Source organism: Schistocerca gregaria, chromosome 1, assembly GCF_023897955.1.
Source record: "Schistocerca gregaria isolate iqSchGreg1 chromosome 1, iqSchGreg1.2, whole genome shotgun sequence".
Lineage (NCBI taxonomy): Eukaryota > Metazoa > Arthropoda > Insecta > Orthoptera > Acrididae > Schistocerca > Schistocerca gregaria.
In genome coordinates this window covers 71,529,160-71,651,055 of record NC_064920.1, presented here as the reverse complement: position 1 = coordinate 71,651,055, position 121,896 = coordinate 71,529,160, and the positions used below count along the sequence as shown (strand labels likewise).

Genomic DNA, 121,896 nt, shown 5'->3' with positions numbered 1-121,896 from the left:
TCTATGGTCAACTGCATTTAATAAAAATAAAGTTTGTTAGAAATATTTTTTAGCCTCGTTTCTCAAGAAAAACAATATATGCATGTTTATTTATTAAGGGGAACATATCATTCTTCTTTAAATCTTCATGACTAATACGTTTCTTCGAAAATGGTCAGGAACAGTCTTTTAGGATTTTCATACTCTAAAATTTCAGTTACATCTTTAGCCTTAAACCAAGGGTTATATTTTATTTCATTAATCACAAGTACTTCTTTATTGTTATTAACAGTCCTGTTGTGCTTCGGAATAAATTCAAATACGTTCATTGTAGGTGTTATCGACTTCATTTCATAAAAATAATTTTTGTGTAGTCAAGCAGTAGTAGCCAGCCGAGACAGATTCAGAAACGGGGAAGGACCACTTTTGTGACAATTATGAGTTCCTAACCAGGAGCGAATTTTATTATATCATCTGTGTGATTTAATAGTTTAGTTCCTTGAGTTTCTGCGTGTAAATTTAATATCTAATAGTCACAGTTTTCGCATTTTCGTTTGCGTTGGAAAGCAAACCGATTTTGTGACATATTATACTTCCTAGTCAGGGGCGAATTATTTAGTCTCACCTGAGTGCTTCGAAGTTTCACCTGAGTGCTTCGGTAGTTAAATTTTTGAATAACTGCATATTATTCCTGCACTTTCGTCAGGTTCTACAGCAGAGTTTCGGAGCATGTGCCAAGAGTGACTGCAATTGTTGTATGATGATATAAGCTGAGTTCGTGACACTTCGCTCTCAGCTCTAGGCTGTGATGGCTTTGGTTACACAGCTTGAGGCTGCAATGGGTGGGCACCAATGTTGTGGGCCAGCTGTGGGGATCCAATGGACGTCCAGCACATCCGAGTCCTCCAATTGGTCTTCACGAGTGCCCAACCCAGTGACCGTGTGAGCTAAGGTTGACACCTCACCTGTGGTAGCGTGGGAGGTCGCCCTGTGGCGCAGCAGGCGCGAAAGACTTCCTAGGGGGCAGCATGTAAGGCCTCCCTGTTTGTCTGACAAAGAGGTTCCAGGTGCTGTCTGTGGCTGACACTGTCTCTGAGCCAGATGCTGTCGCCTGTCCTGTTTCAGAGGAAACCACTCAGCCAACAACATCCAGGCAATCACAGAGAGTGGAATTATTGGCAATTGGGAGCTCCAACATTAGGCATGTTATGGGGCCCCTTCAGGACTTGGCTGACAAGAAGGGAAAGGAAACAATTTTGCACTCCGGCCACATACCAGGTGTAATCATTCTGGATCTGGAAAGGGTCCTCTCAGATGCCATGAAGAGCACAGGGAGCAGCCAACTGCAGGTGGTTGCTTACGTCGGTACCAATGATGTGTGTCACTTAGGATCAGAAGATATTCTCTCTGGTTTCGCATGGCTAACAGAAGTGGTAAAGGCTGGCAGTCTTGCTTGCAAGATAAAAGCAGAGCTGACCATTTGCAATATAGTCGACAGACCGATTGCGGACCTGTGGTACTGAGCCAAATGGAGGGTCTGAATCAGAGGCTCAGATGGTTCTGCGACCGTCTAGGATGCAGATTCCTTAACTTACGCCAAAGGTTGGTTGTGTTTCGGGTTCTACTGAATAGGTCACGTGTTCGCTATATGCAGGAGGTGGCTACACTGCTAGCAGGGACTGTGTGGCGTGGACTGGACGGTTTTTTAGCTTAGAGGGTCTCGGGAAAACACAAGAAGGGCTTCAGTCACAAAGAGTGCAGGTCAAACACAGGAAGAATGTAGATATAGGAACCATTGGTATAACAGTTGTAAATTGATGTAGCTATGTTGGGAAAGTACCATAAATACAAGAATTAATAAAAAGCACTGATGCTCAAATCGTTATAGGCACTGAAAGCTTACCAAAGCCGGAAATAAGCTCAGCTGAAATTTTTGCGAAGAACCTAATGGTGTTCCGAAAGGATAGGCCAAATGCAGTTTGCTGTGGCGTGTTTGTTGCTGTTAGAAGTAGTTTAACTTATCACGAAATTGAAGAAGATACTTCCTGTGAGTTAGCATGGCAGAGGTCATTGTTGGCAACCGGAATAAAATAATGATAGGATCATTTTACCGACCTCCCAATTCAGATGATACAGTTGCTAGAAGTTTCAAAGAAAACTTGAGTTTGATTTCAAACACGTACCTGACTCATACAGTAATAGTTGGTGGTGACTTTAATTTACCCTCCATATCTTGGCGAAAATACATGTTTAATTCCGGAGGTATGCATGAAATATCATTCGAACTTGTGCTAAACGCATTCTTTGAAAATTATTTCGATCAGTTAGTTCAAGAGCCCACACAAATAGTAAATGGTTATGAAAACACACTTAACATCTTAGGAACAAATGCTACAGAGTTAATAACGAGCATCAAAACCGATACAGGGATTAGTGAACACAGGGTTGTCGTAGCGAGACAATATTGTAATCCCCAAATCCTCCAAAAATAAGCGAAAAATACACCTACTTAAAAAAGCAGATAAAATTTCACTTGATGCCTTCCTCAGAGACAATCTCCACACATTGCAAATTAATAATATATGTGGAGACCAGATGTGGTTTGAATTCAAAGAAATAGTATGAGAATCAATTGAGAGATTTATACCAAATAAATTAACAAACGACAGAGCTGATCCTCCTTGGTACAAAAAATGGGTTAGAAGATTGTTGCAGAAACAATGAAACTAACATGCTAAATTTAAACAGACACAAAATTCACAAGAATGTCGGTCTTTTACAGAAGCTCGAAATTATTGTTGACTTTAATGCGAGATGCTTATAACAGTTTCGACAACGAAACTTTGTCTCGAAACGTGGCAGAAAATCGAAAGAGATTCTGATCATATGTGAAGTATGTTAGAGGTGAGAAACAATCAATGCCTTCTCTGCACGATAGCAATGGAGATACTATCAAAGACAGTTCTGTAAAGAAGCGCTACTAAACACAGCCTTCCAAAATGCTTTCACAAAAGAAGTAAGCATTCCAGAATTCGAATCGAGAACAGCTGCCAACATGAGTAACATAGAAGGAAATATCCTAGGAGTAGTGAAGCAACTTAAATTACTATATAAAAGCAAGTCTTGTGGTCCAGACTGTATACCAATTAGGTTTCTTTTGGAGTATGCTAATGCATTCTCCATACTCAACAATCACATACAACTGTTCATTAAACGAAAAAACCTTACCCAAAGAATGTAAAGTTGCACTGGTCACACCAATATTCAAGAAAGGTAGTAGGAGTAATCCACTAAATTACAGGCCAATATCGTTAACATTGATGTTGACATTGATTTTGGAACATACTAGGTGCTATCCAAAACTTTAGGTACTGGTGCTGCCACCCATTGAAAACCTTACCTTTGGACTAATGGTCACCATCACCCTCGAAGTAGGTCTCATCCGCATGTACACACTGGTCCCAGCCCGTCTGCTACTGGTCAAATGCTTTCTGGAAGTCCTGTTCTTTGAGGGTGTTTATCACTGCCAGCGATGCTCCTTGAATCCTCTCCAGAGTGTGGAACCGACGGACTTTCAATTTGAGTTTCAGTTTTGGGAATAGCACGAAGTCGCAAGGTGCCAAATGGTGGCGAGTACATTGAGCAAGGTACAATAGCCTAATTGTTTTTTGCCAAAATTTCCTGGTGAGCAAGGATGTGTGACACGGCGTGTTGTCGTGATGCAGCAGCCAGTTCCCTTGACGCCAAAGTTCGGCCATCGTCGCGGCATGTTTTCACAGAGCCATCGCAAAAGTCACAGTAGTATGCGGAATTTGCTGTTTGGTTGAGTGGGACGAATTCTTTGTGCACAATTCCCTTCGTATCAAAGAAAACGATGATCATGCTCTTCACTTTGCTCTTCACCTGTCTCGCTATTTTGGATCTTGGAGAGCCTGGGCACTGTCCCCCAAACATTTGATGAATCACTGCAAGGGTCTCCTTAGCAACTTTCCCGAGATTCTCACAGAATTTGATACACACTCGCTGATCTGTTCGCGGATCCACCGTAAAATCGCAACACACCATACATAGAGTATTACGGAAATCACTGTGGACACGAAACACGTTCTCCCAGCTCAATGCCACTCTGCACATTGACTCATCAGATGTGCAGCTCTCGCCACCTAGCGGTGCAAAGATCTACTACTCCTACTAGGCAGATGGCAGCACCAGACCTGAAAATTTTGGATTCCACCTCGTATATTGTGTTCAAACTGTCGATTGACACACAGTCAACATGGGTTTGGAAAATATCGTTCCTGTGAAACAGAACTAGCTCTTTATTCACATGAAGTGTTGAGGGATTTCTAATCGATTTCGTATTTCTAGGTTTTCTGGAAGGCTTTTTACACTGTACCACACAAGCAGCTTGTAGTGAAATTGCGTGCTTATGGAATATCGTCTCAGTTATATGACTGGATTTGTGATTTCCGGCCAGAGAGGTCACAGTTCATAGTAATTGATGAAAAGTCATCGAGTAAAACAAAAGTGATTTCTGGCTTTCCCCAAGTGTAGTGTTATAGGCCCTTTGCCGTTCCTTATCTATATAAATGATTCGGGAGACAATCTGAACAGCTGCCTTAGGTTGCTTGCAGATGATGATGTCGTTTATCGACTAATAAAGTCTTCAGAAGATAAAAACAAAGCAAAACGATTTAGAAAAGATATTTGAATAGTGCGAAAATTGGCAGTTGACCCTAAATAACAGAAAGTGTAAGCTCATCCACATGAGTGCTAAAAGGAATTAATTAAACTTCATTTACACGATAAATCAGTGTAATCTAAAAGCCATAAATTCAACTAAATACCTAAGTATTACAATTACGAAGAACTTAAATTGGAAGGAACACATAGAAACTTGTTGTGGGGAGGCTAACCAAAGACTGAGTTTTATTGGCAGGACACTTGGAAAATGTAAAAGCTCTACTAAAGAGACTGGCTTCACTACACTTGTTCGTCCTCTTTTACAATACTGCTACACTGTGCGGGATCCTTACCAGATAGGACTGAGGGAGTACATCACAAAAGTTTAAAGAAGGGCACCAAGTTTTGTATTATGACGAAATACGGGAAAGTGTGTCACAGATATGATACAGGACTTGGGCTGGACATCATTAAAAGAAAGGTGTTTTTCGTTGCGTAGGAATCTTCTCATGAAATTCCAATCACCAACTTTCTCCTTTGAATGCTATAATATTTTGTTGACGCCAACCTACATAGGGAGAAAAAATCACCACGATAAAATAAGGGAAATCAGAGCTCGTACAGAAAGATATAGGTGTTCATTCTTTCCGCATGCAATACGAGATTGGAATAATAGAGAACTGTGAAGATGGTTCGATGAACCCTCTGCCAAGCACTTAAATGTGATTTGCAGACTATCCATGTAGACGTAGATGTAGGTGTAGAAAATCAAGAACTCTTTTAATCACATCTTATAATATTTTAAGTTTATATAACTCAAGATACTACTACTATTGTTGTTTGTGAAAATGGTAGTTGCAGCTCCAGCTGAAGCAGGCTTAGACCTGTGTCCATATGAAAAGAGTAAAGCAATAAAATATTTAAGTCATTATGGATTACTTGGATATTCAGTATGATACAAAACTTACACAAGTGACTGATGATGTGTTAAGAGACTAATTAATCCTATTTCAGTTAACACTCTGTCTTGAGATAAATGGTGAGTTAAGTGTAGATACCTTAAATTTTATGAGTAGACCTAATTGTGGTGTTAAAGATCCATTTGTTAACCATTATACTGGTATGTATACATGGAATAATAATATAAAATGGACTTACAAACAGAAAAGAAACAAGTATTAGAAGTAACAGAGGCAGCATTTCGTTTATAGCCATAATATAATGATATTCAGTTTGTTCACTACAGCAATGCTTTTGATGATTTAACTTCACATGAAAGAAGAAAATAAACATTTGAAATATCAGGTCACTAATGTTCTAGGATCTAGATGGAAAAGGTAATGTGTTAGGTTATGCATTTTTCCAAATACGAATAATGGTAAAGTAGAAATGAATTTAAATAAAGATTTGATCTGGTACTCGAAAATGGATAGAAATACACCAGATTATCAAAAAAATCTATTTGAAGTTTTCGTTTATGAAACTGGTCACACCTTAGATTTACAGCACATAGATTTTGATGGAGCAATAATGTATGCATACTATAATGGTTCTCTCTAATAATTAATTAGTTAAAATTTTTGTCACAAGATTTACAAAAAATAGATGGAGTGTATCAGAGACCAAGAGGCTATATATATATATATATATATATATATATATATATATATATATATATATGATGTATTTTCATACATTACTAAGATATGCTAAACCAATAGCTAATATGAGATATATAAATTTTACTAAACAATGTAGTAAACATACACACAGGGAGAGCATTTTTATTCTTTAATGATCCTTTCTATGCAGGATTGGATGAGTGTGACTTCAAATATAAATAAAGTGGAGTAATAATTAGAGAATTTCTAGAAGTGCCTAACAGAATTAATTCTGTATTTAGGTCATTACATTCTTAAAATCTTATTCTGTCTATTAGACATTGTCGAAAGAATGAATCGGAAAATTTGTAATCTAATAAAGCGATGCAAGATTTAGATGCTTCGACAATGTTATCAATTTATCCACATGTTCGTATCTGACGATGGGAGATCTGTGCTTGCCAAGGATGGAAATTTTTCCATTATCCCACACGTTGTGCTCACAAAAGAGATAACAGCCAGTTTAGTAGCAGGTATTCGAGCTGTAAGAGTATTGCCTCATGCATAGCCCCCAAAAAGTAATTTCACTGGTGGTGACAAGAATCCCAGAAAACCACTGAATGAGGACCATAGTGTTATCATTCTCCCTGCTGCCAAGGGAAACGCAACTGTTGTTTTTAATGTGACTGACTATTATAATAAGATTAACGACTTAGTAGATCGCCAAGCAAATAGGAAAGGAAGCAAAGACCCCACAAACGAAGTTCTTAGAAATGTTATGCGGTTGATAAAGAAGTCATCTATCGAACAGAGCGTTTAGAAAAGTGTGTTCAATTCAGTTGCGCTAACACCAATACTATATGGATTGCCAAAGGTGCACAAAGAATATGTTCCTCTAAGGCCTTCAGCGGTTGGTTTGTTCATCTATTCAATTGACAACTTCTTGACAACATTCTCATGACCGTCTGTGGGCCGATCGTATTCGTTTATCAAAAGTTCGACGCATTTCATCAGCAAATTAAGCTACATTGTGGTTCATCTAGAGGATATTTGATTGGTGTTGCTGTTCACTGCGGTTCCACTCAATGAAGTGTTGGAACAGATGAATCGGATATTTCCTCCCAATGTTGCAGAACGGTTTAGATATTGCCTCACAATCACGTATTCCAAATGAAACGAATCGTTCTATGAACAGATTGATGATATCGCTACAGGAAGCCCTTGATCCCGGTTATAGCGAACATCTTTCTGCAGAAATTCGAGAAGTAGGCACTGGAAACTGCAAACAAGCAATCAAATATTCGATTCCATTACATGGATGATACGTTTGTTTTGTGGTGGCATGGCAGGGAGAAATGAATCTTTTCCACAAACATCTGAAGGGGATCAGTCTGAAGATTCAGTTTACTAAAGAGGTGGAGGCAGGAAGATGATTAAATTTTCTTGATGTGCTAGCTTTCAAGAAAGATGGTAGCTTGTGCCGCATGATTTATCGAAAACGCATGCACGCTGACCATTACCTTCACTGGGATTCTACCTACCACCAACAACAAAAGCGAGGCACCATAAAAACATTGGCGAATAGAGCAAGGCAAATCTGCAAACCAGAGCTGCTTGACACAAAATTAAAAAATCTCACCAATTCATTGCTCAAGAATGATTATTCGTTCGCTGAGGTGAAAAAGCATTAAGACGACTGCATAGAAACCAAGTAATGCTCAAGCGCCAGTGAAATCGAAAGTTTTTCTGTCATTCATTAAGGACATAATAGAGCGCATAGGAAAAATCCTAAGATACAAGATCACCTAACACTGGCTAAGGATTCTCACTAAGCGCTAGAAAAAGCTGAATTTATATGATTTCTTGTGCGAGGGTTGAATGAAAGGTAATGCCTCCCCCTTAATTAACTGTATTTGAATGGAAATATTTTAATAAATCAAATGCAGAAATAATCCTTAGAATGTGATACGTGATCTTTAATTACCAATATTCATTTTTCCACATAATCACTGGTCAATTGAACACATTTCTGCCAACGATGAACAAGTTTTCTGAAGTCGTCAAGGAAGAATACGACGCACTGTTTCGGCAACAACAGTCTCATAGGTCTCTGAACGCCTTCGCCAGAAGCATAATGATGTCAACGCAGATCGTCTTTCATTATCGGGAACAGATGGAAGTCAGATGGTGCTAAATCTGGCCTGTATGGAGGGTGCCATATGGCGATGGGATTCAGTCTCTGAAGTTCTGCTGTGGTGGCAAGGAAAAGAGAATGTCACACCAGTCTACGAAAAAGATAGTAGAAACGATCTACAAAACTATGTTCAATATCTTTGACATCGATTTGTTGTAGAGTCTTAGAGCACATCCTGAGCTCAAACATAATGAGTTATATTGAAAAGAATGACTCCCTCAATACCAACCTGCATAGATTCCGCAAACATCGATTGTGTGAAACCCAACGTTCACTTTTCTCACATGACATACCGAGTGCTTTGGATCAAGCCAATTGGGTCGATGCAGAATTTTTTGATTTCCAAAAAGCATCTGATTCAGTACCACACCTACACTTATTGTCAAAAGTAAGATCATATGGGGTATCAAGTGAAATTTGTGACTGGATTTAGGACTTTTTGGTAGGGAAGAAGCAGCATGTTATCTTGGATGGAGAATCATCGACAGATGTAGAAGTAACTTCGTGTGTGTCCCATTGAAGTGTTTTGGAACCCTTGCTGTTCATGTTATATATTAATCACACTATTAATAGTACCATCAGCTTTTTGCAGGTTATGCAGTTATCTATAATGAAGTACTATATGAAAGAAGCTACATAACTATTCAGTCAGATCTTGATAAGATTTCAAAATGATGCAAAGACTGGCAACTTGTTCCCTACATTCATAAATGTAAAATTTTGTTCTTCACAAAACGAAGAAACGTATATCCTGTGACAATAATATCAATGAGTCGCTCTTGGAAACAGCCAACTCATACAAATACCTGGTGTAACACTTTGTGGGATATGAAGTGCAATGATCACATAGGCTCAGTTGTGGGTAAGGTGGGTGTGTTTATTTATTTATTTATTGGTTTATTGGTGCAATATGGGAAGTGCAATCACTCTACAAACAGATTGCCTACAAATCACTTATGCGACCTGTTCTAGAATATTGCTCAAGTGTGTGGGACCCATACCAATCAGACCTAACAGAGGATACTGAACATATATAAAGGCAGCGCAAATGGCCACAGGTTTGTTTAATCTGTGAGAGAGTTTCACAGAGGTACTGAAGGAACTGAACTTGCAGACTCTTGAAGACAGGTGTAAGCTATTCCGATAAAACCTGTAAACAAAGTTTCCAGAACCGGCTTTAAATAAGGACTCTAGAAATATCCTACACTCTTCTATGTATCGCTCACATAGAGATAGTGAAAATAAGATTAGAATAATTACTGCACCACACAGGCATCCAAACACTCATTCTTCCTACACTCCAAACGAGAGTGGAATGGGATAAAACCGTAATAATTGGTACAAACCCTCTGCCATGAACTTCACCGTCATTTTGCAGAGTATAGATTTAGATGTAGATATAGATGTAGAACTTTTTGTAGTATGACAAAAGATGCGGGACTTGAGTCACGCAATTGAACACTGGGTGTTTGTACGTGCAACTGCCATTAGCAGTGGCGTCACTGTAGTCGCGAGTGTGAACCAGGCTGAAACCTCCGTGAAAATGCCACGGCATTCGTAACAAGGAGATTTACAGCTTTGTATTGTCTTTTATTTGAAATTTAAGTCATATCTTCCCTAATAGAGAGCACTGGCATCGAAGATTGCACCAGTGACCTCAATATTAACCCTTTCAGACCCTGTGGTTACAATTGTGTACAACAGTTTTCACGACGTCTTAGCTGCAATAGAAATATTTTTCCTCAATTTGGAGCTGATGTACATATTTGTGAATATTCATTCTTTTCACTGTGCACAAGTGCTGCCATCTGTTGTGCAGCACTATAAACATATCAACAGATTAATGTAGCAGTGCAGAGCAGTTTGTGACCTTGAAAGTACCTGGTAGTCTTTGGTAAGCTATAACCAACAGTATAGTTGAGTAGCAGTATTATTGTTTTGCATGAACATTGTAGAATGTTCGACTTATTTATTGCAACAATCAATATTTCAGAACCATTTGTTTCAGTCAACAAAAAGAAGCGATATTTTTCTGTGTGCACAATTGTAGCCATGAGGTCCCAAGAACAATGTTTTACATAAGTTTGAGTATCTTATGTTTCCTTCATATGTAGTGCTTGTTCGAACAGTTTCTTGTTATCCTGACGATTGTATGAGTTTTGACTGGGATTTATTCAAAACATATGAAGTATGTTGTATTACTATGTATTGTTATGAGCAACAATTAGGAAAATTGACAGAGCATTGAAGCTCCAGATGAGAATGTCGTTATGTCTACTGTAAATTATTATTTTAGGGAAATACCACTAGTGCTATTATTATTTGTGAATATTTCAGTTTAGTTCATTATGTCAAAGAAACAGTATTTCAACATTGGGCACGATGCAGATTCCATTTTAGAGATGCTGCTGAATGGAGAGGTGTCAAATTTCGATTTCATCAGATGAAGAATCAGTTCCTGATGTAGAATCCTACTGTACTTCAAGAGAGGAGGAAGTGAGAGTGGGGCTGACAAAATAAAAAGGGGAGAAACCAATCACGAGTCAACTGCAAATAATGAAAGTGGTTTGTGCAGTGACAATGATAACAACGATAGTGATATTCAAGACAGTGATTCACTTATGAACAATGAGCTCAGTGATGTAAAATACATTTTGTCAGAAAAAAAGGACATCAAGTGGTGTCATCGGGCTCTCTCTATACTGGATTCATATTACGAATGGGAACAATGTATTGAAGAACAGGAAATACTTTCTCCTTCAACTTATTTCAGCAAGTACATTACCAATGATGTGTTCAGTACTATGGCTGATATGACAAACCTATATGCCTTGCAGAGTGGAACAATTAGCAATTTCAAGCAAACTACACCAGCGGAACTCCAAATCTTGTTTGGGCTTCATATAATTATGGGAACTCTAAAATTTCCTAGAGTCCAAATGTATTGGGACACAACATTGAAAATGCAATTATTCTTGGACAGTATGCCCAGAAATAGATTCTTCCAACTCAGAACAAATTTACATCTTGTTAACAACATGGCTATACCAACAGACAATAATGAAACGTTCTATAAAGTTCGGTCTATATACACTGCCATGCGTAACATGTCTGGACACCTCGAATAGAAAACGAGGCCGACCATCTGTCACACCTCCAGATACACCTGTTTAAAGATGATGAGGAGAAAATAGGCCTCCTGAAGAGATTCAGTTTGATGGAACACAACACTTGCCTCTTCATGAATGTGGTGCACTGCCTACCAGGTGGAAATTTCCGGGATGCAAGGGACGTTCATGAATAAAATGTGAAAAATGTATTGTACATCTTTGTTTGTCAAAGGAAAAAGAACTGTTTCCGTTCATTTCATGTCAATTACAACCACATAATGAACGCAATTCCTGACTCATTTCATTTTTAAGTAAAAGTATGGTGAATTTTGCATGTATTTTGCGTGTAAATGAGTTCAAATTTATGTGTAATGTTTAAATAAATTAGTTTTGTCTCCTCTGATTTCAGTGTTGATTGAGACCCAGTGTGCACAAATGTGTACAAATTGTTTTTCGAAAATGGTAACATATCTTTTTATAAATGTTGCTTGTAAAATCATTAAAAATCGTCCAAGTCCATTACAGTATATAAAAAAAATTCCTTCCTCCAGAAAAATTCGGGTCTGAAAGGGTTAAGCATGGAGGTATACCTCCATGTTATTAAGCTACGTGGTTTGAACTCATTGTAATCTTTGATGTAGTATGTAAACAATTCGGTGTGGTAGGTACTAGGTAGCGTCATGAGGATGGCGTGTAGATTGAGTTCTAGATATGCCAAACACTTATTCCAGTCACGCTGTTGTGGTAAATATCTATCAGTAGATGTATGCCTGTGTGGTATTAACCCGTTAGTGTTTTCTACGGAAGAATGTTATGATATTGACAGGTTTTTGTTGTGTCGTGGAAAATACAGATCAAAAATGTATTTGTGCATGAAAGACACTCAAACACACACACAATTTTTTTACACCTAATAGTACATGTTGTGACATGGAGCGTAAGTGATTGATTTCAAATATCTGCAGTTCGGTGTGGTACGTCATGGGACAAAATGAGGGAGAAATGTGCAGTACTACTAACTGTGACAGTGGATAACTGGTAGCACTACGGTGCTTAAGGAAATGGAAATATTTGCGCCTTCCATAAATCATAATTGCATTACATTGTTAAGAGTGTCGCTGTGTTTGTTTTCATCCCGGGCCCCGACATTAGTGTTCATATTTTTGTAAATTCTTCTAACAAATGTATTAAAATAAAATATTGACAATTTTGAAATGCCACCGCTAAGGAAGTTTTCATAATTTGAGCGTGGTTTTACCATCCTTATTGCAGAGAAGTGAGTCACTCACGTAATGCTCATAGTTAACATTTATATATCTCAACCAGATTCTCACCTCAGGGTACGCTACAGCTCAGATTGTGGTGACAGACTGGTCTGCAGTATATCCCGAATTCTAGGTTATGTTGAAAGATGTAGTATAGTTGTGAGATGATGAAGCGGTATCAAACACTTCAGTAATGTCTCTGCACCTCTATCTTCTTATAGATCATGTTGCTTTAACCTTATGTGGTAGGAATTACGCTTTCATTTGTATTTATAGGGTATTTTGTAGTTGATTTCAGTGTTACAAAACACCATTCTAATGCCCCTTTATCAAACATGATTATAATGAGGATACTGTGTTATCAACATTTTACATTTCATAGAGAGTACAGTCGGCGCATGTACCCCATATACTGCATAAGTGCCAAAAATAGTTGCTTATGGTGTGAATGGCAGTAGCCCGTCAACAAACTTCTTGTTGTTTGGAGTCAGTTGTCACTTTCCACACCATGCAGACATCATGTCTGAATCATGTTGCAATTAGTTTTTATCTCCTTATGACTCTACTGGATGCTAAATGACAGCATCAGATGTAAGAGAGAACTGCTCAGGTTGTCTCCTAAATGATTGATACAGATCAAGAACAGTAATGGCCTATAACACTTCTGGCAGGGTGGACTGAAGCAGAGCTTGGAGCCAAAAACGATGTGCCAGGAGTCGGGCATTGGTCACCGACAGCAGTCGCCTGTGCGTCCCACAGCTGTAGCAAGACATTTTTGTTACACTGTTCAGGATGTAATTGCCTTGGTTCAACCTTTGAGAATGCTCCTCCAGCTTAACCAACTTCTGTGCCGTCAAGATGCTGCTGATTGTGACGGCCACCCCAGACATAGCCTCTGCTCCAGACCATTCGGAGTAACATGTAATCGCAGCCTGAACTGTGCAGACAACAGCAAGCAACAGAACATAAACCCCTCCCTGACCAGCCGTCATGGTTGAACAGTCGGGCAGCAATATGGTGTGCAGCCCATGTTGTTCAGCTGTGTCGATGATTCTGCAATATCTACAGCACCAGGCTGCAAACCTCTATTTGCTGCCTGAGCATGCAGGCACTATACTGCCTTCTTGGGATTACAATAAAGGAGCCCCCCCCCCCTCCCCGGTGAGGTATCAACAATGGTTACTATTTAAGGAATGGAGACTCTCTCTAAGGAAGGTGTCAAGTGAATTTTTGTCCGACTTTTGAAATAGGTATATTTGTGTTTGTTTTTCCTATATTTAAATGATTTAAATGTGGCGCCATTTAACCTGTGTAACTTCAATGACCTGTAGTTGCCAAATCATGTATCCGCCATGACACTAATTGCTGTCAATTATTTGTTACTAAAATAGAGTATGTTATGCCAACTATTGTGTCCTCATGATCACTTTGACCTCCTCCGTTTTTTCCCTGTCCGCTTTGACCTCCTCCTGAGGAGGGCATTCCACCTCGTGAGGAAGTCATGCTGCTCATACAGGATTATGTTCATAGTCAACTCATCTCCCTGACTATCTGGCTTCAGGCTGTTGCAGTCAGCATTTTCCTTCCTCACTTGACTTTTTCCCTTTGTACCATTGACATCCCTCTGTCATTCTATGTCACCAGGACAAACTTCCTCCAGCTAATTAGGCAGCTACCTCATCCCTTTCTGCAGCTCGGTGACTTTAATACGTACCATCCCCTTTAGGGTTCTCCCAGAACCTGTCCGAGAGGTGTCCTCTTGGCTGGCGTTCTCCATCAACTTAACCTCTTCTGCTTAACACAGGAGCACCCATGTTCCTTCCAGACCCCTCCCACACCTGTTCCCATTTGGACCTAGCCTTCTCCACTGCCTAGCTTGCCCATCGTCTACAGTGGTTCATTCTCTCTGACACATACTTGAGCGACCATTTCCTGTGTGCTATATGTTGGCCGACTCCTACCCCACTTATGTGCCCACACAAATGGCAGCTTACTAAGGCCGAATTGATGCTTTACTTCTTCCTGGCAACCTTCAATGAACAAGATTTCGCCAGTTGTGATGACCAGATGGAATATCTCATAAACATTATCCTTACTGCCGCAGAATATTGCATTCCTTGCACTTCCTCTTTACTGCTCCGTGTCCCAGTCCCTTGGTGGGCCAAGGCGTGCCACAACGCAGTTCGCATGTGGAGTCATGTTCTTTGGGATTGCAGAAACGCTAGCTGGATTTCATTTACTAGTTCTTTTAACAGTTCCAGTCCCTCTTCCATCATGTGGACCAACCTCTGACGGCTCTCTAGGACCAAGTTCCATTCACCAATTTCCAGCCAGATGGTAGCGTACACGTCACAGTGGACCCTATTGCCATCTCCGACACCTTGGGCCACAATTTTGCACAGATTTCGAGCTCCTCTCACTATCACCATGCCTTGGAAATGAACAGAGGAGACTTGAGACAATACCTTCTTTACTTTCAGGGAGCTGGATCGTGCTCTCGTTTCATCCTGATCTTCTTCCCCATGGCCAGACGATGTTCACAGGCAGGCACTTTCTCCTTCATACGTACTACCGCATCTGGGCAGAGATCACGTTTCCCATACGCTGGCATGAAGCCACTGTCATACCCATACCTAAGCCTGCTAATGACAAACTCCTTCCTTCTAGCTGCCGCCGTATTTCTCTCGCCAGCTGTGTTTGCAGGGTGATAAGATGTATGATTCATTCCTGGCTGGCTTCATGGCTTGAGTTTTGCAATTTACTAACCACTGCACAGTGTGGATTTCAAGCACGCTGTTCCGCAGTTGACCATCTTGTCACTTTGTCCACCCATGTCATGAATGCAGAAATCCCAGACTGGCCGTGTTTTTCGATATGGAGAAAGCCTATGACACCTGCGGGAGGACTGGTATCCTCCGTACACTCTACTTGTGGGATTTTCATGGCAGCATGCCCCGTTTCCTGCAGGAATTTTTAAAAGACCGAATTTTCAAGGTACTTATGGGATCTGTCTTGTCGGGCACATTATCCAGGAAGACGGTGTGCTTCAGGGTTCCGTCCTGAGCGTCGTTCTCTTTGTTATCGGCGTTAACTCTATAATGGCCTGTTTCCCACCAGGTGTCTCCATCTCCCTTTCCGTTGACAATTTTGCCATACATTTCAGTTCTCCATGGACTTGTCTCATTGAGCAGCATCGTTAGCAATGTCTCTACCGTCTTTTCTCCTGGAGCATTGACAGTGACTTTTGTTTTCCACTGACAAAACTGTTTGTATGAAAATCTGGCAGCACAATTGGTTTCTTCCATCATCTTTACGTCTTGGATCTGTTGCTCTTCCATTTGTTGAAACTACGAAATTCGTGGTGCTCATGCTTGATAGGAAACCTTCTTGGTCCTCCGATGTCTCTTACCTGGCAGCCCGCTGTATGAGGTCCCTCATTGTACTGTGTGTCCTCAATGATATTTATTGTGGAGCAAATTGAACCACCCTTCTCCATTTCTACCGGTTCCTTGTCCCTTCGAAACTAGACTATTGATGTTTCGTTTACACAACTGCACGTCCGCCCTTCCTACACCATCTTAATACTATTCACCATAGTGGCATCTGTTTGGCTACTGGTTCGTTTTACATAAGCCCAGTTAAGAGTCTGTATGCAGAAGCTGCCTGACTACTGCTATCCTACTGCCATGACTTTCTCTTCACCAGGTATGCATGCCCTTTGTCTGCAATTTCCCAATGGCAATTTCTCACTGGTGTGAACCCTTCACCACCTTGGCTTCGTTTGGCAGCACATGTTCGCCTTGGCCTTCATTGTCTTCTTAATTCCACTACTCCAGCCTTGCTCTATTTCCTTCAGTTTCACAAACTTTGCATGGAACTTCGCAGTAGTACCTTTGTGTACATTGATGACTCTTGGACTGACTGTGGTGTTGGGTGTGCCTTGGTCATTGGCACTGACATTTTTTGATATCAGATTCCGGAACACTCCTCAAAATTTACAGCAGAGCTCTCACCGCTTTGTACTCATTGCCCTCAACCTTTGACGGTCCATCATATCCTGACGGAATGCCCCTTTTGAACCACTTACGTTCTCATTTGTGTTTGCTGTCTTAAGTTATCGGCTTTGTTAGCAAACGATGCATGGGCTGTCAACCGCATTTTACTTTTTATTCATTGTAGCAGTATTGCAAAGGACATTTAATCTTTAGTTTAGGACCTCCGTTTCTCTATGGTCTATTTTATAGACCTTTCTCCACATTACTATTTTTAGCTGTCTTCTCTTCTGTCGACTGGGATTAAAGAATGAAATAAACAAATAACTTTGTGATCAGCAACAGTAGACTGTGCACAACCCTGATCAACTATTGCTGCATCCTCAGCCTAATTAATGGTGTTCCAAAATTATCTTTACAACTGTGATCATGTCTGTTTTAGAAACTGTGACAGAAAGGTGTAGTTTGCAGCATCATAATGTTCACACTCTTCTGAAGTTATTGTAGCTGTTTAATAGAGTTCAAGATGTGCGAAGTTGGTAGCACGCAAGATACCTAAGCAAAATTTGAGTTATCTTGTGTCCAGCCTGTTTTTGTTGTTGTTGTCTTCAGTCCTGAGACTGGTTTGATGCAGCTCTCCATGCTACTCTATCCTGTGCTAGCTTCATCATCTCCCAGTACCTACTGCAACCTACATCCTTCTGAATCTGCTTAGTGTATTCATCTCTTGGTCTCCCTCTACAGTTTTTACCCTCCACACTACCCTCCAATACTATATTGGTGATTCCTTGATGCCTCAGAACATGTCCTACCAACCGATCCCTTCTTCTCGTCAAGTTGTGCCACAAACTTCTCTTCTCCCCAATCCTATTCAATACCTCCTCATTAGTTATATGATCAACCCATCTAATCTTCAGCATTCTTCTGTAGCACCACATTAAGAAAACTTCTATTCGCTTCTTGTCCAAACTATTTATCGTCCATGTTTCACTTCCATACATAGTTACACTCCATACAAATACTTTCAGAAACGACTTCCTGACACTTAAATCTATACTTGATGTTAACAAATTTCTCTTCTCCAGAAATGTTTTCCTTGCCATTGCCAGTCTACATTTTATATCCTCTCTACTTTGACCATCATCAGTTATTTTGCTCCCCAAATAGCAAAACTCCTTTACTACTTTAAGTGTCTCATTTCCTAATCTAATTCCCTCAGCATCACCCGACTTAATTCGACTACATTCCATTATCCTCGTTTTGCTTTTGTTGATGTTCATCTTATATCCTCCTTTCAAGACACTGTCCATTCCATTCAACTGCTCTTCCAAGTCCTTTGCTGTCTCTGACAGAATTACAATGTCATCGGCGAACCTCAAAGTTTTTATTTCTTCTCCATGGATTTTAATACCTACTCCGAATTTTTCTTTTGTTTCCTTCACTGCTTGCTCAATATACAGATGGAATAACATCGGGGAGAGACTACATCCCTGTCTCACTCCCTTCCCAACCACTGCTTCCCTTTCATGTCCTTCGACTCTTATAACTGCCATCTGGCTTCTGTACAAATTGTAAATAGCCTTTCGCTCCCTGTATTTTACCCCTGCCACCTTCAGAATTTGAAAGAGAGTGTTCCAGTTAGCATTGTCAAAAGCTTTCTCTACATCTACAAATACTAGAAACATAGGTTTGCCCTTCCTTAATCTATCTTCTAAGATAAGTCGTAGGGTCAGTATTGCCTCACGTGTTCCAATAATTCTATGGAATCCAAAATGATCTTCCCCGAGGTCAGCTTCTTCTAGTTTTTCCATTCGTCTGTAAAGAATTCGTGTTAGTATTTTGCAGCTGTGGCTTTCTTTGGGATTGGAATTATTATATTCTTCGTGAAGTCTGAGGGTATTTCGCCTGTTTCATACATCTTGCTCACCAGATGGTAGAGTTTTGTCAGGACTTGCTCTCCCAAGGCCGTCAGTAGTTCCAATGGTATGTTGTCTACTCCGGGGGCCTTGTTTCGACTCAGGTCTTTCAGTGTTCTGTCAAACTCTTCATGCAGTACCGTATCTGCCATTTCACCTACATCCTCTTCCATTTCCATAATATTGTCCGCAAGTACATCACCCTTGTATGGACCCTCTATATACTCCTTCCACCTTCCTGCTTTCCCTTCTTTGCTTAGAACTGGGTTTCCATCTGAGCTCTTGATATTCATACAAGTCGTTCTCTTTTCTCCAAAGGTCTCTTTAATTTTCCTATACGCAGTATCTATCTTACCCCTAGTGAGATAAGCCTCTACATCCTTACATTTGTCCTCTAGCCATTCCTGCTTGCACTTCCTGTCGATGTCATTTATGAGACGTTTGTATTCCTTTTTGCCTGCTTCATTTACTGCATTTTTCTATTTTCTCCTTTCATCAATTAAATTCAATATTTCTTCTGTTACCCAAGGATTTCTACTAGCCCTCGTCTTTTTACCTACTTTATCCTCTGCTGCCTTCACTACTTGATCCCTCAGAGCTACCCATTCTTCTTCTACTGTATTTCTTTCCCCTATTCCTGTCAATTGTTCCCTTATGCTCTCCCTGAAACTCTGTACAACCTCTGGTTCTTTTAGTTTATCCAGGTCCCATCTCCTTAATTTCCCACCTTTTTGCAGTTTCTTCAGTTTTAATCTACAGGTCATAACCAATAGATTGTGGTCAGAGTGCACATCTGCCCCTGGAAATGTTTTACAATTTAAAACCTGGTTCCTAAATCTCTGTCTTACCATTATATAATCTATCTGATACCTTTTAGTATCTCCAGGGTTCTTCCATGTGTACAATCTTCTTTCATGATTCTTAAACCAAGTGTTAGCTATGATTAAGTTGTGCTCTGTGCAAAATTCTACCAGGTGGCTTCCTCTTTCATTTCATAGCCCCAATCCATATTCACCTACTACGTTTCCTTCTCTCCCTTTTCCTACACACGAATTCCAGTCACCCATGACTATTAATTTTTCGTCTCCCTTCACTATCTGAATAATTTCTTTTATTTCATCATACATTTCTTCAATTTCCTCATCATCTGCAGAGCTAGTTGGCATATAAACTTGTACTATTGTAGTAGGTGTGGGCTTCATATCTATCTTGGCCACAATAATGCATTCACTATGCTGTTTGTAGTAGCTTACCCGCATTCCTATTTTCCTATTCATTATTAAACCTACTCCTGCATTACCCCTATTTGATTTTGTGTTTATGACCCTGTAGTCTCCTGACCAAAAGTCTTGTTCCTCCTGCCACCAAACTTCATTAATTCCCACTATATCTAACTTTAACCTATCCATTTCCCTTTTTAAATTTTCTAACCTACCTGCCCGATTAAGGGATCTGACATTCCACGTTCCGATCCGTAGAACGCCAGTTTTCTTTCTCCTGATAACCACGTCCTCTTGAGTAGTCCCCGCCCGGAGATCCGAATAGGGGACTATTTTACCTCTGGAATGTTTTACCCAAGAGGATGCCATCATCATTTAATCACACAGTAAAGCTGCATGCCCTCGGGAAAAATTACGGCCGTAGTTTCCCCTTGCTTCAGCCATTTGCAGTACCAGCACAGCAAGGCCGTTTTGGTTATTGTTACAAGGCCAGTTCAGTCAACCATCCATACTGTTGCCGTTGCAACTACTGAAAAGGGTGCTGCCCCTCTTCAGGAACCACGCGTTTGTCTGTCCATACCCCTCCAATGTGGTTGTACCTACGGTATAGCTATCTGTATCGCTGAGGCACGCAAGCCTCCCCACCAACGTCAAGGTCCATGGTTTAGCATATCATTATTAAAATATGCAGTAGTTGCTGTTCTAATGAGAGCTCACAGCCAAGCGATCTAAGGTGCTGCAGTCATGGACTGTGCGGCTGGTCCCAGTGGAGGTTAGAGTCCTCCCTCGGGCATGGGTGTGTGTGTGACTGGTGACCTTAGAAGAGTCCCACCCCCCACCCCAAAAAAAAAATGGGCGCACTGTTTCCGCAGGCCTGCATTGAGGTCTGGTTTATGGTGTTTTGCCCTCTGCCACACACCGTTGGGTGGCTTGCGGAGTATAAATGTAGATATAGATGTAGAATAAGGATTCTCCTACGCCAGTCCACTGACCTGGAAATGTGTCGTCCAGTGTTGTCCTAGTGACTGACGCCCAGTAAGCAGGGCCATCATCTTGCTACTACGTGCTATTAGATTGCAGTTCTGCATCCTGTGAGAATGCAAACTGTTCCACCATGTTCAGATTAACAGCTGAGGTTATTGACACCTCCGCTAAGAAAACAGGCTCACCATCCGTTCATGAAGCAGAACACGTCACACATTTATTTTTGGACCATCACTCACAGTTTCTCTTCTAATGGTTGTTCAGACTTCCAGATTCTCACACTGTATCAGCTTATCTTTCTGGACACATGAAAGCAAGCTTTTTGGGTGAACATCACCTTTTTCGGACAGTCTGGGTTATCATTGATGCAACTGATTCTCAACTGCTATATCATCAGGTTGAAGTGCATGCAGCAGCTGCACCTTGTAGGCATCATGCTTCAGTCTCCTGTGTAGTAGTCTGTGTACTGTGGTTGGTGTTCACTGCAAGTGTCAAAACATTTGATGGATTGATTTGGTAGGGCTAAATGCCTGTTGCACCTGCCACATTTTGATCACAAATACTCAGATGCTAGGACTCATCCTCTTCATGACCCTTCTAGACTCCTTTAACATTTTGTACCCCTGTTTTATGGTGGAGTATGATGGTGGTGTGCTTCTGTAACTTGGTGTCTATCAACCATTCCACACACTGGGATTCCATATGATACAAGTAATGAAACACAGAAACAAGGCACCTTCATTGTGCTACTAAAAGTGTTTAATAACAAGGTCTTTGATATGGCAAGTGTAGGTAATTTGTGTATGCCCGTTCATTCTAACTGAAGTTAGTAATGAGCATGCCAGCATAGGATTCTGAACAAAATTTGGAGCTCATATCACATTTGTGCCTTCACAGGTAGTATTGTCATTTCTTCTTCTTTTGTGGGGTTTTAGCATATAGAGCTTTATGCATTATGACATTCTTATGGAGAATGCTTATAGTGAAAAATGATTTAGGTACAACCTGTAAATTTCTCCCATTTCTCTGTGAGTAATAGTTCATAAATGTGTGCTGTGGAAGCTCTGTGCCATCTGGAAAGTAAGAGGGAACTTGGGAATAGCAAAGACTGCAGTCCCCCACCTCGTCTTAGACCAATGATGTCATCAAGATGGTGGATACTCCTATTTAAAGTGTGCCCCCGCTTACTCCAACATGCTCTCTGTTAACTCAATCCAACCCCTTGTGGGTCTGGGGGTTAGAATGAGCTACAGCAACTGTTAAGCTTTACACCTGCTATCTGCATTGCCCTCCAGGAAACCTGGTTCCCAGCAATGCAGACCCCTGCTCTCTGCGGCTATAAGGGATATTACAGGAACCATAGCGACTATAATTGAATGTCGGGTGGAGTTTGTGTTTATCTCCTAAACTCGGTCTGTGGTGAACATGTGCCCCTTCAAACCCCTCTTGGAGCTGTGGCTGTCAGGAAATAACTGTCTGCAATATATATCTTCCTCCAGATGGTGCAGTACCCCTGAATGTATTAGCTGCACTGATTGATCAACTCCCTAAACCTTTCCTACTTGACACCATGCTTACTGGCCGAGGCAGAGATGTCGAAACTTTACTGACACAATTTGATCTCTGCCTCTAAATACTGGGGCCACCACACATTTCAGTGTGGCTCATGGTAGTTACCCAGCCATTGATTTATGAATTTGCATCCCAGGACTTCTTCCATGTATCCATTAGAGAGCACATGATGACCTATGTGATAGTGACCACTTCCCTATCTTCCTGTCACTGCCCCAGCATCAGGCCCATGGACACCTGCCCAGACGGGCTTTGAACAAGGCGGACTGGGGAACTTTCACCTCTGCTGTCACCGCTGAATCTCCCCCACATGGTAACATCGATGTGATGGTTGAGCAGGTGAGTACCACAATTGTTTCCGCGGCAGAAAACGCGATCCCTCACTCTTTAGGGTGCCCGAGGCATAAGGCAGTTCCTTGGTGGTCGCTGGAAGTTGCTGAAGCAATTAAGGAGCGTCGGCGAGCTCTGCAGTGGCATAAGCGGCACCCTTTCCTGGAGCACCTCATAGCTCCGTGCCCGTGTTCACTACCTTATCAAACAACGGAAAAAAGGAGTGTTGGAGAGATACATCTCCATCATTGGGTGCCACATGTCACCTTCCCAAGTCTGGGCAAAGATCAAACATCTTTTTGGGTACTAGGACCCAACAGCTGCCCCTGGTTTTACCATAAATGGCGAGTTGTGTACCGACACAAACACGATTGCCGAGCACTTTGCTTGAGCCTCTGTGAGAATTACTTCACAGCCTTTCGCACACTCAAACAGCAGCTGGAAGGGAACATCGTCTACACATTTACAGAATGGGAGCTCCTGAGTGCCCTTGCACGTTGCTGACACAGCTCCTGGGCTGATCGCATCCACAGCCAGATGATTAAACATCTCTCATCTGGCTGCAAGCGACATCTTCTTGTCCTCTTCAACCGGATCTGGTGTGATGGCATCTTTCCCTCGTAATCGCAGGAGAGCACCATCATTTCGGTGCTCAAACCCGGTAAAAATCTGCTTGACATTGATATCTATCAGCCCATCAGTCTCACCCACGTTCTTTTTAAGCTGCTGGAACGTGTGGTATGTCGGCGGTTGGGTTGGATCCTGCAGTCACGTGGCTTGCTGGCTCCATGCCAGGGCGGCTTCCGCCAGGATCGCTCTACCAGTGGTAATTTTGTGTCCACTGAGTCTACCATCCGAACAGTGTTTTCCAAATGACAACACCTGATTGCTGTCTTTTTTTGACTTACGTAAAGCATACGACACGACTTGGCGACGTCATATCCATGCCACATTGTATCAGTGGGGTCTCCAGGGACCATTCCTGATTTTTATCCAAAACTTCCTGTCGCTCCGTCCTTTCCATGTCCAAGTTGGTGACTCCCATAGTTCCATCCATATCCGGGAGAATGGAGTTCTGCAGGGCTTTGTATTGAGTGTCTCTCTATTTTTAGTGGCCGTTAACGGTCTAGCAGCAGCTGTTGGGCCCTCCATCTCACCCCTGTATGCAGACGACTTCTGCATTTTGCACTGCTGCTCCAGTACTGTTGTTGCTGAGCAGCACCTCCAGGGAGCCATCCACAAGGTGCAGTCATGGGCTCTAACCCATGGTTTCCAGTTTTCAGCCACAAAGTCGTGTGTCATGCACTTCTCTTGACGTCATACTGTTATCTGGAATCACACTTTATCTTAATGACAATCCACTCACTGTAGTAGAGACATATCAATCCCTAGGACTGGTTTTTGTCACTCGATTGACTTGGCTCCCTCATCAAAGCTTAAGCAGAAGTGCTGCAGCACCTCAATGCCCTCCCTTGCTTGATCAACACCAACTGGAGTGCAGATCGCTGTGTGCAGATCGCTGTACGCTGCTGCAGCTCTACAGAGCCCTTGTCCAATCCCGAATTGACTATGGAAGTGTGGGTTATGGCTCAGCAGCAGCTTCAGCACTGCATTTACTCAACCTTGTGCACAACTGTGGGGTTCGATTACCGACAGGAGCTTTTAGGACGAGTCCGGTGACCGGCATACTGGTGGAGGCTTGTGTCCCTCCACTTGTGCTGGTTGTTACCAATCTCGTTTCTTAGGTAACTGAAAAATTGTGGAATCTTATGTGGTATATTGTGGTAGGACCACACTCTCACCACGTGTTTGCAATTAAGAATAATACGAGTAGTTCCAGCACAATTTCAGCAAGACTTATTTATTGGTAGCTCCTGAAAGATTACACACTGCGGATCTCGTTTGTCTAGGGGTCCTCGAAGTTTTGTCTGCAAAATAATCATTCCAACAAGCATGGCCTGGGTTTTCTTCCTGTTTGAAATAAACACTACCGGATCTGAAGTACTTTCTGCTAAAATTATATTTATTCGTACTTTTTGTTTAGTAACTACATCGTTTTCACTATGAACATTGATACTCGAAATGCATTATACTGTACTGGTCACATAAACACGCCCATCTCCCTCCAATACCGACAAAGAAGTGGCGGGCAAGCCAACATGTGCCCGGAAGTTGCAGACATTCCTGCACTCTAGATTCTTTGGTCTACTGACTTTAATAAACTCCAAAGATGCATATAAATGAATATATATAAATATACAGCATTTAACATCTTAAACGAATCCATTATTTATCATAAAAGAAAATACTCATAATTAAATAAATTAAACACATTTTATGGCAACATGATGAAATTAGCTTAACTCTTTACTGTGGGCATCGTACTTTTCACATGAGATAAACCTTACCTCCGACAGTTAATTACATTACAATAGCCCACCAGGACTTACAAGTGTGCCCTGGTCCACTTGTCAGTCCGATACAGAAATTGCATCACTGTCTTGGCTAGTATACAACTTTTTATCACAACTCTAGTAAACTGTTTATTCTTACATCACCCGTTGACTTCCTCCTTTGTCCCACTACGTAAATTACATAAATACACATATCGGTTTGTTGCCCATAAATTTACTATAAAATAAAACTAGAATAGACATATCACTAACTCCTATATCATCACTGAGGTTGCAAAAGTATTTCAGTTCAACAATACTATTCTCTCATTAGCCTTGTAAATTATGCGATATCAAAATTAAGAGGCAAAATAAGCCAACATAAAGTATCTGTGTTGTGTTATCAACACAGCTGGGGGGAAAAAAAAACAAACAAAAAAAACAGAACAGTTATCATGGTGAGCATGATGTAAAACAAAAGCACACTTGAATATACAAGAAAATATAGTCGATTAAGTATAGAACATTTTTATAGGCATTATGGTCTATTTAAGTGAAGGAACAAGATTTCAAAAATTATGAGATTTGCTATTCTCAAACTGTGGGAGAGGGTGACATGTCTTGTCTCTTAGCACCATCAGTAAAATAAAATCCCTCATTTATCAAGTTTGCATATTTTGCAATTCATTAAATTCTGTACAATTACTTAAACAAGCACATTGGGATCATTAAATTTAATTTTATAATAGAATTAAGTGACAATCAATCTAGATACATCATCATTTACATTCGTGGGATTTCACTAAGACATGGTCACTTACTCCGAATGTGGCAGCCTTTATTTTCCTATCATGTCTGTTTTTCCTAGCTTCATCTAGTCTCTTCATGGTTTTCTTTACAATCTCTTCACGTTCTTTCATTGATATTAAGCTACATTGTGGAAAGTCTATTAATTCAGAAATAAGATTCACTGGTCTGAGATGAAACATAGTTTCATACGGTGAAAACCCAGTAGAGCTATGCTGCAAGCTGTTCATGATATCCTCGAAGTTGTTTACATGGTCGGACCAACTAGGGTGTTTGTGACTACAATACGTCCTACAAAGTCTCCCTGTTTCTCTCATGTACCTATCTGCTGGGTTTGAAGATGGGTTGTACACGGATATCAAGATGTGTTTTGTGTTAGTTTTTTCCATGAATGCTTTCCAGTTTTTGAAACGAATTGTGAACCATTATCAGATAGTATAGCTTTAGGTTTACCTACACTCTTGAAGTAATTTCTCTCAATCTTTGTAATGATCTCTTTACTTGTAGCTTTTTGAGCATAATAAAGTTTAATTAGTTTTGAAAATACATCAACCATGACGAATATAAAACAATGGCCACCTTTGCTTTTAGGTAAAGGACCATAAAAGTCTACAGCTACTAAATCTAATGGCTTATCTGGAATGATGTTCTGCATTTCTCCCTAACATGTTCTGTTGCTTACTTTTACTCTTCGGCATTTGTCGCATGTTGATATTTCGTACCTCACCTTCTTTATCATGTTATAAAAGTAGATATTTTCTTGTAACTTTTTTACACATTTCTGTATTCCACAGTGACCATAACTCTCATGGGTGTACTTTATTAACTTGTCTGCTTCACACTCTGGCCAACATAGCTTCCAATTGTCAGAGTCCACATCTGTTCTTCAAAAGAGTGTTCCCTTAAAGACCTTATAGTATTTGTCAAGTTTATCATACCCTCTTTTGCCTAAACAGACCTTAACTAATTTCCAATTAGGATCGTTATTTTGTCTCCTCCTGATGTTATTGCAAAGTGTCCTTATGAGCTTTTCATCTTGTATTCCCTTCATGTATCCTATTTTAAATTCCTTTTCTTCCTCTTGATCAAACATTTCCTGATCTCCTCCTACTAGTAACCTGGATAAAGCATCAGCTACTGCATTTTCTGACCTCTTAATATACACAATTTCGTAGTCAAACTGTTGCATGAACATTGCCCACCTGGTTAATCTACTGTGATACGGTCTACACTCCCACAAGTAACTTAAAGCTTTGTATGTTTTAAATTTTGTAAATGCCCAGTGTACTGCGAGTAATTCTTTTCTGTGACTGTGTAAGTTCTCATGTTTAAGTAGCATTCTGCTGGCAAATGCAATTGTACAATGAAGATTTTTTTCCATTCACAACTTTCTCTTGAAATAGTTCTGCTCCTAGTCCATAATCACTACTGTCAGTGTGAAGACAAGATGGCAAACTAAAATCTGGTCTGTGTAAAAGTTCATTCTTAATTTTATCGAATGCTTTCTGACACTCTTCAGACCAATTTGATGTAGCATTTTTTCTAAGTAAGTTGCTTAAACATGTTACATTAAGGCAGTGTCCATTTACACTCCTGGAAATGGTAAAAAGAACACATTGACACCGGTGTGTCAGACCCACCATACTTGCTCCGGACACTGCGAGAGGGCTGTACAAGCAATGATCACACGCACGGCACAGCGGACACACCAGGAGCCGCGGTGTTGGCCGTTGAATGGCGCTAGCTGCGCAGCATTTGTGCACCGCCGCCGTCAGTGTCAGCCAGTTTGCCGTGGCATACGGAGCTCCATCGCAGTCTTTAACATTGGTAGCATGCCGCGACAGTGTGGACGTGAACAGTATGTGCAGTTGACGGACTTTGAGCGAGGGCGTATAGTGGCCATGCGGGAGGCCGGGTGGACGTACCATCGAATTGCTCAACACGTGGGGCGTGAGGTCTCCACAGTACATCGATGTTGTCGTCAGTGGTCGGCGGAAGGTCCACGTGCCCATTGACCTGGGACCGGACCGCAGCGACGCACGGATGCACGCCAAGACAGTAGGATCCTACGCAGTGCCGTAGGGGACCGCACCGCCACTTCCCAGCAAATTAGGGACACTGTTGCTCCTGGGGTATCGGCGAGGACCATTCGCAACCATCTCCATGAAGCTGGACTACGGTCCCGCACACCGTTAGGCCGTCTTCCGCTCACGCCCCAACATCGTGCAGCCCGCCTCCAGTGGTGTCGCGACAGGCGTGAATGGAGGGACGAATGGAGACGTGTTGTCTTCAGCGATGAGAGTCGCTTCTGCCTTGGTGCCAATGATGGTCGTATGCGTGTTTGGCGCCGTGCAGGTGAGCGCCACAATCAGGACTGCATACGACCGAGGCACACAGGGCCAACACCCGGCATCATGGTGTGGGGAGCGATCTACACTGGCCGTACACCTCTGGTGATCGTCGAGGGGACACTGAATAGTGCACGGTACATCCAAACCGTCATCGAACCCATCATTCTACCATTCCTAGACCGGCAAGGGAGCTTGCTGTTCCAACAGGACATTGCACGTCCGCATGTATCCCATGCCCCCCAACGTGCTCTAGAAGGTGTAAGTCAACTACCCTGGCCAGCAAGATCTCCGGATCTGTCCCCCATTGAGCATGTTTGGGACTGGATGAAGCGTCGTCTCACGCGGTCTGCACGTCCAGCATGAACGCTGGTCCAACTGAGGCGCCAGGTGGAAATGGCATGGCAAGCCGTTCCACAGGACTACATGGGAGAATAGCAGCCTGCATTGCTGCGAAAGGTGGATATACACTGTACTAGTGCCGACATTGTGCATGCTTTGTTGCCTGTGTCTATGTGCCTGTGGTTCTGTCAGTGTGATCATGTGATGTATCTGACCCCAGGAATGTGTCAATAAAGTTTCCTCTTCCTGGGACAATGAATTCACGGTGTTCTTATTTCAATTTCCAGGAGTGTATATGTTTTTGGTAGAATCCACAGAGTCCGTAGAAAGATTTTAATTGTTTTCGGTTTCTAGGAGATGGAAAGTTTACGATAGATTTTATTTTCTCAGGATCTGCACTTATCCCTTCCTTAGTAATGGCATGACCCAAAAATTTCAGTTTTGACACACCAAATTTACATTTTTCCAGTTTTAATGTCATCCCCCCTCTTCTGAGTTTCTCACACACCTTTTTTAATAACTTCAAATGATGCTCCCAACTTTCATTTGGCACTAATATATCATCTACATAAATTGTTAGTTCTGACACAACTTCTTGGCCAAGTACATAGTCTAGTGCCCTTATAAATTCGGCGACTGATGAGTTTAATCCAAAAGGCACTACACAATACTGGTAACACCTCCCATGTATAAGAAAGCAGTGTACTTTCTAGAACTAATTGCAAGAGGTTCTTGATGAAAACCTGAAGTTACATCAAGGCTTGACATAATTTGGATATTTTTAAATTTGTATAACAACTCATCGATGTTCTCTGGGTGGTCAGTTTCTCTGTATAAACATTTGTTTAACTGTCTGGAATCTAGTACTAATCTGACTTGCCCATTAGGTTTATTTACAATGACCAAGGGATTATTATAAGGGCTTATACTCCTCTCAATGATTTCACACACTTCCATCTTTTGTAATTCTTTCTCCACTGCTACCCTTTTCGAGATTGGAATACTGTACAGTTTTGTAAAGAAAGGTTCATGTGGCTTCAACTGAAAAGTACATTGGTATCAAATTACTTTACGTGGTATATTGCTAAGTTCATCACTATATTCCCACAAAAATAATTTCAAATCTTCTTTTTGGTTCTCAGTTAGTTCTCTAGCTTCGGCTACTTTTTCATTTACCAACTTTTCAAACTCTCTCTTCTGTATCAAAATCTGTGCAATGGCGTTTAATGTACTTACTTTCTTTTGTAAATTCAATACTGTTCACAATGTTATTAATACACAACACATTTGATGTAAGAAGTTTCGTAGCGATGACTTCAACACTTGGAAGGTTGATCATTAATTTCTGTCCTGCCCAATCAAATGCTGCACTTACTTTTGTTATACAAGACATGCCTAGAATAAAATCCTCTGTGAGATCAGGAATGACGAGACACCCAAGTGACCATGATACTCCTTCAATTTCAAAAGTAATGAAAGCCTGACTCCTTATTGCTTTACTGTGCTTCGCGGTAGCACCTCTTTTTTTAAATTCCTACTACAGGTAACTCAACATAAACCTTATTAGTTTTCAGTTTTTTACTTAATGATTCTAATATCCACTAAACACTTTCCTTTCCATGATCCTATCTGTACATCAGTAAACTAAACACTTTCCTTTCCATGATCCTATCTGTACATCAATAAACAGACTGCTTACATCAAAGTCAAATTTTTTGTTAATATTCTCATGTAATAAGTCGTCTTCAATTTCACTGAATCCATATCCCTTTCCAGTGTCCTTACCTGTGTCATTACTACCAGGGTTATATGCTGTTATTACCCTAATTGCGTTTTCTTTGGCCTGATTACTATTCCTGAATATTTCACTAATCCAACTACATTCATTTGTGCTATTATGTGTCTCTCCTTTATATTTATCTCTTAACATTTGTGCAATGTGATACTTAATTCTATGCCACCATTCTGGATACAAAGTTTCACATATATCAAGTGTTACCTTTCTGAAATTTTCATCATCCTTAATGGCACTACTGTTAAATCATAAGTTAAACAAAAATTGCTCACTATCTGACATTTCATCATCTACTCTACTAATGCTGTTAAGATTACCTGCTGTCAATTCCTTCTCACTTTTCTTACATGTATTAAGATCAAATAACTCACTGACTAAAATTCTGGCATCCTTATCATTCAAATTGTCAACGGTGTTCATGTGTACCCTGCTAATTTCATTACTATCCTCCCTCTTGATTCTCTGCACCCTTACCTTCAGTATGCAGATACACATTTAAATAATCTTTACTAGGTGCTCTTTTCATTCCTAGCCCACCAGACTTTTCCATAAGTTCTCTAATTCCTAGTACACTTTCATCATTTGAACAACTATTTTCCAGCAAGGTGCCACTCTCAGCCCACTCATGGAATGAATCTAAGTTTAATTCTTCACAGTTTTCTAAGCAATCAGTGTCTTTAAATAATGTACCTTTTGTTTCTGGTTTATTTGTATGTCATATTTATTTGTAACAGATACTACATTAATGGGATAACACTCCTCTTTAAAATAATTACTCATTATGTCACTGGTATCTTTCTGTTTGGTCTGACAGTTTGGGTTGGCCCTTTCCATTTGTGTATAAGTAGCTCCTACCTTACGGATGGCCAATGGAGCCCTATTCAGTTTTTTAAACTCCTGTTCAGTTCTCCCCGTACCATTATGACTATCCCACTCCTTTGGTTTATTTCCAAAGTGTCTGTTATCAAATTGATTGTGATTATTTCCATATTGACCCTTGTAATGGAAATTGTGTCCTTGTGATTCCTTGAAGTTGTACTGGTGATTTCTCTGATGAGAATCGCTACTTCCAAAATTGTGTGGTTCCTTTTTATTGTGTTGTGTGTTTCCCCAATTTGTATGCCCTGTCTTTTGAAAATGGTTTTGACTATGGTGTGGTGGTTTACCCGTTTTCTCAATAATTCTGTCTAGTTTGTCAACATATACCAAAAACTGATCTATTGTGTCATCTGGACCGTAAGCTAACTCCCACTGTAGTGCATGCGGTAGCCTCCTTTTAAGTGCATCGATTTGAGTAAGTTCATCAAAAGGTTTGCTTAGGTGAGTGAGTTTCCTTAACTGATTTCTGCAAAATCGCTTCATGCTACCAAACTCATGACTGTAAACAGGTCCATTCAAGAATTCGCTTTTTATTCTTGCTTGTTCTGTTCTGACCAGAATTTACTTAAGAACCTCTCCTCAAACTCAGCAAAAGCCATTCCCTCCGTACAATAATGATTAGTCCATGACAATGCTTCACCTTCTAGAAATCTCTTCACAAATTTAATTTTCAAATTATCATTCATAATTGGAAAAAAATTATCATTGCAATGCTGCAGGAAATCTACCGGATGCATACTGCTCTCATCTGAAAAGTTTTTTACTGGAATGTTGCACCACAAAGCGCCAATATTGTTCGGCAAACAATTGGTGACCATATTGCTACTAACACTTTCAAGTTTCTTAGTGATGTCATTAATACTACTTTCTAAACTCTTGGCTTCATTTTTGCTTATCTGGTTATTTACATCTATTTTTTTCAGTAATAATTCCTATCTTTTGTTCAAATTTGCTTTCTACTTCAACAACTTTATCGTCTACAATAGAAATACGATCAGATACTGTTTCTTCTACATGTTTGATATCTGAATGTATAACTTTAAACGCATTACAGACTTTCTCTCTACCTGTACTAACTTCAGTTTTCAGGTTTTTTTTACTTTTGCATCTACATTTTTAACTTTTCTCAAGACATAATTGATCTTACCCGTGATCTTAACCATATTACAACTCAAACTGGAAATTTTTGCTTCTACTTTTTGAAAGTGATCGTCATTTTTCTTTTCATATTCTTTGAACTGTTTTTCAAATCTACCGCTGATAAGCTTAAGATTCTGGTCTAACTGAGCAGCGTTGTTTTGTTCCAAACAAATCTCATTAGCATCAAGTCTGTCTTTAATATTTCCTAACCACTGCCCATTTTGTCTATTACTGTCATCAATTGCTTTAAATTTTCCCTCCATATAATTCATTATTGGTGATAATATGTCTTTAACTTCATCCTGTCTTTCCGTAGGAGTTTCAACTTTGTCTACAGGATCTGGACTATTACTGTTGCATTCACTTTCATATGATAAAATTAGATCAGTACTAACGTTGGCGACACCGTCGTCAATACTTTCCTCTTTTACAATAGTCATCTTTTTACACAGGAATAAACAAAATGCAATAATTTTTTTCTTTTCTAAAGGACACTAAATTATGTTACTCACAGTTTACTGATTTTCTTATCTTATAACATCTTTGTTGATTGGTGCGTGATGGAATTCATAACACTGAAATACTACACTTATATGAATATTGCTTTTTTTTTGTTGCACAACACTTTACACTTTTTTCTTCTTTCTTGACTTGTTGTGCCGTTATTCTTGCTCCAGTAACTGCATTCCGTTGTCTAGAAGCTATCAGCATACAACATCCTTTGTCTTGAAGGTATCAGCATACGACTTCCTTGAACATTTTCATCCATGATGTACGAATTCTGTCGTTTTCTTCGCAATATCGGTGGTAATTTACTTCGGTAATGTTTTCAGTAATCCCGGATGACGCCACCATATTGTACTGTTCAATCTCGTTTCTTAGGTAATTGAAAAATTGTGGAATCTTACGCGGTATATTGTGGTAGGACCACACTCTCACCACGTGTTTGCAATTAAGAATAATATGAGTAGTTCCAGCACAATTTCAGCAAGACTTATTTATTGGTAGCTGCTGAAAGATTACACACTGCAGATCTCGCTTGTTTAGGGGTCCTTGAAGTTTTGTCTGCAAAATAATCATTCCAACAAGCATGGCCTGGGTTTTCTTCCTGTTTGAAATAAACACTACCGGATCTGAAGTACTTTCTGCTAAAATTATATTTATTCGTACTTTTTGTTTAGTAACTACATCATTTTCACTATGAACATTGATACTCGAAATGCATTATACTGTACTGGTCACATAAACACGCCCATCTCCCTCCAATACCGACAAAGAAGTGGCGGGCAAGCCAACATGTGCCCGGAAGTTGCAGACATTCCTGCATTCTAGATTCTTTGGTCTACTGACCTTAATAAACTCCAAAGATGCATATAAATGAATATATATATAAATATACAGCATTTAACATCTTAAACGAATTAATTATTTATCATAAAAGAAAATATTCATAATTAAATAAATTAAACACATTTTATGGCAACATAATGAAATTAGCTTAACTCTTTACTGTGGGCATCGTACTTTTCACATGAGATAAATCTTATCTCTGACAGTTAATTACAATACACACTGCAGATCAGATGTTCGCAACTGCTCACCAGTTACGTTGCACACATTCATAGTTCCCCTGAGCATCCGAATTACCATCTCCTTTTCCCGCCCACGGCAGTCCATCTCCCACATTCGTGGCTCAGATCATGGCTAACGATTGTGGTTCACATTCGGTTCCTTCTCTCTGAGCTGGAGTTCTTCCCTTTACCACTTCTACTTGCCGTCTGTTCACATATGCCTCCATGGTGTACGCCTCGGCTGCAGCTTCGTCTGGACGTTTTGAATGGCCCTAAGGACTTTGTTTAACCCGCCGCTCTCCGCTGTCACTTCCTCTCGATTCTTGACGTGTTCTGGGACTCTGAAGTGGTTTACACCGATGGCTCAATGGCTGATAGTCACGTTGTCTTCGCATATGTTCATGGAGGACATGTTGAGCAGCACTCCTTTCCAGTTGGCTGCAGTATTTTCACCGCAGAGCCGACAGCCATATCTTGTACTCTTCAGTACATCCGCTCATGCCCTGACGAGTCATTTCTCCTGTGTACTGACTCATTAAGCAGCCTACAAGCTATTGACCAATGCTACCCACACCACCCTCTGGTAGCGTCCATTCAGGAGTCCATCTATGCCCTGGAATAGTCCCGCCACTCTGGTGTTTGTGTGTACCCCAGAACACGTCGGAACCCTCTGCAATGAACTTGGTGACAGGCTGGCCAAACAGGCGACGCGGAAACTGCTTCTTGAGATAGGCATCTCTGAAGCTGACCTGCGTACTTTCTTACACTACAGAGTTTTCTGGCTTTGGGAGACGGAATGGCGTAACAGCACACACAACAATCTGCATGTCATTAAGGAGACTATGAATGTGAGGAAGTCTTCCATACAGGCCTCTCGCAGGGAATCGGTTGTCCTCTGCCAGCTCCACGTTGGCCATATGTGGCTAATGCATGGTTACCTACTCCGTCGCGAGGACCCACCCCAGTGTCGCTGTGGCTCCCAAATGACAGTTGTCCACCTCTTGCTGGACTGGCCACTTTTAGCCACTCTACGGCAGACTTTTAACTTTCCCAGCACCCTGCCTTCAGTGTTGGGCGACAATGCCTCCACAGCAGCTTTAGTTTTACGTTTTATCCACGAGAGTGAGTTTTATACTTTTGTGTTGGTTTCAGCGCATGTCCTTTGTCCCTCTGTGTCCTCCACCCTAATGCTTTTGGGGTGGAGGTTTTAATATGTTGCAGAGTGGCTGGCCCTTTTCATTCTCGTGGTTGGCCAGTCACTGTAATCTGCTTTCATGTTCTACTCCTTCTGTTTCTAGCGTCTCTCTCTTGTTTTCTTGTACTCTTTTGTTCCTTTTAGTATTTGTTGCCTTCCCTTCGTTCTTGTGGCTTTTCCTTTCTTTTCGTTTTGTGTTATATGCTTCGTCTGTTTTTATTCTTACCCTTGTGGCATTGTTTTACTAGGAACAAGGGACTGATGACGTAGTAGTTTGGTCGCTTGTCTTTCTTTAAACCAACTAACCAACCAACCAACACAATCCATTTCAAAGATACTGTGGCAGAATGGCATCACAACAGGGAACACAGTTACATCGTGGTTCAAAGCTGTCTCATCCAATGAAAGCATCGACTGTTAAAAGATAAAGGTGTAGGTTTGATTCCGTTTGGAAATGAAGTCCCGTGGTTCTTGACAGAGCATCAGGGAACGACACAGGAGACCCGCACCGCCGTACTACGCAAGGTCCTAATGGAGGTGGTTTGCTGTTGCCTTCCTCTGACCATAATGGGGATGAACGATGATGATGAAGATGCTACAACAATACACAGTCATCTCGGGGCAGGTGAAAATCCCTGACCCCCGCTGGGAATTGAACTTGGAACTCCATGCTCAGGAAGTGAGAATGTTACTGCGAGACAACAAGCTGCGGATTTTATTCCGTGTACCAGACATTTTTAATCTGTCTGAAAGTTTCAGGCTATAGCATGATAAGTACAGTAGCTGGATATGGTTCTTGTAAGTGTGGTTAATTTCTGTCGATTCTTATTTTTGAGAATATTTAGCCATTATTAGCTACTTTGGATAAAATCTTTGTCTGCACCACAGTATATATTGATATAAATGTTTGGGAAAGATAAGAGTGATGGGACTATGATAGACCTCTAATTTCTGCAGCTTTATCACTGTCAGTGATCCATCATCTGATTCGTGTTAACTCATCAGTTATCTTGCTTGTGTGTTTTTAAAGCTGCTATGGAAATTCTACATGGCAATTAAAATAAAATAAAATAAAATAAAACACTAGTGGGACAAATGTACCCAGTAGAATAGAATAATATATACTGCACAACAAGCCCATGCAAATTTTGACTCGAACTGCCACATACTGAATTCAGATTTGTTTAATGTAATGATACACACATTCTGAGAGCCGAGGTGTGTGTGTGTGTGTGTGTGTGTGTGTGTGTGTGTCACATTTTGGAGTGACACTATTTTGTTGCATTACGATGTTTCACTTTTTACCAAATATATAAAACAGTTACTAGTAAATATAATACTACTGTGTTCTGTGTTTTTCTTCATTTATATTTATATTTATATTGGTGCATATAACTCATGAAGACTATGGGACAGTCACAGGTGCTCAACAGCAACAAAAGCGGTCTGGAGTGACAGTGATTCAGGATGTCTTGAAATCAGAAAAACCTGTCACAACAGGCAGAGAGTCGTTAGAAGGTCGCTCTGGGGAAGGTGTGGACTATAGATTGATATACCCAGAATTTCTGCCAGATCCTGATATGAAGAAAAGAAATCAAATTCGTGAAAAGCTGGAAAGAATGGACATGCTAAGCCGTAGAAATAATATTGACATACCTGAATTTTATGTTGGTAAGTTTAAGATGAACAGTTTCATGCTTTTTTTTTTACAAAGTATCTGGAGAAATCAGTAAAGTCCATTTATTCATTGGTTCTGCAAGAAAAATTATATTTTTAACTCAATTTATGGTATTTTATTTGTCTTAAGACTCTCAGAACTGTCATTATGCTGTTCATAAAACATATTGACACTGTATCAGTAAATAACATATAATAATTATTTTCAGTGATGGCATGGAAGTTGAGATGTTTAAATTATACTAGAGTTATTGGATTAGAGACATCTCTTGTATCAGCAGTATCAGGAAAAGATAGATTGCTACTCACTGTAAAGATGACACGTTGAGTTGCGGACAGGCTTAACAAAAAGACAGTTGCAGATTAGATTTGGCCAGTGCCAACAACCTTACTTCAGATTTTTAGAGGATGTGCTAATAAATTTTCCTAAGTAATTAGAGTATATATATTTTTCAGATGTTCTGTTAAAACCGACTGCAAAGAAGAAATTGCTGTGCTTTGCTCTGCTGTGGACATTAAGCCATTAGAAGAATTGTTTCTCCCATGCTTATTCTTTTCCATTATACAGTCCCATGCTTATTTTTTCCTATTATACAGGGTTATTCAAAACGATTTAGACAATTTCAAGTGATTGTAAAAATGCTTCTATTGGCATAGGGTATTATATAATTATATGTATAGAAAAAAAAAAAACAGTTGAAGTTTTCTGTGTCATGTGTACAAATGTTTGATGCCTGAACTGTTAGTCACATGACACTCGTCCAGTCTGTGGTCCAATGTAGCTCTCACTTGCCCCATTGTGCCCACATAAGTGTCTGTCACAGATGCTCTGATTCGTCTGCCTTTACAAAAACATCCTGTTTCCTTCAACTTCTGTAGCTACTCATTAATATGCTGTCAGGTAGGTGGAACCTTATTAAATGTGGTCCTGAATTCCTGATGTAGTGGAGTTGTGAACTTGCTCTTGCATAATTATATCACAGAAACCACCTTTTTCAAACACAAGTCATTTTTTGTTTCCATTTCTGATGGAAAATTGGAAAAATGAATACATGGGCAAAGATAGGTTTATCAGCTAGTCTTTACATAAGAGATCAACTCCTAGGTCCTTGAACCACTGTGGACCAGGTTTGGCACATGAACTCCTTGTCCCAAGGGGGCCAACGTGTGTGTGTGTGTGGGGGGGGGGGGGGGGGGGGGGAGGGGCAGTTATCTACAATATTCACGAAGATACAGACATGCAACGTAGCCCATATAATATAGGGCGCTCTGCATAACAGGTTTGTTGTGAGGGAATGGCATCAACCTGTATTATCAATGTAGTCGACTGGGCAGCCTACATGTGACGTCTTTATCTGCAATCAGATAGGCAACCAGCTGCATACAGTTGCCCCCCCCCCCTCCCCCCTACCCCCCTCCTCCCCAAGTTCTCGATCTTCTACGGACAACAGTGTGTCATCTTTGAGGCGATGACCATCAGTACATGACAGCAAACGATTACACCTGAGTGTGCCCCACGTTGGTATGGATGCAATCAACTGCAGCCACATGCAGAGCAATTGACTCAGCTGACAACTGTGCTACAAGACTTCAGTGGCTGAGATGTACACCTCCAACTCATGAGCACAGGCCCCTGTTACAGTGTGAGACAAGTCAGGCAAAGGCACACCACACCCCTACATGCCATTATTACATTACAAAAAATGCTCACACAGTAAACTGCACAATTTAAAACCATCATAGAACTTATGCCAAGTGACAACAACAGATTAGTAGTTGTTGTTGTTGTTGTGGTCTTCAGTCCCGAGACTGGTTTGATGCAGCTCTACAGGCTACTCTATCCTGTGCAAGCTTCTTCATGTCCCAGTACTTACTGCAACCTACATCATTCTGAATATGTTTAGTGTATTCATCTCTCGGTCTCCCTCTATGATTTTTGCCCTCCACGCTGCCCTCCAATGCTAAATTTGTGATCTCTTGATGCCTCAGAACATGTCCTACCAACCGATCCCTTCTTCTGGTCAAGTTGTGCCACGAACTCCTCTTCTCCCCAATTCTATTCAATATCTCCTCATTAGTTATGTGATGTACCCATCTAATCTTCAGCATTCTTCTGTAGCACCACATTTTGAAAGCTTCTGTTCTCTTCTTGTCCAAAGTATTTATTGTCCATGTTTCACTTCCATACATGGCTAACTCCATACAAGTACTTTCAGAAACGACTTCCTGACACTTAAATCTATACTCAATGTTAACAAATTTCTCTTCTTCAGAAAAGCTTTCCTTGCCATTGCCAGTCTACATTTTATATCCTCTCTACTTTGACCATCATCAATTATTTTGCTCCCCAAATAGCAAAACTCCTTTACTATTTTAAAAGTTTCATTTCCTAATCTAATTCTCTCAGCATCACCTGACTTAATTCAACTACATTCCATTATCCTTGTTTTGCTTCTGTTGATGTTCATCTTATATCCTCCTTGCAAGACACTGTCCATTCCGTTCAACTGCTCTTCCAAGTCCTTTGCTGTCTCTGACAGAATTACAATGTCATCGGCGAACCTGAAAGTTTTTATTTCTTCTCCATGGATTTTAATACCTACTCCGAATTTTGCTTTTGTTTCCTTTACAGCTTGCTCAATATACAGATTGAATAACATTGGGGATAGGCTACAACCCTGTCCCACTCCCTTCCCAACCACTGCTTCCCTTTCATGCCCCTCGACTCTTATAACTGCCATCTGGTTTCTGTACAAATTGTAAATAGCCTTTTGCTCCCTGTATTTTACCCCTGTCACCTTCAGAATTTGAAAGAGAGTATTCCAGTTGACATTGTCTAAAGCTTTCTCTAAGTCTACAAATGCTAGAAATGTAGGTTTGCCTTTCCTTAAGCTATTTTCAAAGAGAAGTCGTAGGGTCAGTATTGCCACACATGTTCCAACGTTTCTACGGAATCCAAACTGATTTCCCCCAAGGTCGGCTTTACCAGTTTTTCCATTCGTCTGTAAAAAATTTGTGTTAGTATTTTGTATCCTTTACTTATTAAACTGATAGTTCGGTAATTTTCACACCCGTCAACACGTGCTTTCTTTGGGATTGGAGTTGTTATATTCGTCTTGCAGTCTGAGGGTATTTTGCCTGTCTAATACATCTTGCTCATCAGATGGTAGAGTTTAGTCAGGACTGGCTTTCCCAAGGCCGTCATTAGGTCTAATGGAATGTTGTCTACTCCCGGGGCCTTGTTTCGACTCAGGTCTTTCAGTGCTCAGTCAAACTCTTCACGTAGTATCGTATCATCTTCATCTACATCCTCTTCCATTTCCATAATATTGTCCTCAAGTACATTGCCCTTGTATGGACCCTCTATATACTCCTTCCACCTTTCTGCTTTCCCTTCTTTGCTTATAACTGGGTTTCCATCTGAGCTCTTGATATTCATACAAGTGACTCTCGTTTCTCCAAAGTTCTGTTTAATTTTCCTCTAGGCAGTGTCTTACCCCTAGTGATACAAGCCTCTACATCCTTACATTTGTCCTCTAGCCATCCCTGCTTAGCCATTTTGCATTTCCTGCCGATCTCACTTTTGAGACGTTTGTATTCCTTTTTGCCTGCTTCATTTACTGCATTTTTATATTTTCTCCTTTCGTCAATTAAATTCAATATTTCTTCTGTTACCCATGGATTTCTACTAGCCCTCGTCTTTTTACCTATTTGATCCTCTGCTGCCTTCACTACTTCATCTCTCAAAGCTACCCATTCTTATTCTACTGTATTTCTTTCCCCCATTCCTGTCAATTGTTCCCTTATGCTCTCCCTGTAACTCTGTGCAACCTCTGGTTTAGTCAGTTTATCCAGGTCCCATCTCCTTAAAATCCCACCTTTTCGTAATTTCTTCAGTTTTAATCTACAGTTCATAACCAATAGATTGTGGTCAGAGACCACATCCACCCCTGGGAATGTCTTACAATTTAAAACCTGGTTCCTAAATCTCTGTCTTACCATTATATAATCTATCTCATACCTTCTAGTATCTCCAGGTTTCTTCCACGTATACAATCTTCTTTTATGATTCTTGAACCAAGTTACAGGACATCATTGTGCACTGATGCAGTACAGGTATTACACAAATATTTAAATTTTACCAATTATATGATAGTCTGCAGGACCTCGTCATTTTCCCCCACAGAGATGATGGTTACCATTCCAGCCTCCTGCATGTTGATCTGTTGCCTAGAGACACCAGTCCAAAGAGGGTGACTGCAATGGAAATCCAAGCATAACACTTTCTGGTTCACAATGACATCTTCCAACCACCTGTTAAGCTGCTACCAGTTACTGCAATTCCTGGTGGGTATGTATGCAAAAATTGAGAATGGATGTCTCCAACACATACACCAGCATCAATGACATTTGGATGTTCAGCACTATGTACATATTAAGGATGCACTTGCAAAAGATGAAAATGCTGCCAATGTTGCTGCAGCAGTAATTCTGCTGCCTGCATACACTGGTAGCCCTTGCCAGGTGTAACAACATACACAGGTTGCCTTGACATATATCAAGAATTATGGCTGCCCTGACCTGTTTATCAATTTTATATGCAACCCTCAGTGGCCTGAGATCACATGGTAGGTGATGCACACCCAGGCTTCCAGTGATCACCATGATGCTACAGGATGGGTATTCCATCAAAAGCATAACAAGAGGAAATGTATTTGGCCCAGTGCACTGATGGATGCACACCATTGAGTGGCAAAAATGTGGACTACCACACTCCCATAACTTCCTGTGGTTAGTAAACATAATCCATCCCTACAGTATTGATGACACCATTTCCGCTGATGTATCAGGCCCTGCATACGATCCACCATAATATTAACTGGTCACAAATCTGAGTGCATGTATGTGTGTGTGTATGTATTTATGTATGTATGTGTAATTCATCCCAACACCTAGATAGAACTGGAGGGAGGGATGTATGTACACTATGTGATGAAATGTATCCGGACACCTGGCTGAACATGACTTACAAGTTCGTGGCGCCCTCCATTGGTAATGCTGGAATTCAATATGGTGTTGGCCCACCCTTAGCCTTGGTGACAGCTTCCACTCTCACAGGCATACGTTCAGTCTGGTGCTGGAAGGATTTCTTGGGGAATGGCAATTCTTCACGGAGTGCTTCCCTGAGAAGAGGTGTCGATGTCAGCTGGTGAGGCCTGGCATGAAGTCAGCGTTCCAAAGTGTCCCAAAGGTATTCTATAGGATTGAGGTCAGGACTCTGTGCAGGCCAGTCCATTACAGGGATGTTATTGTCATGTAACCGCTCTGCCACAGGCTCTGCATTACGAACAGGTGCTCAATCATGTTGAAAGATGCAATCACTGTCACCAAATTGCTCTTCAACAGTGAGATGCAAGAAGGTGCTTAAAACATCAATGTAGGCCTGTGATATGATAGTGCCATGCAACACAACAAGGGTTCCAAGCACCTCAATGAAAAACATAACCACACCATAACTTCACCGCCTCTGAATTTTACTGTTGGCACTACACACGCTCGCAGATGACGTTCACTGGGCATTCGCCATACCCGCAACCTGCCAGCAGATCACCACATTGTGTACCATGATTCGTCGCTCCACACAACGTTTTCCCACTGTTCAATCATCCAATGTTTACACTCCTTATACCAAACGAGGCTTTGTTTGCCATTTTCCAGCTTGATGTGTGGCTTATGAGTTGCTGCTCAAACACGAAATTCAAGTTTTCTCACTTCCCTCCTAACTGTCGTAGTTCTTGCAGTGGATTCTGATGCAGTTTGGAATTCATGTGTGATGGTCTGGATAGAAGTCTGCCTATTACTCATTGCAACCCTCTTCAACTTTCGGTGGTCTCTGTCAGTCAACAGACGAGATCGGCCTGTATGCTTTTGTGCTATACGTGTCCGGTCATGTTTCCACTTCACTATCACATCAGAAACAGTGGGCCTAGGGATGTTTAGGAGTGTGGAAATCTCGTGTACGTACATATGACACAGCTGACATCTAATCACCTTGACTCACATTCGAAATCCGTGAGTTCCGCAGAGCGCCTCATTCTCCTCTCTCAAAATGTCTAATGACTACTGAGATCGCTGGCATGGAGTAACTGCTGTAGGTGGCAGCACAATGCACCTAATATGAAAAACCTATGTTTTTTTTTTGGGGGGGGGGGGGTCTGGATACTTTTGATCACATAATGTATGTATGTACGTGTGCAATATGTGAGCAAAGCTGCAGGTAAAAGGCTAATATATAAATAAAATAAAGTTGTTCTTATTGAGATCTGAGTCAGTGACTTTACAGTTACTGAAGCAGTTCATTACACATACAAATACACACATGAATAGGAACTGTTTTGTGTGCAACTGAGTTTAGAAATCTTCCAATCTTCTAAGCCAGTTTATAGAGTTATTTGAGAATTGTGTCGTACTGTCTTACAAAATTTATGTTTGGCCCCTGACCTTCAAATCCTATGAGTTGGAAGAAATAAAAAGAGGGCCAATCTTGTAAGATCCTATACACAATCACTAGCAGGCCTGTGGTCTTACGTTGGCATATTTGCCTTGTGAGTGGATGGTACAAGAGGACTTACTGCACTCCCTTTTTTCCACTCAAATGAATTTGCAAGAACACAACCTTTGTCATAAAAATATGATTTTTCTTGTAATACTTTATAAACAGTATAAGCCTACCTGTTGCAGTGCTTGGCTGGTCGACATGCTATGATGCCTCCAGGCTGACCGTTATTCTAGCACATGACAAAATACAATCCATTCCACTCACTGGAGCCCTTGCAGGATGAGACATACATCTGCTCACTGCAGAGTCTCCCAAGGAGCTCTTATTCTAATTCTGAGCAAGATACAATGAATGCTGTGCTTGTCTGGTTGAGAAGCAGGTGCTCCCTACATATTCTCACAGGTAATTGCCACGTCCACTCACTTTTGGGTTGTTTGACAGGGATTATATGTCATTTGGCTGGAGCCAGTGAGACTACAACATTGTTATTGCGAAAATCACATCTGATACAAAAAAAGCAGCAATGCCAACCGTGCAGCATCACAAAAACACGAATTTTTATATTTAATGTATTGAGGGCAAGGAATAATTTTCCTGCCAATAAAAATACCATTTTGGGAAGATAATTGCACATATGGATAACTCACTTCATCAATCAGACTGTATGGAAGAAATTCATCTCAATCAAGGCCTAGATGCCATAAACATTGTAAGAACAGTTTGTTTCTTCCCATTCATGCATGGTATCTCGTCTCTTTGATCATATTTCTCCTCCTGAATCTATATGTGGAAATAGGTGAAGGGCAAAGGGAATTGCCCTTACTAATATGCAGTCATGTGAAATGGAACAACAGTAAGATCACGGACACTGGCAGCTGGAGTTGGCTGGCTGTGCAGTCTCATGTTGGTGTCTTAGCAGCAGTGGGAGGGGACGCCACAGAAGGTGGTTGGACCGTCCACTCTGGCGGAGTTTTGACAGAAGCAGGTAATTTCACAGGGAATGATGATTGTCACTGTCTGTGTCTGCATTCCTTGTATTCGGAGTTAAAGACACATTAACATTATCTGCAAAAAAATGCCTCTGAACACTGGTGTTAATGCTGTTGTTCCCAAAGTCCCTGATAGGTCTTAGAAAGCTTGGCAGACAAATGAAACTGAGAACACATGCAACTCAGATGTACTTAATTTCTTAGTTTTTACTCATTCACAAATATCAGAACAAACACGCACACATGTGCGATCATAACTATTGTGTGTGTTTCACTGCATCCAGATCAGAGGACCAAAAAACATAGGATCTGCACTTGCTAGCATCTGGTCTTGCATTGGTCCATTTACCTTTTGAGTGTGCTGTATGAGTACAGTATGAGAGGACTCACTGCCCTCTCTTTATTCCACTCAAATTAATTACAAGAACATAACCGTTGACATAAAAATGTTTACTCTCATAATACTGCACAAATTGTACAAGCCTGCCCACTGAAGAGCTCCGCTGGCCAAGACATAAATCTGTTCGCTATGGTATGTTCAGGCTAACTGCCATTCTAGTACATGATAAGATACAATCCATTCCACTCACTGTAGCACTTAGCACGCTGATACATACATCAGCTTGCTGCAGATTCACCAAGGTAACTGTCACATCCACTCACTGGGTCCCTCAGCGATTCCTGCATACAATGAACAAAGAGGCAGGTAGGTGCTCACAAATACAGTTGTAAAGTTCATGATAGGAACCAGCTTATACTGGACAGGGGCACCTGCTCAGTTTGTAAGATGACGCTAGAAGGCACTGCAAGTGGCAAAAGTGAGTGAGAGAACCCAACACGTCCCCTATGTAAACTAGCGGTGGATCCAAGTGTGGCCCAGGTATTTATTTACAGCTGTACACCCATGCTAGCACCACACAGCGTCTGGCCGTGTACTTGTTTGTGACATCATATCTCGTTAACTGTGTGCCGTATTCTGATATAATTTTGCAGTTAAATTCAGTGGTATTTGTGCATGCTGTCTGCAAATTGTTTCATGAATACTGTTAGTAGTTAAGAGGTAATAAATTATGCCTCATGCATTACTTTTACTGCCTGAACAGCAGAAAAGTAGTAAGCGAGAAACATTTTTCATTCCAATGTTTTGTAGGTGTTGTCAGAGAGAAACATTTTTGTAAAGTTTTGAAATTATGTGTAAACTCTGTTACAAGTTGCTAAGTACTCTTATTCTCTAATACTGGATAAAAGAAGGCTGGAAATTCACATGTTGCAGGCTACACTTATTTTTTACCCCCATCCCTATCCCTTTGCCAGGGAAGTGGTTCTTATCCCCACAGTGTACTTTGTTGTTTTCCCACATGAAGTGCCACTGCCACATGTGCAAAATGGTGACTTCTGAACATAAAGCACTTTGTGTTCTACAGCTTGCTAAGAGTGAATCTGTAATTTGAGTTCAAAGTGCATTTAGCTTAAAGTTTAATTGTGATCTCTTGTGTGCGGGATCATTCACTGAGCTGAAGAAGATGTAGACAGTGTCAGAGAATCTTACCTTTGTAGTCCTAAGAAGTGTGATCAAAAAGCAAGTCTTGAACTTTGGTTGCCATAAACGACAGTGAGGAAGGTTTCAAGAAAATATTTACTCCTCCCTCCATACTGGTTAGAGTTAGCACATGCGTTAAAGTTAGATGGCTATGGTGTAAGTTATAACTTTGCAGTGGGAAGATGACTTTATTGATTTGTGGTGTTCTTTGATGAGGCAACTCTTCATCTAAGTGGGAAGGTAAATGTCCATAATGTTCATACCTGGGAAACAGAACATACTCATAAACCTGTACTATATTAAATTGATTCCTCAAAATGATACCTTTCCTGCACTCTTACCTGACATCATCTATATGAACCACACTTTTTTCTTCTCTGAAGCTACTGTACCAAGGGCTTATCTGGGTACGTTGCAAGAATGGCTCTTTCACCAGTTGGAAGGTTAATGTGAAAACTTTTATTTGGCAACAAGAGGGAGTCCATCCCCTTTGGAATCTCTTTATATGACAGTGGTTGGACCTCAAAGTCACTGACTGCTGGACTGGTCAAAGTCACTGACTGCTGGACTGGTCGTAATGGTCAGTATGGCAGAGCTCATTTCCACTGGCCACCACATCATCTGACTTCACACCCTGCGACTTTTTCCAATGGAGCGTCTATATTCTGGCCCTACATAAGGATTTGCGAGAGTTTAGTCACAGAATTGAACAGGCTGTTGCTTCCATTACTCCAGACTTGTTAACCAAAGCATGGGAAGGATTGAGTTTTAGGTTGGATGTGTGCCATAGCCATATAACTAAAGGTTCACATATTGGACATTTGTAAGAAAAAACTAGATTCATATATCTTTAGTTTGGTGTATGGGTTGTTGTGATTGTTCAAATTAAATTATTATAATATTCCACTGAAACTGGGACATTCTTTTGTGGACACCCTGTATGTTAAACTCAAAGGTGATCATTATTTTTGTAATTTGAATTAAGAAGGTGTGTGAATTGAGTGAACAAAACAGATAAGAATGAAGTCCACATTTCCCAAATGAAATTTTCACTCTGGAGTGGAGTGTGTACTGATATGAAACATCCTATCAAAAAAAAAAAAAAAAAAAAAATAAATAAATAAATAAAAAAAAATACATCCGGACCATGATTCGAATTCCATACCATCTGAGCTACCTAAGCATGACTCACAACCATCCAGGGGGCTCAACGCTCTTTGATGGGTTTGTGCCCATCTGGCCCCAGACTGTGCAGCAACTTTTTCCTTCTGTGCTTCATGTCTACCCTCATACTATTCTTTTTACCCTCCCTTGGAGAACATGTCTGGGGTGTTTTTGAGAATGTCCCACATCATCTGTAGCTGACATAAAAACTGTATCACACTGTTTTTCATTCCTTTTTCCTTTCTTCATTCACCTTCTGGAATCCCTACTCCACTTCGGTATTTGAGGCTCCTCTTTTTCTTCTTCTGCCCTCTGCTCCTGAAGGCCAGCCCACACGTCTGATACATAACAGGTGACTGAGTAATGCGTAATTCTCAGCCCCGGGTTGACAGGTAGAATTAACATGTACCCCCCAGTACAGGCTAGGCCCAGGGAGCAGTGATTGCCTGATCTGCTACCTTCCCAAATTGTTGCTTGGTTCCTCCATCAGGTATTCGGGAGGTGTGATCTGAGGTGTGAACAATCACCTAAGGTGAGCGTCCTCTTGTGAAGGGGTCACCCAGTTGGAAGTCATCGGGTATGCTGACAATCATGGGGGATTTTCTTGCGATGAGCCAGTCATCATCTCTGTAGTCCACGTCTACCAAACGTAAACAGAACCAAGCTCCCAATTCAGTGACTCTCCCAGCTACACCACAGTTCCTTGTGGTTTCACATACTGAAAACGTCCTTTGCAATGATAAATCTGTTTCTAATTCAGAAAGGTGTAGATACAATTGCCAGCCCTGCGAAATCCCGCTCTCATTTATGCAGTGGCACTTCGCTTTTGGAGACGACTTCTGATTCCCAAGCACAACAATTGCTTGCTGCTTTGGTCCTCCACAGCCATCCTATTCATGTTGAGGTCCGTAGGACTCTGAATTCTTGCCGTGGCGTTATGTACTCTAGGCTGCTTGACAGTCTGACCTTACCCGGTTGCCCACAAGTGACTGGCTAATCGCAAATCCTGTGTTCTACCATCTGGCACTTACATTATTGTTCTTGCTACATCTCGCTCCATGAAGAAAATAACCACGCAGACATACGATCTGAAATTAGACTGTGAGGTTGTAAAATCAGCCAGTATTATAGTAGCACCCTTAGTCATTCGATGTCACTAGCCTAGACTGCCTCCAGCTTATTGGGCCACTACCTCACCACTCTTTCTGTTACTAGGTGACTTTAATGTGCCTCATCCCCCTTGGAGTTCTCCCAGAATCTTAACACAAGAGCACCCATGTTATTTTCATACTCCTCGCAACTGCCCAGCTTGCCCATCGTCTTGAGTAGTACATTCTCTCTAACACGTACTTCAGCAACCATTTCCCATGTGCTATCCATTTGCTGACACCTACCCCACCCTTGTGCACACCCAAATGGCAACTTAGTAAGGATGACTAGAGGCTTTACTTCTCCTTCTCCTTGGCAACCTTCGACGAACAAGATTTCCCCAATTATGATGACGAGGTGGAATATCTTACAAACGTTATCCTTACCACCACAGAACATTGCATTCCTTTCTCTTTTCTCTACCAAGCTATGTCCCAGTTCCTTGGTGACTAAGGTGTGCCAAAATGCAATTTGTGTGCGGAGACATGCTTTTCATGTTCTTAACCTTCATGCTATGATGGCAAATTACATTCATTATAAATAGATGCAAGCATAGTGTTGTTGCATTCTTCAGGATAGCAAAAAAGATAGCTGGTGTTCATTCACCAGGTCTATTAACAGTTCCATTTCCTCTTCTGTCATGTGGACCAACATCCTACGGCCCTGATATTAGCAGACAATGTCATCGTGCTCCCTATTGCTTTCTCCAACACCTTGGGCCACCATTCTGTGGAGATTTTGAGCTCCTCCCACTATCATCCTGCCGTCCTCCATCGGAAACGAGTGGTGAAGGCTCAGGTGATATCATTCGCTTCTCAGAATCATGAGTGGTGCAAACCGCCTTTATTATGAGGAAGCTATAGCATGCACTCACTTCATCCCAATCCTCTGCCCCAGGGCCAGACGCTGTTCACATTCAGATATTACAGCACCTTTCTCTTGTGGGCAAGCACTTTCTGCTTAATACGTACAATGGCACAGAGGGCACATTTCCCAAATGTTGGCATGAAGCCACTGTCATACCCATACCCAAGCCCGGCAAGGACAAACACCTTCCTTCTAGCTACAACTTCATTTCTCTCACCAGCTGTGTTTGCAAGGTGATGGAACATGTGATTCATGCCCAGCTGGTATGGTGGCTTGAGTCTCGCAATTTACTAATGACTGCACAATGTGGATTTTGTGCGTGCTGTTGTGCAGTTGGCAAACTTGTCACTTTGTCCACCCATGCCATGAATAGTTTTCTGCAGAAATCCCAGACAGTGGCAGTTTTTTTTCCCCCCCCGATGTGGAGAAAGCCTACGACATCTGCTGGAGCACTGGTATCCTCTGTACTCTCTACTCTCTACACGTGGGGCTTCTGTGGCCGACTGCTCCGTTTCCTTCAGAAATTTAAAAGACCGAGTTTTCAAGGTACTTGTGGGTTCTGTCTTGTCAGACAACTTTATCCATGAAAATGGTGTGCCTTTGCTATTTCCATTAACCCTATAATGGCCTGCCTCCCACTGGGCACCTCTGGCTCCCTTTTTGTTGATGATTTTACCATCTGTTGTAGTTCTCCACATACTTGCCTCGTTGAGTGACATCTTCAGCAGTGTTCCAATCATGTTTACTCATTGAACATCAACAATGATTTTCGTTTTTCCATTGACAAACCTGTTTGTACTGGTTTCTGATGGCACAATTGGTTTCTTCCACCATCTTTACATCTTGGGCCTGTTGCTCTTTCATTTGTTGAAACTATGAAATTCCTGGGGCTCATGCTTGATAGGAAACTTTTGTGGTCCTCCCACATGACTTATCTGGCAGCCCACTGTATGTGGTCCCTCAATTTCCTATGTGTCCTCAGTGGTACTTCCTGTGTGCAGATCAAACCACCCTCCTCTGTTTGTGTCAGTCCCTTGTCCATTTGAAGCTCAACTATGGGTGTTTCGTTTATGCATTTGCATGTCTGTCCCTCCTATGGCATTTCAATGCTACCCACCATCGTGGCATCTGTTTGCCTGCTGGTGCCTTTTACACTAGCCCAGTTGAGAATCTGTATGTAGCAGCTACCAAACTAACACTATCCTACCGCTGCAACTTTCTCCTCAGCAGATATACATGCCATTTATCTGCAATGCGTGGCCACCCATCTTACGTCCCCTTCTTCGACGACTCCTTTGATCGCCAGTATGGGGCACGTCCCTCTTCTATGTTACCTCCTGGAGTTCACTTTTGGCTCTTGCTCCAGCAGCTTAACTTTATGCTCCCTGCAACTTTCCTAGTGGGTGTGAACCCTTCACCACCTTGGCTTTGTGTGATGGCCCATGTTCACTTTGGCCTTGATTCACTTCCTAAGGACACTACTCCACCCTCACTCTTATCACCTTCAGTTTCATGACCTTCGCATGGAACTTCGCAATAGTAACTTTGTGTACATTTATGGCTCTCAGACCGACTGTGGTGTTATGTGTGCTTTGGTCATTGGCACCGACATTTTTCGGTATTGGCTTCTGCAACACTGCTCAGTATTTACAGCAGAGCTCTTCACCCTGTATCAGACCATGCAGTACACCTGACAACACAGGTGTTTCAGTTGCGTCATCTGCTCAGACTCTAACAGTGCTGTTCAAAGCCTGTGTGTGCTACACACCATCTATCCCTTAGTGCAATGGCTCCAAAAAGCTGTCACTGCTCACTCTTGATGGAGCCAGTGTGATGTTTATGTGAGTTCCTGGTCACGTTGGTCAGACAGGAAACAACGACTGCTGATACTGTTGCCAAGACTGTGTTCCATGACCACAACCCGCTAGTTCTTACATTCCATCCGAAGATCTCTGTGTTGTGGTCTTTCAGCAGGTGGTGTCACTTTGGCATTACCACTGGCCCTCCCTTCATTGGAACAAGCTCCAGGTCATTAAGCCTCTCCCAGCAGCTTGGACGACCTTCTCTCGGCCCTCTCACCACGTGGAGATCATTTTAACCAGGTTGCTTACAGGGCACTATCTTATCAGTCATCATCATTTGTTAAATGGTGCCATTTGTTAAGTGTTGCACATTTCGCCCAACTTTTAACTGTCCACCATTTCCTGACAGAATGCCCTTATTTTTAAACTCCGTATGTTCCTGTTTGTGTTTGCTGTCTGAGTTATCGGCTGTTTTAGTGAATGCTTTGCTGGCTGTCAACTGCATTTCACTTTTTGTGTCATAGCGATGTGGCGAAGGCTATTTAATTTTTAGTTCTGGAGCTCCATGTTTATATGTCATATTTTATAGACCTTCCTCCACTTTCCCATTTTTAGCAGTCTTCTCTTCTGTTGATTGGGATTGACATGTAGTAATTTTTAACTCCTCTCTTTGTTATGATATATTGATAATTTTTACTTATGGACCATCTGACAGCAACTGAATAAAACACAATTTTAGTGCCATACGCATTTCGCTTTTATTTTTTTTTTTTCCTTTTTTTTGCTCTGCTTGTGTGTGTGTGTGTGTGTGTGTGTGTGTGTGTGTGTGTGTGTGTGTGTGTGATCAGATGGTGTGGAGAAGAGTTTTTTGTTAGTCTGAGCAGATGACGCAACTGAAACACCTGTGTTGTCAGGTGTACTGCATGGCCTGATACAGGGTGAAGAGCTCTGCTGTAAATACTGAGCAGTGTTGCAGAAGCCAATACCGATGGCCCATGTTCACTTTGGCCTTGATTCACTTCCTAAGGACACTACTCCACCCTCACTCTTATCACCTTCAGTTTCATGACCTTCGCATGGAACTTCGCAATAGTAACTTTGTGTACATTGATGGCTCTCAGACCGACTGTGGTGTTATGTGTGCTTTGGTCATTGGCACCGACATTTTCCAAATATCTGATTTTCTAGGTGACTGATGAAAATGTTTGCTAGTTTTCCTGATATTGGGGACCCCAAAGGCAGTCTATCACTTTGTAGATAATATTCTTTTTCAAACTGAAAGTAGTTTAGTTCAGAAAACCATAGCAGAAAACAAACACGTGATAAATGAACAAGCACACATCAGCACAGGCTCTCTACTACACTTAATAATGGAAATGATAACATAAAACAAAAAACTCTTCCCCACACCATCTGGACACACACACACACACACACACACACACACACACACACACACACACACACACAAATACAAATGCATACATGAACAGATCACAGATACTTCAATAATTGCACTCGAAAGTTGGGCGCTTATGACCCTAGTTGTTTTGCACCCTAAAATAATAATAATAATAATAATAATAATAATAATAATAAGCAAAACGACTCTTGACCTGTCCTCACAGCTTGAATTCTCCCAGTACCTCTTCTCCTACATTCCAAACTTCACAGAAGCTCTTCTGCAACTTTGCAGAACTAGTACTCCTGGAAGAAATTGAGGAGACATGGCTTATCCATAGCCTGGAGGATGTTTTCAGAATTAAATTTTCATTGTGCAGTGGAGTGTGAGCTGACATGAAACTTCCTAGCAGATTAAAACTACGTGCTGGACCGAGACTTGAACTCGGGCACTTTGCTCACGACCCATTCTCACAGCTTTAATTCTGTCAGTACCTCATCTCCTATCTTCCAAACTTCACAGAAGCTCTTCTGCAGACATTGCAGAACTAGCAATCCTGGAAGAAAGGATATTGTGGTGATAGGCTTAGCCACACCTTGGGGGAAGTTCCCAGGCAGAACTAGGAATTTCATACAGCAAGGACAACTGTCAGTGACATGGTAAAGAACAGCCTGTTCCATGTAGAGTACCAACCAGGTGCCCATGGGAACTGGCGGATGGGGGTGGGCAAACAACTGCCATGCGGGCAGTCAGCCAGCCAGACCATAGCCTATGTGATCATACTGCCCCAGTTGAATGGCTACAGGTAGTGGCTCACACATATGCAGAATGTGTACAATATGGCAGTCTGGTGGGTAATCTACACTACCTGCACATGCCTACAGGTCAACTGACAGGCACTCCCGTGTGTGTGTGTGTGTGTGTGTGTGTGTGTGTGTGTGTGTGTGTGTGTGTGTGTGTGTGTGTGTGTGGGCGCGCGCGCGCGCCCTACTCGGCACATTGTCATGCCTATAACACACACACACACACACACACACACACACACACACACACACGCCACTCTATAAGCACATGCCGCTGCTTGGATCGGACAGTGTAAAATTCTTCAGCAACAAGCCAATACTACCATTACAATTAAGTGAAGTCAATTCTGCACAGATGCTACTATTAAACCAGAAAATGAGGAACAACAACGGGACCTTCTGTTGTGAACAGGACATAGAAACTCAGTTGAAAATGGTGGTTTATGTTGAAAAGTAGATAAAAGTCCTGTAACAATTTTTTACAGAAAGAAATGAGTCGTGGCAAACATTATAAAAGGATAAGTAAGAAACAATTGATCAAATGTATAACGTACTGCCATATGTGCATTTAATGTGAACATTGTTAACTACAAACAAGAAATATTTACTGTGGATGAACTTGTGATCATGCACAGGTTTAACAAAGACTTGATGGACACATAAGAAATCCAATGCAGTAATTTTAAAAGAAATAAAGGAGAAAAAACCTTTTGGTTAGTATTTAGGAGAGAAAAAAAGTGTTTTTAGTTACTTTCTTAGACATATAGACCTTGGGCAAGAAAGAACAATGACAGTAACACTGCATTAGCAGCAATGGATGCTAATAATGTTAACTGTCTGCCCTCAGGCTACAAGTACACATAAAACGACTGCTCACGTCATCTGAAGAGGAATACTACCCCAGTCCTGAAAATGTACCATCAGTCCGTTTATTTCAGAATGAGTACTTTCTTCAAAGTGTGTGCTGGTACCACAAGCTATGCAGGGGAACTTTCGTGAAGTTTGGAAGGTAGGAGAGAGACAACTGGCAGAAGTAAGGTGTGAGGACAGGTCATGAGGCATGCCTGGACAGCTCGGTCTGTAAAGGGCAAGATGCTCTCACATTCGAGTCCCCATGAGGCACACAGTTTGAATTTGGTAGAAAGTTTAAATCCATTATTGTTTAAAATATTCACCATGTGAACACATTTATTTAGAGAATGCAGATTTAACCACATCAAGGTTTCAGGATGAACACTTCTCCTGAACCGAAATAAGCATTAGAGTAACTTAAAAATCCACAGCCAGGCTTAAAAGATTCAGTTTCTGCAGTTTTTCTCATAAAGAAAATTCGAAATGACATTGTCATGGCTCAAATAGAGACCGCCTGATTTATGGTAGGAAAGGGAAAAAGTCAACTCTTCCTGTTCATGTTAATGAGGCAAATGATATTGGTTGACAATAAAACCTTGAAATGACGTGAATATCATTTAGTCATAAACTGAAAGGTCTATCTAACATTACTATCCAAACAATGAAGTTGTATTTCAATTATTTCTTTCAATTTTATTGAGTTCTTAAAATAGTTAAGGATCCAGCCAGTAGAAAGAACTTTTATGAAGGTACCTCTTATAAAGCATCTGTATTGGCTGGCACAACCACCACCTTTAAATACTGATGTGCTCAATGGACTTGCATCACTTTACAAGTGTTACACTTGTTGCTGTCATGAGAAACATGTGGAGAAGGTAGCTTTCTTGGGATAATGTCATTTTATATCAGATCTCTGTGATATTAATGTATCAGGATGGATCTGGAGATGTTATTGTATTTAACTATGTGGTATGTCTGTTCTAGTTTTTTCTGTTACACATTTTTAAGTTCTTTCAAACATTACTTTAATTATGTTTTGTGTTAAATTACACAATAAAGATATCCTATTGATTGAACTTCTGGAAAATGAAAGTAAAAAAGAAACTAGTAATTCTATATTTTGACAGCCAGGAAATTCTTGTAAATTTTGGAGCTTGCAGATTGTGCACATGGTTTTTGAAAACTGGTATTATGGATAGTGAAAACTAGAGAAGCTGCAGTAACAGTAACTTTGATATTTGAGGATTTTTTATCGTGATCAGTAAAGCCTTATTTCTGTGTGTACAGCTGGGTTAGTTATCTGTGTTTTGCACTTTTTGTTGGTTGTTTTCCCCATTCTTCATTTTCCTTCATCTGCATTCAGTCTTCACGTTCCCAACTTTTCCTCTTTCTCCCTTCAGTCAATGCATGTATGTGTTCCTTTTTGTTCATCCATCATAATAATAGACTACAAAGAGGAAACTTTGATTCAAAATATGTAAGTCAGTATTTCTGTGTGTGTTTCATTCACACTTCAGTATAAATAAAATAGAAAGAAACTTCCACATGGGAAAAATATATTAAAAGCAAAGATTCCAAGACTTACCAAGCGGGAAAGTGCTGGTAGATAGGCACAATAAATAAAACACACAAACACACACACAGAATTTCTAGCTTTCGCAACTGACGGTTGCTTCTTCAGATGGGAACTCACCCTTCAGTATATCCTCTCTTCTCGATATCCGCCAGGCCTCAACCTCCGCTAATTTCAAGTTGCCGCCGCTCATACCTCACCTGTCTTTCAACAACTTCTTTGCCTCTGTACTTCCGCCTCGACTGACATCTCTGTCCGAACTCTCTGCCTTTACAAATGTCTGCTTGTGTCTGTGTATGTACGGATGGATATGTGTGTGTGTGCGAGTGTACACCTGTCCTTTTTTCACCCTAAGGGAAGTCTTTTCGCTCCCGGGATTGGAATGACTCCTTACCCTCCCCCTTAAAACCCACAACCTTTCGTCTTTCCCTCTCCTTCCCTCTTTCCTGAAGAAGCAGCCGTCGGTTGTGAAAGCTAGAAATTCTGTGTGTGTGTTTGTGTGTTTTATTTATTGTGCCTATCTACCGGCGCTTTCCCGCTTGGTAAGTCTCGGAATCTTTGTTTTTAATATACACTTCAGTATAACATATCTTTAACCTCTCGTTATTCATATTTATCAAATGATTACATTATGTTATGTTATTGAGCTCATTGCAATTCAACGGTGTTCTTTTATTTTGCCAGGAAGCATAATGGCTGTCACAACATCTGATCCTCATGCACAGAATAAAGTTAATCGGTTTGTTGGCATATGTATCAGCCGAAGTGGATGCGGCCTAAGAGCGTCATTCATTCTTAGGAATGTTGTTGATCATCAAGGTAATATCTAAGGTTGTGTATTATATTTAAGCTAAATCCAAAATGAATTTCCCATAAAAGTATCAGTTTTTTTTAAACATTTGGTTCCATAGGGCCAAATTGATGTGCAAGTCTCCAAGGTCATGGAATGTGTCAGTACATGAAACTACAATGTGAAAATAATAACAGAAAAAATAAAATGTTTATGAACCCAAATACAGACAAACCACAAGTTTATGTAAACACAGTCAACAATATAACACAGGAATCAGATTAATTTTTCAAGGAACTCTTTGACATAATAGGAGTGACCCATGAGAGAGAGCTTCATTTTGGATTTTAAAGAGTGTGAATTACTGCTAAGATTTTTGAATTCTCGTGGTAGCTTATTGAAAATGGATGTAGCAGTATACTGCAGACTTTTTCTGCAGAAGAGTCAAGGAAGTGCAGTCCAAATGCAGATTGGATCTCTGCTTAGTATTAACTGAGTGAAAGCTGCTGATTCTCTGGAATAAGCTGATATTGTGAACAAGAAACGACAGTAAAGAATATAAATATTGAGAGGCCAGTGTCAGAATACCCAGACTAATGAACAGGGGTCGACAAGAGGTTTGTGAACTTACACCACTTAATGCCTGAACCACCCATTTCTGAACCAAAAATATCCTTTGCAAATGGGAAGAGTTACCCGAAAATATAATACCTTACATCATAAATGAATGAAAATAAGCAAAGTAGACTACTTTATGTTGTGTTGAATTATCACTTACTTCAGATACCGTTCGAATAGTAAAAATGGCAGCACGAAGTCTTTGAACAAGATCCTGAATGTGGGCTTTCCATGACAGTTTACTATGTATTTGAACACTAGAAATTTGAGCTGTTCAGTTTCACTAATCATATGACAATTCCGTGAAATTAAAATGTCAGGTTTTGTTGAATTGTGTGTTAGAAACTGTAAAAGCTGAGTCTTACTGCGATTTAATGTTAGCTTATTTTCTACAAGCCATGAATTTACGTCATGAACAGTGCCAGTGTTGCACACAGCATCTTTTACTACCATCATCAAACAGAAATATTTTAGAGTCACCTGTAATATTAGAGGGCATATCACTTATATAAATAAGGAACAGGAGTGGCCCCAGGACTAATCCCTTGGGACCTACCATCCCACTCCAATCCCACATCATAGCCATTCTTAACACTGTGGATAATGACCTTTTTCTATCTGTTGTGAAAGTAAGAGGCAAACCAATTGTATCTCATAATGGTCCAACTTCCACAGCAATATTTTGTGATCAACACAATCAGATGCCTTAGTTAAATGAAAAAAGATGCCTAGCATTTGAAACCTGTTGTTTAATCCATCCAGTACCCCACAGAGAGAAGAGAATATAGCATTTTCAGTTGATAAACAACTTCTAAAACTGAACTGTACAGTTTGATAGCAAATTGTTTTTAATAATTGGCATAGAAATTGGTCTAAACTTGTCTACATTATCCCTTTCCCCCTTTTATAAAGCAGCTTGACTATATCTTCCCCTTTGTCAATATCACAGATGAGTATTTCAGACATCAGTCTCAGAAAGGCATTTTCCAAGAGAGTTATATGATTCCATGTAGAAATGTTCAGAAAGTGATTGTTAAATACTTCACATATATCTGACGTACCAGTACAACAGAAATATTTTTACTTTGAACTGACATTATATTGTCAACCTTGTGCTGCGGACCAGACAATTCCTTCATGACTGACCATATAGTTTTAATTTTATCCAGTGAATTTGGTATTCCATTTGAATACCATATACTCTTTGCCTTCCTAATAACATTTTTAGCTTCTTACAATATTGTTTGTCATGGGCTACTGAAGCTCGATTGTGACTACTTCTAACATTTTGATATAATTCCCACTTTGTGGTACATGATTCCTTTATCCCATTAGTCAGCCACCCAGGCTTTCTTTTATTGCTAGTATCCTGTTTGTAACTTTCTGATGGAAAGCAACTTTCAAAGAGCACGAGAAATATGTTCATTAAGGAAAGCATTATATTTGTCATCTATGTTATCAGTACCATGAACATCTTGCTACTCTTGTTCCATAACAAGGTTTAAAATACTCTCTTTTTTGAATTGGATTAGCTTTTCTACATAGTTTGTAATTCTGTGTACCCTTTGTTAGAGGACAACACCTTTTAGTGTTGAAATTTGTGTCTCATGGCCTGAAAGGCTTCACTCTTTTACTAACAGAATGCCCATGTAATAATGAAGAATGAATAAAAATATTGTCTATGGTTGTGCTAGAGTTCCCCTGCACCCTGGTTGGAAAAAACCCAGTTTGCATCAGATCATACGAATTTAGGAGGTCTACCAACATTCATTTTCTTGCACAATCACATATAAAATTTATATTGAAGTGAACCTCAGATAACTAATTTTGGCACTTCCTATAAAGTGAGTCAAGAACCCTCTCTAGCTTCAGAAGAAGTGCTCTGAAGTCAGATTTAGGGAATCTATAAATAACAAGAATTAAAAGCTCAGTTTCAGTGAATTGAGCTGCCCCTGCACAACATTCAAATACCTGTTCAGTGCATTTCCATGATATGTCTATGGACTAAAATGGAATACTGTTTCTTATGTACATGGCCACTCCCTCACTCTGCAAAGAACTTGGAAAACAGCCAGCTAATCTATATCCTGGTAAAGGAAGCCTCTGAATTGTCATATTATTTAGGTGGTGCTCCGATATACCAATAATGTCAGAGTCAACATCTAAAAGCAGTTCACTAACATGATCTCTAATATGTCTTATATTTTTATGAAAAATGCTGATTCCTTCACTACTTGGCTATCTGACCTCCTGTGAAGGCAATTCCCTTGTTAGAGGGACTTCCTTTAAGCAGGGATACCTATCAGCTGACTTCAATCTAAAAGAGGTGCAGCTCTAACACCGACTACCGCAGGAATTTTCCCATGAGCGATCTGACTGCCACCCACTGCACTGCCACGTATATGCTATGCCAGCTGTTCCCAGCTTCATCCACAATCACTATCTGATCCTCCTTTGTAAAATTCCACATAACTCCTCTATGTTAAGTCACCTGAACCAACCATGCACTTGGCTTCATAATGCTGGCGACTGGTACTCACTCCCCAACACTTCCTGCAACTGCTGGCCAACATCTCTCCCATGTGAACTGCCTAGCACCAGAACCTTGTTCTTTCTATTAGAATTTGCAACTGATTTGGTTCCCTAACTGCTGAGGACTGCTGTATATTTCCTACACCTACGAGAGGCTCCTCTCCACTAAGCTTGGACAGTTGATCAAATCTATTGGTTATACGCAAAGTGCAACTGTCCGAAGATCTCCTCCTCATAGCTGCCTTCTTACCAACTGCCAGTTCCCATTCCACAGTGCCTTTCACTCTCCTCGACCTATCTAGTTCCTCCCTTGCATTTTGTAACTGCACCTTCTAACAACAAAGGTCAGCAATTAATAACGATTTTGGTGTTGCTCACGCTGCTAAATACTGCATTTTCGGGCAACAACAGTCGTATTATGTGCCAGGTGTCACTAGAGCACAGTTAATAAAGTCATTTCATGTAATAATGAAAAAAACTAGGCACTCATCTTTTTGTGTTTCCCACTCTGGTCTCGTATTATCATGGCTCAATCTTTGAAAATCTAGGTGATTATGATTCCAAGCTCGAATGCAAGGCGGCCTAGGTTTTATTCTGCTATATTCAAAAGTTTTGTAGATGCGCTTCTCAAACCATTCTTGGAGATTAAACCTTTCAAAGTTAGCACAATTTTGATGTAAAAAAATAATCAGCACTCCGAATTTAAGTTACACTTCATTTTAACTGCTTTTATTGCAATATCACATATCACCCAAAATACCACTTCACAATACAAAAAATACTTGAAAACATCTTATAAGCCAACTACAATATGCGTCTTTCCAACATGACATCCAAGACTTGACCTTTTCAGGGTCTGACTCTCTAACAACGTAACAGCTAACTAGTAATTGCTTATGCACCCAAAAATCAGAGTTAAAAGTACATAAAAGATCATAGTGACAAAAGAAAGAATACACATAAGAATAATATCATTGCAATATAAACATATTGATGTATCACAAATGAAATCAAATCTGAATGTTGTCTCAGATATATGTTAAGTAGTTAACGGAAACACAGTAAAATATAGCTGGTATCGAGAGGTTAAGGTAAGGTGCTGTAATGGTTGTGTAATTCAAGTACCATTACAACCTGAAGGGCAGAGATCTTATGCTCCTTCCCCTCTATCAACTTATTTCTGCTTCAGATTCTGTATTTTCAGGAGAGGATCTCGTTTGAATGTCCAGTAGCTCCCCTCTGCATTCCCCCCAATGAAAATACTTTTACCAAATCTCACACCAGAACCCACTACTCATAAACCTATGACAAAGTCCACGCTTCTCAGTCATGGTAAAATTTTAACAGTTACTGAAGAAACAAAATGTCTCTGTTACGTAAGTTCAATTGCAACAGTAGAACTATTTTAAAAAAACTAGAAATAGTGATCTCCTACTAAACCATAACTAATATCAGTACCACAAAAACTTCACACAATTTCTTATCTAAAACCAAAAGTTCAAGCAGCTACTGACTGGAACAATGGACAAAATTGAACCTAGTGAACAAAAATTTAACTGAAATGTTTCACTACAAACAAAAAGAAACGCCAGCTGAAAACTGCATACTAAATTTAATACATGACTTCAGCGCATAGACAATGGTCAAAAGTTTGTTAAACCATTATTTCATCAGAAACAGCGCAAGACACCATTGAAAACTACTAAGTTTAATAACCGAATAACAGTGCACAAACAGCTTTGTCCGAACTTAAGAACCACTACAGTTGCAACTGCACACTGTGAAATGTAAACATACCGCTAATATTTAGATGAACAACTGAAAACTACTAAATTTAATATTCGAATTCAGTGCACAAACAACTCTGTCAGTACTTAGCTTTAGAACAGCTACAGCTGCAACTCTACACAATGAAATGTAAACACAGTGCTGAGAGACTTTGATGAATGATGTAAGCACACTTATGAATAAGAGACCACTCATATCAGTAATGCAAAAAGAATGATTGAGATGAATGGAAAACCACTAATAAGTTATTTTTAAACAAATATTAATACCAATAATCTTTAAAATAAGTATCTGAAATATAAAACATTACAAATAATTGCTGAGTGATTTGAATAGCAGTCCAGCACATGTGACACATTTATTTGGATAAATTTACATGTCCATGAACTGCTAAAGATAAGGAGCATCTTTGGCATGACAAGTATTGAACTACATATTCACCACTGACTGTAAGATTGTAGCACTAGCAGTTGATGGCTATGATAATTAATCTGTAATAGTATATCTTTCACAGCCTCATCAGAGAAAAGTTTCATTTTTATGGAGGTGAGGGAAAAACTATAATTGTATAAGGCAATCATTGCTGGGTATTGTATCTAAAAACCAAACTAAAAATTCAATAAATTGTAATAGAACATTTATAGTTCCATTTGGATTCTGAAATTGTAGAAGCAGACTGTTTAAGAAAACTTTGAGGTGTGAATGTTAAGAGATGATAACTGTAAGCTGTATTGCCAGGGCAAAAGGAGAGAAAGTTGAGATCTGCTCCCTGAAAGTAGAAGTTGTTGCACGCCAATAACAGTTTTGGATATAGACAATAATTTGTCTATCAGTGTAACTGAGAGAAAGATACATTTCATGTATTCGATTGAACAGAACAGTAAATGCAAGTAAAATGTAATACACCTTTTCAAGCATTGAATGGTTCCAAAACCTCTCCTCTCATTTTTGATAAGTGACTGACAAGTTGAAGCCTTCAGCTTACAGACACTAAGATGGTTTTGAAAAGAATTTCTTTAAAATGTTATGTAGTAATTGCAGTTTTATGATGAAATATAGCACACACACAACTTTTTAATGAGAATAACTGTTGTATGATAATCATACAATCGTTACATATTGTGCACTTACACAAGGAAGTGTCTGTTACTGATGGAACACACATTTGACAAGGAACATCTCATGATATTTGAAGGGAGAAAATGCACACTTTCAAGATATCACCACCAGCAGTTGACCCTGCACGAAAATTTGAGCCATAATTTTGATAGTATGCACTTATGACCTACAGAATGAATGTACACTTTTAAATTTCATGCACATCTGTTGTTTCTCACTCAGTCCACACCCTGAAGTTGCTCAATGCCTGAGTGTCAAGTATTGTACAGTGGAATAAAAAGAGGTTTGTGAAATACCGCTGAGGCATAGGCAACATGTCATGTTTATTCTATGTCTATGTGGGCAGTTTCCAACCCATAGGTTATGCCAGAGATATTTTTGTTTTATGTATGTTTACGTTTGCAGTTCATAAATACAGTGTAAATGAGTGAAATGAATGTGTGTCATTAGAAAAGTAACAGACTAGCACTATTTGAGGTATTAAAACCACTGTTACGACTTATTTTATATATTCTTAAAGCTGACAGTGGTAAAGTGAAGTGCATAAGCAGGAGATGTGCTATTCTTCAATATGATTGGTATGATTAAATTGTAAATCAAAATATTTATTCTTAATATTTTGACTGCCAATCGCATCAACTCATGGAACGTGAAAATTGTGGTGTACTTTCAATCTCTACATGTAATGGGTACATTGTCTCCTGATTGTTAATAGAAACCACGTATATTAACAGCCTTGATCGGACTTGATTGTGTAGTGAGAAACATGGTTTCGACAAGCTGCTGCAAGGTGACAGCTGTTTGTTCTGTATGTAAAGAAATGAAACACATGGCTTTATGTTGTCCTACAGACAGTTAAATTTTTCATGAATTGGAGTAAGATTTTGTTGACAACAGCAAGGAGGACAATATCGACTGTAGATCAGGATCCCGACTTTGTGCAAGAAGAATAGTATCAAACTTCAAGTGAGTATTTCTCATTTTGATTTTGCAAACTGTTCGTTGAAATTTTGAGTTCCTTTCTGATATTTCTTCAGTTTCTGGACCATAAAGCACTTTCTCAACTTTTTATAAGCCAACAGGAAAGCGAGTGCAGGGAAAATGGGCATAAAACCTTGTTTCAGAGTGTATCACACACAAAATCATACTATGTGAAAAACATGTGTAACAATTTATATATAATCCAGAAGATGCAATTTTGGACTTTAACAAAAAGTTATCATCACAGTTAAATGTTGACCAGTTTTCTTAATAAAAATATTGAAAACCCATTAAAAAGGGCTGGCATGCTAAGAAATGGCAATTTCTACGTGGCTGGCAGTCAAAGTGTTAAGTTGGTTAGGTTTCCTCATTTTGCTTTTGAGCCTTATATGCAGCTGCAGAATATCAATATGAGAATATGGTTAAATAATATTGAATGTATATGTTAGTGAGTCGGCAATTGTGCACCGTACTCACATTACTCATCTATTCTTTGCATAGAATAATGTGTGTTCTTGAACAAGGTTTTGTAACGTATTTGGGAGATGTGTTTACCTCCTCCGTCCTCTTCCCTTGCCTTCAATATCCCGTGAATAGGAGAACTCTGGTTGTCACTTCGCTGTACAGTACTTTGTGCTCAAGCATTAGGTGGCTGTAGTGTGGCAGAGCCAGTGACAAATAACTGATGCACACGAAATTTAAAAGCTTTTCATTCAGAAGGTCATGCTTACTATGAGAAAATTATTGACAAAATTTTCATGTGGGACTGATTACTTGGTCTGGTCTCTTGCAAGTGTATTTTTTCTCTTTAAAGTATGAGGTCGAGTTGGTTTTCTTGTGAGGAGTAAAAGGACAAGAAAACGTCGTATGTATAATTTTGATGAAAGATTGTGAAGAGATCGCAACAAATGGGACATTTTGAATTTCAAATATGCTGATGAGACTGTTGCCATAATAGATAAATTATCTGTCACTCAGTGTTCACAATAAACTGCCTAGTTAGAGGCAGTGAAGAATTTGACTTATTTATTAACCCTGTCAAGACCAAAATAATAGTATTCCCTAGAAGAGAACATCATTTTGTACCAGCAGTCTGATTCAAAGTGAGAGATAAAATCCAGAATTGAACAGACCAGGAAACAATTCATCAATAAGAAAAATATCTTCACAAGGCCAGACATCTGTTAGCAACTGTGAACTATAATCATTTGTGGCTAGATATTCTCTGTTTTCCTTTCCGGATGCGAGAGTTAAACCTTGAACCCAAGTAAAAAAAATTAATTGAGGCATTTTAAATGTATATGGCATACACCCTGTATATTGAAATACCAAATGTCAAGGTCGTTCAGTAGATTTATAAATTTATAAAATTTAAAATAAAAAGGAACCAGTATCTGAGGTCTACCATGAATGCCAAGAGATTTCAATTATTATAACTTATTATTCAAGTAAGATACACTCCGAATGGTCTAGTGGAAGAATGGCTGCAGTACATTCAAAGATGGCACAATTCAATCAGAACCAGCTTTCCATGCTGCGCAGTCAATATCAGAGCTAGCTGGGTGGATCACCAGCCTTCACTGCTGAACATTTCACAAAGATTCGCCTCTTACTTTACCCCATATTCTTGTTACATTGCATGACGAACACTGATGAGCTGTACCACGCCAAAAGCATGGAAATGTGTACTTTTAATTTGTGTATGATTTTTTATTTTAGTTGAAAAGAGGGTGGCACCTTTGGTGATATTTTAAGATAGAGGTTTTTCAGGCATTTTTTGGCCAGTGCTAGCTTTTGAAGAGTCACAGAAGCAAGACCATAATTACATTAACAATTTCCTTTGCATAGTTTAAAGATACAACCATTATCTGTTTACAGGAGGATTTCCATTGCTTTCAGATTACGTGTTTTGTCATAATAATGGTGGATGTAGATTGCCGCAATTTTCCTAATAGTGATATGTATATATGGACAAGGTGAAAATTGTAGATTTTGGCTTTTTTGCCTTTCACAGCAGTCTTGTTTTTATGCAAATAAATGTCCATTAAGTGCTAATATCACATATTTAATTTATTTGCTATTGTGTCATTGTGCTCATGTATGCTATGCTACCAGACATCTGAACAATATTTCCCTTCATTGCTCTCTGTTGTAGTGGTTACCTCAGGAATTTCCATCACATAGGAAGCCCTTGAGATTCCATTCATTGTTGTGTATTCATGTGAGACAGTGCTCGTAACATAATTAGTTGCTTTGCACTTGTGTGAAACCGTACATCATTTACAGAGTCGGAAAAGTGCATGGTGGTCAGTGTGGATGCTTGCTTTGAGGCCAAAAAAGAACAGTGTGCAAGCAATTCCATATTACAGCCAGTAAAGAATTTCTCTAAGCATGTCCAGTATAACCTGTATGACCTATTCCAGGGTGTTGAATTGGAAGAGGAGGAGCAGAAGACGAATTTCATCGCTGGTGGCTCCCAGCTCTCCAAACCTCACACCTCGTGACTTTTATCTGTGGGGTTGCTTAAAGGTCTTGAAGTATGTGATACTGCATTGTTGACACTGTGAATTCAATAACAAGAGCCCTGCTTCATGTGTGGCAGTAAACCAGCCATCACTTTGTTATTTGTCATGTAGCATGTGGTGTTCACATTGAATGTATATAAATTTGAACTTTTCTCTTTCCAGGAAAATTGTAAGTGTGTTTGTATCTTTTGTAGTCTGGAAGCAATAAATGGTTGAAACCTGTTCCTTCTTTTTGAATAGCCCCATATTCATACACCAAACAAAAGTAGACATTTCCACGATTCCAGCAAGATATAACACATTGTGTTCATCATGTGATGCAACCAGACTGTGAGCTCAGTCAGGGATGAACAATTATGAAATGTATAATGAAAATGGTACCTGAGGAAGAGGAGGGAGGAGAAAGAAACGAGAAGAATGTAAACATTTTAAGTCATATTATTATGTCATTTATTGTCATGGATTAACCTATTTACCTGAGTATAAGATGAGCCTGACTATAAGAAGACCCCCATTTTTAAGAAGCTCCTCGAGAAAAATTTATTTTTTAACATGTTCTGACTAAACAAAATTGCAAACTTTGATTGAAGTAAGTGATCTGCCCTAAAAAGTTAGCATTACACCTATTCTACATTTATGCCATTTACTGTCTACAATTTGCTAATACAAGGAGAAATAAAATGAACAAAAGGAAATTGGTTACATTAATTTTTATGTTCACTGCCTTTTTTTGTTTACTTAACCTGTTGTCTGTGGTATCACTATTCTTGATTATCGTCATCATCACCGAAAAGATCATCTGTGAACCTTGTATCTCTGTTCTCACAAATATTTGGCTGTTTCTTCTGAATATGTTGCAATTTCTCAGGATTGTGGTTACTGTGGGACATGAGAACACAGCTGTTTTTTTCTTAACACATAGTGGACTTTGCTTCTATTCTGACATGAGAACATTACAATGTCTCATGTCTGCAAGCATATCGACTGCCCTGCTGCTCTCTCGTTGGTTGTGTAGAACCAGCAGCTAACACATCCCCCTTGTTCCTGGCATACCTCACGGTTAGCATCGACAAACGCATAAGTAAACCACTGCTCCCCGCCATCTCCTGCAGAAATGTACAGTATTGTTGAGTACTTATCCAGTTTTAAAGTCAATATGATTCCGAGTGCAAATGGATTCAGGCAAGCTGAAGTTTAAGCATGGTAGATGTTCGTTATAAGCCAAAGTAGACTGTTCACATTCCCAATGTTTAGCTGCATGATGAAGTTTTTGCCTGCTCAACACTCTCCTCCCCTCACTGATCGTAGTTATCAGCCAAGCTGGGTCATTGTGCCCTGTCGAACTTTTCGTAGTGCTGTGCTTGAGCAACAGTGAAACATGGGCAGTAATATTTTCTACGGTACAGGTGACATGTACAACAGCAACCAATACCTAAATAAAAGATCACGATCACAATTCAGTCCAATTCTTGAACTTTCGCTTATCCTGTGATCTAGTGACATCTGTTTGTACTACTCAACAACACCTCTTTCCAGTGTAATTTATTCTCCAACAATTACAGGCAGTTTAATATGATTTATATTTGTTAGACACTTCATTCTGGATTAATTTTCCTTTTCATTTCATCTGAATGTCATCATCTTGTTTTAAAACTAATTAAAATCTGGCAATGATTTTCTCCGGTATTCTAAGACGTGTACAGTGACTGAAATTTTCATTTGCAACACACTTGGTAAATCATTAGTTTCTTTAACCAAATAAGATACTGACTTGGATTAAGAATCAAATAATGGTTTTTGAAAGACAAGAATTTCGCCTTTGAATGTTACCTCTGCTTACGAAGTAGCATAAATGTATGTAGTGTATGGTCCCCATGCATTTATGAGCACATTATTGCAGACCTGTTCAAATATGACAAAAGTCAGTAAGGTGATAGAATTTAATGTTATTTCCTTCTGCATTTCACAAAATTGTCAGTTTTTAAACAGTGCATTAGACTGTTGCAGTGGCTAGTTCATAGTTTCTCGTGTACCTTTTTTGCTAGTGCCGCAAATCAAATGTCTCATAATTGTTCGAACAAGGTTGATACTGTATTGAGTGCTTCAGTATATTGGAAAATATTGAGCCAATTTGAATGCGAGTATTGTTCGATTTGCCCTACCCTTCACGATTGTTCAAAATAAAGTTATACGAAACCCCAAAAGCCTAAGCTTCATCTGTAAATATAAGGTGACCCCTATATTAATCATTAAACAATGTAAAAACATTGGCCTAACCATCAGTAGTTTAATCTGCAAATATTGGATGACCCTGTTTTTATTGAACAACAAATTTGAGAACAAACTTGTCTTACAATTGGAATAAATATGGTAAATGTTTTGCAAGTAATGTTTGCTACAAGTTAAACATTGATGCTGAATTCTGTTGTTCTAATTTGTGTATATTTCATTAAATTTTAATTTAAGGTGACAGAAGTTCAGAGTTCTTTTGCTTGCTTTATGCTGTGTTGAAAAGAAACAGGCCACCTAAAGGTTACACATTGAGACATTGAGTTGCAGACATGCACAACAGAGAGACTGTTATGTATTGAGCTTTTGGCCAAAGCCTTCTGCACTCTGGCCAAAGTGGTTGGAGATGGTCGTTATGTGTGCATCATGTGTGTCTGTGTGTGTGTGTGTGGGGGGGGGGGGGGGGGGGTTTGGTCGAAAGCTCAGAGCGTGAGTCTTTTTGTTGTGTCTGTCTGCCACCCAACATGTCATCTTTATGGTAAATATGTCATTTCCATAATTGTTGATATTCTAATCTGGAATTTCCATTGTTTCGTTCTAAAATGTTGTTTAGTTAGAATGAATAGGACATGCAGATTCATGACTTTGTTTTATCTAATTCTGAACATTAATCAAGTATGTTTGGAAAGAATTCTGTATTCATGAATGTCAAATAATGTTTACATTTCATTTTAGGTGTGGAGATAATATATGACATGTACAACCCAACTATTCACAAAATTGAAGTTTTAAGACTTGAAAAACGATTGGATGAGGAGTTGTTTTATTTGAGAGATGCACTACCAGAATACAGCACATTCTCATTTAACATGGAGGCTGAAGTGCTACCAGAAGGGGCATCTGTGCCAATAAACCCACTGAAGGTAAAATGTTTGTTAATTGTATTGTTAACAAAAGGAAAGTTTAAGATATTATTACAGCACTACATCTTTTACTTTTTTGGGTTCTTGTGTTCCAGTCTGTGTGTCTATATAAGGAAGATTATGATTATTGTCTGCAAATTTAAGAACTAATTTTCTGAACTTACACAATCCATATGGATCATAACCAGGGGTATCTTTTGAGACATTGCTGAATTCTGTTGCTGGTTCATTCAGTTCTGTGGTTTGAAGCCATTGAAGTTGCAGTTGTGTTATAATTACAGAAAATCAATTTTGTTTTCAAATAGAGAAATGGTAGACATTTTTAAAATACACCAATTTGCAAAAATAATACAGAGCTGTAATCCTGGCATTAGATATTGACATATTGTAGAAGACAATGCATAAGCAGTAGAAAAGTTGCTCTGGATAACTCGATGAGATAATATGTTGCGAAGTGTAACAGATGAGGCTCAGATATGTACTAGTCATTATTTGTATCCTCCTCCTTCCCTAATATGCCAACAGTCATACAATCCTTTGATCATTACTATTTTCACCTCATCTTCCTTTTTGATAGTCTACATTTTCTTCTTTAACACTTACTCTCTTTTTCTTTCTGTTTTGTCATTTCTTTTTGCACATCGTTGTGTGATAGTCAGAGGAATGTATCTACAAAACCACAATTTTTTACTTTTTTAACATGTGTTCTCACGGTAATCAATTGTATGACATGTCAAAATGGCATATCTCTATCTCTTCTCCTGATAGGAATAAGATGATGTGTACCTCCAAGTTGCGAATTTATTTTAGTGACAGATAGACGTATTGACACTTGTGTTCTTTTGTCATGAAGAAGTATATAATAAGTTTTGGGAACAGTAAAATGTATTGGCACCAGAGATGGATACATATGGGGGCTGAGCGGGGTGCACCCCTCTCCTGCCTTCCTCCCCTTGCAGGGCCACTCGCATTGCCACCAGTGCTGTCCCAGCCAGTAAGCCCGCATGCTATTCGTTCGTTTCTTTCATCAGTCGACTCAACTAAATCAAGTTATCGAGTAGTTGTACTTTCTTATGTAGTATGTGTGTTCGCATCATCGAATTTAATACGTTTCTCTCTGGCACATAGGTAGCTAACACATACCTACAAGAAAAGTCACAGCTATTCTAGTGATCTCTTATACATTATTCTATCTGCCATTGGTTTGAGAAAAGTAACGAATATTCTGCTGTTTTCTTGTCCAGAGGACATTCGATATGTAGCGTTATAAATACGGACTATTTGTCGAATAGGAAGCTAGTTTACATTCAGAAGCAGAAATATTAATACTGAAGAATGACTAAGTAAAAATTCCTAGATGCAGCAAGTGCAAATGTGAAGATTAGTGAAGAGTGAGAGTGATCAGTTGGTTGTGAAGTATTAATAATAGTAATTCATTAGTAATTTATCAGTAAAATTATTGTGATGAGATTTGTAACAATATTTTTACTAATAATGTAACAATAGTTTCCCATACATAAATTGTAATATGAGACACATGTAGGAAACTGTTGATGCGTATATCCCTGGTAATAGTGACTTTCGAGAAGATTCCTAAAAACACATTGTTACTATATAGGCCCACTATCGAATGCACTAGAAAGGAATGGAATCAACAATAAAAGTTACACACACATAAATTGCCGGATGATGTCATCATTGGAAACTTGCCCTTATATTATATGTCGCAAGGTACATATTGGCTTCTCGCTTTCACAGCATGTGGCTTGATAATTTTTTATTATGGTAAAAGTAAAGGTGGCTCAAGATATATTATGGGCCCCTCCTTGAGGTTTTTCTGTATCCGCCATTGGTTGGCACTTACATTTTTCGGGCTCCTTACTTTGTGAAGTAAATTTGCAAGTGTGATTTAACCCAGCAGAAACCACTATCTGCTTGTTTTGTGTAATACAGTTTTCCTGCATTTGTGTGCTGAAAGAGTAGTATGTGTTATCTGGCAGCTAATAAAAGGTCTTGTGATGTCAGGTGGAAATGTCACATCAAGTTTTACTGTTGAATCATTTGTCTGCCCGTCAGCTTTTGGAACAGTTTGTGTACAAGATTTCAAGCTATTGCATTTCCCCTGTGAGTATTAGCAAGTGGAGGAACGCTAGACAAAACAATGACTGTCCTTTGCAAAAATTGTCAGTGTGGTCATATTGCTTCCTTTCTCATGTCACATTTTGTGTAGTTTCTTGAAGGACTGACTGTGAAGAGGCTAATGTTAGCATGCACTCGACTGCAAAAAGCATTAAGATCTATGACCCTTCAGAGTGGTACAATGTTGTTCACTCTGCTTGAAAACAAAAGCTGTATGAAGTCACTGAAATTGACCAGAAGAACTTCTTTGATTTCGGTCCTATGCAGAAGGAATGGTTGAAAAATGAAAATTTACAGTGAGGCAAATAAAGTACAGTGACTTAAGGTGACAAAGTGTCAATTTTCCAATTGAAACATTTCTATGATCAACTGTTCAAAGGTTTTCCAGTTTCCAGAAAATCCCAAAATTCTGATACGGTAGGTATTCCAGCTGGAACCAAAATACCGTGAAGTACTAAAACTTCAGAAAGATGAAATAAAACTCCTCATTGATATTTGCTGCACTTGCATGATCAGTATCACACATTCTGCAAAAGTTTTGATGAAGAAAAAGCTGGAGATTCAGACAGTGGTGGCCATTAGTGAGAAAGTGAACATTCAATGTTTGACGTGGTACAAAAATCCACCAACAGGCTTTTATTTTAACTGAAATTGATCTGTTTTTAATGTGGAAACTAATTTTTTATACTGTTTTTCTCATATCTCCAGAGTATAAAAGTTTCGCTTAGGACCATAAGAATGTATCTCCTTAGCACTATATTAAACAGTAAGTAGTGGGTAACCAGCTATGACTACTTTTAAGCTGTATCATTATGTGACAGCTTTTAAAAATGTGTTCTGTAGTGCTGCAGAGATTTTTCAATAAAGTTTGTATTACATCAGTGAAGCATACAAATTACATGTAAAAATACCTTCTTTCATCTTTCCTGTAAAACTGCTAGTGGAGTTACATTCCTATGATCCTCACAAAGTGAAATGTAACTTCTACATCTACATGGTTACTCTGCAATTCACTCGTAAGTGCCTGGCAGAGGGTTCATCGAACCATTTTAATACTACTTCTCTACCATTCCACTCTCGAATGGTGTGTGGGAAACAGGAACACTTAAATATTTACATTTGTAACATGTAACTGAAGGCCTTGTCTTCTATTCATATCTCTCCCCCCCCCCCCCCCCCCCCTCGCTCTCTGATGGTGTCAGTTTTATTTCTTCTAGATGGACTTTAATTCCCTCTCCAAATTTTTCTTTTGTTCCTTTACTGCTTGCTCAATATACAGATTCAACAACATCAGGGATAGGCTACAACCCTGTCTCACTCCCTTCCAAACCACTGCTTCTCTTTCATGCCCCTCGACTCATATAACTGACATCTGGTTTCTGTACAAATTGTAAATAGCCTTTCACTCCCTGTATTTCACCCCCGCCACCTTCAGAATTAGAAAGAGAATATTTCAGTCAACATTGTCAAAAGCTTTCTCTAAGTCTACAAATGCTAGAAATGTAGGTTTACCTTTCCTTAATCAATCTTCTAAGATAAGTTGTAGGGTCAGTATTGCCTCACATGTACCAACCGCAGTCCCTGCCTGGAGATCTGAATGGGGGACTATTTTACCTCCATAATGTTTTATCCAAGAGAACACCATTATCATTTAACCGTAAAATACTAATGGTTATAGGGTTCAGAAAAGACACTTTCTTAGGGTAGCGAGGACAGAAAGAAACCAAATTTTGAGAAGGGTTAGGACTGAGACAAACCTCCAGTTTGAGAAAGAAACCAAAAAATATAATTCTAGCTTATTACATCAGCATAAACAGCTCTACCAAATTTTAACTCAGTCAGTGTGAAATGTCCGCTATCTTTATTGCATCAAAATATTCGAGGACTGAGAAATAAAATTAATGAATTAATTATTTGCATAGACGAATTAGTCTTCAAACCCAGCTGATATAATCTGCCTCTCTGAACATCATATGACCACTGTTATAGAACTTTTAAGTGTTACAGGATTTAGGTTAGGATCTTACTTTTGTAGATCAGAAATGAAGAAAGGAGGAGTTGCCACATTCATCAGGAACTGTCATAAATTTAAGAACATAGACATTCATAAATTTTGACTAGAACAGCATATGGAAGCATGTACAACAGAAGTAGAATTTCACAAAAAATCCTTCATAATATTAAGTGTATATCGAGCACGTGCAAGTAACTTTAATCTGTTCGTAAACCACCTTGAAGCTGCACTGGCCCATTTAACAACCAAAAACAAAGAAATAGTGGTTGCTGGTGATTTCAATGTAGATTTCCTTAAAGACTCTCCCAATAAGAACTTATTTGAGTTAGTAACACTATCATTCAACTTAATTCCCACTGTAAAGTTCCCCACTAGAGTAGCCAATTGCCCACAAACAGCCATTGATAGTATCTTTATGTTGTTGTTGTTGTTGTTGTTGTTGTGGTTGTTGTTGTGGTCTTCAGTCCTGAGATTGGTTTGATGCAGCTCTCCATGCTACTCTATCCTGTGCAAGCTTCTTCATCTCCAAGTACCTACTGCAACCTACATCCTTCTGAATCTGCTTAGCGTATTCATCTCTTGGTCTCCCTCTACGATTTTTACCCTCCACGCTGCCCTCTAATACTAAATTGGTGATCCCTTGATGCCTCAGAACATGTCCTACCAACCGATCCCTTCTTCTGGTCAGGTTGTGCCACAAACTTCTCTTCTCTCCAATCCTATTCAATACTTCCTCATTAGTTATGTGATCTACCCATCTAATCTTCAGCATTCTTCTGTAGCACAATATTTCGAAAGCTTCTTTTCTCTTCTTGTCCAAACTATTTGTCGTCCATGTTTCACTTCCATACATGGCTACACTCCTTACAAGTACTTTCAGAAACGACTTCCTGACTCTTAAATCTATACTCAATGTTAACAAATTTCTCTTCTTCAGAAAAGCTTTTCTTGCCATTGCCAGTCTACATTTTATATCCTCTCTACTTCGACCATCATCAGTTATTTTGCTCCCCAAATGGCAAAACTCCTTTACTACTTTAAGTGTCTCATTTCCTAATCTAATTCCCTCAGCATCACCCGACTTAATTCGACTACATTCCATTATCCTCATTTTGCTTTTGTTGATGTTCATCTTATATCCTCCTTTCAAGACACTGTCCATCCCATTCAACTGCTCTTCAAAGTCCTTTGCTGTCTCTGACAGAATTACGATGTCATCGGCGAACCTCAAAGTTTTTATTTCTTCTCCATGGATTTTAATACCTACTCCGAATTTTGCTTTTGTTTCCTTTACTGCTTGCTCAATATCGAGATTGAATAACATCGGGGAAAGGCTACAACCCTGTCTCACTCCCTTCCCAACCACTGCTTCCCTTTCATGCCCCTCAACTCTTTTAACTGCCATCTGGTTTCTGTACAAATTGTAAATAGCCTTTCGCTCCCTGTATTTTACCCCTGCCACTTTTAGAATTTGAAAGAGAGTATTCCAGTCAACATTGTCAAAAGCTTTCTCTAAGTCTACAAATGCTAGAAAAGTAGTTTTGCCTTTCCTTAATCTTTCTTCTAAGATAAGTAAGGTCAGTATTGGCTCACATGTTCCAGTATTTCTACGGAATCCAAACTGATCTTCCCCGAGGTCGGCTTCTACTGGTTTTTCCATTTGTCTGTAAAGAATTTGTGTTAGTATTTTGCAGCTGTGGTTTATTAAACTGATTGTTCGGTAATTTTCACATCTGTCGACACCTGTTTTCTTTGGGATTGGAATTATTATATTCTTCTTGAAGTCTGAGGGTATTTCACCTGTTTCATACATCTTGCTCACCGGATGGTAGAGTTTTATCAGGACTGGCTCTCCCAAGGCCGTCAGTAGTTCCAATGGAATGTTGTCTACTCCGGGGCCCTTGTTTCGATTTAGGTTTTTCAGTGCTCTGCCAAACTCTTCACACAGTATCGTATCTCCCATTTCATTTTCATCTACTTCCTCTTCCATTTCCATAATATTGTCCTCAAGTACATTTAGTTTAGTCTTTTAGTTAAGTCTACAACCGACGAATACAGCAGGACCATCCAGCAGAGCTTGTGCAGCGCCAGACTTAACTGGAATACGGTTCTTCTTGTCTCCAGCTGTTGTAGCAAATTCGATGTTCTCGATGGTCTTGTAGACTGTTTGTTTAGAGCGGCGGCGATATCTTCTGTAAGTTTTCTTTCTCCTGATAACGACATCCTCCTGAGTAGTCCCCGCCCGGAGATCCGAATGGGGGACTATTTTACCTCCGGAATATTTTACCCAAGAGGACGCCATCACCATTTAATCATACAGTAAAGATTCATGCCCTCAGGAAAAATTACGGCCGTCGTTTCCCCTTGCTTTCAGCCGTTCACAGTACCACAACAGCAAGGCCGTTTTGGTTATTGTTACAAGGCCAGACCAGTCCATCATCCAGACTGTTGCCCTTGCAACTACTGAAAAGGCTGCTGCCCCTCTTCAGGAATCACACGTTTGTCTAGCCTCTCAACAGATACCCCTCGGTTGTGGTTGTACCTACAGTGCGGCTATCTGTATTGCTGAGGCACACAAGCGTCCCCACCAATGGCAAGGTCCATGGTTCATGGGGGGAGTATCTTTATAGAAAAGTCCAATGAACAAAATTATATTACAAAACCAATAGTCAGTGGCCTCTCAGACCATAATACAGTTCCTTTTGTTAAATGTTAATACTGAACAAGATATAAAATTTGTTAAATCTGAGCTCAAGAGGGTAATCAATAAGCCAAAAATTGATTATTTTAGGGCACTCCTCAGAGACATTCACTGGACTGATGTTTACATCATGCCATGAATGAAAAATATAACACTTTTGCTAATAAACTGCTTACCTTATTTGAACACTGTTGTCCCCCAAAACTTACCAAGGTTAGAGCAAACTCTACAAAGAAGCCACGGATTATTCAAGGAATAGGGGTATCTTGTAAAACAAAAAGAAAACTGTATCTGTCAATCAGAAACAGTTCCGATGTTGTTGCTATAGCACATTACAAGAAATACTGCAAAATATTAAAGACTGTAATACGGACATCAAAGCAAATATATTAAAAGGAGAAGATAGTCATATCAGAAAACAAAATATAGACTATATGGGATATAGTGGAGGAGGAGACCGGTAGAACCAGACATAAAGAGGGACAAATAGCATTAAGAATAAATGATACATTGGTGACAGATGCGTATAGTGTTGCAGAACTTTTTAACAAGCATTTTATAACTGACAAGATGAGGTTGTCAGGTTCTGTAGATGCTGCTATGAAATACCTCAGACCAGACATTTAAAGTAACTTCCATAATATGAATGTGACCCTCACTACCCCAGCAGAAATAATATCCGTCATAAAATCTTTAAAATCAAAAACATCTAGTGGGTATGATGAAATATCAACAAAGTTAATTAAAATGTGATTCTGAGTTAAATAACATATTAAGCTATCTGTGTAACTAGTCATTTATCAGTGGAATATTTCCTGAATGGTTGAAATATGCTGAAGTTAAGCAACTGTTTAAGAAGGGAGATAAAGAAATAGCATCAAATTTCTGTTCAATGTCACTTTTGCCAGCATTTTCAAAAATTTAAAAAAAAGTAAAGTACAATCTGCTTTATAACCATCTTATCTCAAATAACATACTGTCAGAGTTACAGTTCGGATTTCTAAACGTCTCTGATATTGAAAAGACTATCTACACTTACAGTGAAAATGTGCTTAATTCATTAGATAAAAAATTGCAGGCAACTGGTATATTTTGTGATCTGTCAAAGGCATTTGACTGTGTAAATCACAATATCCTTTTAAGTAAATTAGAATATTACAGTGTAACAGGAAATGCTGCAAAATGGTTCAAATCTTATATCTCTGGCAGAAAACAAAGGGTGTTATTAGAAAAGAGACATGTATCAAGCTATCAGGCATCATCCAACTGGGAACTAATTACATGTGAGGGCCCACAAGGTCCCTTTTTAGGCCCCCTTCCTTTTTCTTATGTATATCAATGATCTTTCATCAGTAACATTACCAGAAACCAAGTTAGTTTTGTTTGCCGATGATACAAACATTCCAATAAATAGCAAATCAAGTGTAGTCTTAAAAAGGTCAGCTAATAAAATATTTGTGGTCATTAATCACTGGTTCCTAGCCAATTCTTTGTCACTGAACTTTGAAAAAACACAGTACATGCAGTTCAGAACTTGTAAGCAGTGCACCACGAGTATATGCCTAACATACAATGACAAGCAGATAGAAGAAGTGGACAGTGTTAAATTCTTGGGATTACAGCTTGATAATAAATTCAACTGGGAGGAGCACACCACAGAACTGCTGAAGCGCCTTAACAAATCTCTATTTGCAATGCGAATTGTGTCAGACATAGGGGATATAAAAATTAAAAAGCTGGCATACTATGCTTACTTTCATTCCGTAATGTCATATTGGATTATTTTTTGGGGCAATTCATCAAGCAAAGCCAAAATTTTCCAGGCACAAAAACGTGCAGTAAGAGTTATGTGGTGTCAGTAAGAGTTATGTGGTGTGAACTCAAGAACATCCTGCAGAAGCCTGTTTAGGGAACTAGGGATACTAACTACTGCTTCCCAATATATTTATTCCTTAATGAAATTTGTCATTAAAAATATATCACTTTTTCAGACCAACAGCTCAATTCATGGAATCAAGAGGGAAACATTCTATGTGGGAAAAATATATATAAAAACAAAGATGATGTAACTTACCAAACGAAAGCGCTGGCATGTTGATAGACACACAAACAGACACAAACATATACACAAAATTCAAGCTTTCACAACCAACGGTTGCTTCACCAGGAAAGAGGGAAGGAGAGGGAAAGACGAAAGGATGTGGGTTTTAAGGGAGAGGGGAAGGAGTCATTCCAATCCCGGGAGCGGAAAGGCGTACCTTAGGGGGGAAAAAAGGACAGGTATACACGCGCGCGCGCGCGCGAGTGTGTGTGTGTGTGTGTGTGTGTGTGTGTGTGTGTGTGTGTGTGTGTGCGCGCGGGTGGGGGTGCGGGTGCCTTTCCGCTCCCGGGATTGGAATGACTCCTTACCCTCTCCCTTAAAACCCACATCCTTTCGTCTTTCCCTTTCCTTCCCTCTTTCCTGATGAAGCAACCGTTGGTTGTGAAAGCTGGAATTTTGTTTGTATGTTTGTGTTTGTTAGTGTGTGTCTATCAACATGCCAGCACTTTCGTTTGGTAAGTTACATCATCTTTGTTTATACAATTTCAGTGCAGTAATGTGTTCATTGTAAATGAGTATTTAGTAGTTGTATTGCATGTTGATTACCTTATAAATAAATAAATAAACTTTTTTATTTTAAATTCAGTGCATTAGTATTTGTAAAATGGTTCTTTCATATAGTGTTCATTAAAAAATGACGACCATGCCACTTGGGACTTGTGGAATGGTACATTAGCTTATTTGTTTGAGTTGTAAATATTTGTCATGTATTGTTGTTTTTCTGACATGTTCTACGTCCTGGAGGACCTCCTCACTATGGATCAATTGGAATGAAAGTAAATCTAATCTAATCTAATCCATACAGTAAAGCCTCATGTCCTCGGGAAAAATTACGGCTGTAGTTTACCCTTGCTTTCAGCCGTTTGCAGTGCCATCATAACAAGGCCGTTTTGGTTAATGTTACAAGGCCAGATAAGTGAATCATCCAGACTGTTATCCCTGCAACTACTGAAAAGGCGGCCCCTCTTCAGGAACCACACATTTATCTCAACATATACCCCTCCGTTGTGGTTGCACCTGCGGCATGGCTATCTGTATCGCTGAGGCATGTAAGCCTCCCAACCAACGGCAAGGTCCACGGTTCGTTGTGGGGGGGGGGGGGGGGGGGGGGTGTAAATATTTATAATAATCTTTTTCATTGTGCATGTCTTAACTGAATATCTCCTCTATGTCGTGAGTAGCTGACTACCCTTTCCACAATGTGGTAGACTAATAAATAATAATTAAGGGAAATGGCACTTAATTCTTGGCAATCTTAATAAAGAAGTACTCTTGAACTGAATTACTCCACATTCAGGTTTTCTGGTCAGAGCAAGACAAGAGGTACCGTAATTTACTGACTATAAGACACACATTTTTCCTTCAAAAAGTTGCCTCCAAAATACAGGTGCACTTTATACTGAAAGTTAATATAAAAAGTACAGTGTTAGATTTAAAATTCCCGCCAATCTTAAAAATGGCCATACATTCAATGCCACGGGAAACCTATCTCTATCTGGCAACATTGGATTCAACTGGCAAGAGCAGTACTCTGATGCGATGAACATGAGTTGCCAGGATTCACAAGCTTTCTAACACTGTCTCCTCCTGGCCCCCCATCACAAACCCAGAACACTGTCTAGCCTATGAAGCATTATTGAAAAGGAGCTGAGCAGCATTTCTGCCCTCCACCAACAGAAAAAAATGATTCATGATTAGTGGGCTAGTAAAGAAGAACTGAAAAGAAGAAATGAGGAAGACTAAATGTGCAAGTAGGGGACTGAATGTAAAATGGCCAAAACAAGATGATGACATATTTAAATAAATTCAGGAACACGATCAAAATGGCATTAGAATTAATACAAAAATGATTCAAATATATGGTCATAAGTTAGCACTAGTGGAACTTAACAGAATTTAAGGGGGAGTTGGTTGGTACCACAGGTTTATGAAGCATCATGAATTTGCTGTGAATCAAAACCAAAATATCTTAGAAAGTGCCACTAGAGTGTGAAGAGAGAATATTATCTTTCCTTCAGTTTATTATTCAACATCGAAATAAAACCAGTTTGGAACTGAGCAAAATACCGAATATGGATGAAACTCTTTTGTCATGCAATGTGCTGAGTAACAGAACCTGTGCCATGAAAGGTGCTAAAAAAGTAACTATAAAAACAAGTGGACATGAAAAAATGCACTACACTGTTGTCCTTTCATATTGCGCTGACAATACTAAACTTAATCCAGTGATCATTTCAAGTGCAAAACAAAGCTAAAACCTTCCGAAATACTGCCAAGTGGTGTTGTTCAGATACGTTACAAGGGTTGGATGGACGAGGCTGGCATGAAACTATGAAGTAACCGAGTGTGGCAGAGAAGAAAAGGTGCTTTATCGAAGAAGATCTCTCTTCTTGTGCTAGATCAGTTTAGTCATCATTTGAAAAATTCTGTGAAAGAGAAATTGAGACAGGGAAATACAAAGCTTGCTGTTATTCCAGAAGGACTTACTTCACATTTGAAACATCTCTATGTCTCAATAAATAAACTATTTAAATTGTATGTGAGAGAGGAATGGAACAAATGGATGATGGGTGAAAACCAACATGAATCCACACTGAAGGGTGCTTTAAAATGACCTGTACCGTATTTACTGGAATCTAGACCGCACTCGAATCTAAGCCGCGCCTGAAAAATGAGACTCAAAATTAAAAATTTTTCCCAAAGCCGCACCTGATATTTAAGACTCGAAATTCAAGGAGAGAGAAGTTTTAGACCACTCCTCCAAATCGAAACAAAGTTGGTCCATTGTAACATGAGACACAATTTAGGTCGATTAGATGAAGATACAGCTACAGTAGTTTGGTTCGAGTCGTAAGCTTAACAGTTAAGCTTTAGCAAGTAGCCATTGCTGTGTGTCAGGCGCTCCATCCTTATTTGTATGGGTACCCTTCCTTTTTCATGTGCTTTGTTTGGTTTGATTCAATTGCTTATTTTGCTTTGATCCGATAAGTGTCGTTCTCTTTGTTGTAGGTGTTTATGTCACTCTAAGCTGAAACTGCATAATTTTAATGTGTCGCGTATTGTTTGTCACATTCTGATAATGAGTGCTTACGAACTGTCGCCGCTCGCGGCATGGCTTGCTTTTGTGCGCGCTACCATGGCTTACAATAAAAAGAAGAGAGAGGAATTGTCTCATAAGCAAAACAATGGCAAGACTGCTATTTGTTGTTACTTACATTGCTGCATTCTTTGATAATGATCAACAAAAACCAAATAATAGACTGCATATGATAGAAGATGTTCTGAACGATAGTTTAGCGAAAATTTTTCTTCGTTTGAAACTCTTTGCAGATGCATCTTTAGTACATTACATTCAGCACACAAATTAGAGTCATCTTAGATTTAAAAATCTAGTCAGTTGCCGTGCTTCATTTCTGACTGTATCACTATTCAGCATAAGAATAATACGAATATAAACATGACACGATATGTATATTCTTCCGCGTTCGCTGTTGTCTCACTCTAGTTTTGTAGTTAATTAGGCACACAGGATTTAAATGAGATAGCAGCAAACACGAAAGAATACATGGCATAATGTTTACATTCGTCTACCTTTTCCTTTAATTTATTTACTGACACAGAGGTTTTGGTGCCAATATTTATCTTTGTGCCTACAAAGCATGCCTGTGTAGCGCTACATATATTTGACTACAGTAGTTAGTTGTGGCGACACTTACCAACATTTTTCAGAACTTGTGCTTACTTTGCACTCGATTCTAAGCCGCAGGCAGGTTTTTGAATTACAAAAACCGGGAAAAAAGTGCAGCTTAGATTCGAGTAAATACGGTAATCAAACAATATAATGAAAAGGAAAGTCCCTAGTCACCATAAAGAGGAGATACTGAGTCGCAGAAAGGCACAACAAAAAGACTCTTGGAAAGTTAGTTTTTGGCCAACAAGGCCTATGTCAGAAACAACATACATACACACACACACGCACTCACTCTCACAAACACGTCCACAGTCTCTGACAGCTGGAGCCAGACTTATTTTCATTATATTGTTACATTCCATCCTATAATCAAATAAGCATATCAGTGGATAAAACAGTTGTGGTCTAGAGTGGGAGAAGACATTACTGTTAAATCTTTCAAGAACTGCAGCATAAGTAACACTCTTGATGGCAGTGAAGACTATCTTTTATTTGAAAGGAAAACAATGACGAAGAAGAAGAATGAAAAGAAAGTTCAGATGATGGATTCCCCCCCCCCCCCCTCCCCCCTTCCCCAGCCCTCCTTCCAGGGATTTAAACATCAGTTTGGTTTTAGAAACTAAGAATTTTTTTAGTCTAGTTTTGCAATCTAATAATAAATGTGGTAAAAATGTTATTTTTAAAAAATGCTGAAAACTGAGGTGTTTTGTTGTTGTGGACTTCAGTCCTGAGACTGGTCTGATGCAGCTCTCCATGCTACCCTATCCTGTGCAAGCTTCTTCATCTCCCAATACGTACTGCAGCCTACATCCTTCTGAATCTGTTTAGTGTATTCATCTCTTGGTCTCCCTCTACTATTTTTACCCTCCACACTGCCCTCAAATACTAAATGGGTGATCCCTTGATGCCTCAGAACATGTCTTACCAATCGATCCCTTCTTCTAGTCAAGTTGTGCCAAAAACTCCTCTTATCCCCAATTCTATTCAATACCTCCTCTTTCGTTATATGAGCTACCCAACTAATCTTCAGCATTCTTCTGTAGCATCACATTCCGAAAGCTTCTATTCTCTTCTTGTCCAAACTAGTTATTGTCCACGTCTCAGTTCCATACAAATACTTTCAGAAATGACTTCCTGACACTTAAATCTGCACTTGATGTTAACAAATTTCTCTTGTTCAGAAACGCTTTCCTTGCCAGTCCATAAAATACAATAATTACCAGAAGCAGGAAGAATGAAAAATTTTTATGAATGATATTTAGAATGTTAGAAATTTGGGTGTTGTGGTATACCTGCTGATTCAGAAAAGAGATGGGTAGCCTGAAGTCCTCCCCACCCGCTCTAGGGAGCTTTGCTAACATGATGGGGTATGGGCATACCAAACCCAGGTTTCTTGAGATGGATGCTGACCAGTGTATAAATTCTGGGCATACTTGAAGGACCATTGTTAGGTGTGGAAATGGAATATTGTATGTTTTGAGGAACAGGGCCTTGTCTTTATAGCCTGGACTGAGGAAGGTGCATACTTTTATAAAGAAAACCCGCAGCTCCAATGTGTGCTGAATGCTATTGGAGTGAATGGCTGTTGAGGTAAAACAGTCTATATTAGGCAACCTCTGGGGCAGCTGTTGCCTCCAAGTTGCATAAGGCTTTGTCAGGCAGGCAGAACTCTGGCTGAGACAACATTTGTTTCCCTGGTGGCTCATGTGAATCTTACGAAGTGACCTCAACTCACATCTACTCATGATAGGATGGTGAACTGTCAGGTAGTACCTACACCTACCCAAAAAAGAGGGCTTGGATGGCCAGTCCATGCAAGTAAAAGGGTGCTGCTCTACCATAACACTTTCATTGCAGTCAACTTAACAGAGCAGAGGGAACCTGTATATATTCACTAGGGGCTATAGGGTGCTGCCATGTCCCTAACAAGTGCTAAGCAGCTTTGTAATGGAATACTTCTAATTGAAACTGCTTCGTCACACCAAGTATTTAAGCTTCCAGGATGCAAGGCCATATGTGAATACCTTTTTGTGGCTGAAATGCCTAACACCTTTAACGTCTGTGAAGGCATGGTTACATGGTATGATATAATGGAGATAGACCCTGAAGAATCATGTGAAGAATGGAGAAATATGGATGTCATGAAAGTGTAGAATTGCATGAGGAAAGTCAACGACACATTGGAAAAACTGCAGCATTTATTTTAACCTTCAACCAGAATTATCTGAACATATTCTTGCTGGATATACCCATGTTAAGGTTTGATCCTTTGTTCTCAACCTAATGCAGTGCTTGAAGTGCCAATGATTTGGTCATGCCACCATGGCAAGTAACACGTATACTACATTTGGAAAATGTGGACGTCCAGTTCATGAATAAGGCAGCTTTTTGTGTATTTCCTCTGAAATACATAACCTGCTTTGGGGATCAACCAGCATGGAGCAGAAAGTGTGTAGTTTATAACAAGGAAAGGTAAATTTACAAGTTGAAAGGTGAAGCTGAAAGAAGTTTTTAAAGCCATGCAATGTCTGGCATTTGTTGCTACTTTTGCATGGACCCTTAAGAAGCCAGTCACCAAAAGTGATGCTTCCACAAAGACTCCTATCACAGATTCAAGTACAAATACATGCAATTGTCAATGTACCTCCAGGGGGGAATATGTACTTGACATATAACCATTTGAAAGGCTTCAGAGAAGGATTTGGAACCTCAGTGACAAATCACTGCACATCATCAGAGAACCGCTAAGCTTTACATATGCAGCCAACTCTTCTTATAAGTAAGGAAATATGCAAAACAAAAAGTCATTCAAAATCACAGATAGTGGCAGTTAAACCATCAAATCCGTCAGCACTCTTCCTTTCCAGTTGTGATTTTACTGTTATCGATATTGCTATCCAAACAGATGAACAAGAGAGCTAGGAACTGCCTAATGTTTTCCCTGACCTCTCAGGTAAATTACTGGTGCTGAGAGAGAAAGCCAAGGACAATCATTGCTAACCTTTGTCTCCCATGCGGATTTCTGTATTGCAGTGGAACTTAAATGGATACAGTTCACATTTGGAAGGACTGCAGCTGCTGGTCCAGGAGAGACCATTCTACATTTGCCTATAAGGTACTGGAGACAGGACTAAAGTTGGGGTGGCTGTTTTTTTTTTCAATGACAGATACCAATCCCCTCTTGTCCCTCTTATCACGGCCATACAAGAAGTTGCAGTGGAAACCCTCATGCCTGTTACGATCACTGAGTGTTATATCTCCTACCTCACTATCCACTGGATGCTGGTGCACTGACAAGAGTTCTTACAAGTACTCCCTCACCCATTCCTCCTCATGGATAACTTCAATGTGTACATTGTGCTGCAGGGTTCAGCTACAAGCCCTGTGGGACTGAATTATTGAGTGCCTCAGCCATTCAAGGAATATCTGCTGTTTGAATTCTGGTCAGATGACACTTTTCTACAACTACAGGATCATCTTCCCCAATTAACCTTTGTTTTTGCTCTCCAGCTCTTCCCGACTGCCCAGTGGGAAGTGGCCACATATTTGTATTTCAATTATCACTTTCTGGTGTTTATTCGTCTGGTGATAGTCAGGGGTCCATGGGGATGGATGAAACAATGGGCAAATTGATTATGATACAGTCAGCTGGGCTTTCTTCGCACAGAAATATGCCCAGGAGATGGATCATATCACCTGTATGATCCACTGAACTGCTGGTGATACCATTCCCTAGTCTAGAAATCACCTCAGATGACGGCCTGTTCCTTAGTGGAAAGAAGAATGTCACTTGGCAATTAGAGCCAGGCACAGAGCTTTGCAGAAATTCAAACTCTGTCCAGCTGCAGAAAATGTTCATGATTTCAGGCCTATGAGAGCACAAGTAAGAGAAGTGATAAAAGAATGGAAGAAGAGCTCGTGGAAGTAATTCACAACTTCCATTAATCAGTCCACTACCACTACATGAGTTTGGGAATCAATAAGGAGGATATTAGGCAGAGTGGTACACCTAGAAATACAGCCTTGTTGAGAAATGGGGTCTTGATGGACAGGCCTTTGTCATGACTCAGGTTTTAGTTGAACACTTTCTTTACCATCTCTGCAATATGCGGATAAGCTCCTGAGTTCGTCACTCTGTAGAACTGTGGAGATGAGAAGGCTCCACTTCTTCTCAAGTAATGAGATCTACCGTCATCCATCAGTCTTCATCCATCAGTCTCTGTGTGGGAATTACAATCAGTTCTGTCCCTAGCCAGAGACACTGCTCTAGGACTAGTTCAGATTTGTTATGCCATGCTCCGTTATTTGTGCCCTGGAGCCAAATGCACACTTTTATTGTATTTCAATCAGATCTGTTTTGATGGACAGTACCCTGCCACTTGAAAGGAGGCAATAGTAACTCCCTTATGGAAACCAGGCAAGGATCCTAACAGTCCTAACAATTATTAGACTGCAGCCCTTACCAGCTGTCTGGTCAAGAGACTTTTGAGCACTTGGTCAACTGTCACTAATTTGGCTCCTTGAATTGTGAGGCCACCTGCACTGCAGTGTGTGTTTGAGTGCTCCATTTTACTTTGGGTAACTTAATTCAATTGGAGTCAGCCATGCAGGACGCTTTTGTACACCACAACCATTTAATCTGTGTGCTGATTGATCTTAAAAAGATGTACATCTCCATTTGGATGTCCAACATCCTTCACCACCTTCATGAATGCGGCCCATGTAGACATCTGCTGCTACTTACTCAGTCCTGCCTTGAGGGAAGGAGCTTCCACTATCGTGTTGGTGATGCTTTGTCTGATCAATTTATTCTGGGGAATTTTGGCAATTGCTAAATAGCATCTCCTCTGCAGTCAGAAACCCTTTAAAAAGTTCTTTGTTTGTGGATGATTATGCAAACTTCTACTATTTCTTCAGTTCTAAAATAATGAGGCACCCACAGCTGACCATCAGAAAGTTGGAAACTTGGACTAATAAATATAGTTTTAGGTTTCCTGTAGGGAAGACTACTTGTCAGTTTTAACAATGCTTGTTGAACTTTTGAGGAGAGTGCGAACTGTTTTATGACTACTATTTGATATGTAACTAACCTGGCTCCTGCACCTGAATATTTTGAAATGCCTCAGTGGAAAGGTGTGGAGAGCTGACATATGTTGAAAATGTCCACCACGAAAGCATTCAGATATTGACTGGAGCATTTCTATTGGCCCAATTCAGAGACTGCATGCAGAGGCTGGTAAGCCATCACCACTGTGGATTTGGCAGCATCTCCTTCTGACTCGACAGGCCCTTTAATCTTAGTATTGTGTCAGTAATTAGCATTTGGTGCAGTGGTGCACACAAACTTTGAGCAGCAGTTCAGGAATCGGCCCCATGTGGTCAAGCTATTTAGGTTCTCACTACCAGCTGTCTCATAGATCTGACCTCCAAATATGCAGCCAGGGATGGAACAAATTGCCACTTGTCAGAGGCCCAAGATGATTTTAACATTGGCACAATGCAAGAAAACTTTTACTTGTGTGATGTCATCCACATGAGTATTAAAAGAAATCCATTACATTTCAGTTACATGATCAGTCACACAGATATAAAGGCTGTCAATTCAACTTAATATCTAGGAATTACAATGGCAAACAACTTAAAGTGGAATGATCACATAGAATACGTTGTTGCGAATGCAGACCAAAGACTGTGTTTTATTGGCAGAACACTTACAAAGTGCAACATGTGTACTGAAGACACTGTAAAGATGCAACAGGTCTACTAAAGAGACTGTCTACACTACACTTGTCTGTCCTCTGCTAGATCACTGCTCTACAGTATGGTATCCTTACAAGATTGGATTGAAACAAGACATTGAAAAAGTTCAAAGGGGCAGCTTGTTTTATATTATTGCAAAATTTCTCCTGTGCCTGTGAAAATATTTTCTTGGCATCCACTACACAGGGAGAAACAATCATTATAATAAAATAAGAATAGTTGTAATACACACGGAAAGATGTAAGGGTTCATTTTACCCCTACACTGTTTGTGAGTGAAATGGTAGAGAAATAGTGTGAAAGTGGATTGATGAACCCTCTTTCAGGCACTTAAGTGTGAATTGCACAATAGTCATGTAGATGTAGATGTACTCCAAATTATATTTTTACAAATCGGTTTTCTTTAATTTTAAGTTTGTTCCACTGTTTTATTGTTGTCTGTACAGATTGAGATCCCTACAAGGGAATGGACACATTTGTTTAGCTGTTTTTCCTGATAAGGTTTTCCGAGTATGCCTTCTGGAACAATTTACAAATTATAATGCAGTCTCATACGACGACATGATAACCATTTTAGTAGATTCAGATGCATCACAGTACAATGTTTCTTTTCTGTTTTGACACGCACAGTGTGCTACAAGTGATCCACCAAATGTATCCAGTTGATCAGATGATTCAGATCATCAGTGACACCTTACAGTGAATCCAACACTGAGGCAACGAGGTGGTGGTCTTGCTGTGTTCGTGGACTCACAGGGATGCAGGGAAATGACAACTGACAAAGCAGCGTATAGGGTCAGTGTTGTACATGGATGTGCTGTCCCCTTATGATGTCAGTTTTTTTATGTTGTTGAGTGCTCCACATCCAGCATCGTCATCTCCCTCTAAAAGTGCTGCTTGCTGTTCAGTTTAGAGACAGGCTATACCATATGTAATAGCAGAAACTTAAATGCCATGGATAACCCAGAAAATATCCTGGGTTATTGGTGAAAACAGAAGATGCCAGCATGCAAAGGAAGTCATAGTTTAACAGAACACATGAATAAGCATAATTAAAATGGATGAAGTGCGATATTTTAAAGATAATGAGGAAAAAAATTATACTGTCTGTTAGGCAGATCTTCCTTTAATTTGGGCACTCCATTACTGTCATTACATAATCATTTTGCGTTTGAAGTTTACCTACCAACTCATATTTTTTCTGCCCTCTTTATCTTTTCACTGTCGTACCTAAAGTATCCATCAGTATTGTCTTCTTAGACAGTGCCTTTCATAGTCCTTTTTTTCTCTTTAAAATCTTCTCTAATATTTGTCTATTTTCACCGACTCCTCTTAATACTTTCTGCCCAGCTTATCTTCTCCACCCTTCTCCACCCTTCTCCATACCCACATCCCAAAGGCCTCAGTCATTTTCATCTTCCTTCCTTAATGTCCACATTTCTGTGTCATGCAAAACCACATTCCACACAAAACATTGTACAATTGCCTGTCCATTTTTCCACATAGTAGCTCCTTCCTTCTGTTGAATGTTTGTTTAGTCATTGTACGTAGGGTCTTAATTTCTGGAGTGTACGTCATATCCAGCGTTATGCATAGAGAAAGAGTAAATGTAATACCAGAGTAGTGTTGCTAACCATGAAGGAGTAGAGAAAAACCTCCGTTAAACAGATGGGACAAAAGACATTGAATAATCATAAAACAACAGCTAATTGGAAGGGGTATGTCAATGTTATTTTCATTTTGACTGGAGGACACTGTGGCTACCGTAGAGGGTCTCATCATACCAGTCAACTGCTCACTTATCTTCTGTTAAGAGGTGAAAGTGGACATGAATTGAACAGGCAGGTGGTCAGTACTGTATTTTTCCTGTCATTAGCATAAGATTTTAGTCCTGAACTCAGAATTTCCCAAGAATTCTTCTGTTCATCTCAGAAAGAAGAGTGGACTCTCCCTCCTCCAGTTCTCAATGTGCAGCAGTTCTTGCCAGCATTAGGGACTACATCTAGCTCTGTACTCAGCCATTTATGTTTACTGCACCCCACAAAGAGGAACTTGTTACTTTAAGAAACTGGGTTTAGTTTTACACATTCGTAATCTTCAAAGTTTTGTATCCTGAAGTATATTTATGTCACTATCATGAAACTAGACTGTTAAGCCATGAAACTAGACTGTTAAGCCATTTTTACTGGCAAGGACTACAAAATTTTCTGTATTCTGTCAAGATGATATGAACCAACATTTCTTTAAGTGATATGAGGACACTATATTTCCTTGTCGGATAAACTGGCCTAATAAATAAATAACTGACAGGTCATAAAAAGTGCCTCTCTAAAAATAATCAAAATTGGATTGATACAGTATTCAATTTATTTTCCTTTTAAGGATGTGACACAATAAAAAAAATTGTTCATTGCTGCATCCAGTGTGTCTACAATACTGCACTCCGTTCTTGTCAGCCACCAACTCACTGTCAGGCAGTTATAGGATGGCAACCATTTTTCCTTTATATTTCTTATTAAAATAGTCACTCACTATTGACAAACCTTGCTGTTCTGTAAGTATGGATAACACACGTTTTTTGATGAAGTAGAAACATTAGCTAGCAAATTTGCTGTAGCTGACACATATAAGCATCAACATAATCAACTAGCCAGTGCTGTTAATACTTATAAGCATTTCTACAACAAATAGGGCAGTGTGGCAATCACATTTATGTCTACAGGTGTATTATTCAGTCTAGCTGTCAACATGTGTTTGTACAAACAGTGAAATCTACAGGAACATTTTTTGTAACTACAATTTTGCTTTCTTGTAAGTAGTTGTCTTTGATGTACATTGTTCAAAATAGCAGCTGATCAGCTGACATTGGGAGCACTAAGAACAGTAGGAAGATCAAAAATTCACTTCTGATCAGTTATTGAACACATCAAAAGATAGTGATTTTGAATTCAGAAATATTAGATAACTAGACTTTTGAGAATGCAGAAATTTTTAGTGATGATAGAGTAGAAGCAAAGCTTTAAAATATTTTTTGTGACAGTGCAGAATTGGAAGATACACATGGTGGTGATGAATTTATGATAAAGAATCTAGAGTGACAGAAAGCAATATATCTGGTGAAGCTTGGTATGATGAACCACATGAGATGCGGTATCATCAGTTTATAAAACAACCGTTTTCTCAATTCATCCAAGTAGCAATGCAACAATAAATTTCTCTATCCTATTACTTATAGATGATGTACTCTAGTGTATAACAGTAATGTATTTTCCTGGATAGGTATGTAAAATACCTATAGACAATTGGTGAGTGGCACACAGAAACATGTAATAGAGGACAACTAACACTGTATAGCTTTTGAGCTCTTGCTCTTTTCCTAGTAAGAGAACACACATCCACACAGACACTCAAATGTACATGCTCGCGCTAGGAGCAAGTCTCATTGATAAAACACACATCACTATGAGTATATTTCTGAGTGATAATATAAAAGACAGGTCTAGGATTTGTAACTGGAAACCTGTTGGTTTATATGGAATATTTGTATTGGTAACTTCATTACATATCATTAACAAAAAATCTCTCCAATGACAAGGCTACCAATACTAGAAGATACTCTGGTTCAAAATAGGGGAATAGTGAGAGCTTGAGCAAAAACAGATCATCTCACACTGAATGCATTTTGATATAAACCCGAAAGAAGATGACCTATCTCACAAAATATGACGTATACAAGATGTGCATAAGTCGAGGCACACTTTCAGTTATTTATTGCACAAGAACCAAACATTGTACAGATATCATACATATGTTATTTTGAAGAGAGACCCCGACAGTTTTTTTCTTTCTTTTTTTCCCTGTGTATACCGCCACATCATAGTTTGGTAATTTGCCGATAGTCAGTGTTAGTCAAAAACATGGCAAGTTCAGGTGCGGAGTGAGCTTTCTGTGTGTTGGAGTTCGACAAAAACAAGTGTGGTACAGCTGTTCAATGGATGTTTAAAACCAAGTACAGTAAGAAGCCACCAACAAGGAAGGCCATTTACCACTGGCACAACAAATTCGTTACGACGGATTGCTTGTGTTCGGCAAAGAGCAGTAGATGTCCCAGTGTGAGTGAAGTGAATGTGGAGCATATACAAGACACATTCATAAGGAGTCCAAAGAAATCGATGTGTTGTGCATCCCCTGAACTCGAAATGGCTCCAATGGCAGTGTGGAAAGTCCTGTGACAGAAGCTGTCTATGAAACCATTCAAATTGGAGCTAGTGTAGAAGCTCAATGATGACGACAAAGGGTTTTGTTTGCAATTGCAACAGTTGAATGACGATGGGGGTGGCATTGTTGATCGTTTAATTTTTAGCGACGAAGCCACTTTTCACACTAATGGGAAAGTGAACAGGCATTTTTTTTGGGTACAAAGCATTCACATGACTCCATTGAATTTGAGCGTGATTCCCTAGAGGTAAATGATTTTTGTGCCTTGTCACATCGAAAACTGTACGGACCATTCTTCTTTGCCAGGAGTACTGTCACTGGATATTCCTACTTGGACATGTTGCAGAAATGGCTGATGCCTCAAATGCAGTTGGACACTCTGTTCATCTTTCAGTAGGATGGGGTTCTGCCCCATTTTATCATGAAGCGCGTGGGTACCTGACCACAGAGCTCCCATATTGATGGATCGGCCATGCTGCAGAAGGGGACAGCTGTTCAATGAAATGGCCTCCCCGATCACCAGATCTCACTCCGTGTGACTCTTTTCTGTGGGGACACATTAAAGATCTGGTGTACGTACCGCCTCTACCATGTGATGTAGCTGAGCTCCGGGAGGGAATACAGGAAGTGACTGCCACAGTCGATGGTGCCGTGCTGGGATGGGTATGGCCAGAATTCGATTACTATATTGACAATTGCCGGATTCGCATATCGAGTGCTTGTAAATAAAAAAAAAAAATTAAAAAAAAAAACTTTCTGAGTTTCTCTTCATAATTGAAAGTGTTCCTGGTCTTAATGTACATCCTGTATTCAATTATTTTTAACAACAGAATGTGCCAAATGCACTACCCAGTAACAGACCTATTTATATGTAAATCAGTTATTCTTTGGAGGGGGAGATTGTCCTGTAGACAATGTACACAAAACAAAAGGCATAAGTATGGCATCAAAATGTTTATGCTTAACAATCTAGATGATTATATAACTTAATGACCTGTGTGTAAGGGATGGAAAAATCTCGTATTGGAAAGGTAGTTTTACATTTGTCGGCTGAGAAGTTGCATGTTGGTCATCACACCTACTGGACAGTTATTTCAGTAGCTTATTGTTAGCTGAAATCTTAATAAGTTAACCCTAAGGTTAAATAGGGGGAATATTCATAAAGATGTATCTGAAACTGGAAATACAATTGCTTCCTATTAGCAATGCATCATGTTTCAAAAATGGAAGGATAGACAAGAGGTTAGTTAAATTTACAAAAATTTTCATAATACACTCTAAGACAAAACAAAGAATATGCAATGGAATGGAAATCAGTAGATGTGATGTACATGTATGGACAAACAAATGATTATCATTTCAGAAAAAATGGATGATTTATTCAGGAGAAAGAGAACGAAAGGGCGGATCTATCAGACAAGGAGGCATGTAGTGATTCTCAGCTAGTTCAATGTACAATCACCCTACATGCTATCACCTTGCTCTTGAGGTACAAAGTCATGCGCTGAATGGATGACAAGTGGTTGGAAGTGATATACACTAAGTTCCGCCCTGTGAAGTCCACAATGCGGCTATGGCGTACTTCCTTCCTACCTCATCGATGTGACGAGGTCCTCCATACACATCTTTGTGCAGGCAACAGCCCTGTGATGCATGGCTTCTTGCTCCAGTGCAATGACCCTCCAATATGTCTTGCTTGCACCACATTTTACTAGACTGTGTTTTATTTTCAGACCAGAGAGCAACAGCATATTTGTCGGCAGATCTGTTCTCTTTTGAAATGAATGTAGTTAGAGTTATAAGGTTTTGTGATCTCTCCAAATTGTTTGTGCAGATGTTAGGGACACGGTCTTAATTTATCGACAGGGTGACTGGCTCACCACGTTTATTATTAAGTGGTCAGCCAGTAACATTTCCCTGTGTCTTTCTTTTAGCTCTTCTTATGTTTTAATCCCATGTATAGCATATTTCATTCTTCGTCCATTCTCTCGAGGCATCTAAGATGAGTGATTCTAGTCATTTATTCCATATTTGTTTCTTGTAATATGTGTAAGGGGACTGATAACCTTGATGTTGAGCACCCCAAGGCATTAGAGCATCAAAGTCCAGACCTGGTTGGAGATTCCTCCCCATAATCCTCCAGACGTTCTCAGGTTGGGAGAGAGTCCAGCAAACATTACTGGTCAAAGTAAGGTATGACAAGCACAAAGATAAGCAGTAGAAACTGTCAGTATGTGGGCAGACATTATCTTGCTGAAATGTACGTCCAGGATAGCTTGCCATAAAAGACAACAAAACAGGGTGTAGAATATAGTCAGAGTACAACTGTGCTGTGAGGGTGCCACAGATGACAACCACAGGGGTCCCGTTATGAAAAAATATGGCACCCCAGGCCATGTGGCAGGCGTAAGTCAGGTTAGTATCCCACTGCTGTCCAGGGCATCTCAAGACACATCTTTGGCCTCTAATCTGAATGACTGGAGCAGGATTGTCGACAGTGATGAGTCCCACTTTGAATTGAGCCCCTATGACTAGTGGAGATGTCTCTGGAGTCGCCCATCAACCAGGAGTGATTGTCTGGGGTATCATCTCTTTTCGTAGTAGAACCCTTTAGTTGTCATTAGCAGCACAGCAGTATGTTGACGATTTCCTATGCCCTTTTTTGTTGCATTTATGGGAAGTCATCCTATCTAAAAACTACCTTGAGCAGTTAAACAGAGATCTGACTCGTGGCAATAACATATTAGACCTCCTGGTGACAAACAGACCTGAACTATTTGAAACAGTTAACACAGAACACGGAATCAGTGATTTCAGCCATAAATAGAAATATTAAAAAGGTAGGAAGATTTTTATGTTTAGCAAAAGTGACAAAAAGCAGATTTCAGAGTACTTGATGGCTCAACACAAAAGTTTTATCTCAAGTACAAATAGTATTGAGGATCAGTGGACAAAGTTCAAAACCATCGTACCACATGCATTAGATGAGTATGTGCCAAGGAGGATCGTAAGAGATGGAAAAGAGCCACCGTGATACAACAACAGAGTTGGAAAACTGCTAAGGAAGCAAAGGAAACTTCACAGCAAACATAAAATAGCCAAAGCCTTGCAGACAAACAAAAATCGCACGAAGCGAAATGTAGTGTGAGGAGGGCTATGAGTCAGTCATTCAATGAATTCGAAAGTAAAGTTCTATGTACTGACTTCGGAGAAAATCCTAAGAAATTTTGGTCTTATGTCAAAGCGGTAGGTGGATCAAAACAAAATGTCCAGACACTCTGTAACCAAAATGGTACTGAAACAGAGGATGACAGACTAAAGGCCGAAATACTAAATGTCTTTTTCCAAAGCTGTTTCGCAGAGGAAGACTGCACTGTAGTTCCTTCTCTAGATTGTCGCACAGATGACAAAATGGTAGATATCAAAATAGATGACAAAGGGATAGAAAAACAATTAAAATTGCTCAAAAAAGAGGAAAGGCCGCTGGACCTGATGGGATACCAGTTCGATTTTACACAGAGTTTGTGAAGGAACTTACCACCCTTCTTGCAGTGGTATACTGTAGATATCTACAAGAGTGTAATTTTCCAAAAGATTGGAAAGGGCACAGGTCATCCCCGTTTTCAAGAAGGGACGTTGAACAGATGTGCCAAACTATAGATTTATATCTCTAACATTGATCAGTTGTAGAATTTTGGAACACGTATTATGTTCAAGTATAATGACTTTTCTGGAGAGTATAATGACTTTTCTGGAGACTAGAAATCTACTCTGTAGGAATCATCATGGGTTTTGAAAAAGACGATAGTGTGAAACCCAGCCCGCGCTATTCGTCCACGAGACTCAGAGGGCCATAGGCACAGGTTCCCAGGTAGATGTCGTGTTTCTTGACATCCGCAAGGTGTTTGATACAGTTCTCCACAGTTGTTTAATGAACAAAGTAAAAGCATCAGACCAATTGTGTGATTGGATTGAAGAGTTCCTAGATAAAAGAATGCAGCGTGTCATTCTCAATGGAGAGAAGTCTTCCGAAGTAAGAGTGATTTCAGATGTGCCGCAGGGGAGTGTTGTAGGACCAAAAACAAAGATTCCAAGACTTACCAAGCGAGAAAGCGCCGGTAGACAGGCACAATAAAAAATTTTTATTGTGCCTGTCTACCGGCGCTTTCCCGCTTGGTAAGTCTTGGAATCTTTGTTTTTAATATATTTTTTCCCATGTGGAAGTTTCTTTCTATTATATATAGTTCCATCAGATTCACCTGGTCCTACTCCAAATTCCAAGCCACTTTCCTTGACGTTGACCTCCATCTGTCCAATGGCCAGCTTCACACATCCGTCCACATCAAACCCACCAACAAGCAATAGTACCTCCATTATGACAGCTGCCACCCATTCCATATCAAACGGTCCCTTCCCTACAGCCTAGGCCTTCGTGGCAAATGAATCTGCTCCAGTCCTGAATCCCTGAACCATTACACCAACAACCTGAAAACAGCTTTCGCATCCTGCAACTACCCTCCCGACCTGGCACAGAAGCAAATAACCAGAGCCACTTCCTCATCCCCTCAAACCCAGAACCTCTCACAGAAGAACCCCAAAAGTGCCCCACTTGTGACAAGATACTTCCCGAGACTGGATCAGACTCTGAATGTGGCTCTCCAGCAGGGATATGACTTCCTAAAATCCTGCCCCGAAATAAGATCCATCCTTCATGAAATCCTCCCCACTCCACCAAGAGTGTCTTTCCGCCATCCACCTAACCTTCGTAACCTCTTGGTTCATCCCTAAGAAATCCCCAAACCAACTTCCCTACCCTCTCGCTCCTACCCTTGTAACCGCCCCCGGTGTAAAACCTGTCCCATGCACCCTCCCACCACCACCTACTCCAGTCCTGTAACCCGGAAGATGTACACGATCAAAGGCAGAGCCACGTGGGTGCCACGTGTGAAAGCACCCACATGATTTACCAACTGACCTGCCTACACTGTGACGCTTTCTATGTGGGAATGACTAGCAACAAATTGTCCATTCGCATGAATGGACACAGGCAGACAGTGTTTGTTGGTAATGAGGATCACCCTGTGGCTAAACATGCCTTGGTGCACGGCCAGCACATCTTGGCACAGTGTTACACCGCCCGGGTTATCTGGATACTTCCCACTAACACCAACCTATCCGAACTCCGGAGATGGGTACTTGCCCTTCAATATATCCTCTCTTCTCGTTATCCACCAGGCCTCAATCTCCGCTAATTTCAAGTTGCCGCCACTCGTACCTCACCTGTCATTCAACATCATCTTTGCCTCTGCACATCCGCCTCGACTGACATCTCTGCCCAAACTCTTTGCCATTAAATATGTCTGCTTGTGTCTGTATATGTATGGATGGATGTGTGCGTGTGCGTGTGCGTGTGCGTGTGCGTGCGTGTGCGCGTGCGTGTGCGTGTGCGTGTGCGTGCGTGTGCGTGTGCGTGCGTGTGTGTGCGTGTGTGTGTGCGTGTGCGTGTGTGTGTGCGTGTGCGTGTGTGTGTGCGCGCGCGTGTGGGCGCGCTCGCGCGTGTCGCGCGCTCGCGCGCGCGTGTGTGTGTGTGTGTGTGTGTGTGTGTGTGTGTGTGTGTGTGTGTGTGTGTGTGTGCGCGTGCGCGCGCGCGCGTATATACCTATCCTTTTTCCCCCTAAGGTAAGTCTTTCCGCTCCCGGGATAGGAATGACTACTTACCCTCTCCCTTAAAACCCACATCCTTTCATCTTTCCTTCTCCTTCCCTCTTTCCTGACGAAGCAACCGTTGGTTGCGAAAGCTCGAAATTTTGTGTGTGTGTTTGTGTGTTTTTTTATTGTGCCTATCTACCAGCGTTTTCCTGCTTGGTAAGTCTTGGAATCTTTGTTTTTAATATATATATGACCTTGTGGATAACATCAGAAGTTCACTGAGGCTTTTTGCGGATGATGCTGTAGTATATTGAGAGGTTGTATCAATGGAAAATTGTACTGAAATGCAGGAGGTTCTGCAACAAATTGACGCATGGTGCAGGGAATGGCAATTGGATCTAAGTGTAGACAAGTGTAGTGTGCTGCTAATACATAGAAAGAAAGATGCTTTATCATTTAGCTACAATATAACAGGTCAGCAACTGGAAGCAGTTAATTCCATAAATTATCTGGGAGTAGGCATTAGGAGCGATTTAAAATGAAATGACCATATAAAATTAATCGTTGGTAAAGCAAATGCCAGACTGAGATTCATTGGAAGAATCCTAAGAAAATGAAGTCTGAAAACAAAGGAAGTAGTTTACAGAACACTTGTTCGCCCACTGCTTGAATACTGCTCACCGGTGTGGGATCCATACCAGATAGGGTTGATAGAAGAGATAGGGAAGATCCAACAGAGAGCAGGGCACTTTGTTACAGGTTCGTTTAGTAATCACTAAAGCATTACGGAGATGACGCTCAGTAGCTCAGTATGGGCTTTTGTTGAAGTTTGGAGAACATACCTTCATTGAGAAGTCAAGCAGTATATTGCCCCCTCCTACATATATCTCGCAAAGAGACCATGAGGATAAAATCAGAAAGATTAGAGCCCGCACAGAGGCATACCGACAATCTTTCTTTCCACGAACAATACGAGACTGGAATAGAAGGGAGAACCGATAGAGGTACTCAAGCTACCCTCCGCCACACGCTGTCAGGTGGCTTGTGGAGTATGGATGTAGATGTAGATAATGCTCAGCCACACAGAGAGAGAATTTCTATTGCTTGTCAAGCCCTTCTTCGGCCAGCAAGGTCGTCGCGTCTCTCGCCAATTGAGAACATTTGGGGCAGTGTGGGATTTTGATGCTCTTAACGCACCAGTTGAACAGAATTAGGCACCATATCCCTCAGAAAGACATCTAACAACTCTGTCAATCAATGCTAAGCCGAATAACTGCTTGCATAAGGGACAGACGTGGACCAATGTGTTATTGACTTGCTCAACTCGTGAAACTCTTTCTCTTGAATAAATTGTAATCATTTGTTTGTCTGTACATGTTCATCACTTCTACCAGTTTCCATAGCATTTGGATAATTCTGTAATGGTACACCATTATTTTTTTCTCTTAGAGTGTACAATGGTACAGGTGTCAAATTCACAGTAGCAATTGTCTTGAAACTGCTGCCAGTACTACATGAATATGTGTGGGACTGATAGGAAGTACCAGAAACGGTTGTATTATTTATGTGAATGGAGGATCATCTGCTGGTACAAAAACATTCTTATATGTAACTGACTTGCTGCTTTTGAAATCACATTATCGGTACAACAAATACTCAGAGGAGGAGGGGAGGGGATGTAAAATGATGCTGTATGATTACAGAATAAAGATAATAAAGGGAGTACTGCCCCCAATGGAAATTCCAAGATATATGAGAAAGACCTGTCATAACACACACAGTGTGCAAAAGCAGAAATCAACTGAAGGGGGAAAGTGAGCCATGAGGAAAAGTTTTAAAAATTGCAATGAACAGATCAACTGTATTGACACACCATATGATTGTAGATTCTTCAAACAATCCTGAATTCTGTCTGAACTGCTATATGTTTACAAAACTAGGGAGCATTTTGTTTTATAATGAGTATTATTAAAATTTCCAGAGAGATTCCCTTTTTTTCCTTATGAGTAATATCTGAAGGTCTTGTTCAATGTTTTATAATTGTTTCGATGCTTTCAAAGCAGCCAAAGTTTTCCTTATTCACACAAGATGGGCATTTGCTACTGTTTCAGTTGTAGTTTCTTTGCATTGAGAATAAATCAGAGGTGCTATCAAGATTGTTTGAAATAATGCTTATAAGCTTGTCACATGATACAAGTGTGACTGTGCCAGTTGAAGTACAGCATAGGTTACATGACATAATGTGCTGTACCTGTGGATAAATTTCCAATTGCCATTAATTAATAATTCTGGCCTCCTATATTTGAATGGCGACATCACAATAACCATTTATGTCCTCATAACTGTAGACTTCATCTCGGTATGTAACTTCTTATGTGCTGGAAGCGGAAAAGGTCTGACTAAGATCTTAATCTTCCAATAAATAATGATAAGGCCTTCTTTGTTAATATCAATATTTTGACCAATTCATTACAATATTCTCATTTCATTACAGTATTCAGACATCTCGTAATATATTTAAGACAAATGAGCTGTATCAGTACTTTAGTTCACAGGCACTAGATGCTGGAGTTAGCAGTTGTGTGTGTGTGTGTGTGTGTGTGTGTGTGTGTGTGTGTGGGCGCGCGCGCGCGCGCTACTTGTGTGTGTCTTTTAATTGTGCCTGTCTACAGTGTGACATGTCTTCTTTACGGTAAGTTGCAATCTGTCTTTCCTACGTTGTTGTTAGCTCAATATAATCTCATTTGACAGTAAGTGACATTCCTTTTCTCTTGAAAGACAGCTGACAAATGAGCTCTTAAGACTCTCCAGACATCAATGAAATTATTGTGATTGCCACTGACATCCTTCTTCCATCAAGTGCGCCGTATCTGCATGGCAGGAGCAGACAACACAGAGTAAGCCATCCAAACAGCAGATATGGTGATGCAATGTGAGATTTCTATCATCATCTCAGCTTGCAGATATGCTGTATCTATCCAGCTCCAGATTACGTGTACAGTAAGAAAACAAGCTTCCAAACAGCATAATGTACTAACTTGTAACTTAATCATGACTTTTATGGTGAAGATCATCATTCATCAGTTCGGTAAAAGCTGTTAAACACATCACTTCACCAAAGTGATATTTTACACTACACTGTATTACACAAGTATAGAACACATTTTCCTCGAGTATGATTTTGGTTTGTAGCACAAGCACACTTACAAGTTTGAACTTCATTGATTAACGGCTCATGCTTAAGCCTGCAGCCTATGTATTAACTTCTACATCTACATCCATACTCCGCAAGCCACCTCACGGTGTGTGGCGGAGGGTACCTTGAGTACCTCTATCGGTTCTCCCTTCTAGTCCAGTCTTGTATTGTTCGTGGAAAGGAGGATTGTCGGTATGCTTCTGTGTGGGCTCTAATCTCTCTGATTTTATCCTCATGGTCTCTTCGCGAGATATACGTATGAGGGAGCAATATACTGCTTGACTCTTCGGTGAAGTTATATTCTCGAAACTTTAACAAAAGCCCGTACTGAGATACTGAGTGTCTCCACTAGAGAACATGGAGAAGAGTTACAAGTTTGGTACAGATAAAACGGTTCAATCTGAGAGAAATTAGTAAAACTTTGTGACTCATTTCATCAATCAAATTATCAATCGGCTGGCAAAATCTGTTAACTTCTGACTGAGCTTCTCACCTTTACACAGAGAGGGCACAATGAATATTTATAAGAGGAGCTGACCAAAATTTACCATACAGAGTATTCCCATTGTTGCCTTCATTATTAATAAATGTTATTTAGCAATTCAACTTTGTATCTGATAATTGAGTTTGCAGACAGTCAAATAAAATGTAATCAGTCTCTAAAAACATTTATTGAATTCATAAACTAAGTACAAATGTTGTTTACACACAGGTAAAATTAAAGCCACGCCCATGGCATGATCGCTGGGAAAGAAAAGATTTGAAAGGTGTAGAGAGCCTTGATATACCAGAGAAACATATTAAGCGTGCTGCAGAGTTGGCTACACCCTGGGAAAAGTATGATCTGATGAAACAATACAGGTACGTCAAAAGTCGTTATTTTGAAAATATTGAGCATTTTCTTTAAAAAAATAAAAATAAAAAAAGTTAAACTGTGGTGGGAGTACTTTTGACTCCTTTGGTGAGATTTTAAAACATATGCTTAACTTATTTTTAGGGCAACTATACCAGAAGAAGAGCAGAGGGAAATATTTTCAGAAATTCAGTCAGAGCTACATAAATTGGAGATTAGTCGTAGAAGAATAAAGAGAACAAGAACATTTGTTAAACCTAAAAAGAAAGCTTGAAGAGAAACTATTTGTAAACAAAAATTCTGTAGCTGCAAAATAAAAGTGTGGTCCACTGTATATAATTAATATGTTCAACATTATTTTCATGGCACTTTGCTAAAATTCAAGATTTTGTCTATTTCCATTCTACTGAAACAAAAACAAACAAAATTGTTATTTTTATGAAATGGATGTTTTTAATTTAATTTATTACTTGTAACAATAATAAGTTTTATGCTGATCTATAAATCATTGTGATTTCTTTATTTATACTTCTTATTTTTGGGATTCCCAAACTATCTGACAACAACTATTAATGGTGTAAAACTGTATGCCAGTGTGTCCATTCATCAGTTCTAGATTGCACAGTTTACACACCATATGTTTAGTAATAATTGTCAAGGGATGATCCCATATGATTTTCTAAGAAAGGAATAACTAGAGTAACTCAGTGGGACAGAACATATCTGTCCTCAAAAAAGATGTATGAACTGTCAGGGTCAAATTTAACTTACATATAATTGAATACAGCAAGAAAAGTGTTGCATACATAGTTCGCGTAGTCAGCGCATACACAACTTTCCCACTAGAATGAGTCCCACTAAGCACAACAGCACATCCACCAATCCGCGTATTAATATGTAACGCAGCCAATGAGATTGCTGCTAACATAGAACCTTTTCTCCTCGAGGATTACAATCGTGCAGTGATACCTGAACGCACGAGGTATTATAACGAGTGTACAGACCTTCGATTAGTCAGTCTGCATTAGTCCATAGTCAAGTTTCAGTCTGCGCCTAATAAGATTATCGTATTCCTGTACATAGCCATGAAGATAAATTTATAGACACTTTGTCAAGTATCAGAGTTATATGTGAGAATAATATTAACGTACTAAAACCAAAGGAACGTCAGATTGTCAATTGTAAATAGCATCCAGAATCAAGTTAAGTAAGGTTTATGATTGTTATTATTTTAATTAATGTGTGTGAAAATTAATCAAGTTCTGTTTAAAGTTGGTCACCGTCAAACTGCTACTCTAAGCGTGCAAGTGGCATTTCTATTGTCTGACCTAATGACAGAAGATAAACACTCTACGATAAGACCACAAGACGTATTGCTGACACTCGCCTACTTCATTAGAGCGACAAGTCAAATAATCTGATGGTGTGTGTACCGAAGGTCTTACAGTACGCACACCACAAAAAGTATGCTGCTCTGTGTTCTTAGAGCTTACATACAGAGCCAGCGACTTTTGATGTGATAAGCTGAGCTGTGAGTGATCAAGGAAATATTGGAGTATACGAGATCTTATGACATCCAGTCTACATTATCATCCATATACACACTCGGCAAGCCATTGTACGGTGCTTGGTGGAGGGTACCATGTATCAACTAATCATTTCGCTTTCTGTTCCACTTGCAGATAGAATGTAGGAAAAATGACTGTCTATATTCCTCCATATGAGCCCTAATTTCTCGTGTCTTATCTTTGTGGACCCTATGCGCAATGTATATTGATGACAGTAGAATCGTGTGGCAGCAGCTTCAAATACTAGTTCTCTAAACATTCTCAGTAGTGTTCCTCAAAATGAATGTCTTCTTCCCTCCAGGGATTCTCATTTCAGCTCCCAAAACATGTACATAACACTTACATGCTTATTAAAATGTACTGGTAACAAATCTAGCAGCTTGTCTCTGAATTACTTCAGTGTCTTCTTTCAATCTGACCTGGTGCAGATTCAAAACACTCAAGCAGTACTCAAGGCTAGGTCACACTAGTATCCTATATGCAACCTCCTTTACAGATGAAGTACACTTTCCTAAAATTCTCCTGATAAACCATGTTTGGCCATTCGCCTTCCAAACCACAATCGTGTGTTTCATTTCATATCGCTTCACAACATTATGCCCAGATTTTGAAATGGCGTGACTGAGTTAAGTGGACACTAATAATGCTATATCTGAATGTTTTGGGTTTGTTAAGCCTACTCATCCACATTAACTCACATTTTTCTACATTAAGATCCAGCTGCCATTGATCACACCAACTTTAAATTTTGTCGTGGTCTATCTTATCTCAACCTACTGTCACTTAATCTTTGACACCTTTTTGTACATCACAGAATCATCAATGAACAACTGCAGGTTACTGCTCACACTGTCTACCACATCATTTATGTACATAGAAAACAGCAACAGTCCTATCATGCATCCCTGGGGCACTCCTGATGCTACTCATGCCTCTGATGGATGCTCACCGTCGAGGACAACATACTGTGTTATATTACTTAAGTGGTCTTTGAGCCAGTCACGTGTCTGGGATCTATTCTGTATGCTCATTCCTCCATTAACAGTCTGCAGTAAGATAACATGTTGAATGCTTTTTATGGAATCTGTCTTTTGCCCCTCATCCACAGCTTGCAGTATATCGTGTGAGAAAAGAGCAAGCTGGGTTTCGCACAAGTGATGCTTTCTTTGTTTCAGTCTCTGGGAAATTTATTATATTCAGACTCAGAATATGATCTAGAATTCAGGGGCTCACCAATGTTAAGGATATTGGTCTGTAATTTTGTGGCTCTGTTCTTTTACTCTTCTCATATACAGAAGTCACCTGCAGTTTGTTCATCGTTTGGCACTTTCTGCTGGCCAAGAGATTTGCGATAAATGCAGACTAAGTAAGGGGCCAATGACATAGTGTACTCTTTGTAAAATTGAACTGGGGTTCCATCCAGACTTGGTGACGTATTTGTTTTCAACTCCTTCAGTTGTTTCTCTTTGCCAGGGATGTGTATTAGTCCAGTAATGAGGTACATTTTGCTTGCCAAAAAGACATAGAAGATTTAGTTTTTTTATCTTGCGCATGTAGTTGAGAGTATGTTGAAAAAAATAGCACTTTTTTCAGGTTTTCATCTCTTATTTGGAAACCATGCAACCTACAGAAAATTTTGCTATTGCCAAGATGAAGAGCATTAAATTTTTGTGTCGAATGCCTACTTGGAATTCAAAATCGGTGTAGCTGTCTGGCCACAGTCAGTTGTTAAAGTTCGTTCATTTTTACCACCTTGGCCAGAAAATTGGCTCCAATTCCTGTAACTCAAATATAGCTACCACAAATGAAAAAAGTCATGTTATCAGAGTTGTAGAGCACGAAATTTCATGTTACAAAAGTACCTAGTTTTTTCAGGTTTAGGCACTGTTATCCACTCATACACTTGAAAGCCAAAGTAATTCCATTTTGTTGTTCTTTTTTGTAAGTAAAAGGTATTCAATGAAATGAAATTTTCAGTGGGAAGACAGCTCTTGTAAGTAAAAGGTGTTCAATGAAATGAAATTTTCAGTGGGAAGGCGGCTCTTTAATGAGCACATGTATGTTTTCTCTGTATATCTTTTTAATATGCTTCATTCATGTGTATTTTTATTAATTTTATCTGTGCCTTAAATGGTATGACATGAGTTGCTGAAGAGAAAACCAAGTACATAGTAAAGGTCAATATGTATTTTAGTACAAGTAATATAAAAATTTGGCCAAACGAACAAATAAAAAGACATGGCAATACTAAGAAACATAACTTAAATATCAGGAAGATGTAATATTACAGTACCACATGAACCTGTGTACGAGCTCTTACTGCTCGACTGTACGCATGCTCACTCAAAACTTTATCCCAACTGTTTTCAGCAAATATTGTGTACAGTAAGTCTCTCAAACCACTTCCTGCCATTATTATACTGAAGCACCTGAAGGAGGACATTAGAAGGTGAAACCCACCTAATTGTACAATGACATGTTCTATGTCGCTGCCTTCGCTCTTTACCATATCCATCACGTGCAGGTAATGTGACTGACTGAAATTGACAGAACACCACGTTTTAAGCATTTTTTCAATGCTGTTAAAAGAGGTATATAAATTGTGTTGTACAAAGTTGGAGGATAATTTAAGAACAGTAGGCACATTATTTTCGAACAAACATTTTCCATGAAGCCACAGAATCTCATATACAGAAAGCAATATCTTTAAACAGGGCTGTCGAAATTGAGATCCCTTATAATAAGACTGATTAAGCCATCATTGCTTTTTGATAGGTGATCAGCTAAGGTATACCAAATGTAGACAAAAATTCAGAAGTTGAACTCTTCTTTCTCAACCAGTGTTCCTGTCCCAACTCCATGGTTGTGTAGGGAGTGACTGCCGTGATTCCTCCTATGGAAATGGAAAGTTTTAAACCCGTAAATAGTGCAGCTGTTAAAATCACCATTATCAAAGCTGAAATTGATGAATCCTTCACTGTTTATGTTAGGACTCTTGGGTCGTACAGTTGAAGACGTCTCAAATAGGTAAGCTTCCGTGTATGGAGCTACGAATCCAATTGCGCTAAGAACATCAACAATAAATCTTCATCCAAATCTCTTGTACGTGAAGTACTGAGCAGCCCAGTCAATAGTGAAGATACGAATGACCGTGACCCTACTGCAGATATCACAGCATGCACAAACCGGCGCTTTCTTTTCATGCAGGTATGTACCACCTGTGCAGCTAAATGAAGGCAGTTTATTTGGGAAGCATCATCAGTAGCCTGAAATACGTGTTTCTTTTTATACGTGAAATAAATGTATTATGTGATAGGTATAATATGCTGATATTTTATTTATAAAAAGAAACATTTATTTCAGGCCATTGATGATGCTTCCCAAATAAATGAAGCGAAATGCATATGGCAACAAACAAACTGCCTTTATTTAGTTGCATAGATGGTACATACCTCCACAATTTTAGAGCAACTAAAGGAAAAGACGGAAAATGGATAAAACTGATTTACTTTTCATTTATCTAGAGTTTCTCTTTTGTTTTTCAAAATCAGTGACTCAAAGAAATGAGCATTGATTCAGGGATAACTGATCAGACGTGACAAGAAATCATCAGATGGGGAGTATTGCAATGTATCATAGACCTATGTACGGATATCCTCACAAAGTATTTCTGCAACAGCGGGTACAGTTCTCACACACTGTTCTCATGGATCTAATAGCTTGCTGTAATAGAAACTATCAGACAATATCTTAGAGCCTGTACTTTAGAAACACACCAACATGCTCATTTTATTTCTGCCAACTCCGGAAGAGTCAGGTTTTTATGGTCCTTACATCTGCCTCCCAGCCATTCGTGATTTGGTCCTTTAACTCCTGCAAAATAAACTAACACTGCTCTGGTTGTTCAGTCTAGAAAGAAATCATTTCCATTGCTTCACTATCTGTGTGGATCCAGAACTTCCTTGATTTCCTCCACCCCTGATTGGCCAGTAAAAATCCCTTTGGAAAAAATCTATGAGCATCTTTAACACATAAGTCCTGCATTCCAATACTTCAGGAGCTTAGTCATCGCCTCGCCTTTCAGCTATCCGAACAACAGCATCACTTTATTAACAATATACCCTTCACATAGGAAAGTCTGCTAAGTTTCTCCCAATTAACATGCATTTCCTCGCCACAATAAAAGCGGTGTCTATCATAATCAAATACCTTTTTGGATGAGCGATTATTTGATGTTGACAGTGCAGTGCCTTTTGTCAAAGACGATCTAATCAGTTCTGGGTTGTTGTGCCTCTTCTGACAAGCACTAAGCAGTTCTGCTTCAGCCAGACCATTTAATAACTTAAAATATGCTGTGATTTTCCTATCCTTACTGAATTGCAGTAGCATTTCCAGTCCTTTCTGTTTCACTTTAAACACATCATCATCTGCCAAATAGCCACTGCATGTATCACAATTCCTTACAATCTAGAGCACTCATTTTAAATGCACAGACCGCACAATGAAAGTTAACTCTAAATGAGAAAACAAGAGTTTTGCAAGGCACAAGGAATTTTGAATGCGTCTGTCGCACAACACAGAAAGACTGGGCATGGCCGACAATGGAAACCATAACAAAGGTATGGAGGGGATAGCAGCCTTGGCTCCTTAAGACATGTCAATCAAGGGAGATCTATAGATACCTTATGTTGGAAATTTCATTTCATTAAATAACTCTGACTTACAGAAAACAAGTAAGTGGAACTACTTCGGCGTTCAAATGTATGAGCACTTAATAGTACATAAAACTGAAAAACTAGATGCTTTTGTAACATGAAATTTCGTGCTCTACAACTTTGATCTCTTGACATTTTCCATTTGGAGTAGCTGTTTTTTTAATTACAGGCATTGGAGCTGACTTTTTAGCTAAATTGGTAATAACGACCAAACTTCGGGAACTGATAGTGATCAAACGGCTGCACCAATTTTCACATCTAAGTATGTCATTTGACACAAAATTAAATGCTCTTTCATTTGGTAATACAACAATTTTAATTTTCAGTAAGATGCATAGTTTCCAAATAGTAGGCGAAAAGCTGAAAAATGTGCCAAAGTTTCTTGGTATTTTTTGGCCACAAAATGTTGTCCCAAGGATTTTGGAGGTCAAAAACTTGGATTCTACACAAGGTAAAAAATAAAATTTTCTACCTCATTTTTTGCAAGCAAAGGGCGTTTTTTGTGATTCCAGTACTGGGCTATATTACTATGTCATCCATATGGGGCTCTATGCCATGGTCATATAATGATACATTTGTAGGATTCTCCTGTGTGAATGATTTCTTAAACATGGGATTTAAAATGGCGGCCTTCCTTTAGCTATCTTCTACTGGCAAACCAGACTGGGAAACAAGTGACCAGATGGAAGTTTCATGGCACCTTAGTGATTTTACATTGGGCCAGAATTTTTTTGGGTTCTCTGCCAGATCTGTAGCCAAGGTATGACGCTGGTAGCTGTTGTATGATTTGCGCATAGATCTTTTGACAGACACACGAATATCTATTATCTTTGCCTGTCATCATTTGTGTCTCCTCTTTTGAACTGAGTGTGCAACAGCCTTTGCTTCTTCAGCATTTTCTTAATTTTGTTATTAAACCACTGTGGGTATTTTCCATCCTTAATCCACTAACTAGGCACATAATTGTCCAGAGCATGATTTACAGTCTGTTTAAACTTTGCCCATAATTTCTCTATGTCCATCATTCTGGAAAATAAATGATTGCAGTTCATTGTCTAAGTGAGTTGCTAACAACTGCTTATCTGCTCTTTCTAGCAGGACCACTCTCCTAGTCCTCCTGACTGATTTATTAACTTTCGTAAACAGAGTCACTATGATATCATGATCACTAATCCCCACACCATCAATAAAGTCCAGCCTGTTTGTAGCTGCAAGATCCAGGATACTTCATTGCGTGTGGGCTGCAGAACTAGTTGCTCAGTACAATTTTCAAAAAATGTCTTCAAAAGTACTTCACAAAACTGTCTGTCTACACGCCCTGCAATGAACCCGTACACGTCCTAGTCTCTACTTGGTAGGTGAAAGTCACCACCAACTAGTATTGTATGATCTGGGTATTTATGCACAACTGACAATCAACTTTCTTTGTAAGACTCTAGAACCATTATGACAATAGATGTTCTCTGTTTTCTCCGACAGCTTAGGGGATAGAAAACATTCAACACTTGCATGCATCATCTAAAAACATTTAACACTTATATGCATCAGCTAAATTTTTACAGACGGTACATGAGACACAAAACTTTCAAAAGCAAATGGTCTTGCTATTCACTGGATATCAGGACATATTGACAGCATTCAGCCTCATTACTTTTCACAAGCCTGCATTTTTTGCATTCCCCTTATTGATATACTCTCATGTCTTTTGAGAAGAAGTCCCAATGAAGTGCTATACTTGTTCGAGTGACACTCTCGGTGCAGCACATTTTGACATTCTGAATTTTATGTGCTAAGGAGAGGAAAGACTTTAGCCTACTAGATGCATTATCCTCTGCTTACACAATGATGGGATAATCATAAGAGGGTTATTAAATTTTGTGTTTACACTATTCCTCCATAATTTGGATGGGGTGCCTCATTCACCCTAAGTATTGTGTGGTTAATCAGCCACCCTTACTTGTCAAACTATTGCCTCACAAGTTTAAATGTGTTTAAAAAAACTGACAGAATATGCTAAGATACTGATTACTGCAATTGTAAAATTTTCAAGTTTATTTTGTCTTGAGAGTTTTAATCACACTTGCCACCCATTACATTAACACATGGGTATTCAGACCTCACTGTGTAAAGACAAAAACTAAATACATTCACCCAACAAAATCTTGTAAAAGATGAAAAGCAATTGACCCAAATGTCTAATACTTGGGTATCACAATTCTGCTGCACAAAATTTCCACACAAAAATCTGTGATACTGTCTTCGTTCAAATGTAAACATTTGGGAGCAGAATGACAGTTGGTGCTGTGGGACTAGGATGGTTTGTCTATGGTTGTAGGACATTTTAACGGATATTCAACAAGTGTGCAGCACATTTGCTGTTTATGTAAGCCTGATAAAGACCTTTCTTTAGCTGATCCAGCCCTCCTTGTGTGGGTTTGCCGAAAACATTCCAGAAAAATAACAACGTGGTTTCTAATAAGTTAAGGCCATCTCCCATTTACTTGTCTTGTTTATTATCAAAATTTCTAAGATGATAAATCATGGCGTTCAAGCATGAATGTGTTTCTATTAGCTCTTTGACTTCTGGGGATGAGTTAATTCATGATCCACTGCTCCCCATGTGCTAAAGACATGTTTAAATGTGGCTCCTGGGTTTTACTTAAGCACTACTGACATGTTTACATGTCCCATTCTGTCAACCTCTTGCTGTTATATCTACATCTACATTTGTACTCTGCAAGCCACTCAACGGTGTGTGGCGGAGGGCACTTTACGTGCCACTGTCATTACCTCCCTTTTCTATTCCAGTCGCGTATGGATCGCGGGAAGAACGACTGTCTGAAAGCCTCCGTGCACGCTCGAATCTCTCTAATTTTACTTTTGTGATCTCCTGGGCAGGTATAAGTAGGGGGAAGCAATATATTCGATACCTCATCCAGAAACGCACCCTCTCGAAACCTGGCAAGCAAGATACACCACGATGCACAGCGCCTCTCTTGCAGAGTCTGCCACTTGAGTTTGCTAAACATCTACGTAACGCTATCACGGTTACCAAATAACCCTGTGACGAAACGCGCCGCTCTTCTTTGGATCTTCTCTATCTCCTCCGTCAACCCGATCTGATACGGATCCCACACTGATGAGCAATACTCAAGTATAGGTCGAACGAATGTTTTGTAAGCCACCTCCTTTGTTGATGGACTACATTTTCTAAGGACTCTCCCAATGAATCTCAACCTGGTACCCGCCTTACCAACAATTAATTTTATATGATCATTCCACTTCAAATTGTTCCGCACGCATACTCCCAGATATTTTACAGAAGTAACTGCTACCAGTGTTTGTTCCGCTATCATATAATCATACAATAAAGGATCCTTCTTTCTATGTATTCGCAATACATTACATTGGTTTATGTTAAGGGTCAGTTGCCACTCCCTGCACCAAGTGCCTATCCGTTGCAGATCTTCCTGCATTTCGCTACAATTTTCTAATGCTGCAACTTCTCTGTATACTACAGCATCATCCGCGAAAAGCCACATGGAACTTCCGACACAATGTACTAGGTCAGTTATATATATTGTGAAAAGCAATTGTCCCATAACACTCCCCTGTGGCACGCCATAGATTACTTTAACGTCTGTAGACGTCTCTCCATTGATAACAACATGCTGTGTTCTGTTTGCTAAAAAGTCTTCAATCCAGCCACACAGCTGGTCTGATATCCCGTAGGCTCTTACTTTGTTTATCAGGCGACAGTGCGGAACTGTATTGAACGCCTTCCAGAAGTCAAGGAAAATAGCATCTACCTGGGAGCCTGTATCTAATATTTTCTGGGTCTCATGAACAAATAAAGCGAGTTGGGTCTCACACAATTGCTGTTTCCGGATCCATGTTGATTCCTACAGAGTATATTCTTGGTTTCCAAAACCGTCATGATACTCGAGCAAAAAACATGTTCCAAAATTCTACAACAGATCGACGTCAGAGATATAGGTGTATAGTTTTGCGCATCTGCTCGATGACCCTTCTTGAAGACTGGGATTACCTGTGCTCTTTTCCAATCATTTGGAACCTTCCGTTCCTCTAGAGGCTTGCAGTACACGGCTGTTAGAATGGGGGCAAGTTCTTTCGCGTAATCTTTGTAGAATCGAATTGGTATCCCGTCAGGGCCAGTGGACTTAACTCTGTTGAGTGATTCCAGTTGCTTTTCTGTTCCTTGGACACTTATTTCGATGTCAGCCATTTTTTCGTTTGTGCGAGGATTTAGAGAAGGAACTGCAGTGCGGTCTTCCTCTGTGAAACAGCTTTGGAAAAAGGTGTTTAGTATTTCAGCTTTACGCGTGTCATCCTCTGTTTCAGTGCCATCGTCATCCCGGAGTGTCTGGATATGATGTTTCGAGCCACATACTGATTTAACGTAAGACCAGAACTTCCTAGGATTTTCTGTCAAGTCGGTACATACAATTTTACTTTCGTATTCACTGAACGCTTCACGCATAGCCCTCCTTACGTTAACTTTGACATCGTTTAGTTTCTGTTTGTCTGAGAGGTTTTGGCTGCGTTTAAACTTGGAGTGAAGCTCTCTTTGCTTTCGCAGTAGTTTCCTAACTTTGTTGTTGAACCATGGTGGGTTTTTTCCGTCCCTCACAGTTTTACTCAGCACGTACCTGCCTAAAACGCATTTTACGATTGCCTTGAACTTTTCCATAAACACTCAACATTGTCAGTGTCGGAACAGAAATTTTTGTTTTGATCTGTTAGGTAGTCTGAAATCTGCCTTCTATTACTCTTGCTAAACAGATAAACCTTCCTCCATTTTTTTTATATTCCTATTAACTTCCATATTCAGGGATGCTGCAACAGCCTTATGATCACTGATTCCCTGTTCTGCACTTACAGAGTCGAAAAGTTCGGGTCTGTTTGTTATCAGTAGGTCCAAGATGTTATCTTCACGAGTCTGTTCTCTGTTTAATTGCTCGAGGTAAATTTCGGGTAGTGCACTCAGTATAATGTCACTCAATGCTCTGTCCCTACCACCCGTCCTAAACATCTGAGTGTCCCAGTCTATATCTGGTAAACTCAAATCTCCACCTAAGACTATAACATGCTGAGAAAATTTATGAGAATTGTATTCCAAATTGTCTCTCAGTTGTTCTGCCACTAATGCTTTTGAGTCGGGAGGTCGGTAAAAGGAGCCAATTATTAACCTAGCTCGATTGTTGAGTGTAACCTCCACCCATAATAAATCACAGGAACTATCCACTTTTACTTCACTACAGGATAAACTACTACTAACAGCGACAAACACGCCACCACCAGTTGCATGCAATCTATCCTTTCTAAACACCGTCTGTACCTTTGTAAAAATTTCGGCAGACTTTATCTCTGGCTTCAGCTGCCATTTGTGGAGGAGGGGGGGGGGGGGGGGGGGGAGCATTGCACAGGATTGTATATTAAAACCAGAAACTCGAGAACTAAATGTGATAACATTCTGCTCTCACTTTTAAATAAAATTTCAATATCTTATCTACATTTCATACACAGCAATGTAAGAGCTAAAAATCAATCCTATGCAAAATTTGTATTATGAGTTTTTACCTCTAAAGACTCTTAAAATTTTGTGCAATGGTTTACTTTATCTGATGCAGCCCAGTAATTATGAATCATAATGAAAAGTAGTTCAGTCCTTTACTGAGTGAAGATATCACACTGTAAGATGGGCAAAAATAAATTTTTTTATCTGAATAGTTTCCTTAAAATAGCCAATAAGAATTTCGCCGGAGCACCTTCTCTCAGCATAGGTAGCAGTATTTGGTGAGCAGCTTGGAATGCAGGGAGGATGTTTGTAGCAGCGAAAGGGTTAATTGCATTAAAATTGTTCTCTCAAAGGATATTTTTGTTCTGAAGTTTATAGTTACACGTCTTCTTTTCTGCTTAGTCACATGGATATGTTGCGATACATGAAGTGACACTGTCACTGATGCTAAAGTCCAACTGAATAAAAAATAAATTATACAAAAACAGCAGACAAATTACATTTGAGAGCCATTGACAGATTTCAGGCTGGTCAAACCAGAACATATGTGGCATGTGGTTGAACATCTGTCTGTAGTTTATACAGGTAAAGTCTCATAAACATCACTTTCAGCATTTAACTGAAATCTAATATACATTATTTCAAATGTAATACTAATAATGTGTAGCCTATTCTCTCATACCAACATTCCAAAAGTTTCAAAAGTAAATTTCCTACAATTTAAAAGCTATAACACAATAGGTGGAGAGGTATAAAGTGTTGCAGATCTAAATTATACAATTCTAAATTATATCACTGATATTATAAACTGTACCGGTAGAAATTTTCTAACTATAGTAATGCAGAAATTTTCTTAGCACGAAGGCTATTTTAATTGGTAAGACATTAACAAGTAAATCTGAATGCTCAATACATTTTTATTATGTAGGCTACTTTTGGGCTTACACTGAGCAGTTTCAATATTAGCTACTCATTCAGGTTTTCATGTATCACAAGAAAACTTTTTTCTTTGCAGCCACTTTCACACAACAGATATACTGTCATACATGACATTTGAGGAACTTATTCATCATTTCTTCCTCCTGCTCAACTTTGCAGATCTTGCAGAACCAGCTTTTGGTTTTGCCAGTTTTAGTTTTGTTAGGCCTACTTTTGTTTGCTCATATTCTTTGTCAAGTAGGAGACTCTTGTAAGGGCTACTGGTAATCTGAATAGCATTTGATTTTTCTCTTCTTATTCTCTTGTGTAGAATTGGAATAAGGAAGGTATCTTGCAGGCCTAGTGACACTCTCATAGTTTGTGCTTGTTTTGTGAGAGTTGAAGGATTCAAGAGTTCATCATTAATTAGTTTGCCTTGTTTTTTCCAGTAGTCACTTTTCTAGCTTCTGATTAAGGACTGAATTTAGTCATCATGAAGTCCGAATCCTGACAAATGTTTAGATCCAGTGACATATTCCAGTTTTGGAGCAGCCACTGATAGCATTTTGTATGGGCACAGCCCAGTCATTGGTTCTCTGAGCAGCTGAGCAATCCTTATCATCTTTGTCTGTGTAATATTGATATAAGGGTTTGTAACGGGTTGGAAGTGGCTGAAAAAAACCCTAGTGTAGGAATACATAGACTATGGCCTGTACGCAGCCTGCCATTGATTTGATGGTAGCCAACCACTGACCTTTCTCTTTTGTTTCATGGCACGATATTTTTAAACTTGCTACCATTATGTAGTCACAGTGAGTGGTTTGTGACTGCTGGAACTAGCTAGTCTTTACACCCCTGGTCTAGTGGCTGTGGCAGATGAACGGTGTGAAGAGGTAGACAACACATATTGCACTTCAATTGTTGGAATCAATTATTACTTCAAATCAATTGTAAAAATATATATAGTGAACATTATTTTAAAATGTGCCGCTACAATATATAAGAAAAGTGGTGGTACAATTTGCAAGATGACACCATACTTTTAAAACTACTTTTTATGACATAGAGACTGGGATGATTTTAAATGTTCCTGTGCTATATTATCACTGAATAAGTATGGTTACATGCTACATGAATAATAAATACAAGTTTACATATCCGGAAAAGTACAGATGCTTACATCACAAACAAATATTTATTTCCTCAGAGCATGACATAAAACTGAACCATTATCAATGGTTTTTTGAACTAGTCATGAACAGCATTAGATAAAAGGTAATATACATTCTGTCCAACATGTGGCATCTCCATGCAAATGGTCTGCTAGATATGGTAGTGGTACAATTTATAAGACTTTTAGTGGACAATTTATGAAACTTTATCTCAGTGTGGTAGCAGTTTCTAGCAACAAAATGTCATTCCAAAAGTTCAGCCATGACAAGGTCATAATAGGATTAAAATAGTATTTTACACTCTTTCCACAGAGAACTATGCACTGACAATGAAATAAAGCAGTATTCTATTACCAAGCAAACTCCCTGTCCACCTCCACTGGTCATTATATTGTACTGGAATAAGATGAATTCACTAGAGTTCTCTGTTATAAACTGTGTGCAATTTTTTCTTCCCCAAACTGTGTACAGATGTTACATCCAACATCTGTGTTAAACACACAACGTTGGTGTATAAAAAAAAAATTGAAATTGGAGAATAAAATTCTTCTGTTTTCCGTCTTGAACTCACTACATTCCAGAAATTAAATCATGAAAGCTAAGCTTCAGAAATATGAAACAAATTGATGGCAATATGCTGTTACAAACTGTGTTAATGATTCATTATCATAAAATATGCATATCCTTCTGCTCTAGCTTTGTAATGTCACTTATCTACCTTCCAAAGTCATCAACTTATCTACCTCTTGGAATCTAATGAAGAACTTCCTTGTTCCATCTACAATCTGTTACTCACGCCAAATGTTCAACGCACCATTTCATTCTAATTGCAGTCATCATTATATCTTCCACTACAGTCTACTTTTTGATTCATTTATTTATTATCTTGTGCCCTGATAATCCCCAGTGTGCACATCTATATTGCCCCTCAGAGCCACTCATTAATTTTTGAATGATTTTTACTATTAAAAGACCATGTTTAACTGTCATTATGTCAAAAGTAGTACTTCACACTGACTGTAAACTTTCCTTTGCAGACAGATTGGAAATTATTTTTGAAAACTATTTAGCTTATCAAGAGAACTCTAGGTCATTTTTACTCTTCTGTTTCTCTCTTTTGCTGTCCATCCAATAATTGTTTTCAGCAATCCTATATACAAAAATTCATCAACTGATTGTGACTTAATTATTAATTTCTACAATATTTTCCTTTTGATGTGTTTATTGTTATTTTTGATAGTTATATTGATTTCAGAATTACTTTGAAACTTCCACACAACATTTGATTCTGCATCACACTAACATTTACTAAATAAAATATGGTTCATAGCCATCATCATTAGCACAACAGCCCTTTGTGAGCCTTGGCCTTCTTTTTAGAAGAGTATTCCATTCTTCCCTGTTTAGTGCCTCCTTCAGTTCTGAATTTCAATTTTCCTTATATTTTCTCTGACAACTTCCTCCCACCTTAGTTTTGATCTTCCAACTCTCGTGAAACCTCCAGGCAGTGTGCTGAATATCTTCTTGATCATTTGCTCTCATCACATGTCCTGCTCAGTCCATCCTTTTAATCTTAATGCAGATGATAATGTCTGGTCCACTATATACATTATATAATTCATAACTGCATCTCCTCCTTTAGATGCCATTTTCTCCTATTGGCCAAAGAATTTGTATCAAGATCTTTAGTTCCAATATGCCCACTTTCTTTTCATCAAAATTTGTCCAAGCTGTGACAGTGTATGTTAGCACCACCCTTACTAAAACTTTGTACATCATAACTTTAGTTTTCCTGAAAAGCTGATACTTTCCGAGGCCATTGTAACATTTGTTGGCAGACAATATTTGTTTTTAGATTTCGGGGCTGACATTGTTCTACAGTTTACAAGGTAAGTGAAATTACACATGGCAGCAAACTTACATGAACCATTTCCTATTAATGGGGACTCATTTGGATAATCTCATTGTTACTGGTATACTGTGATTCAAAGTAAGTAACACTACACATGACATCTCTGTTATTGCTATATATTTAGTTTTCCCTGTATTTGTTGATCTTTCTGGCAGCTGTTTCAAAATTTGTTAAGGCCGTTTTCACTGCTCTCGGCATTCTTGCAATTATGTCAATATCATATACATATACCAACACCTGAACTGATTTGTACAGAGCAGTGCCCTTGCATAAAGCCTTTTCCAAGGCTACGTTAAACAGAAGACAGGATAATGCACCTCCCTGTTTAACTCAATACTTTTGTAGGCTGATCTGAAACCTCTAAAGAGGTGATGTGTACCAATACCAAGTTCTTTATATTTTTCTAGTGCTTGCTGTAACCCTATTAAAAAGGAAGTTGGAAAATATTTTATATGCTGTAGGTAATAGGCTAATTCCCTGTAGTTGGAGCACCTCGTAATATGAGGCAGTGAGAGCACAAGTGGACTAACCCACACTTTTCGTGCATTTGAGGTATTGACATCATGTGATAACAGTATATGATTATTATGCAATGCCTCTTGATCTGTTCATTTATCTGAAGGTTTGTCTCATTTAGCAAGGTGCACATTGCTATTACACTCAACCACTGATAGATACCTTTTAGAGCTGAAGTGGACTACGCGTCATAATCCATTTGTGCTCTGTGCTCTCCATCCACTGCCACTGCCCGTGACACCGGCGAGGATTTTTGCATATTCAGCATGGAATAACATATTTGACCAGTGACGAAGTGGAAGTGTATGTCAGTTGTTCAGCATGGAAGCCCCTGTGAAAAGTGTGGAGGAGCAATTGTAATGTTGTTGTGTTCCTTTCCTTTGTTTGCAGATAACACTGTCAAATGTACACTAACGTGTTCATATTCAAAGATGTCCAGAGGTATCTCCAACAGTGACTTAGTTCACAAAATGCAAGTTGTTTTCTACACAAAAACACAATTAAATACAAACAATACTTTATTTATTGCTATATTGTGTAAATGAGTAATTATCACTTTTAATGTTATGTGTACAACAATGTTTTACTGCCCACCGAGTCATGTTGTTTTGCCTGTGGATACCAATGCCCACATTGACCATTATTGTCATGAAGTTAATATTACATTCGAGGATGGATATTTTTACTACAGAGATGTTTGCATCCAATGGGGAAGCGCCGGGAGAAGCGAAACATCTACATCTACATCCATACTCCGCAAGCCACCTGACGGTGTGTGGCGGAGGGTACCCTGAGTACCTCTATCGGTTCTCCCTTCTATTCCATTCTCGTATTGTACGTGGAAAGAAGGATTGTCGGTATACTTCTGTGTGGGCTCTAATCTCTCTGATTTTATCCTCATAGTCTCTTCGCGAGATATACGTAGGAGGGAGCAATATACTGCTTGACTCTTCAGAGAAGGTATGTTCTCGAAACTTTAACAAAAGCCATTCCAGGAAATTGATGTGTCCAAACGAACATCCACATGCATCAGCAATCTCGAACTGCTTTATCTTAATGGACATGTAATTACAGAGACAAAAAAGAAGGATCTGCTCAATTTTCTTCCATATGTTCCCCCACTTCATCATGATTTCTACAGAAATTTAAAAGTGCTTCAAATGCTGTAGAAATATTGCCTGTGTATGATTTTGAAATGCAACATAGGGCTTAAAATTATAGAAACTAATGTAAACTGTTACTTGATTCTGTACAATGTATAATAATAAAAATGTATACTGTTGTCACATGCAATCTATGATGGACTTTGTGTAATGAACAGCATGAATAATCAGCATACCAACAGACATGTCATTGAGAATGTTCAACTACTTGGAGCAAAAATGAACTAATCCACAACAAAACTGCTAATATTCTACTATGTAATTAACATTTGTAATGTATATATGTCAGAATATTGATCAATAAAACAACAGTTACATCATACGCATATTAGAAGGCAGCAATGCATCACAGAAAAACATTTTTTGTCAGCCCTTATTATTAGGCCTGTTTCCTCCATATTGACTTCCCCAGTTAGTCCACTTGTGCCCTCAGTGCCTCATATCACCTTTCTTGTATAACGGACATATGATACCTATGTTCCATTCCTCAGGGGTACTTTCATCTATCCAAATCTTCACTACAAGCTTGAGGAAATGTTTGACAAATTCTTTCCTGCATTTTTAATGAGTTCCACTTGCATTAGATCCATTCCTGGGGCCTTTGGCCTCTGAATAACTGCCTCCACTTCCTCCGCAACTGGTGTTGATGCCACTATTTATGAGGGTAAGACTTCTTAGTTCTCAGCTGTACCATCATTCATCAATTTGGCAAAGTGTCCAGCCCATATTCTATACATTGATTATCATTAATTAAAACTGAGCCATCTGTATTTATACATAAACTTGTCCTTGGCTGCAATCAGCAATTCTGTTTCTCCCAGTTCTTTCATTTCATGCTCTGTGCACCTTCTTTTCTACTCTTCTTGCTGTTCTTTAATATTCTATTGATCTCTGGGTATTGTTTATCTGAAGCATCCTCTTCTAGGTTTCATTTTTAATTGCTCTTACTTGAGTACACTTTCCATCAATCCAGCCATTGTGTCATCTACTCTTCCCACCTCTGTCAGCTGCTTTTGTAGGGGAGTCCTTTAGGCCCTTCCTTATTTCCTAAATACTCTCATTGTCAAGAATGTGTGCCAGGTCTTCCCTGAGTAGGTCAGAGAATCTATGAGCTATCTCAGGTTCCTTAAGCTTATCAATATGGAATTTTTGTGTATGAGGTCTTCCTCGCATTAGATATTCAATTTTTCACCGTTACTATTACAAGGAAAAGGTCAGAGTCAACACTGACATGCCGAAAACACGATTATAGGTAGTACCAAACAAAATCTGTGACTCTTTTGAGGATTTCTTGTTAGGCAGGATGCAGCACATTATCTTGGATAGAGACATCAACAGAAATAACATAAAATGTGCTCCAGCAATTTATGGTGGAACCCTTGATATTCATGTTGCATATTCATGACCTGACATAATTATTAGCAGAGGCTGAATTTTTCTGTAACGAGGTACTGTCTGGCGAAAGCACAAATATTCAGATCTTGATTATTATTGTTGTAGTCTTCAGTCCTGAGACTGGTTTGATGCAGCTCTCCAAGCTACTCTATCTTGTGCAAGCTGCTTCATCTCTCAGTACGTGCTGCAGCCTACATCCTTTTGAATTTGCTTAGTGTATTAACCTCTTTGTCTCCCTCTACGATTTTTACCCTCCACACTGCCCTCCAATACTAAATTGGTGATCCCTTGATGCCTCAGAACATGTCCTACCAACTGATCCCTTCTTCTATTCAAGCTGTGCCACAAACTCCTATTCTTTGCAATTCTATTCAATACTTCCTCATTAGTTATGTGATATACCCATCTAATCTTCAGCATTCTTCTGTAGCACCACATTGAAAAGCTTCTATTCTCTTCTTGTTCAAACTATTTATTGTCCATGTTTTACTTCCGTACATGGCTACACTTCATACAAATACCTTCAGAAACGACTTTCTGACACTTAAACCTATACTCGATGTTAACAAATTTCTCTTCTTCAGAAACACTTTCCTTGCCATTGCCAGTCTACATTTTATATCCTCTCTACTTCGACCATTATCAGTTATTTTGCTCCCCAAATGGCAAAACTCCTTTACTACTTTAAGTATCTCATTTCCTTATCTAATTCCCTCAGCATCACCTGACTTAATTCGACTACATTCCATTATCCTTGTTTTGCTTTTTTTGATGTTCATCTTATATCCTCCTTTGAAGACACTGTCCATTCTGTTCAACTGCTCTTCCAAGTCCTTTGCTGTCTCTGACGGAATTACAATGTCATCGGCGAACCTTAAAGTTTTTATTTCTTCTCCATGGATTTTAATACCTACTGCGAATTTTTCTTTTGTTTCCTTCACAGCTTGCTCAATATACAGATTGAATAACATTGGGGAGAGGCTACAACCCTGTCTCACTCCCTTCCCAACCACCGCTTCTCTTTCATGTCCCTCGACCCTTATAATTGCTATCTGGTTTCTGTACAAATTGTAAATAGCCTTTTGCTCCATGTATTTTATACTCCTGCCACCTTCAGAATTTGAAAGAGAGTATTCCAGTCAACACTGTCAAAAGCTTTCTCTAAGTCTACAAATGCTAGAAATGTAGGTTTGCCTTTTCTTAATCTAGCTTCTAAGGTAAGCCGTAGGGTCAGAATTGCCTCACGTGTTCCAACATTTCTACGGAATCCAAACAGATCTTTCCCAAGGTCGGCTACTACCAGTTTTTCCATTCGTCTGTACAAAATTCGCTTTGGTATTTTGAAGCCGTGACTTATTAAACTGATAGTTCGGTAATTTTCACATCTGTCAACACCTGCTTTCTTTGGGATTGGAACTATTATATTCTTCTTGTAGTCTGAGGGTATTTTGCCTGTCTCATACATCTTGCTCACAAGAT

The 121,896-nt window shown here is 39.6% G+C and overlaps 1 protein-coding gene across 1 annotated transcript; it reads left to right on the top strand.

The window, feature by feature from the left end:
- The first annotated feature begins 12,191 nt into the window (after positions 1-12,191).
- On the top strand, positions 12,192-102,041 carry LOC126331633 (39S ribosomal protein L19, mitochondrial). Its single transcript, XM_049996513.1, has 6 exons — positions 12,192-12,311; positions 36,733-36,987; positions 56,378-56,512; positions 69,011-69,198; positions 101,379-101,527; positions 101,664-102,041. The coding sequence occupies exons 1-6, from the start codon at positions 12,248-12,250 to the stop codon at positions 101,791-101,793; spliced, it is 921 nt and encodes a 306-aa protein (XP_049852470.1). The 5' UTR covers positions 12,192-12,247; the 3' UTR covers positions 101,794-102,041.
- Positions 102,042-121,896: the final 19,855 nt, after the last annotated feature.

Excerpts from the sequence above, each read along its gene's own strand:
- LOC126331633 (XM_049996513.1), top strand. The coding sequence starts at position 12,248 with ATGAGGATGGCGTGTAGATTGAGTTCTAGATATGCCAAACACTTATTC. Across the intron at positions 12,312-36,732 it reads ATTCCAGTCACGCTGTTGTG|TCACAGGTGCTCAACAGCAA; the intron begins GTAAATATCTAT and ends ACTATGGGACAG. Across the intron at positions 69,199-101,378 it reads TGCCAATAAACCCACTGAAG|GTAAAATTAAAGCCACGCCC; the intron begins GTAAAATGTTTG and ends GTTTACACACAG.